Genomic DNA, 144,179 nt, shown 5'->3' on the forward strand with positions numbered 1-144,179 from the left:
GTATGTTGTTAATATATTTTCAAATTGTATTTGACAATTAGAAGACAATTTATAGTCCTTATGTTATAACAATTTCTTTATTTGTGATTCAATTCATGTGTTTTTCATTGCATTTATATGTTTTTAGATAATTTTCAGATATGTGCAACCAAATTTAGTGCATGAATGCAGTCGCTGTGATTGTGTTTGGGTGCTATTTTCATCTACCATTTTGATACAAATTGAGTCATGCGCTAAGTAGGTTCGGTTTGTATCAATTAAAAGGGTTTAAATTTTGGGAAATTTGCATGTATTCCATGGTGAATGAGGCCTCCATGTTAACATGTCTCCGACAAAGATCTGGTGCTTATATGTGATCTTATTTGAATTCTACGCTACGTGTTTTTGAATGTGATTGCATATAATTTAGGTGTTAGGCGCTAAGTCAGCCTAATATACATAAGAGATCTTGCATGACTAGATGACCGTAAGGCTGTAGTTGTATCGGTATCTAAAATATGTAAATATGTGCTGAATGCGTAATTGAATCTAAATGTGTAATTGTTTTGTGTCAGGATTGTTTTGGTGAAACTTTGCGAGAGAGGAGTCGATCATGTAAATAGTAGTTTAGGTTTTATTTTTACGTAATAGTTAGATAAATATTATTTAAAATCCCTCTTTTTTGTTAACACTTTTAAGTCTGGAGTTCCCTTCAATTCTGCTTATTCTATATTAACGATGATATTTTACAGGGTTTCTTGTGAGACACTTCTGCATCCCATCAATACCACTACCTGAGTTATCTTGAGTTGTTTATGTATCGAGCTTGCTTGCCTTTGAGTTGCATATGGGATTTGTTGGCTGCAGATTTTTGTATTGTAGTATAATGTCCACCATTCTAAGATTGTACTTCCATTTTGTTGTGTACATGTTGTTTATATAGTTGAAGTATGAACTTTGGAGAGCTTGGTACTGAATGTGATGGAGTTGTTTTGAGAACAAGTTATACTTCTTTGTTTTTAAATGAAAGCTTGCTCTTTATCTTCAATCTTACCTTCTTGTAGTTGTCACTAGAAACCTTGTAAAAGTCCTATACATGAAATAGAAATTGTGACCACATTTTATGGTTGCAGTTTGACATATTCTCTAACTTTATTTCTTATCAAGCTCCAAATTCTTTCTTTCTTCTTTAACATTACAATATATATATATATATACATATATACATATACAAGTGTGTATATATATATATATATATATATATCTTAAAGAGCTTTCTATCAATTGTTTAAAATAAATCTACCACATTAGTAATAACCCCGGTTTGGGTTGTGATAAACTCTTCTATACTCAGGCCACCATTAGAAAACGAAGAAATAAAATAATGGGATTAAAAATGACTTGAACCATTGGACTACAGATCATGAGGAAATTGTTGAAATTTTTATTAATAGTTTTAAAAAGAGGTTTACTTCCTCTTCTTCTCCTAACTCTAATAATCTGAATTTTTGTGTTGTTGTGGACATGACAATCTCATAAGATGATAATTCAATGCTCATGGCTCCTGCTTCTCCAAAATTAGTGAATAGGGCCATTAACTCCATTAGTAGCTTAAAAGTGCCCGCCTGACTGTTTGAACGCTTTATTTTTTCAAAATCAATGGGATAATATTAAGGGAAGTGTTTATACCCTTGTTAGAGATTTTTTCAATGGAAATGCTTTAAGCATTGATCTTATTAATTATACCAACATTGTTTTAATCTCTGAAACTGAAAAACCCGAAACAGTAAGTCAGTATAGACCTATTAGTTTGTGTAATAGCCTATCTTGGACAAATGTATCTCTAAAAACCAAGGTGCTTTTGCTCTTGGTAGATCAATCACTGATAATATCTTAGGAATCTACAGTAGTATCACGCCCCCAATTCGAGACCACTATTATATGGAAATATGGTTCCTGAATTAGAGTTGTAACCTTAAAACTAATAAAATTTCCTCAATAAAAATGATAGAAATATATGTCTAAATAATACTTTTATTAGAAAATAGAATCAGAGTTATTTTACAATATAGCGGATTTAGAAATACTGAAATTTCGTGAAGATACATGAGTCTCACATTTATTATCATGAAATAATAATTGAAGACAAACCATCATTTTATTTAGTAACACAGACCCAGTAAGTACATAATACATTCTTATAATAATTTGGCTAATGAGAAATTCAAATATGAACAACTAAATAAAATGTACCAAGAACCAGGTGTATTTGGTCACACGAATTCTTACTTATGCATATAGATATACATATCAGCATCAATATATTCAATCAATTGTGTGAATTTTCAAGAAAACTGGTAGTTAATCACAAAGTCACATTTTAGGGTTCACGTTTACCAAAAACATGGATAAGCCTCAACATACCGAGGCAAACACGAAAGTATGTATACTCAAGGTCAATTATCTCATGAGTATAATAGTATTTGTAGGGACTAGGGCCCAAGGCTAACTCACAAAGCACAAAATACTTTTACCAGCAATTCACTTAAACACGGGGTAGTACTAATCACCCGGCTTCACACCTCCAACTCAATAACGTCAATAGAATATCACAAAATTTAGTAATTAAAACAATATTTAAATACTAAAAAATATATATAATCTTACACCAAGATATAAATACTTATCAATAACTCAATGTATGCATGAAATAAACGAGTTGATAAACTTGAAAGTAAATGTGCAAATAAAGTAAATGTACTTTAAATTAAAAGCAATTAGTTAGTAGTCAAAGGATTAGTTGTCATTTCTCCCATAATAAGGAAAATCTTTGTCCAAAGTAGCAATTGTCATTCAAATAATAGTGTCAAAGTCTGTCAACTTTCCGTATCGATAACTCAATCAATAAACATCCAAATTAGGCAAGTGAAGAGTCTATGTTCAAAGCTTTTTCTTAAGGAATCTAATAGGATAAGTCATACACTCCAGTTCAAAGTCATTGAGTCCAAAAAGTTCAAACACAGTAGCAGTGCAGAAACCGATCACCAAGTTATCATCTTAGATGTCTACATATTCTACTTGTAACAAATTTTTTATCATTTCTTCGGAAACTTTCCAGATTAAAAGTAGAGGTCTTTTATACTTTAATTGGATATAAAATTTGTGGAAAATTGTTAAGAAATGAGTGAGATATAAGTTTTTTAAGTCGTGAGTGCTACAAAAGATTTTCAGTGAGTTTATTAACTCTAACTTTGATTAGTCATAACTTCTCTATTTCTAAATAGTTTTGAGTGATTCAAAAGCCTAAATTGAAGCATTTTTCATGAGGACTTTAATGCTATTTTTACCTTGGATAAACGCAGATGTTATAAAATACGAAAATATAACTCTTACCAAAACATGGTCTTTTCCATTTATCCTTAGCTATGCACTTTGATAAATTTTAAAAGACAAAAGATTATAAGGATGTAAGATGTACTTACCTTGAAGTTTCAGGGGTGAAATGAAGGTTTTGATGTGGATCCAAAGTTGGATTATTTTGGTAAAGAATAAATTTGTTTAAGAGAGAAAGAGTGAAGGTTAGAATTTTAGCTTAACAAACATTGGATTGTTGAGTTTTTTATAAACTAAGAGAACTCTAGACTTGCATGATTTCTAATTTTGAAGTGTGAAGAAAACTTGAGGCAGCTCACAAGTATAAATAGGCCAAGAAGGAACACAAAAATTCAATTCTCACATACCCTTCTCAATAATTAATATTGAGTGATGGCCTAGCTAGTTGTTGACAAAGAAAAAAAAATGTGATAGGGTAAAATATAAAATTCAGCTAAGTTCAAAACGTATTGGCATAAGGCTTATGTCTATATATAGATATATATATATATATGTAGATATAACAAACACATTTATATGTGTTATTCTACAAAAAGTAAATGAATTTAGTATTTTCTTTTCATAAGGTTTTCAAAATATTTGCATCATCTAATATTAATATAATGCATAAAAGATAATACTATTAGTATTGGTCTTAAACTTGATTACAACGTATCGAGTATACGTCAGAATATGAGCTAACGTACTCAAATCGTGGTCTAATACTTACAAAAAGAAATTTTCTATCGTTGAAAGTATGAACCTTAGTATCATTGGTTTCTAAAGAGAAATATTAGAAGAAAAATTGACTTAATTCTAAGTTAATATGACCTTAGAGTACTAAATAGTAAATATTAAAATTTCGGAGTATTACAAATAGCTTCTCTAAAACCCAAAACAACTGTTTTATAAAGAAAAAACATCAAATTTTTAGCTCCAAGAGTTCCTCTAAACCAGCCTCTATAATAGAGAAAGTAAGAAGAGAGAGAAACAAAATCTTTAGATTTGTATCATTTTCAATATTTGTATAATTTTCAAAACAATCTCTAAATTTTATTTCTTACAAAAAAAATTCACTTGCCATGTCACGACCCCGAAATTTCAAGTGTTAAACTCAAAATGGAAGCCATGAAAAACTCTAAAACAATCTCAATAAATCAAAATCATCTTATAGTCACAGCGAATCGTTACTGAGTTCATAGTACATCTCAGTCGAATTGATTATTACAAAATCAATTTCTAATTCAAGCATTATATCAAATGGAAATGTAAAATACTCTCAATCCTCACCACAAAACAAAATAAAGAAACTTCAAAATCTTTAGAGTAGTCCTCCAATTCTACTAATCCATACCTGCATAACTATCCCCTACACCATCGAATAGGTGCACCGGGATTGTAAACACAAACCCGGTAAGCTTTGCAGCTCGTATGAGTAAAACAACAGTATAACACGCATAATAATACAAGAGAAAAATACTGAAAACATTTTAATTATAAATGTACTCATGAGTCACAGGACGGCCCATCTGGTTGTCCAATAATATCTGAAAATATAAGTGCTCATGAGAAATCGGGCAACCCATTTGTTTACCCAAATACATTTATAATACGGGTACTCATGAGACCCAGGTACTCATCTGTTACCCCTCATACAGTACGTCGTCAGAGATTGGGCAACCCATCTGTTACCCAATATCCAAAAATATGGGTACTCATAAGCAGGTAACCCATCTGTTACCCCTCATGCAGTACACCGACAGACAGACTATAGCTCGAACTGAATCGTAACTGTCGCCCGGCCAAGGCTAGGTTCCGATATGCCAACACGTCCGAAGACATAAAAAACATTTTTTAATATAACTCAAGTTAAAACCACATACAATACAATCTTCACATGTTATTGTACAAAACTAAGTGACTCATGCTCAAATAAAATAAATATCAGTGCTATAAATAAACTCATTTGGAAATAGAAATATGACAGTATATAATATAGCAACCCATATATATGTATCGATTTTACCATTTATACACATACAAAACCCACTATATCATATACATATCATAGTCCAAACTTTTAAAATAAAGCGTAACTATGAATCACCACAAAGGGTAGACTCGTCATAGTGAGATTTACTCACCTTATTTCCTGAGCGTAATTTCCACAACACCGAAAGCAATCCTTCACTTGTTTTGTTGATCACCTAGTTGTATAAAAATTGGTTAGAAACGTTACGTAAAACCTCAAATGCCGAATCAGCACTACTGTTTTATTATTTAGCAAATTACGGTTTTTATGTAATTATTGTTTACATACATACTATTCACGTATTAATGTACAAGTACATATTATTTACGTATTCCTGTACACCAATGTACTATTCCATCGTAAATACTGTTCCAGTAAATACTAATCACTGATTTACCTTTCAGAAAATTACTTTTACAATTACTGTACGTAAATTACTTTTACAATTACTGTACGTAACTTACTTTTACATTTTTACTGTACATAATTACTTTTTACATTTACTGTACAGAAATCCCTTTTTAATAAAAATTAATGTTTGGAAATTACAGTTTACCCACCACTGTACGTGGCGGTGCGTGGGGTTCACGCGCCACCTCCAGCAACCGTGCGTGGCGCTCACGCACTTCCCATAGTTGCAGCGCATGGTGCTCACGCGCTGCCCAAACCGGCACTCGTGGCTTGTCTACCGCCGCCCAACAACCTTTCTTTCCTTCTCCTCCTCCCTTCCACGGCCTGATGCCGCCTCTAGCCCCTCTCACTCTTATCACGCACCGCCTAAGGCGGCGGTACGTACCCTTCCTCCTCCTCCTCCGATTCTCCACAAATTCTCCACAAATCTTCACAAACTTCATGCAATCACTCATATCATTCGATTTAAAGCATTTTCGTTTCTATGTGGAGCCTTAGAACTACTGGAACGTTGCCGGAGGAGTTCGAGATGCAGACGGGGTCGATTTCGTGAGGGGTGAGGCCGGTGGCGCTATTCGGCTCCAATTATCTTGTAGATGGCTTCAGCGATGAGGATCGGCGATGGTGAGATAGTCCCCGTGCTCAGGTCTCGCCGGCGACGAAGCTTGGACGGCTATGAAATCGCAGGAACCTTGTGTCGTCGCGCGAGCTTCACAGCGGCGAGGGGAGGCGTGTCGAGTTCGAGGGCTGCTGCTGAGGACCGCGCGATGCCTTTAAGGCAAGCGGTGAGGGCCACGGAAGCCGGAGTCATGGAGATTTTCCGGAGGCGATTTGAGAGGGAGAAGGGTCTAGGAGAGAGAGAGAGAGAGAGGGGTGGCTGCGGGCTGAGAGAGGAGGAGAGAATGAGGTTTCCGTTTTTGGAAACCCTAACTTCCTAAAAGTTCATTTTTATACCTTTTTTCAAAATCAGAAACTAATTTCCGTCTCTAATAAGTTTCACATACGACGTCCGATTAGAACGCGTGATGTGTCCATGAGTAAAAGTCACATCGACGAGCTCTACAACTTACGTGAAGGAAGTGTTCAAAAACGAGCGACGGAGTAAAAGTCGACTCCCGCGTCGCGGAAACGTAACGTTTTTCCAATCTAGATTTCCGAAGACAGTTCTATTTTCGATTTGACATCGTCCTGAAGCGAAAAATGCGATTTATTCAATTTCCAAGTCTATTAATTTCTAAGAATTCATACAAATTGAACCCGAGAAATAGGGTTATTACATGCCATCCTACAAAATAAAAAATAAACAAGTTCATTCTTTGGTCTTGATACAAATTATGGCATTATGAGATGAAATTTGATTTTTATTTAATTATACACATTTGCATTTAATTTTATACAATAGTATGAGAAGTTCTTGGAGTTGAGACCTTTTTTTGTGTAGAGATTTGGTGTTTTCATCTTCTATAATGGAGAATTTGAAGAGGAGTTATTGGAGATGCTCTTAATAGCTCATGAACTGGTTAATAACTTTAGCAAAATGAAAGAAAGGAATGGAGCTATGGCTATCAAGTTGGATCTAGAAAAAGCTTAAGACTTAATGAATTGGAATTATGTTGAGTACACCACTTAGAGATTTGGTTTTAGTCTGGATTGGATCAATATTATTATGATATGGAAATCCCATTTCTCTCTACGTTTTTATTGTTTGTATGGACCTCTTATTAGACATTTCAATTTACTTTCTTCTAGATCTAAGAATCATCACTAGTACAATAACTCAATCACACAACACATGTCAGACAATAAAATGAAGGTGCACACTTATATCATGACTCGATTCTCTTTATACAACTAAACTTATCACTATGTGTTGTGTTATCATTAACTTTTCATTTTTGAATTTCATCACTCAATAAAATTGACGTTTATGTGTTGTATAAAAATCCTCCATCAAATTTTCGCAAAATGTAAAACTGTAGAAACAACAAAATAAACTACTAGTTGCATGACTGGTACTTTTACAACACACAATATATGTTTTGTTGTTTGAGAGAAACTCATTTTACGTATAATTTTCCAATATGTGCTGGGGGATGCCAATTGAACTTGCTAAAAAGTTTGTACAATAGAAAATAACTCTTGTGTTATAGCAATAATCATTTATACAACTAATACAACTGTGTTGTATGCTTATGTTTCAAAACTTTCAAAAAGATGTCAAGTGCATTTGATTGTACAACAGAAAATGAATCGCGCATTGTATGAATAATCATTCATACAACTACTACAACTTGGTGTTGTGTGCTTATCTTTCAAAACTTTTAAATGGATGCCAAGTACATTTGATTGTACAACAGAAAATAAATATTGTGTTGTAGGAATAATTATTTATACAACTATTTCGGTTTTAGCAAAAGATATTTCTGGACAGAAACTCGTCAGAAAATCCTGGAACTAAGGTTAAACATTCATAACTTTTGCAGTGATTCCAAGTCTGGTAGTTCCTTTAGAGTATCTACTACAATTGTTTAGAAGAATATGAAATCAAAATCCAGACAAATTGGTAAAGCCTTTCAGTGTGAAGGTGTTAAGGTTGAAAGACTGGAATTTTAGTTGTAAGTTGATTTTGTTGAAACAAAGACAGTGCTAGTGTCTTAATTTGGATTGGTTCCAAATTGTAGTACTTTGAATTGGGAACTCCTTGGTTATTTATGTAATGTTTGGTTGACTCAATGCAAATTGAATTATAGAAATTTATGAAGTTCTGAACTCAACTCTAAAGAAGACGAAAAGTCTGAAGCAAGAGAAATAGGTGCAAGTCAAGTGTTAAAGAGAAATGAGGTGTTGAAATAATTAGAGAGTCTTTCCAACTTAGCCTCTCTGACTTGATGCAATTGCCAAAATCAACGAGATGCGCACTTGTGAAGTTGCTCATTGACATAGGAAAACACTCCACAAGGATGAAGGAATGTGGCGCGTGTGAGGTATATTGTGATGCCATTCACTTCACAGATGATGACCTTCAATTGGGCTCTAAGCTACATAATCGGCCTCTTTTTGTGACAGGGTACATGCGAGAACGGAAGTTGAATCGCATGGTCATAGACTGAGGGTCAGCAGTAAATATCATGCCCAAGTCAACTAAGTCTCAATTTGGCATCAACGTTGATGAGTTATCAAGGAGTCGTCTTATGATCCAAGGTTTCCACCAAGGAGAACAAAGAGCGATAAGGATGATCAGACTAGACATGGACATCGGAGAGCTAAAATCAAACACCTTTTTCCATGTCATCGATGCGAAGACCTCGTACAACTTGTTGTTGGGACGACCATGGGTACATGAAAATGGTATCGTGCCATCCACTTTACACCAATGCTTTAAGTTCTATCGCGGAGGTGTGAAAACCGTGGTAGGAGATACCAAACCATTCACAGAAGCTGAATCATACTTTGCGGATTCTAAATTCTACACAGATGAGGAGTCAATGAAAGAAGTCCTTCCGTTCGGAGTACCCTCTATGGGAAAAGCCGTTAAAGTTAGGGAGAATAATGTCAAATCAAAAGACATTGAGCTTCATGGTGAAGTGTCGCAAAAAGTCTCATATGAAGCGGCAACATCGTCTGCGGAAAGAAAAGCCAGCCATGCCTTTCCGGTCCTTCGCTATGTTCTGAAGTCTAGACGAAGGGAGGGGGAGTCTCCATTTGTGGGGACAAAGTCACAAGAATGTCTGTAAAATTATTGAGGGAGGAGTCAACATTGCCATTAATAAAGGTGAGCAACCGAAATCCTACAAAGCAGCCACTAAAGGGGTTTGTCAAACCAATTCAAGGTAAAATGGAACATGGATTGTTTCCCAAGAAAATAACAAGTGAAGGGTTCGATCCTAACGCATACAAGCTGTTAGAAAATGCTGGATACGACTTTGGTTCATCAAGCAAAAAGGACGACTAAGCTGCAGTAAAGATGGCGCATGAGCTCGATGAGCCACAGAAAAAGTTAAGAGAGCAAGGGGCAACAGTTGATTCTACTAAAGCTGGTCTCGGTTTCACTTCGAGCAAACCTATCAGAATTTCAGGAAGAAGAAGGGCCGAGCGAGTCAATGTGCGACATATCAGTGTCGAGGTAGTTGAAGAGAAGAGTCAAGAGGTTCAGTCAACCTCTCACATTTCGTCGTTCGATCACATTCGCCTAGGTTCTCGAAGAGCAACATGTGACCGTATTGAAGAATCAATCACAAGGGTGTCGGTTTTTGACCGTGTGAACATGATAGCAAGTAGAGGTTCAATCTTCAATCGCATCGGTAGTACAACCACTCGGCCTTCCATATTCAAAAGGATGTCAAGTTTAGACAAAGATAAGAAAGAGTCAAACCTCATTCTACTAAAGCCTGTATTGGAAAGGATCCAAGCACCTAAGGAACGACAAATAAGCAAGAGGAAAATGACTTGTAAGTCAAGCGGAGAGCAAAGAAATCCGAAGTCTTATCCCGTCACGCATGAAGAGGCATTGTGTGTTGGAGGTGGATTCCACGGATCAACTCAAAGTGAAGCAACATACCATCATATTCACTGGCAAAAAAAAGAGATAGCAAGCTCGGTAATGGCGATGAAGATAACATTGTCCAAACCTCTTATCATGTCATAGTGACGAAAGCAGATGTGATAGAGGAAGACGATCATGAATATTTTGAAATTGAAGTAGACGAAGCTCCTCCAGAACTTGAAGATGTGGGGCAAGCCACTATGGCCGAACTTAAGGAGATTAACTTGGGAACAGAAGGAGACCCAAGACCTATTTTTGTGAGTGCGTCTTTAAGTTCCGAAGAAGAAAAAAAATATCTTGATCTATTGCTCGAGTACAAAGATGTCTTTGCTTCGACGTACAAAGAAATGCCTGGCCTGGATCCAAGGGTAGCAGTTCATCGACTTGCTGTCAAACCAGAGGCACGGCCAACCAAGCAAACACAAAGACGCTTTCGAACATAACATATTCCTCAAATTGAAGCAGAAGTTGATAAGTTGATTGCCGCAGGGTTCATTATAGAGGTTCAATATCCCAAGTGGATCGTAAGCATGGTTCCTGTTCAGAAGAAGAATGGACAAATCCGCGTTTATGTAGATTTGTGACTTAAATGAGGCGTGTCCTAAAGATGATTTCCCTCTGCCAATCATAGACCTCATGGTGGATGCGACAACCGGGCATGAGGCTTTGTCATTCATAGACGGATCATCAGGTTACAATCAGATAAGGATGGCCTTAGAGGATGGGGAACTCACTGCATTTTGAACTCCCAAAGGAATTTATTAATATAAGGTCATGCCATTCGGGTTAAAAAATGCCGGTGCAACGTACCAACATGCTATGCAGAAAATTTTCGGTGACATGCTGCACAAGTATGTAGAGTACTATCTTGATGATTTGGTTGTCAAAACAAAGAAAAGAAGTGATCACTTGCAAGATCTACGAAGAGTGTTAGACAGGTTACGCAAGTACCAGTTAAAATGAATCTTTTGAAGTGTGCCTTCGGCGTCAGTCCTGGAAAATTTCTTGGATTCATCGTAAAGCACCGAGGCATAATGAAAGCCATCCAGGAAATGCCAGAGCCAAGGAATTTGCGCAAGTTGAAAAGCCTCCAAGGACAACTTGCCTTCATCAAACGGTTCATATCGAACCTGGCGGCCGTTGCTAACCATTTAGCCGACTCACGAAGAAAGATGTTCTATTTGTATGGGATGAAGCTTGTCCCAATGCCTTTGAGAGCATAAAGAAATACCTGGCGAATCCTCTAGTGTTAGGTGCACCTATCGCCGGGAAACCTCTGATCCTTTACATCGCGGCTCAAGAGAGATCACTTGAGGCCCTTCTTGCCCAAGAAAATGAAGCCACAAAGGAGAAAGCCTTGTACTACTTAAGTCGGACCCTCACCGGACCTGAGCTAAATTATCCTTTGATAGAGAAGATGTGTCTTGCACTTGTCTTCGCCATTCAAAAGTTGAGGCATTACATGCAAGCTTACACAATGCACTTGGTGGCGGGAGCCGATCTAGTTAAGTTCATATTATCTAACCAGTTCTAACCGGGCACATGGCTAAGTGGGCATTACTATTGAACCAATACGACATCATATATGTGCCCGATAAAGCAGTGAAAGGATATGTATTGGCTGACTTCCTGGCAGACCACCCTATTCCAGTGGATTGGAAAATCTCAGATGACTTCCCAGACGAGGAAGTCTTCCTTGCAGAGGTCCTCCCTACTTGGAAGATGTTTTTCGATGGCTCATCTAGGACAGACGGAGTAGGGGCTTGTGTTATCTTTGTCTCTCCACAAAAAACAGATATTGCCTTATTCTTTCACTATTGGGAACTGTGCTCCAACAATGTCGCAGAGTACCAAGCGTTGATCATGGGATTGCAAATAGCGTTAGAAACTGAAATCCAAAGTCTCGAAGTGTATGGAGACTCGAAGTTGATAATTGATCAACTACTCACTAATTACGAGGTCAAGAATGAAGATGTGGTACCTTATTTCTAACTCGGCACACAATTCTTGAAGGGTTTTGATAAGGTTACACTCATACATGTGTCATGAAAAGAAAATCAAATGGTAGACGCATTGGCAAACTTGGCGGCGACTTTGGAATTGTCTGGATACGAAATTTTGGACATCCCAATTTGCCAGAGATGGGTCGTAACAACAAAGCCTTCAGTCTAGTATGCCAGTTCTCTTGTAGTGTCAGTTTACACCATTGACGTTGATTGGAGGCATCTTTTTATTGACTATCTTGAGCACAACAAGCTTCCCGAAGATTTGAAGCAAAGATGGAGTATCAAGCGGTGAGCACCACGCTTCCTCTATTACAAAGAAACTTTATATCGGAGGTCATTTGACGGATTACTCCTTCGATCCTTGGGAAAAGGTGAAGCGGTCAAAGGAATGGAAGAGGTTCATTCTGGAGTGTGTGGAGCACATCAGTCAGGACCGAAGTTACATTTTCAAGTAAGACGATTAGGGAATTATTGGCCCACCATGGTCAAGGATTGTATGGAGTACGCACAAAAATGCCAAGCATGTCAGTTTCATGCCAACTTCATTCATTAGCCACCTGAGTCGCTGGATACAACAATTGCTTCGCACACATTCGATGTCTGGGGAATGGATGCAATCGGACCCATCACTCTGAAATCATCGGCTGGTCATATGTACATTTTGGCAGCCACAGATTCCTTCTCAAAGTGGGCAGAGGTGATACCGCTCAAAGAAATAAAGAAAGAAAATGTTATGGACTTCATTACGGGAAGCATTATACAACGTTATGGTATACCACGGTGCATCATCACATACAACGCTAAGTATTTTTCGAATACCGCAACAGAAAAGTTGAGCAAGAAATTCCGCTTCAAGCTTCACTTCTCTTCGACGTACAACGCTCCGACAAATGGTTTGGCAGAAGCATTCAATAAAACGCTTTGTAACATTGTGAAGAAAAATGTCAGCAAGAAGCAGAGGATTGGCATGAGAAATTGGGCGAAGCTCTCTGGGCTTATAGAACGACGTATCAGACAGCTACAAATGCTAGACCTTATTCTCTAGTCTATGGTGTCGAAGCCGTGTTACTATTAGAGAAAGAAATTCCGTCATTAAGAATCGCTTTACAAGAAGGTCTCACAAATGAGGAAAATGTCAAGTTGCGCCTTCAAGAGGTAGAAGCTTTAGACGAGAAGAGGCTTGATGCACAACAACACTTGGAATGCTACCAAGCTCGGATGTCACACGCCTTCAACAAATGTGTTCGACCACGGTCATTTCAAGTTGATGACTTAATTCTTGTTGTTCGAAGACCCATCATTATGACGCACAAGACTAGCCTCAAATTCAAGTCAAAATGGGATGGTCCTTACATCGTCAGAGAAATATACACCAATAGATCTTACAAAATTGTGGCGGAAGACGGTTTGAGGATCGGTCCCACTAACGGAAAATTCTTGAAGAAGTACCATGCTTAAAAACATTAAATTATGCTCCAAGTCTTCACGAGCCTAAACTGCACAAGACAAGAAAAAAAATGAACAAAACAAAACAAAAATGCTACATGCCTGCATGAGCTTAAACTGCACAAGGTACCCAAAAAAACAACAATAAAAAACCCTTGAACTACGTGATGACTTGATTCTTTAGAATGATACATAGGCAGCTTGAGAATAACAATCTTAAGTTCAGTCACATCAAAATAAAAATAAGGGTTTGTCCGTCAAATGATAAAGCAAATTCTTATTTCACTGATAGTAAGTTGAATTTCAAATCGACTTATTACAAGATGATTGAAAAAAAAAACAAGTCTTGATCATTCAAGTCAGTTGTCATATCCAGGTCAAACCCTTGAAACTATTACGATGTTCTTTAAAACTGGCTCACAACTTCTTTGCCTCTTCAATCTTTGTTGTAGTCAGTTCTAGAACCTCTCGGATTTGACACTTCTTCTGTTATAGATCAACAAGTCTTACATCGTGAAGAAAAAGGTCTGCATCTAGAGAGTCCAACGTATGCTCTAGCTTCTGTTGTTCTTTCTTCAAGTTCTCAAGGGACTCAAGCGTAGACTGACGCTAATCAAAAGTATTTTGTCGAATTTCTTGGGCTGTCGTGATTTCAGACTCTGTCTCTGCCAATTTTTGGGCACTTGTGCCCATGGCGCATTTGTGAGTGCATGCTAGTCTTGCCGAGTCATATAGTGTAGCGCTTGTCATCAACTACTCCAGTTTGTTTTTTATTGTTGATGGGTCGACTTCATATTTGCTAAGTTCATTCGTCAACATATCAAGCTCATTCTTCCCAGCAATAAACATCTTCAGAGAATATGTCGCTATCAAGCCTTCAATCTTTGCACAAACTTCTGCAGCTGCTCGCTTGCGAATATCGCGGAGCCATTGACTTGTATCCACTATCTCAATATCGCACACAAAAGCTTCAGGAAATATTGTTCTTTCTGAAGGCTTTGTACTTCCCGTCGCCATGGACAAACCTGCATATATGAGGGTGAAAAAATAGCATAAATTATTGAAATATGGGAAAATAATATATAAATATATTCACATGTACCTCTCTGGTCAACTGGTTGTGGTTCACTCTCTTTTCGACGTACTTCTTTATCTGGGAGAGTGTTAGCTGCGCACTCAACAGAAAATTGAACACCGTCACCTAAGCAGACTTCATCGAAATAACTGATGTCTTCAAGCTGGGAGGAACAAAATTGGATCAAGTCGGCAATAAGTGAAATGTTGGATATGATACATTCAACATAACAAAATGGGACAAGTACAAAAGCAAATACAACAAAAAAAATTTAAGTGAATACCTCAACGTACGCGGCCATGAGTTTTGAAGGACCAGGAACATCCCCAAGAAAATTGCCGCCAAGATCAAAATTCGCATTGGGATTGTAGTAAATAGAGCCAAGATCAGCATTATCCTTTTTTTGACGTTTCAAGTGCATGTCACTATGGGTACTACTGCTGCTTCCGCTATTCCTTCTGGATGTAGCAACCTTCTCATTCAAATTGGGGCAAAAATCTGATGAATCTTTGATTCCTTCTAAAACTGGAGGAGGTGAAACATGATAGTTATCCACCGGGGGCAAAGCTTCGGCGGAAACCAAAATTTGAAAATGAGTTGTCGCATGATCGTCTCCTTTAACTTTTGGAGGCTCTTGTTGTGGCAAATTCACAATGGTTATCTTCATAGGTTTCTTCAACGCATGGTGATGACCTTTGAACCATCATTGGACGTAGTCTTGAGTAACCATAAACTTTGTGATGTCAGTTTTCATAGGCAGGATTGCCTCACCCTTTGTGCCAAGCTTCATCAAACTATCCCAAAACGAGTATGTCCGAGCCAAAGTTACGGGTCGACGATCTCCTTGGGACCCTCCAGAAACACCTTGAACATATCCGAATTGTCGGCTGAATCATTGAGGACTATAAGGTTCGACTACTTGCCAACCATCTTTCCGTAACGACACAAAGCCGGAGCGAAGACTAATGAGATAAGCAGAATCTGAAGGAGAGGCTCCGTTGGTGTCAACGATTAGTTTGCGCACACTTGGAACTTTGACAAATCGTTCCATCTGCACATCATCACAAGCAGTAAACAAGGCACGGGCTTGCCCATCCTCGAAATGTTTTGCTGAAAATTCCCCTGAAATATGGACCATCAAGGGCCTGAAGATTTCTGGATGTCGGGAGAAGAAATAGGTGCCGAAATACTCGCCCAACCACCCGTACAAGTAATGAAAATGAAGCGCAGTTGGACACCTTCCTGAAGCATTAGAGACAGATATGACATTCAAACCCTGATATATATTCGCCAATACGGGAACCGCCAGACAGTTGTTTTGACCTCCGGGCATTCTGTGAGCGATCTTAAAAACTCCCGGATGAATAAAAATGGATTATTCTTCGGGAATACAAATAAACAAGGCCAATATGCATAAAAGGCAGAGAGATAAACAGATTCCATGCTTACTTCTTCTACGCCTAGATCCTCAAATGGTGAAAGGTCTTCTGGAGTTCGCTAGCGAATTCCTGGAATGGCGCCAGATGGAGTGTGAGTACTAGCGGGCGCGTCCCTCTTATTTCGTGTACTTTGGTGGGAGGTCTCTTGTATCTCATCTGACCTTTATACCAATACCGGATCCATGTAGTTATTTTCACGTTGCTACGCTCTCTCTTGCACAATCTATGGTAAGCAAGAAACAAAAAACGACAACTTTTGGGGATAAGAGGCTCCCATTCTTTACTCTTTGTAGAAACCTCATCAATGGGTGGAAAGACTTCATCATAAAACCATCCGAGGATAGGCAAGCCTCCAATATGCTCAAGCTCCAAAAGAGATATAGACATCTCCCCTTGCGATGTGTGGAAAGTGTTTGTAGCAGGGCACCAATATTCGTACAAAGCTCGCGCAACGGGAGCAACACGATTATAGCTGAATAATGACGCAAACACTACTCGATAGAGGCCCGTCTTCTTGATGGGGTCTTTGTTTCGGCTTAATACATCTTCTACCCATTCCTAGTAGCACTCTATATAGGTAAAGCCGCCAGTAATTCGAAACGCACCCCATCGCACAGAGTTGTTGGATATAGAGTCGGGAGAAGATTGAATGATACCTTAGGAGCATCTTTGTTACGATGTACAGACTTCAGCATCAAAATGTCTGAGCTTAGCTCCTCGTTGCCTGACTTGGGCGGTTGGAAGCTGGCTATTTGGCGATTCACTGCGTAAGTCCACTGCGAGATGGGAGTTGAGCTGTCATATAACGGAGCTCTAAAGACGAATGACCTAGTGAGAGAGGGATATACAGTTAAGGTGGTGCCATCATGTCACAACCCCAAAATTTCGAGTATGAAACTCTAATTTCGAAGTCATGAAAAACTCTAAAACAATCTCAATAAATCGAAATCATTTTAATGTCACAGTGGATCATATTTGAGTTCAAAATACAACTCAGTCAAACCAATTATTACAAACCAAATTTATAATTCGACATTATAACAAATTGAAATGTATAAATCCTCACAAAATCCTCACAAAAATCCACACAAAATCCTCACCACAAGATATGATAAAAACAACTTCGAGTTCTCTGAGCGTCCGTCGATTGCGGCTAATCCACACCTGCGTAATTATCCCCTACATCATCGAATAGGTGCACCGGGATTGTAAACACAAACCCGGTAAGCTTTGCAGCTCGTATGAGTAAAACAACAAATACATCTCGCCAAATATATATATACGAGAATCCACAAAACATTAATTATAAATGCACTCATGATTCATTAGACGGCCCATCTAGTTGTCTAATAATGTGAAAATAAATATGCTCATGAGAAGTCGAGAAACCCCTCTGTTTACCCAAATGCATTTATAATACGGGTACTCATGAGCGCTGGTACACCTCTGTTACCCCTCATGTAGTACGCCGCCGACATTGGATAACCATATGTTACCCAATATCAAAAATATATGGGTACTCATAAGCCGATAACCCATCTGTTACCTCTTATGCAATAACTCGGCAGACAGACTAGAGCTCTAACTGTATCGTAACTTTCGCCTGGCCAAAGGCTAGGTTCCGACATGCCAACACGTCCGAAAGACATAAACTCGTCCGAAGACATAAAACACGTCCGAAGATAAAAACTCGTCCGAAGACATAAATGTTTTAACGAAACTCGAGGTTAAAACCACATACCAACAATCATCACATGATATTGTACAAATCAAATTGACATGCTCAATACATAAATCTCATCACATAATGAATTTATTCGCAACGAAATCATGACAGTATATAATATAACAAACTATATATATGTACCTATTTACCATTTATACACATACACATTCTACTATATCATATACATGTCATATTTCGTTCTTTATAACTTAGCATAAATCTTGAATCTCCGCAATGGTAGATTCCTAAATGTGAGATTTTACTCACCTTATAATCTCGAGTGTAATTCCATGATTTCTGAATGTAAATCCCTTAGTTGAAGTATCGATCACCTTGAAAAGATAATATTTTACTGTTCAACAATTTCTGGTTTTACGAAATTACTATTTACGGAGTTACTATACACGTATTACTGTACAAATACACATCAATTACGTATTCATGTATGAGTACATACTGGTTACGTATTTCGGTACGTATGCATACTATTCAATCGTAAATACTATCTCTGTAAATAAAAATTACTGATTTACCCTTCTAAAATTACTTTTACATTTACTGAACGTAATTTACATTTATATTTACCGTACGTAAAATAAATTCACAATTACTGTACGTAAATCACTTTTTACATTCTCCGAAGTAAAAATAAATTGTTACAAAATTTTTGTTTCGAAAACACTATTCACGCGCCACTCACTGTGGCAGCGTGTGGGCCCCACGCGCCGACTCCAACAACGGCGCGTAACACGCCACCGCCGCCCCAAAACTCTTCCTCTCTTCCTCCTCCACCCTCCTACGGTCTCAAACCGCCTCTAGGCTACCTCACGCACCCACACGCGCCGCCTAAGGCGGCGGTATTCCACCCTCCTCCTCCGATCTCTTATCTCCCTCCAAAACACACCAAAACAATCACAACCACAATAATCATCCTAAGCTAAACCTCACCTCGATTTAATGGCGGCGAGCTCGCCTTGAACATGGCGGAGGCGGAAGAACACGGCGGAGGAAAATGCAGCAACTTTGGCGAAGTCGTGCGACTTCACGGCAGCGAGGCAAGGCGCGGCGAGCTCCAGAGTTGCTGAGGTAGGCCGTGCGGTGCTCCTGGGACTGGCGGTGAAGGCCACAGCGGCCTGATGAGATAGATCGCCGGTGGCAATTTTCTGAGGGTGAGAGAGAGCGAACTTGGGGAGAGAAAGAGAGAATGGAGGCGCGGGTGAGGTGAGAAGCGGGTTTCCAAAAATGGAAACTCTACTTCTGAAAAGTTTCCTTTTATACCCACTTCCAAAATCGGAAACTAACTTCTGTCGTTAATAACTTTCACGTACGAAGTCCGATTAGAACGCGTGAAGTGTCTACAAACTCGTATCGACGAGCTCTACAACTTTCGTACAGGAGGTTTTCACAAACAAGTGATGGAGTAAAAGTCGATTATCACGTCGCGGAAACGTAACGTTTTTCTAAATAAACGTTCCCATAACGTTTCCGCTTTCGTTTCACAACTTCGCAAGCAACCAAATATCGTTTTATGAATTTCACAAACTTATAAAATTAAATCAATCCAATAAATATTTCCGAAAAAAAATCGGGTTATTACACATCATGTTGCTCATTTTCAACATCGTCGAGGATAGTGATCGTCACGTCTTTGAAACTCCTGAAAGCCGCCATGTTGAATGTGATGCATAAAGCCTAAACAGCTTTTATTGAGTGATGTCAAGTCTATAAATTAAGAGCAGTCAAGCGATTAGGTCGTTTACGTTGTTAAACCTCTTGAAAGCCACCGTGGTGAATATGATACGTAAAGCCTAAAATGCTTTTATTGAATGTTGTCAAGTCTATGAAATGAGAGCAGTCAAGCGATTAGGTCGTTTACGTTCTTCAAATCCGCCAGAAATCAACATGTTTTGAAAGCAGTCAAATGGCTAGATCGACCGCGACTCTCAAATTGTTGTCAAAATCCTACAAAAAATATTTAAAAAAAGGGGTCAAAATCAGACCATGATACTCCTAAATAAAATTAAAAAATATTAAATATGCAAAGGAAGAGAAATCGGAAGGACATTTTGAATGTCAAGATTCAATTGAGGAAGCAAAATCTGAAACCTTGGAGGACACAACAGAGCCAAAACCAATTTCAGAGGAAAAAAAAGCAATAAAACACTTGTTGAATATAATTCCAATTCATTACCTCTAATGGAGAAGGAGGTTGAAAGAGAGATTAAGGGAGAGAATAGCTCCACATTAAGAAGTGTGGACTCGGAAGTTGTCAGTGATAATAAAACGAGCTTCACTGAAGCCACAGCCGAAGACAATGAGCAGGTGGAAACTACTCAAATTGCTCCCGAACAAAAGGACAATGAAGGAATTGATGTCTACAAGACTGAACTAGTCTGAGAAACTATAAGAGACTGAAATAATGGCTGCAGCAGCTCCAGTTGCAATAGGCACGCGAGGCACCGTGGGATCTCTTGTGAGGAGGGAGATTGAGTACTTTGGCAAGGTTGAGCTTGACTGGCGTGGAAGCTCAGTGATGCCCCGGGGAAAAAATGGTGGAGATGAGTCATAGGAATTGTAATTCTAGCAAGTCTAGTTTCTGGTTCTTAAGGATGACATGGAAATGGAAGAGGCAAAGAGCTCGAAGCAACATAGGGTTCTTATCAAGCATATGTTCTGCAGCTGAAGTTGTCAAAGCAATCGGCTGAATGGCATTCCTGGGTTCAATTACATGAACCTCAAGGATGACATATACACCTTGAACATGTAGTGGTTTTTTTTTTTACTTTTTCTTCCATTTTTGGTCTATACCAATGGGCCATATAGCTTTACAGGGTTCCATCATGTAATTATGTTACCGGGGGAAGTTATGGCCTAAATGGGAAGGCCCCTACATCATCGAAAAAGTATACTCAAATGGAGCATACCTGCTCATCACCATGGACGACGAACAAATCAAAAAATAATTGAGTACGTGTGGGTGAAGTCTCTCCTTCTTGAGGTTGCTATAGATGTGTCGTATCAAAGAGAAGAGGTACTCACTTTGTGGTGCTTACACGTGAAGGGCATGTATGCACATGGAGGCAACCATGGCCTCCAAGAGACATAAAACAGATTTCAACACATGTACGGATACAAGGTCTTTATGCAGAGAAATTGGAAATCGGGTTGGAAAGTGAGCACGCCACCAAAGGTTCTTTGCATGACTTTTCATGTGTTATATGCTAGTTGTACCACACAGAAGGAACACATAAGAGTGGATGGCACAGCTCCAAAGGAAAAATGCATATAATACGATACTAATAGAAAGTAGTGTGTGCATATTTTCGATGAACACATACAGTGAAACAAGAATGCTTCCAATACCTTAAAAGAATTAAAGCACCATGAATCTCTTACCAGTAAAAGCAGTACAGATAGACAATTTAGTGTCTGCAAACCTTTTGCAGATATAAACTACTTAAATATATAATGTTATATACATGATCTGTACCATACTCTCTATAATAAAACACTGCACATTATGCATGTAGAAAATGGAGTTACCTAGCTACACCTATACCATGGTTACCGCTTAGCGTGACACAAACTGAAACTTCAGAGTATGCATGCCTTGAAGTTGCATACTTCAAGCTGCGCTTTTGGCACGTGACTACGACATGTCTGCAGTACGACTTGAAGTGGGGGCATTTGTAGACACATGAAATTTAATGAAATAAATAATCTTCATTGAATGATTAAATTAACCAAGAACCCGACAAAATTGCATACGTGGCCCAAAAGTCAACAAAGTTAGTGTGGATCCGAATAAAACTCGTGTCAGCACATAAATGGATGATCGTAATCGAAGTTACGTGATTCCAACTTAAATCAGAAATTGAATGTCATTAACAATTCGAAATGGTAATCGGACATTCGATTAAATTAATAAATTCATTAACGGTTATAATTAAATCAATTATTTTCTACTAAATTTAGTTATGAGAATAACTAATTTTAAAATTAATCAGAAAATACATAATGATTTAATTATACAATTAAAGAAATATTATTATTTTATTGTCATTAAAATATTCTATAAAATATAAGCCTTGACACTATAAATACCCATTCCAACATGAAGAGAATGGGACTTGAGAAGAAGAGAGAAAATCACTTGAGCAAGAGAATAAGTACTAGAGCTCAAGAGAATGACCCCTACTTCGACTTCAACACAAGAGAGAGCAAGATCATTCTCGAGAAATCCCAAAGTCTCTCAAGTCCACAAAGAATCATCAAGCTACCAACTCGCTCGTTCTTCATCAAATCCAAATCAAAACTCAAGTCCATGAAGAATCATCAAGCTACTAAATCGCTCGTTCTTCATCAAATCCAAATTCAAACTTAAGTCCACGAAGAAACATTGAGCTATCAAATCGCTCGTTCTTCATCAAATCCGAATCCAAACTCAAATTCTCAAGATCAAGTGCACGTCACCGTTGAGCCAAGTTACACACAGAGATAGAATCACAGGAGTTCACAAAGATTGTAACCTCACGCTTGATTATCAATAAATCACATTTTATTTGTACACGTGTCTGCATTCTTATTTGTTTTCAAATTTTCGTTCTATAGTGATGTTCTAGCAATAAATATAAAGGATAATCATCTATATGTTGTAGGAGAATTGCCTCCGCAATATTCTTGGTGTATCTTGTCCTAATTAGTATAGCCTAGTTAGTTAGGGAATAATATCTTATCTCAGATTCAACGGGATCTTTGATGTAATGCCCATATAAGGCCTCATATCTATTAATAAAATTACTGTTATTCTCTCTTATTCAGCATGTAGCCCTAGTCATGAGTTCCTAGGTCTAGTACTCAAACAAAATACTAAACCCAAGATTTTTTTTCCGCCGGCCGCACATCCTCCTAGCGCCACCGGCCTCCAAGCCCAACCCCCTCTCCGGCCCCCCATGGTGGTCTTAGCTCCCTTTGCCACCGCACCAAGAGTAAGAGATAAAGTTTCAAGGTTGCAGGGCAAAAGAAAAGAAGAGAAAATGATTCAAGCTTTGAAAATTCAAGGTAAATTTATCAAATTTAACATTCCTACTTTCAATGAAATTTTACTTTGATGAGAATTTTGTCTTGCTTCTGGGACTTTCAAGCATATACATTACACATAAATTGAAAGGCCCGACCCAGCCCGAAAAAAACTCTTAAGGCCCGAGCCCATTGGTCGCCCTTTGGCGTTGATTTTATTGGAAACCCGGGCTGGCTCGGTCCTAAAATTAGAAAAATATGGTCGACGCCCGACAATAGACCCCGCCCGGCTCGAGCCCGTTGGTAATGGATCGGGCCCATTGCCGACCCTTAATTTAAATACTTTATGGTTTTGATGGATTCATCGACACATTAGTCACATGTTGATCTATTGTCCAGATGCAAAGCTGCATTTCTGAAGCTCCTTGTCAAATAATTAAGCTCAGGGTTTACAACCCTGACCCTCCGATCAAGTCTATTAGACATGATAATGCATGAGAATTCATTTCGAAGACATTTGATGATTACTGCATGCAATTGGGATAGATGTGGAACATTTTGTACCTCATGTCCATTCTCAGAATAGATTAACCTAAGTGACAATTAAGTGGTTACAGAGATCCGCCCAAGTAACATAATAAAATTAAGTCTTATTTATACATATTTTGATTCTTTTATTCTAACCGATTCAAATTGGCGTGCAGAGAACGGACCGCTTTTGCTTATAAAGATGAATCAAACGAGAATGCGTTCCAGCATAAAACTGGTGGTGAAAAGGATCAATTCAGAGAATGAATAAGCCCTTTCTTATAAAGTGGTCCTAGCTAAAGTCTTTTTTTAGTGCATTCCCCTAGGTACTTAGTGTTATTGGATACCCGGATTGTACATCATAGAAGTGGGGAAGACATTCTAACACTCTAAGATAACAGTAAGCAAGTTCTTTTTCATAGGAATTGGCAGCCGTAAAGGTAGAACCTTTAACCTATCGAGGCGTTAAAGTGGCAACAATGCCCGCTGCGGCTACGGAGTCTTCATTTCATGGCATTTCATTCCCTTTCGCACGAAGAAAATTCTTCTCTGACGATATTTCTAGTAAGAATATTAGCTTATACCTCGGGCCCTAGTTATGCATAGTAGTTTTAAAAAGGTAAGGGTCTGGTTCCTTGCATTTACATGTTCACAAAGGTACTAACTAATTTAAAATTTTCAAATGATTATGCATTCATGAGAATCTTAACTCAATACTAAATATCGGAACCAGTCATCATTCTTTTTTCACTTCATTGTCAACTATGAAGCAGGGAGACGCGGACAAGGGTCCGTATTGCGTGTCCGACACGGACACAGACACGGACACGCTCGGACACGCTTGGACACGCGAACTCAATTTGGACACGGCCCGGACACGTGAGTGTCCGAATTGGACACGCGAGTATTCAAATTGGACACGCGGATACGCACCAACTCATAATAAAAGTGAAAGTGCTTATGGTGAGAATCAAACCTTGGTCATCCAAGGTACCCAACAACTCCTCAACCATTCCAACAGATTCAGTTTTTGTTATATTTATGCACACTTTAATATATATAAGGAAATAAACTCATGATAAAAATAAAAATGCTTGTGGTGGGATTCGAACCTTGGTCATCCAAATGATCCAACAAATCCTCAACTATTCCAACAGATTCAGTTTTTGTTATATTTATGCACACTTTAATATATATACATCTAAATACTTTCAAATTTTTAAATTAATTTTTTAATAAATAAATATATATATATATTAAAATAAATTTAATTGACGTTTCCATCACGTGTCCGTGTCTAAAAAAATTTATATATGCCGTGTCTACGTATCGAATCGTGTCCAATACGGACACTCGTGTCCGTGTCTGTGCTGTTAAGATTGTCAATATATAACATGGATTAGTATTTGCTTATGGAAAATCTATCATTGCGACATGGCGTATCCCATTAGCAATTATGTAATCGATTATATATCCTCATTAGTTTTAACATCTTTTCTTCTTATTCCTGCAGAAGTAGCTCGTAAGTTAGGATATGATGAGATTGATGATGTAACAACCGAAAATATGACCTTGGAGGTAAGAAATGAATAATGACATGATGTTCATTAGATTTGGCATCAAAGATTCCAAATGCCTTCAAGCTATGTTCCTATAATAATTGTAAAATTTGTTATTTGGATCTTCTGTTTGAGTACTTTAACAATATCTGTTCTTCCAGACCATAAGATAAACTATGTTCTATTAACATGTTTTGGCACTCTTGCAGGATTTGGGCAAGCATGAAATTAGTTTAGATAATGGTACGGGGCCAAGTGTATCTTGGAATTTTGAAATGCTGCCGCAATTATTTAAGACTTCTTAGTGAAGCGTTTGTACAATGTTGAACAACTAGCTACATATAATGGATATTTGGTTGTGATAATATATATTACTAAGGAGCATTTGTTTTTATGGGTTTTATGTCTTTTTAGTTCTGTTTTTGCTCGATTGACGGAATTCGTTTTAATAAAGTTAGTCTATTAATGAAGGATAGACAGTTTATCACAAAATAGATAGTTAAAACTTAAAACACATTTTCTAACAAAACTAGAGACAATAGTCAAAATAAAATTGATCATTGACCAAATTGATTAATAACCATTGTCTGAGATGAATTTTAAACAATAGGCAAATTGAAAGAGTACTATTGTTAAATAGACCCTTTCACAAAGTTTGTAAATTAAAAAGCATTGTCTCGTCAGTGTTCAGAGAATGACTTTTTAATCATGTCCATTGTTTGAGTTGATTTTAGATAATGTTTTTTCTGCATTGTTTGGACCATGTAATAGATAATTGTTCAATAGACAATGACATACGCTTATATCAGTCAATGGTCAAAAACGATTGTCCATCATGATTTTTGGTGTAGTGTGCTAGATTTGCATATTGTCACTTTGATGAGACACTTTCCGCATTTAGAGGGAGATGAGAACATTCTTGTTCCAGAGAAATGTCAATAATTGATGTGGTATGCCCCCCCCCCCAATGTCTCATTATGATCCTTGCATATCTCATCCTGAGATTCAAGTGCAACGTATTTTGCAATTACATAAAATGACAGATTCGATGTCTGATGCATTTTTACAGATATTGTAAAAGTGATGAGATCAAGTATACCTGCTGCAAACTTTTGCAAGGTTAGAAGTCCCGAATTCCGAGCAGGATGCCGCCATACCTGGGCACAACAAGGCCAAGCCCACAATTAGTGGAGGCATGGCGATGGCGTCGGCCCCTCCCAAGAGAAAGAGGAGACCAAAAGTATCTACAGCCTCACATGGAATATTTAGGATCTCTAATTAAATGAGATTGGAGAGACGATAAACTACTTGAAGGTAAAATTTGAGATGAAAGACTTGGAAAGACTTAGTTTTACTTAGGTTTGGAGATTGGGCATAGAGTTGGTGGAATCCTTATACACCAGTCTGCATATGTGTAGAAGATGCTTGGCTGATCCAATATGGACAAAGTTATGCATCCTTTTAGTACTCCTACGGTCGTAAGAAGTCTGGATCCCAAGAAAAATTCATTCCGTCCGAAAGAGGACGATGAGAGATCCTTGGTCCTGAATATTCATATTTGAGTTCTATAGGAGATTTGTTTTATTTAGCTCAATGTACTTGTCCAGACATTGCATTCTCAGTGAACTTGTTGGCCAAGTTTAGTTCTGCACCAACCATTCATCATTGGAACAGTATAAAGAACATCTTCAGGTATTTGAAGGGTTCTATTGACATAAAGATGTCAGATCGGCAGGCGACCCTGTCACCGCCACCACCGCTGGGACAACCGGGCATATGCTAGTTCTTAGCACTTGAATGACAAATCCTCATATCCTACAACTTCTAAGATATATTGGAAATAACGTAAATATTAGAGATATTTTACGTTGTCGGGAAAATATCGCAGATATGGGACAAATAAGATATTTTACTCCTAAGATATATCGAAAATATCAGAAATATTTTAAAACTTAGTTATATCGCAATATAAAATATGCGAGTGTAGCAAACAATTATGGTGGATAAAGAGACACATAGAGGATTAAGAGATTGATGTCTTGAGGTTGTTTTTAAACATTAGAAAGCACTGAGATTTGTATTTGAGCGATGACGATATAAATAGTAATTAAGAGGTGTGTATAGAATTATAATACATAGCTTCTTAGGGGAGTATGACTGTTAATTTCGACACAACACGATAACACGACTCGAAACCCGTATGAAATAAAGCGAGTTGAACTCGCACGATTAACAAGTATGTCAGCAGTGGGTCAACCCGCCGTGACCCATTTATAAACATGTCAACGACGGGTTAATCCGCTAATACGAATGAACCCGCATAACACGTTTAATAAAATAGTTAAACTAAATTATATATAAAATACGTGTACACAAATTATTTAAAATAGTAACATCATATATATACAAGAGTGTAGTAAGTCTGTTCTTATTTTGAACTAGAATTTTGAATAATATATTGAATTTTTTTGTTAAATTCTTGATTCATTGTTTGGTTTTCTATTCATGATTTTTTCAGAAGATGAGAAAACTGATCAAGTGGAAATCGGCCGAAAGCAGAGGAGGCGCAGAAGTGCAATTAGAACTCCAATTAAAAGTGTATGTATACAAATTGATGTTGCTATCCTGCTCGCATTTTGTTTTACTGCTGCAGTTACTGGAATGTTGTAACCATAAAGCCTACTATCGTATGAAATGAATCATGCTCATCACTAAGTATATAGGTATATAGGTGTACTTTTTCGCGAAAGATAGCGTTGGTTTCCTAGTAATTGGACTTATTGTAAGTGGGGTCTTTTTTTCGATGAAATGAAGGAGAAGCAGAGAAGATCTTTGTAGCCTCTAAACAATGCAGCTTTCGTTTTTGCAGATCCCGGACCATCTTCTTCCAAGAGTTGCAATTGTTGGAAGACCGAATGTTGGCAAATCAGCATTATTCAATCGACTTGTCTCGGTACTCAAATCAGAATCTGGTCTTCTAGTTTCTCAGTACAGTTTGAGCTTTACATGTGTTTGGGCCCATGGTTTTAATGTGGAAACTTCACGTGTGTTGTAATGTATTGCAGGGGAACAAGGCAATTGTAGTTGATGAACCAGGGGTTACTAGGGATCGCCTGTATGGCAGATCCTTTTGGGGGGAGTTTGAATTTATGGTGGTGGATACTGGTGGTGTTCTCACAGTTTCAAAGTCACAGGCCAATGTCTTGGAAGAACTGGCCATTTCAACGACCATTGGCATGGATGGAATCCCACTTGCCTCCAGAGAGGCAGCTGTTGCTAGGATGCCCTCAATGATTGAGAAACAAGCTACTGCAGCTGTTGACGAGTCATCTGTCATTATTTTTCTTGTTGATGGCCAGGTAGTTTTTGATAAATAGTTGTTGTACCATGTGCAGTGTGCTTCTTATCTCTGCAATATGCTTATACATTATTAGTTGGATGAAAATTTTCATTAGTAAATTTGGTCTGCATACTGTAGATACTTTGTTCATCTGACATGATAGGACAGAATTCAGAAGAAATTCTTTGATCCAAAGTGCTTTTAAGATTCTTAAAGAACAGATCAAATATTATGCAAAGTCCAAAGGGATATACATACAATTCAGGGAAAGGTTAGAATAGGGGAGCATCCCGGAACAGTATCAAAATGGAATTCCTGTAGCTTTCAGTGACATATGTAGAAATGGAATATCAAGCAGATGATTAGTAATAACATTTGTTGCAGAAACTGTAATACATTCCACTACATGTCTTCTTTTTTTCAGTAACAAAAAGGCATGTGAACAGAGTAGCTCTCATATGTGTCTTTGTCAATTCATGTTCAGGGTTTCTCTAATATCCTGTAGTGCGATTCATGTCTTCAGGTAGACACATTGAACTGAGTACAGTAGCTTGAGTGTGGCATTTGATTATGATGGACTTCTCTGCATGCTACTTGCATTTTATTTTTTTTCAATCTTTTCATTTGTAATAACACTGCTTATAAGACATGAAGGTATGATTAAAGAAACTGAACGCGGTTTTGTTTTCAATTCTTTTGATACCCATAACTTCCTAAAACCCGCTTTGCTGAACTGGGATGGAACTCAGGGCCTCCTCTCAAATCCTACAATCTTAAGGCGACAAGGAACTCTAGAAATTAGCTAGCTAGGCAGCTTGAGATTATTCAAGTCTTAGAGTTCCGGCTACCTGAGCAAACAATGGGCCTGAACATCCAACTGAATCCTCTCTGGTCAAAGTTTTGAAATTAGTTGACATAACCAGTTTAGTTTAACACTCTCATCATTTTAATGATAACTAGTTATCAGTAATGATGTTATTGTTTTGTTTAATGGTGCTTACTGAAGTTTGTGACATAAAAAAGAGTGTGGTTTACAAGTGGAAGATTATGCTGATGCTTTACAATGGTAAAATAGGCTGGTCTAACTGCAGCTGATGAGGAAATTTCAGATTGGCTTCGTAGGAACTACTCGGATAAGTACATCATTCTTGCAGTCAACAAATGTGAATCACCACGTAAAGGAGTCATGCAAGCATCAGAGTTTTGGTCCTTGGGGTGAGTTCAACAGTCTAGTCAAGGGATTCTGCTCTTTAGTTTGAAGTTATGTCTGTCTGTCTGTCAGTATGGAGTCCTGCATTCAGTATTCAATAAGTCCCTCTTCATGAAGTGATGAATAAAATATTCTCATTTCTATTCTGAAAGGCACAAGGGTTTGGTGGGTGGGGAATAAATAACATCTTTGAAATTTATAAGGGTTAACTAGAGATGTATCTTTGTTATATAATATTGTTGAGAGGAGGGAAGCTGCCATCTAGTTTTGTTATTCTGTGTTTTGATATAATAATGGTTGTTGGTATCTGTGATGTATGATTGAGGTCCATTTTTCATCCACTTCCATTTATCTTAGCTGATGCTGGTAGATGCTCCCATCTTTCCAATAAAAAAAATACATATAACTAAATATTTATAGCTAATTTTTATCAGGTAGCATATATAAAGTTAGAATTATATTAATGTACAGAACGTATGCTTTTGGTTGATGGCTAGGTTTTCGCCGCTTCCCTTATCTGCTATATCTGGATCTGGAACTGGAGAGCTTCTTGATCTTGTCTGTTCAGGCCTAAAAAAGATTGAGGTATATTAGTCATCAAATTTTAGTGACTTTTGTGAATGGTGATTTTTTAATGGCAATTTACATTCTTTACCATTATGTATTGTATTCCTAAGTAGTATTTTAGTTAGATGTTCGTTTCCAGTGTAGATGATAGTTAATTTGTCCAGTCAATAGCATGAAAACCTGCTTTTACATGAAATGCTGCTTGTGGTCATTTACTATAGTCCAGGAACTATCTTTTGACTATTTTCAATTCATTATGATACAATTTATTACGTTTCTATATTCTGCAGGATCCTGATGAATTAGCTGTAGAGGAAGATTATGTTCCGGCTATTGCAATTGTTGGTCGACCAAATGTTGGTAAAAGTAGCATTTTAAATGCATTGGTTCGAGAGGACAGGACAATTGTTAGCCCAGTCAGTGGAACTACTCGTGATGCTATTGATATTGAATTCACTGGACCAGATGAACAGGTATGAATGTCTGATTGGTTTTCAATTCCCCATTCTTCTGCTCCATAAGGACCTGAGAAAGTTTTCTAATTATTTATGTAGAGAGATGTAAGGATATATATCTCAAACTTGGTTTACTACTGATACACTCAAACTTGATTTTTCTAATTTTTCTAACTCTTGAAACACTCAAACTTGATTTGAATCCTATTTCCTACATATTGTTTTGTCATTATCTTCCTTCCTCTCCCGATTTGTCTTACATCGTCAAGGTGGAAAGCATGAAAGTATTACATTCTAGGACAATCAATAGCTTTTCTTGTGTTGACTCATCTGCAGCCCAAAATTGACCAAACTGTTGTAGGTTTAGATTGTTGAAATATTATTGGACACTGTCAATTAGTAATTTGCCTAGAATCCTCTGTTCTGTTTTGTAAAGGAAATGTTTAATTCCTTCATGATGTCAAGATAAAACCTTACAATTGCAAATAATTTGTTTTTGTAGAAGTTTCGGCTTATCGACACTGCTGGAATCAGAAGAAAAGCTGTTGTTGCTTCATCAGGTAGTGTCACGGAGGCTTTGTCCGTTAATCGAGCATTTCGTGCTATTCGCCGTTCTGATGTTGTGGCTCTTGTTATCGAGGCCATGGCTTGTATCACAGAACAGGTACTTTGATTAGTATCTTCTCTTGACCTATCATCTCTACAGTACTATGAAGATCAAGAGAACCTTCTAAAAAAAAAAAAACAAAAGCATGCCTACAGTTTCTGGTTGAACCCGGTGCAAGGGGAAAAACTATGTTGCATAGTTTAATACAGATATATGTATAATAGGAATCATACATTTGTATTGACTTAAACAATGCACATACATGTAGAGGTGTACATATATGCTTAAATAATCACACATGTGCTTAACCAAATAGTTTATCTACCAAATCTATAATCACTTTGAGGGGAGAACTTCTTAAAGTTAACTACAAAAATTAACTTCATGGATGCTTTGGATGACGGTTGTCGTTTTGGATGTTCAATTTTTATTATCTTTGTATACACTAATCTGGGTTTTAATTTTCATACTCTAGAAATTGAGTATGGTACAAGATCAGCGCCATTCCTCGTTAACACATTCTTGCGGACTTGGTGTTGTGTGTTTCACGCAAACCTAGTTGAATATGTCGGATGCATAGCTTCTAATGTTCTTGTAACATGATTGACGAGTTGATTCAAAAATTATGTTTCTTGTGGCAATTGAGTTCACCTTCTTGCTTTTATATATTTGTTTGAATTTGAATCCAGGCATCTAATTTGCAAACCCTGCTTGTTTACTGTCAAAGTATGTAGTATTTGATAAGGAAGATCTGCTTCATCCAATGAATATATAAAATAATGACATTTGATATATTTTACTGAAAAACAAAAGCATTTTGAGGTTGTAATTTGTTGGAATGCAATCTGTTGTCCGGGGTTATTTTTTCTTATTTAGTAAATCTACTGAGGGTCCAACTTTCATGTAAGCTCTTATTTGCAAAGAGATGCCAATTCCAACTACATACTTGCAATTTATTGTAGGAATTAAGGCATTCAAGAGTAACCCATAGTTAATAAAAAATCTTGCCGTCTTTCCTTTCTAAATTATCTGTTCAAAGTATAGGGTGTTTAGAAAGTTTATCTGTTAACTTCTTATGAGAATGGCATCGTGGCCATCACACCAAGATTTCTTCTAACTATATTTTTATCTGCATGCATATTCTAGGATTGCAAGATTGCTGAAAGGATAGAAAAAGAAGGGAAAGGTTGCCTGATAGTTGTCAACAAATGGGATACTGTACCAAATAAAAACCAGCAGACTGCAACATACTACGAGCAGGATGTTAGGGAAAAGCTTCGTATTTTGGATTGGGCTCCAGTTGTATACTCAACCGCACTAGCTGGTCGTAGTGTTGATAAGTACGTTCTTTACAAGTCTCTTTATAGCTCAACTTGCAGCGTAATTTTGTAACGACCCCAAAATTTCGAGCTTAAAAACTCAAAATTCTAAAGTCGTTAAACACCAAATAATCTCAAATAAATCGAAATCATTAAAGTGTAACAGCGGATCAATTCTGAGTTCTCAATACAACTCAGTCAACCAATTATTACAACCCAAATTTATAATCCATGCATAAAATGGAATGTAATAATCCTCACAAATCACTCACAAATCTCACAAATGAAATTACACAACTTCTCACACACAAATCACGCTAAAACCTCACCACAAGTAGGATACGAACGACTTCGAGCCTCTGTAGTCGTCACTCAACCCCCACTAATCAGCACCTGCAGAATTATCCCCTACACCATCGAATTGGTGCACCGGGATTGTAAACACAAACCCGGTAAGCTTATAGCTCGTATGAGTAAAATCAAAATATAATTCGCATATCAAAATATACGAAAGATCACAACCAACAAATATAAATGCCCTCATGAGTCATTGGTCAGCCCATCTGGTTGACCCAAAGAAATATGAAATGAAACGCTCATGAGAAAATTAAGTAACCCTTCTGGTTACCCAATGCATTTATAATACGGGTACCAAGAACGCTGGTACACATCTGTTACCCCTCTCGTAATACACCGCTGATATTGGATAGCCACCCGCTACCCAACATCCAAAATAAACTGAGTACCCATGAGCAGATAACCACCCGTTACCTCTCATGCAGTACTAAGGCAGACAGACTAGAGCTCTAACTGTATCGTAACTTTCGCCCGGCCAAAGGCTAGGTTTCGACTTGCCAAACACGTACAATAATCTCACATCATATTGTACCAAAAATCAGGTCCGAAGACAATTCACATTTTAACAATCTCAATGTTAAAAATCACGTACAATAATCTCACATCATATTGTACAATTCATTTCACATGCTCAATATAATCACAATAAAATCATAACAGTATAATATATAGCAAACTATATATATTCGTACTTATTTACCATTTATACAATATATATATAGTCCACTATATCTTATACATGTCATATTTCACCACACATGCTCAATTCACAAACTTCCGTCATCGAAATGACTATTTTTAATGAATTAATAACAGTACGTAATTTAATGAACTATATATATATATATATATGTACTTATTACCATTATACTGTATATATGTAGTCCACTAAATTATATACATGTTGTAATTCATTTGATAAACACACTTGCAAAAATGTTGAATCACCACGAGGGTAGATTCGTAATTCAGTGAGATTTTACTCACCTTATCGACTCGAGCGTAATTCCACAATTCCCGATGATAATTCCTTTCCTCGATTTAACGATCACCTTGAAAAGATAAGACGAGCATTTAGAATCGTTTCGTAAACCTTTAAATGCCGAAACAGTAATAATCGGTTACTGTTCAGCAATTTTAGGTTTTACGAAATTACTGTTCAGTGTTACTGTTCACTATTACTGTTCACGGTTACTGTACAAATATACGATTTATACGTATTTCTGTACGTATAAATATTATATACGTATTTCTGTACGTATAAATATTATATACGTATTTCTGTATGTATAAATACTATATACGTATTTATGTACGTATAAATATTATATACGTATTTCTGTACGTATAAATACTATATACGTATTTCTGTACGTATAAATATTATATACGTATTTCTGTACGTATAAATATTAATACGTATTTCTGTACGTATAAATATTAATACGTATTTCTGTACGTATAAATATTAATACGTATTTCTGTACGTATAAATATTAATATGTATTTCTGTACGTATACGTACGATTTAAATGTAAATACAAACTCAGTAAATAAAATTTACTAAATTACCCTTTTACAAATTACTTTTTACAATTACTGAAGGTAATTTATAGTTACATTTACCGAAGGTAAAATTTAATTACATTTACCGTAGTAAATAAAATTTACATTTACATTTAAGTAAATTACCAAAATACCCCTATCGGAAAACACTGTCACACCGCCGCACGTGGCGGCGCGTGGGGTACACGCGCCACCTCCGGCGGGCCGCGCGTGGGGCCCACGCGCCGAGGCTAACCACGGCGCGTATCACGCCACCGCCAACTCCAAAACCACCCTCTTCCTTCCCTCCACCTTCCTACGGTCTCCGACCACCCATGGCTTGCCCCACACTCCCACACGCGCCGCCTCTAGGCGGCGGTATCCCTCTCCTCCATCCACCTCCTATTCTCCACAAAAACCTCCAAAATCAACACAACAACATCACAATCCATTCAATTTCACAACCCTTACCTCTATCACGCCGTGGAAGCACCGGAGGATCGCCGACGAGCTCGAACCAGTCGGTCTTGGCTCGGTGACGTGCAACGCGTCTCCACGATGGCGAGAGACAGTGCGTCGACCTCGGGGTCGACTGCTGGAGGCCGTGCGACGCTCGTAGTGCCGGCGGTGTGGCTCACGGACGCGCGGTGGTGGAGATCGGGGAGGGAGATCGATGGTTTCGGGAGAGAGTGTCGTGAGGGAGAGAGGGAGAGAGAGAGAGAGAGAGAGAGGGAGGCGGGCTGAATGGGAGAGAGAGGGTTTCCAATTATGGAAACCCTAATCTCATAAATGTTCTATTTATACCAGTTTCCAAATCGGAAACTAACTTCCGACGTTAATAACGTTTACGTACGATGTCCGTTTCGAACGTGTCACATATCCACGAACTCGTATCGACGAGCTCTACAACTTTCGTGAAGAAAGTTTTCGCACCCGAGCGACGGAATAAAAGTCGATAAATTCGTTCGGAAACGTAACGTTTTCTTATTAAACGTTCTCGGAACGTTTCCGTTTCCGTTTTCGTAACACTTGCAAACAATCAAATTCAATCTAAATGAATTTCAAAACTTTATAGAATTTACTTCAAATCAAATATCGTTTTGAAAAATTGGGGTTATTACAATCTACCCCCCTTAAAGGAATTTCGTCCCGAAATTCAAGCTCACTCAACAAACAACTGTGGATATCTGGTCATCATGTCTGACTCTAGCTCCCAAGATGCATCACCCTCATCATGGTGACTCCACAGCACCTTGACTAGCTCAACTTTTCTCCGCCGTAGCTTCTTTGTGGATCTATCCAGGATACGAACCGGCTCGACAACAAATGTGGCATTTTCCTTCACTTCAATGGTGCTATGATCGATCACATGTGACTCATCTGGTACATACTTCCTCAGCATGGAAATGTGGAAGACGTTGTGAACGCCCGACATGCTAGTAGGCAAGGCTAGTCGATATGCTAGTTCGCCCACCTTCTCAAGTATCTCAAAAGGCCCAACATACCTCGGTGCCAATTTTCCCTTCTTGCCGAATCTCACTACACCCCTCATAGGTGAAACTTTCAAGAACACATGATCACCAATCTCAAACTCCACATGTCTCCTCTTCATGTCTGCATAGCTCTTCTGTCTACTCTGAGCGGTTCGGATTCTATCCCGAATGATCGAGATCTTCTCAGTGGTTTCCTGAACCACCTCTGGGCCCATCAGTGCCTCATCACCAACTTCGGCCCAACAGATCGGAGATCGACATGGCCTACCATAAAGTGCCTCATACGGTGTCATGCCAATGCTAGAATGGTAGCTATTGTTGTAGGCAAACTCAATCAATCTCAAATGATCTTCCCAGCTACCCTTGAAATCCAACACACATGCTCTCAACATGTCTTCCATCACCTGATTCACCCTCTTTGTCTCTCCATCTGTCTGAGGGTGAAAAGCTGTACTCATATCCAAGGTAGTGCCCATCGCCTTCTGCAAACCACCCCAGAACTTCGAGGTGAAACGTGCATCTCGATCAGAAACAATAGAAACTGAGGCACCATGGAGTCTCACTACCTCATCCACATATAGTTTCCCAAGCACGTCCACTGAGTACTTCATCGACACTGGGAGAAAATGAGCCGACTTCGTCAACCGATCGACAATCACCCATATGGCATCGTGACCCTTCTTCGATCTAGGCAATCCAGTCACAAAATCCATAGATATCTGCTCCCACTTCCAAAGAGGAATAGTCAGTGGTTTCAACATGCCAGCTGGTCGTTGATGTTCTGCTTTCACTTGCTGACATGTAAGGCACTTCGCTACAAACTCTGCTACATCTTTCTTCATACCGTTCCACCAGAATTGTCTGCATAGGTCCTTGTACATCTTGGTGTTCCCTGGATGGACGGTATAGCGTGAACGATGTGCCGTACGAAGAACCTCCTCCCGGAGATCATCACAATCTGGGACACACAACCTTGCCCCAAACCTCAACCCTCCATCAGGTCCAACTCTCCACTCAGAAGGGCACTCATCAAGCGTATCAACTACAAAATCTGCCAACTTAGCTTGAGAGAGTCTATCCTGCGCCTGACCCTGTATGATCCTCGTGATGAATGTGGGTTGAACTGTGACACTACCAAGAAAGACCCTTGGTTCTCCTCCCGACGGTACCAAATCAAACTCTGATGCAGCTTCTAGCATGAACCATTCCTGGACCATAAGTGAAGCTACCACGCCTCTCGGTTTTCTGCTTAAGGCATCAGCCACCACGTTTGCCTTCCCCGGGTGGTACTCTAATGTGAAGTCATAGTCCTTGAGGAGTTCCATCCATCTCCTCTGCCTCATATTCAGCTCCTTCTGTGAGAACAAGTACTTCAAACTCTTATGATCTGAAAAGAGTTCAAATTTCTCACCATACAAGTAATGTCTCCAAATCTTCAGGGAAAATACAACTGCGGCAAGCTCTAGGTCGTGTGTCGGATAATTCTTCTCATGAATCTTCAACTGTCTTGAGCCATATGCAACAACTCCTCCATGCTGCATCAACACACAACCCAATCCTTGGAGCGAAGCATCACTGTAAATGACATAACCACCACCACTAGAAGGAATCGTCAACACTGGAGCTGTGGTCAGTCTAGTCTTTAGTTTGCTGAATGCTTCGTCACATGCATCCGTCCACACGAACGGAGTATCTTTCTTGGTCAACTTGGTCAATGAAGATGCAATACTAGAAAACCCCTCGATAAACCTCATGTAGTATCCTGCCAAACCGAGGAAACTACGTATCTCTGTAGGGTTCTTTGGACGACTCCAATTCTTTACTGCCTCTACCTTTGACGGGTCCACTAGTACTCCATCTTTTGAGACAACATGACCAAGGAATTTGACCTCTTCTTTCCAGAACTCACACTTCTCTAGCTTGGCATAAAGTCTCGCCTCCTTCAAGGTCTGCAACACTGTTCTCAGATGCACCACATGTTCTTCTTGTGTCTTGGAGTATATCAGAATGTCGTCCACAAACACCACAACAAACTCATCCAAGTACGGGCTAAATACTTGGTTCATCAAACTCATAAAGACAGCTGGTGCATTCGTTAGACCAAATGGCATGACGACAAACTCATAATGTCCATACCGGGTCCTGAAGGCTGTCTTCGATATATCTTCTTCCTTCACTCTGAGTTGATGATAACCGGATCTCAAATCAATCTTAGAGAACACCGTAGCACCTTTGAGCTGATCGAACAAGTCATCAATCCTAGGTAAGGGATACCTATTCTTGATGGTCACCTTGTTCAGCTCTCTATAGTCCACACATAACCGCAGAGAACCATCTTTCTTCTTCACAAACAAAACAGGTGCTCCCCAAGGTGAAACGCTAGGTCTAATGAACCCTTGGTCTAATAACTCATCGATCTGCACCTTCAGCTCCTTAAGTTCATTCTGCCCCATTCTATATGGCGCCTTTGACACAGGTGCTGTACCGGGTACTACATCAATGCAGAAATCTACCACTCTTCGAGGAGGTAGCCCCGGTATCTCTTGGAACACTTCACCAAACTCAGATACTACCACAATGTCTGCGATAGATACTTTCTGATCCACTGACTCCACATGTGCCAAAACTCCTGATCTCATGGCGTTATCCGACTTGAGACAACGATAACGAAACACTGGTTCTCCAGGTCTATGAAAGGACACTACCATGTCAAAACAATCAATCACAGCATGATGTGGTCTCAACCAATCAATCCCCAAGATCACATCGTATGTGTGGTCCGGAATCACAATCAACGAAGCAGAGAACTCTCTACTCCCAATCAAAATAGGACAAGCTTTGCAGATTGTCTCTAACTCAAGTGACACTCCAAAGAGGTGAAGTGACACATAAGGCGTTCCCAAGAGGTGTAGGAATCAGTCCTAGCATCTCTACTACCGAACTAGCTATGAATGAATGCGATGCTCCCGTATCGAACAGTACTCTAGCAAGGTAGTCAAAAAGTGATAATGTACCTTCCACCCCTGTGTCTCGCTGACCCACTGCGAACACTCTAGCTTGGCCCGCTGGTAGCTGTCTCTGCGGCCGTTCCTGTCTACCCGGAAGTGGTTGGGTACAATCTCGAGCTATGTGTCCCACTTGCCCGTACCGGTGGCAGCCTGCTCTCTTCGGTTTCGGACATGCTGAGGCGTAATGTCCCATCTCATTGCAGCTATAACACCTCACTGCTGCTAATGGTCTGACTGGTGCTGCTCTGATAGCTAGGGGTGGCGCCCTTGTCGGGGCCTGATAGTGGGGTCTTGGCCTCTTCCACGACCTATCCTTCGGCCCTGAGTGCTCGCTGCCTGTATAGACTGCCTTGCCTTTCCCCTTTGCATCTCTGTTCCCCACATCACCTGCTTGAGTCTTCTCTGCTTGCTCCAAACTCATAGCACTCTCAAATATCTGCTCCCGTGAAGTCAGGCAAAGGACTGATATCATGGTCTTGTACTCTTGTTTCAGCCCACGTAGATACTTCTGACCTAAAGCAGTCGTACCCATAGGCCTGACATACCGATACAGCTGTGAGAATCGAGCATCATACTCTCTAATGGTCATGTCTCCATGTACCAATGCCAGAAACTCCAACTCTAAGTCCTCCTGTACTGAGGCTGGAAAATACTTCTCTCAGAATATGGTGGTGAAACCTCCCCATGTGAATGTAGACACATCCACAGTCTGTCTCATGCTCTTCAACCAATCTAGAGCATCACCCTTGAGAAAGAATGTAGCTATCTTTCTCTTCTCAATCTCTGTGCACTCTATCATCTCAAAATAAGTCTCCATACCCTCGATCCAATGGTCAGCTACCATATGAACTAGTCCCCCATGAAAGGTCGGAGCTGACAGTGCACTAATAACCTTGATCAGCTTCAACACTCGACCGTCATCTCTAACCGCAGGAGCTGGCTCATCCTGCTCCTCCTGCGGAGCAGCCTCCTCATAGAGGTTCTCCACGTTGCGGACTCGACCTGTGGCCCTACCTTGACCTCGGCCTCTAGCCCGTCCTCGGCCCTTATCAGCGTTCATCACCTTAAAACAACGAAACACTTAGTCAATACTTGTGAAATCTCGAATTCAACTAAAACAGATTCAATAGGTATTAACATGAAATTTCAGGATAAGATGAATCATTGAAGTATCATCACGATACTTCTCGGAGGACCAAACCATTAGGTATGGCTCCTAAAACACTCTCGCGTACCCGACGACATATCTATACCGAGGAGCATGTGATGGGAGCCCGCCTGCAGTCGGATCATCGCTCCCGGATGGTATTGATATTCGCCAAATACGCACTTAGGCTCTGATACCAACTGTAACGACCCCAAAATTTCGAGCTTAAAAACTCAAAATTCTAAAGTCGTTAAACACCAAATAATCTCAAATAAATCGAAATCATTAAAGTGTAACAGCGGATCAATTCTGAGTTCTCAATACAACTCAGTCAACCAATTATTACAACCCAAATTTATAATCCATGCATAAAATGGAATGTAATAATCCTCACAAATCACTCACAAATCTCACAAATGAAATTACACAACTTCTCACACACAAATCACGCTAAAACCTCACCACAAGTAGGATACGAACGACTTCGAGCCTCTGTAGTCGTCACTCAACCCCCACTAATCAGCACCTGCAGAATTATCCCCTACACCATCGAATTGGTGCACCGGGATTGTAAACACAAACCCGGTAAGCTTATAGCTCGTATGAGTAAAATCAAAATATAATTCGCATATCAAAATATACGAAAGATCACAACCAACAAATATAAATGCCCTCATGAGTCATTGGTCAGCCCATCTGGTTGACCCAAAGAAATATGAAATGAAACGCTCATGAGAAAATTAAGTAACCCTTCTGGTTACCCAATGCATTTATAATACGGGTACCAAGAACGCTGGTACACATCTGTTACCCCTCTCGTAATACACCGCTGATATTGGATAGCCACCCGCTACCCAACATCCAAAATAAACTGAGTACCCATGAGCAGATAACCACCCGTTACCTCTCATGCAGTACTAAGGCAGACAGACTAGAGCTCTAACTGTATCGTAACTTTCGCCCGGCCAAAGGCTAGGTTTCGACTTGCCAAACACGTACAATAATCTCACATCATATTGTACCAAAAATCAGGTCCGAAGACAATTCACATTTTAACAATCTCAATGTTAAAAATCACGTACAATAATCTCACATCATATTGTACAATTCATTTCACATGCTCAATATAATCACAATAAAATCATAACAGTATAATATATAGCAAACTATATATATTCGTACTTATTTACCATTTATACAATATATATATAGTCCACTATATCTTATACATGTCATATTTCACCACACATGCTCAATTCACAAACTTCCGTCATCGAAATGACTATTTTTAATGAATTAATAACAGTACGTAATTTAATGAACTATATATATATATATATATATGTACTTATTACCATTATACTGTATATATGTAGTCCACTAAATTATATACATGTTGTAATTCATTTGATAAACACACTTGCAAAAATGTTGAATCACCACGAGGGTAGATTCGTAATTCAGTGAGATTTTACTCACCTTATCGACTCGAGCGTAATTCCACAATTCCCGATGATAATTCCTTTCCTCGATTTAACGATCACCTTGAAAAGATAAGACGAGCATTTAGAATCGTTTCGTAAACCTTTAAATGCCGAAACAGTAATAATCGGTTACTGTTCAGCAATTTTAGGTTTTACGAAATTACTGTTCAGTGTTACTGTTCACGGTTACTGTTCACGGTTACTGTACAAATATACGATTTATACGTATTTCTGTACGTATAAATATTATATACGTATTTCTGTACGTATAAATATTATATACGTATTTCTGTATGTATAAATACTATATACGTATTTCTGTACGTATAAATACTATATACGTATTTCTGTACGTATAAATATTATATACGTATTTCTGTACGTATAAATATTAATACGTATTTCTGTACGTATAAATATTAATACGTATTTCTGTACGTATAAATATTAATACGTATTTCTGTACGTATAAATATTAATATGTATTTCTGTACGTATACGTACGATTTAAATGTAAATACAAACTCAGTAAATAAAATTTACTAAATTACCCTTTTACAAATTACTTTTTACAATTACTGAAGGTAATTTATAGTTACATTTACCGAAGGTAAAATTTAATTACATTTACTGTAGTAAATAAAATTTACATTTACATTTAAGTAAATTACCAAAATACCCCTATCGGAAAACACTGTCACACCGCCGCACGTGGCGGCGCGTGGGGTACACGCGCCACCTCCGGCGGGCCGCGCGTGGGGCCCACGCGCCGAGGCTAACCACGGCGCGTATCACGCCACCGCCAACTCCAAAACCACCCTCTTCCTTCCCTCCACCTTCCTACGGTCTCCGACCACCCATGGCTTGCCCCATACTCCCACACGCGCCGCCTCTAGGCGGCGGTATCCCTCTCCTCCATCCACCTCCGATTCTCCACAAAAACCTCCAAAATCAACACAACAACATCACAATCCATTCAATTTAACAACCCTTACCTCTATCACGCCGTGGAAGCACCGGAGGATCGCCGACGAGCTCGAACCAGTCGGTCTTGGCTCGGTGACGTGCAACGCGTCTCCACGACGGTGAGAGACAGTGCGTCGACCTCGGGGTCGACTGCTGGAGGCCGTGCGACGCTCGTAGTGCCGGCGGTGTGGCTCACGGACGCGCGGTGGTGGAGATCGGGGAGGGAGATCGATGGTTTCGGGAGAGAGTGTCGTGAGGGAGAGAGGGAGAGAGAGAGAGAGAGAGAGGGAGGCGGGCTGAATGGGAGAGAGAGGGTTTCCAATTATGGAAACCCTAATCTCATAAATGTTCTATTTATACCAGTTTCGAAATCGGAAACTAACTTCCGACGTTAATAACTTTTACGTACGATGTCCGTTTCGAACGTGTCACATATCCACGAACTCGTATCGACGAGCTCTACAACTTTCGTGAAGAAAGTTTTCGCAACCGAGCGACGGAATAAAAGTCGATAAATTCGTTCGGAAACGTAACGTTTTCTTATTAAACGTTCTCGGAACGTTTCCGTTTCCGTTTTCGTAACACTTGCAAACAATCAAATTCAATTTAAATGAATTTCAAAACTTTATAGAATTTACTTCAAATCAAATATCGTTTTGAAAAATTGGGGTTATTACAAATTTTATCGTTAACTAACTTCACGTATGTGAAGAAACATGTATTCTTGTTTGATAAATTGTATACATACATATACACACTATTTAGAATTTTATCCAACACAAAGAATAAAAAACACTAAAGAGTATAATATTTGGTTAGCAATCGTTGGTGGCTGATATTTGGCATTGAGTTGATAATTATGGGTTTTCTAGAGATTGTTGCTTTATCCCGGAAATTTGGATTGAACATCTATTTATGATCGGTGTAGTTACATGTTGAGGGACTAGTGAACCATTGTATATCTGGTCTTGATTGACAAATGAATGGTTTGTTTAGATCATGCTGGAGTTGCTCCATTTGAGGGAGCGGTTATATAATTTGTATGTATATTATGTAAGGGCATACCATATACAGACACAAGTACCTTTACATAAATACATACTTGAGCAGACTCGCCATATTTGAAACTATGTCTTACTGAGATGTACAACTAATGTATCAATGATGTTCTTTTAAACTCTTGGATACCCCAATAAGTACTCTCTGTAGTTCATATTTGTTGGTCAGAGGCTACCAATTAATCCCATTACTGTCTTCCTTGTTTAGAATTATCATGGCTGCTAGTACTGTTGAGAAAGAAAGGTCAAGAAGGCTTACTACTGCAGTAGTAAATCAAGTAGTACAGGAGGCACTAGCTTTTAAATCACCACCTAGGACACGAGGTGGCAAAAGAGGACGTATCTATTACAGCACTCAGGTACGCGCTTACACTGCAAACAGCAGTCATGTTATCAGTTTTGGTATATTGTATAAACTTGCATTATCTTTTGATTTTTGACCGAAGCTGCTCTTGTCTCTAATTCTAAATCGATTTTGCTGCCTCAAAAGTATATACATTTGAGATCTGTTCTTTTAATGGACAATATCATAACCTGTTAAAAAAAAATTTAATTATGAATGTTTACTAATTTTTTGACTTTTAGATTATTCAGTTCTCACTTCTTAGAACAAATAAAAAGAAGAGTGAAAATCCCTTTGTTTTTGTGAGTAAAATAAGCAACATATCCAACTTTATATCGGAACATTGCAATATCGTGTTTTTACTTTATCCATTTGCAGGCTGCTATAAGGCCACCGACTTTTGTATTCTTTGTTAATGATGCAAAACTTTTCCCGGAAACTTACCGTCGGTATATGGAGAAACAGAGTCGTTCAGATGCTGGGTTTGCGGGTAACTCCAATTCGCCTTCTATGGAGTAACAGGAGTAAGACAGAAAGAGATGAAGGTCAGTTTTCATCATAAACATCATGTGGTCATGAGCGCATTAGCATAAAATCAGTTATCATCTTTCTGAGACCGAAAGATCTTTGTGCCTTCTTATGGTCTATCTGTGATCATATGTACCATAGATGTTAACTAAATTTTGCTTCACGCTTGCATTGTTTGCACACATAAGCAAATGATTGGGGATAACTTTGGGGTACCCCCTGAGCAAGGGTGGACCACCCCAGGCTTTGAATCAAAAGAGGCCCTACAAATATATGTGCGGATAAGTAGAACCATAAATACTAGAGTTTTTTTCACCAACAGTCCCTCAACTCTGGTGTACCTACCAATGTGATACCTCAACTCTTAATCGTACCAATGTGATACCCAGACTCTAGTATTGCTATCATTGAAGTACTTCCGTTAGTTTTTTTTAACTTTTCCGTTATCTTGGTGACGTGGCAGTTACGTGAGGCCCACAAAGAGGGTTAAAAGACAAAATTAACCTCATCTAAGAGGAGCAATGTTTTTCCCGCCCTTTACCTTGAGAAAGACACCCAACAATTCCAATTTTGGCGCCAATTTTCCCTCCCTACTCCTTAATTTGTGTCTCTTATCTAAACTAAAGAACTACCGCCAACCAGTCGACCACAATCTGATAAAACCTAGATCAATCTCATTTTCTATTTTTACCCTAGCACTTGTTAAACTAACAGAATAAATATAAAAATTTATATGGAACATCTCATTTCCACAATCTCATAAGAATATAAAAACACATAACTTAACGAAATTCAAATACATGTTTAAGTACCATTAGTTGCCACATTTTATGTTGATCTGCCATGATTTTTGCTTGTAAGAACTTTTAAGTACCATTAGTACAATGCTTTATCTGCTGGTATTATTCCCTCTGGCTTAACGAAATTCAACTACATGTATCATTAGTTCTTACAAGTAAAAATCATGGCAGATCAACATAAAAGGTGGCAACTAATGGTACTTAAACATGTATTTGAATTTCGTTAAGTTATGTGTTTTTATTCTTATGAGATTGTGGAAATGAGATGTTCCATATAAATTTCTATATTTATTCTGTTAGTTTAACAAGTGCTAGGGTAAAAATAGAAAATGAGATTGATCTAGGTTTTATCAGATTGTGGTCGACTGGTTGGCGGTAGTTCTTTAGTTTAGATAAGAGACACAAATTAAGGAGTAGGGAGGGAAAATTGGCGCCAAAATTGGAATTGTTGGGTGTCTTTCTCAAGGTAAAGGGCGGGAAAAACATTGCTCATCTCAGATGAGGTTAATTTTGTCTTTTAACCCTCTTTGTGGGCCTCACGTAACTGCCACGTCACCAAGATAACGGAAAAGTTAAAAAAAACTAACGGAAGTACTTCAATGATAGCAATACTAGAGTCTGGGTATCACATTGGTACGATTAAGAGTTGAGGTATCACATTGGTAGGTACACCAGAGTTGAGGGACTGTTGGTGAAAAAAACTCTAAATACTATCTGAAATAGTGAAGGGTGCTTGATAATATTCCGTTCCTTGAAAGCCTGTGAATACGAGAGCCAGTCAAACGGTAACTAGAAAAGTGTAAACAGCGCGCTTTTCCTTCCTTGCGAGTATGCATGATGAGCCCAAGTCACTCTCTGTAATATAAACAGCCCCTATATTTCAGAAAGTTAATTAGGACCAACAATCATGCTCATGTTATGTATTGATGTATATGCATACTTGTTTGTATCACTTTTATGTTTCCCCTATTTTGGTGGTGATTTCTCATGAACGGATGAACCCTGGAGTTCTCTTGCCTACGTGAATTTTTCCTATTCTTGATGTTTGGATGCCTAAGATCAATCTAAAGTGCTCTGGATCATATGTTCACAGGGAGAGCTACAACAAGGCCAAAAGGAAATCTTGTGCCACGTGACAAAAAATTGGAATTAGCTACATGAAGATGGGAATGGTTTGGTATCCTGAAACAGTGTGCATTGGGAAATTCCACTTTTTCGGAGAATGAAGATAACCATGTAAAAGTGAGTAAGTTTTCAATTATGTCAATCAAGTAAATTATTATTATTTTTTCTGATAATGACCTAAATTATAATTACTGTGTTGGCCAGTGGATCATTCATGATATATATTAATTATGACTTGTCATAGGTTAGGGTTCTGCTGAGAATAATTTTGTCGACCATTTTGCTGAGGATGGACATTGAAAATGTAAAGCTGGATCATGGGCAAGCAATTTTAATGTCAGGAAGCTGATGTAGGAAAATGATAAAAAGCTTCCATGGAAGATATCACTTTCTGGAATTTTGAGTGGTTGACATGAACATAGGACGACACATGCAAGTCTCTGCGTTTGTTATCAAATGTTCATGCTCATATGAAGTAACAAAACGAAGCTTTTAATACAAATAAGCAGCTGCAGTTTTGGGAGAGAGGCGATAAACCCACTAGGATGATGGTACTAAATCAAGTTTATATGCAAGTCTTCTCTTTGACATGTATAGAGGATTAGTGATTGATGGGCGGATGGACTCCCTTGAGAAATATACTACCTTCCCTTCTGCTATCAGATGAATATGGCCAACTGTTTTGAAGTCATTGTAATGTAATGTTTTTTAATTTCTTCCTTTCGAAAATGGCATTGTAGATAATGCTCTAAGGAAAAGTTTGGTCAAAGGCCTTTGGAAATCAACTTTTAAGAGCCGATTCCCAGAGAGAGAGAGAGAACTCAAATGTGTGGTTAGATGATTTCTTTCTTTGACTCTTGGTTTTGGAGAATCCTGCGAGCTCTCCTTTCCTGTCACGCTAACAGACGCAGTAAGGAAGGAAGGTCCGGGTTTACCAGTCAATCCCTCTCCGATGCCATAGTAAGTTATTTAGTGTAAGTTCAGAGTAAGTCAGATTCGAGCAATGACTTCTCTTGCAGACAATTGCTGGTGTCATATAGGATTGAGACCTTTCTTTGGGTACATGTTTCTCATTCTGCTCCTGCATTATTGGCGCCTATTGGCCAGGGTACAAATCTGGGTTTGGTTCCGGGTCCTTTACTCGTCGGCCATGCGTTTATTGGGGCCTTTGATGGGGGTCTTCTCTTCCCCTTCTTTAGTTTTCATTTCTGAAGGGAGGGCATTGTAGAGGAAAAGAGTGAATGAGGGAATTCGGTGATGACGAGTAAAGTGAAATGATCATTCTTTTCTTAAAAGCACAAACCCACGCACACGCACTAACAAATACCTTGTCACTCAAGCTTCGATCAACTGTATTTATTTAAGCTAAAGCCACAAATCTATAAATCCCTATAAGTTCTTGCTATCTCATTTTCGACGGAGATTTGAGAAATAAAGATAAATTGACACATGAATTCGTGGTTTCGCATACATAGATCCAACCATATGCACAATTCATTACATGCCTAAACCCTAAACCCTAAACGTACACACCACAAATGAATGTGAAAGTAATTAAACATGCAGAATGCCACGGTTCCACAAGTGTAGATCAATTTCTACTGTAAGTAGTTATAATTATTATGATGAACATTATGCATGGACGTCCATTCTTATTATTACTTTAGTAATATGAAGATACTTATTATATATGATGATAATAAAGCCCTTAACAACGAGGGAAAGGAACGCCGCAGTTGGAAGAGAGTTTTTGGGCATTGGGTCCGGTGACATATGGCTTAAAAGCTGGATTCTTGATGTATGATGTATCCACAGAGACATGGAACCTGCTCCTTGAGCTTCTGGCAGCAGATGCTCGACGGCTTCGAACCGAACTGGATTGGATCTAAACATGGACTCAACTCCATCGGACTGCATGACGACGCATCTGCCTTAGCAGCCGCCGGTATTCGGCCTGCTGCCACCACCACCAAGTCTCTAGTGGCGGCACTACTTATGAAGATGATGAATACAAGTACCGGAACCGACACACCGCTGATAGTTGACAACTTCATCTTCCTCGATCTTCTATGGAAGTATCGACGACCTATATTGCGAGTCGTCAGAGAAATTAACGTAGAAGCTCTAACGGAATGCAGAGTAGGCTCAACTGAGATATGATATGTATACTAAGGGAACCTCCATACGGTTTATATATACTTAAGAATATTGCCTTGCGTGGGTAGGTAAACCAACCGAAAGAGAGAGACGATAGTGATGCATGGAGATTTCATGGCAAGGAATCTTTGCATTTTAAGAAGTTAGTGATTCTTGCATGGAAAAAACTTCTGCATTGCTAGAAGGAGGAGGATGTTAACGTCTACTCCACTGCCATGCCATATTTCAGACTTAAAGACAGAATGCGACGGTGGATATATATCTTGCGAACCCTAGCTTGAAGTAAAGAGTACGTCCTCCAGATCTAGCGAACTTCCAGAATCGAGTAATGCCAAACCATCTTTATTAAATTTCAATGGTGTGAGATTTGTATACTTGTTAGTGGTAACTCGTAAACTTGTAATACATTAGAAGAGCCTTGTTGATGACATAAAATTAAATTTTGATCTTCATTTGTTCATCTTTTCATACAGATCGATCATCAATGCCCTACTTGCGTCTCTGAAGGTACGAGAACGATGGTTTAGGATGATCACATAATCATATTAAAACATTAAGTACAGTTGAAGCCTGTTAAATTAAAATTTCGTGATCCTTCGTGTTCATAATTTGAATTGGTTTTGTTTTTTTCATTAATTTTTTATCAGACATAATTTTTTCTATAGAAAATTACTTACTAATACTAAAAAATATTTGAATTAATAAAAAAACCCACTTCTCATATTTCTTATACAAATTAGAACATAAGTCCAAGCCCAAAATAAAGTAGACTCAAACCTGATTAATTAATTAATGTTGAAATGTCCAAACTACCACTATATTTGAGAAAATTACCAAGTTGTCACTCTCAGATCTAACAAGTTTTTCTCTCCTCATTTTTTTGTTTTTTCCGGTAATTTTAAATTTTCCGGCCAAACCACTGAGAATATGGAGGTGAGCTAATATATAAAGTTGTAACAAACTACTAATAAGTGTCAGACAACATTTTAATTTACAGAAAACTCACTTCCTAATTTGATGAAACAAATTAGGACCAAAAGTTACAAATAATGATCACATAATGGCAAGCTGCCACATGTCATATTATATTTTATTTTTTGTCCCTCTTTAGCCAATCATATTTAAGAGAATTCAAAATTTATTCTCACTACCACATCACATTTACATGTATGTCTGCTACTATCGACTAAGAAGCTACCTGCTACTATCGATTAAGAAACTAGCTGCTACTGTTAACTATAAAAAAAATAACAACTACTATCTAATTAAGTAACCTGCTGCTGTTGAATATGAAAGTAGCTACTACTGCCCACTTAAAAGGTGCTACTGTCAGCTGGAAATGTACTTACTACTGTTGATTCTGAATTTAGCTACTAGTATCAATTGGAAAATTAACTGCTATTGTGAATTATGGTAAGCAAAATTCGAAATTTCAAAATTTCTTAAAAAATATGCAATATGGTACTTAAATGAAAGCTCATGACGTAAGAAACAACTTTATTATAAAATTACTTAGTGGTACTAGACCACATTTGAATTAACTAAAAACCCACTTTTCATATTTCTTATACAAATTAGGACATATGACTAAACCCAAAGAATAAAACTGATTAATTAATTAATGTAAAAATATCCAAAATACCTTATTTTCGTGAAAATTACTAAATGTCACTCCTCGATCTACCAAATTTCTCTCTCTTCATTTTTTATTTTTTTTGACAAATTTAAGTTTTACGGCCAAACCACCGTCAATTTAGAAGTGAGTCAATATATGAAGTTGTTCCTTATGTCATGAGCTTTCATTTAAGTACCATATTGCATATGTTTTGAGAAATTTTGAAATTTTAAATTTTACTCACCAAAACCACAGTAGCAGTTAATTTCCTAGTCAACAGTAGCAGCTAGATTTATAGTCGACAGTAATAGATGTTTTCCAAGTCGACAGTATCAGCTAGTTTTTAACTCAACAGTAACAGTTAGTTTTTTTTATAATCGACAGTAGCAGATAACATTTTCATTGATAGTGGCAAACACTATGGGTCAAAGAGGGGTAAAAAAATAAAATATTTTATGACATGTGACAACTTGCCATCAGTTGGTCCTTATTTGCTTTATCAAATTAAATAGTGAGTTATTTGTAAACTAAATTGTTGTCTGATACTTTTAAATAATTGATTATATTTTCAAAAGAATAACCCGAGGTTCATCATTTTCAACGTTCTTTTAGGAGATGACTTGACACAACTAAAAGATGATAACCATACAAAACAAAAACAAGGCGGGCTTAAGATCACTTCACTTCTAAAACTTTGATTCTCCAATTTGCTCATATCATTCCCACTCTTTTAAGTAATCCAACGGTTTATGACTTTATGATGCAATAATTGCATGGTTATGAGGTATGACATCAAATGGACTCGTTAATAGTCATTTGTCTGGGCCGGGTCAGCGGGTCGGCCTTTTAGGCCCATCAAATCAAAGAGTGGTATAAAAACCCAGGGAAAGAGTGTAGTATCTAGAGACGATGAAGCTCGCAGGACTGAAATCAATCGACGACGCTCACGACGAGTCGGTATGGGCTGTCACCTGGGTCCCCGCCACCGAAGCCCGACCCGCTTTGTTACTAACCGGCTCCCTCGACGAGTCCGTTCGCCTCTGGCAACCCGACGACCTGGTCAACCGGGGTCAGATGACGGGCCACTGCCTCGGCGTCGCTTCCGTCGCCGCTCACCCCTCCGGCTACATCGCCGCCGCTGCTTCGCTCGACAGCTTCGTTCGGATCTTCGACGTCGACTCCAACTCCACCATCGCTAGCTTCGAGGCGCCGCCGTCGGAAGTCTGGCAGTTACGGTTCAATCCTCAGGTATATTTACATTGCCCCAAATTAAATTAGGGTTTGCTTACTTTTTACTGTTTTACTGAATCAATCGACGACAGTGGGACTAGTAATTTTGTGTGTAAATTTTGAAAAGTTTAAGACTTATTATAAGAGAGACTGATTCTGTGTTAAGTGTGAAATTGTTGTTCCTTTTGAATTACTAGGTCTGGTTTTTTGGTGTTCGATTTAACTTTTGTTACATTGGTAGAGTAATAGACTGATGGTGATAGAGTAATAGACAGTGTCAAATTGGTAGGCTTATCATTTCGAGTATGTTGTTTGCTGAAACATTAGATATGCAAGTTGGTGAAAGGTTGCCTCACAGAAGTGGAGATTGTACTTGAATTAACTACTTTGGAGGAAAATACAGTGTCCCGAATTCGTAAGATTAGGAATTTGAATCGGAATGCTGTGCCTAGACAGTGTTCCAAAATGGATCTCTTCGTTTAAATTGAAGTGATGCTAACATGTGGCTGTTGACCAGGGTACCATGCTAGCTGCCGCAGGTGGTGGTAGTGCCTCAGTCAAGGTCTGGGACACCAGCACGTGGAGCCTGGTTGCCACATTGTCGATTCCTCGCCCAGAAGGAACCAAGCCTGCGGAGAAAAGCAGCAGCAAGAAGTTTGTGCTATCAGTTGCCTGGAGTCCTGATGGGAGACGCATAGCTTGTGGCTCCATGGATGGAACTATTTCTGTGTTCGACACAGATCGTGGCAAGTTCCTGCACCACCTGGAAGGCCACTGCATGCCTGTAAGGTCACTTGTGTTTTCCCCCGTTGAACCACGGTTACTCTTCACTGGCTCAGACGATCAACACGTCCACATGTATGATGCTGAGGGGAAAACCCAGGTTGGGTCCATGTCAGGTCACAACGGGTGGGTGTTGAGTGTGGATGCAAGCACAGATGGGGCAGCCCTTGCAACTGGTTCTAGTGATAGAACTGTGAAGCTGTGGGATATTTGCATGAAGGCAGCTGTGCAGACAATGAGCAACCATAATGATCAAGTCTGGGGAGTGGCCTTTCGACCTGGAGGAATGCCTGGTAGACTTGCTAGTGTCTCTGATGACAAGAGCATCTCACTGTATGACTATTCCTGAAGTAGGACAGTAGAAATTCTTGTTTGTTGCAACTCACTGGTTTTGGTGGTCTTTTATCAGATTGTCATCATGTCATTGGTTTGTTTGACACCTCGCTGTGATATATTTGTAGCCTAGGGAGAGAGCACACCTTGTTTACTGGCAAATTTGTGAAACTGTACCCTTCCAAAGTGATCTCTACCAAATTGAATTATCAGTCTCAGCATAACAAGTAATTTTATGGTAATTTTTCAAGTTGAACCAATTTCTTTTGTAACCCTGTAGCAAAAGAATTGAAAGTGGTAATGCATCCCATGACAAGATCATCTATACCAGTTTTTACCAGTTTGACATAGGAACGAGGTCAAAAGAAGAAGAGTAATAATAATGCCACTTGATGCACATAGATTAGGAAACATGGATTTACAAGTAATGCATTGTGGATAGGATAGTCCTTCTGACCAAGTAAAATAGTGACAGACTTCGACGGAAAAGGATTTTTAAACCCTTCTTTGAAAAAATTGGTAAGATAGACTAATAATTCGTGGTCAATAAAGAGCACAGATGTAGCATCTACTTATTAAATAAACCTTGTAGAGTTGTATTAATTATATACTTGCATGTTGTATCATTGTATGTGGTCTTTAATTATTGTATCAGTTTGTGAATGATAAGAATTTTGTCCTTCAGAATCTCATGTGTTGATAGAATTCGTAGAAATACATGGCACCACCAGTCGATAGATAATTCGAGAACAGAGTATAATAATTTACTTTTGGAATGTAAAAGAAGATAAATATGATGTACAATTACAACAAATGACAATAATCAGGGTCAAAATTGTTCCTCAAACGAAGAGTTAAACAAACCGATTCAGCTCAAAGATACTTGGCCAACCAAGGTAGTTCCTTGCTCTCCTTCAGTGCAAATGCTACATCGTCACTGAGATAGAGCCGATAAAATCATATCAAATCACAATCCAATGAGTTTTCTTATGGCAATGCTGTAAGATGAATGGGTGAAGTAACATGTAAACACAAAAATTGACAAAACTTGTCTTCTTCGGTAGCAAATACTGCAGTTTTGGTGAGAGCGATGAATCTAGTAAGATACAAATAGTTGAACTGCAGGAAGCTGTATATGATATCGTACTTGACTACTGTTGTACAATATTAAAATAAGAATGCCCCGCGGTGACACTATTTTAGTCGATGATAACAAAATTTGATAGAGAACAAACCTCGGAAATTTGAGCTGTAACTTCTGCAACCTGTGCTTTGCTCCTGATTCACATAGAATAATTCTGCATTCACCAAGCTTACAACTGCCAAGATGATAAAATAAATAAGTAATTCTAAAAAATATTAACATGAATCACGTATCTACAATTAAGCTCTTTAAAAAGACAATGTTGATATGACTGATATCAGTTCTTTGTATCACCATTTTCATGGAAAGGGATGCTAACCTAAAACCATATTGTTTCAAATTGAGAGGCATACAAAGGCTTAGCCTCTTAGATGGTAAAGAAATTTATGTCATGCTACATATTATGATCAAAATTTATAAAGTAGTACGCCTGACCCAACTTTCAACAATGTATCATGTCCAGGAAATGCTTCTCCTTTGCTTGCACACAGATTATATACTGTCATTGCCAACTGCAGTGCAAACCGAAGCTTTGATGAGAACATATACATACGAAAAGTGAATATATGAAAAAGGCTGGTACACCAAAATCAATAATTTGGTTTTCATTTGTGATGCAACTGATGGTTATCCAGTTTTCCAGGGTGAATATTCTATTAGCCAGTATCTAAATCTCAAGCCTAATGAGCACCACCATCTGTGGTAGATACTGACTTCAAATAGAAATAAATTCAATGAACCATACAAATAGTGAATAGACATATCATTCATGGAAAAGCTGAAGAAACTCACCTTCTCAAAAGTATTTTCACCCATTCCGGTTTTATACAGTTCATACACCATAGCAGATTAGCAGTCAAATATATTTTACTCAGTTTGGAACAAGTTCTCATCACCTGCAAAAGAATAGTAGTCATATAAGATTTGGCAAACTTTATCTGCTTCCAGAAAAGACAACTTTTAACTGCAACAATTTTTGTCTTTTTGAGACACCCATATATATTCCGGTCTAGATATCATTTAAGTATTTAACAAACTATTACAGTATTGTACTATACACCTCTTTAAAGAGCATCGATTCTGTCTTCTAAGGTATAATTTTACCATTAAAATAAATTTAGTCAAGAACAGCAACCTACCTGGATATGAGGTGCCTGGAACATTTCTTTTATGGCTGCTTCAACCTCTGCCATACCAACAAGTGCTTTACGTGCAGACTTGGAACATATCATACTGGAAGTCAAAATCACTGAAGCTACAGCAGAGCAAGATAACATGTTAAACAAAGAAAGCACATATTAAGAGAGCTGTCAGGCGAAAGAAAAGTTTTTTTTTCATAATATATATTTTTTATTTAAACACTTCAAATAGAAGCAAGAAGAAATAATGGCAATTCCTTGGTCAAGATTTTTGGAGACAATTGAGGTATAATGAGGCTGAAAAAGTGATCGGTTTGTTAGGGAATGCGGAAGAATGGAAATCGAAATAACTCACAACCACAAGCGAAAATAAAATGAAAGAGAACACCGGGATTTAACGTGGTTCGGCAAAGTGCCTACGTCCACGGGTAGCAACAATAAAGACATCCACTATACGAAGAAATGTTACACTGAGAGAAACACTACTACAAGACTCACACTTGAAGAGATACACTCTCACACACTTTACTTTGCTACACACACAAAACTCTTTACATGAAGTTTTTTTCTCTATCTCTCACTCTTGATCACACACAAGATGATCTCTCCCTTATTGTTCTTCTATGTTTATTGCACCACTTCTCATGCCTTTATATAGGCAAACATCTTTGTGCAATTCATGCATTTGCATGTAACATGCATGGAAGCAAAGTCAATCTTCTTCCTTGATTCATGCTCAATGTTGGCATGCTCATCAATGCATTCTTCTTTCTTTGTCAAACAAATCAACCACCTACCACCATAAGGTTGTAGATTTGTTTCTTACCTTCAACAAAGGTTGCTCAAAGTTTCAACAAAACCAACTCCATCAATTAATGGGTCACCAAAGCAATAGGTGTGCTTGATTTACTCATGTGAACATCACATAGTTTTCACACCTCCATTAGGGAGGGATTGACCCTATCACGGTTCACAGCACATCAAACCAAGACCAAATAGTTAAGTCAGGGTGTAGAAACATAACCAGAATTGTATCAAAAAGGGCAGGTAATTTCCATAGCACAAATATTTACATTTCAATGCATTTATGCCTTCTATCTAAAGATGGCCTCCGTTGAAAGTAAATTCGATATATACCATTTGAGCATATACTTAAGGTATTTCAAGAATAGTTTCTAGTAATAAATGGTAGAAGCAGACTTCAAGTAGAATCAAAATACTTATTTGTTGAATGGATTTTATTCATTTGTTAATATCTTCAGCTAAAATAATAGAGGCAATACTTGCACTCTAAAATGATTTTGATTTTGCAGAATTAGTAGTTTCTACTATCTTATTATCAAATTCTAAGTAAAACTATCGTATGAATGAAATTAGTCAGTTATGTGATTGGTAGCAACATATTCGTGTATACAAGTTCATGACCAGAATATAAATCAGGAAAAGGGAAACTTAGCTTTATCACTAGATTTATCCAGCATAAAAACTTATCAAACATGGTTGTACAACTTCAATGGAGTGTATAGGTCTATTCAGGACAGAGTACCAAAAATTAACAGTTATCTTTCAAATCAGTTTTTTATTTTTATTTTTTAACTTCTGGTGATCAATAATTGAAGCATGTATACCTTCAGAAGCATTGTTGGGAGTTGGTGTTAGCTTCTTTATGCGGTAATCTGTGATTTCAGCTGCACGCCTGCATATCTCCAATGCACGACGAGCATCTCCAGATATAACTGCTACCTAGAAACATGTTGAAATAATGTCAAAGATCAAGGACCAAATTGAATCTCCTACTGAAACAGAAAGGATATACCAACCTTTCTTGAAGCAAACTCCATAGCTTGTTTTTCAAACGCATCAATTCCTCTAAGCCGACTTGAAATGATCTCTTGAAGCTGCTGGTAATTATAAGGGCCAAAACAAAGCCGTTGGATTCCCATTCGACTTGAAATACAAGGAAGCAACTTTTCCGGGAGGTCCATGGTATTTGCTATGCCTGAAATATACATTTTACTAGGAGTTAAGGATGTAGTGAACAACATACCATAGTCAACATCATTTTCAAAATTTATTCTTGATAACTGTTAAATGACTACTTATGTCATCCTCTTTGCCAAATTTCTTTCCATCAGAAAATCGCTCATTTAGCAAGTGGAGAGCCTTTCTCCAACTAACTCGATGCCCACTTAATGCTTCATATATAACCTGTGCAAACAAAAGTATTCAAGGACAACAAAAGTACCCACTTTTGATATGATATGAGCATCAGTGTAACAAATTTATAAACAAATTTATAAACTATATGATAAAGTTGTTTCGTGCGTAAAAAAGATGAAATCTATAGGCTTTATAAACTAATGTAGTTACTATGTAATGAATAAAACAAGCGTTACCTTTCCAGTTCCAGGAACACCATGAATGTATAGGCAAAGTCCAAGACATTTATCATCAGAGATGGTACCCTTGATGAATGTACTTATCGTCTTATCTCCAACATTTCTCTGTGCAAATGCAGGTATTATCACTACACTGTTCAAATAATGATCGTCAAAAGAATACTCTAAATGCACTGATTCTTACATATTGATCCCTGCAAGGTAAGGACTTAGGCAATGATGCCAACAATAGTGTTGATTTTGCTCTTTCAAGAGCAGTCTGCTTATGGCATCTAACATGCTTAGGGATTTTCTTCATTCCAATCTTTTGAAGTCCAAAGAACCGCCCCTTATGCGAATTATGTAGATGGATAATCGACTAGTTAAATTTTGATCAGAAAACAAACTTAATAACAAGCCTGAAAGAAAAGAGACAAGTGCACATACTGCAGCCAACTCATGAGCTCGAGAGGGTTTTGTTGAGAAAAATCTGTCATATTGATTGTAATATCTTGTGTATGAGTTGTAATGTTTACTTATGTATAGTAATAGGTTGTGTATGACTTGTGAAACTTTCTTATGTGTAGTAATAGGTTGTATATGAGTTGTCTCAATATTCCCACTACTGCTATAAAGCTCATAGTGCAACATCAATAACAATACACTTCAGCCATTTCTTTTCTTCTCTTTTACATGGTATCAGAGATTCCTCTATGTTTCCTCTTGCTTTTCTTACATTCATATAAAGCAGTAGCAGCAGGCAGGCAGCAGGCAGCAGTAGCAACAACAGTAGGCAGCAGCAGCAACAGCAGCAACAGCAGCATCATAATTTCTCGTTCTTCCTCGCTGCATCTTAATTTCTCGTGCAACCTCTCATATCATTTGTCATGGCTGGTGATGATGATGTTCTTTCACCAGGTAAATCAGTTCCCCTCAATTCCACAGAATCATCAAAATCAAAATCTCCCCTCTCAGATCCTTTTTATACTCATCCATATGATCACTCAGGCATGGTCCTAATTACTAAAGTCTTGGATGGGAACAACTACAATGGTTGGAAAATGGATATTCTCCGAGCTTTGAATTCCAAGAACAATCTTGGTTTTATCAATGACACAATTGAGTCTCCTTTAGAAAAGACAGATCTAGATGACTACAAAATATGGACTCGGGTCAACGACTTGGGGCAGCAGTGGATCACCAACGCTGTCAGTCAAGACATTGTTGAGAGTCTCACCTAATTACTCTTCCGCTCAAGAGGTATGAGAGGACTTACATGAACAATTTTCACAAGGTAATGCCTCTCGAATTTTTGAGATTCAGCGAGATATAGCTTGTCATAAGCAAGAGAAACAATCAATCTCAGCTTATTATACAAAACTGAAAGGTTTTTGGGATGAATTGACTTACTATTCTGAGGTTCCACATAGATCACAAGGAGATCAACAAAGAGTAATGCAATTTCTGATGGGTTTGAACAATACTTAGTGTGCTATTCGCAGTCAGATTCTTTTAATGAACCATTTGCCTACAGTCCGCCAAACTTACGTTGTTGTAGCCCAAGAAGAGAAGCATTGTTTACTCAGTGCTACACATCCAACCGAGTCTAGCGGTAGTCCGTCCATGGCGGTCTGAAACTTTGGCAGATTCACAAATAAAGGACAAGGTAGCAGGCCCAGTTTCAATCAGGGAAGGAGGAGATCTGAGTCAAATCCCCGACCACATTCCGGCAGATTCAGTTCTCAAGAACGGTGAGAAGGATCAGGGAGAGGCCGCCCTCAATGCGTCTATTGTGGAGACCCTGGACATTGGGTTTAGACTTGTTTTGAACTGATCGGCTATCCTCCTGGTCACCCAAAGGCGAAGCAAACTCAGCAGATTTCCACTCCTAAGCCGAATTTCAACACTGGTTTTAGAGTTCCATCTACCAACAACGTTTCTAGCGTTGTAAGTTCTCATGCTGGGTCTTCAGTCACTCTATATGAAGCCCAATTTAATCGATTTCTGGCAACTGTTAGCAGTATGTCTCCAAGCTCCAACTCTCATTCCAATGTAACTCCGAAAGCTAATGCTGCAACTAAACCAGCTTTGTCCAAAGTTGCTTCCTGCAATTGGATCATCGATAGAGGGGCAACCGATCATATTTCATCATCAACTGAATGAATTCATGCTAATAATCGATATTCCTTGCCTCCTGACTTATTACCAAGTGGGGATAAAGTTGCTATTGTTGCAAAAGGATCACTGCCCTTACGTTTCAATTTTTACCTCCATGATGTGTTATTTGTGCCAAAATTTAAAGTTGATTTGATGTCAGTTAGTCGTTTGACAAGAGGCATGAATTGTTCAGTGACTTTTTATGCTTATTGGTGCATATTGCAGGATCTGGCTACGAGGAGGATGATTGGTTTGGGTGAACAACGTGATGGATTATACTATTTGGTGGCATTAGCGACGGAGAAGTCCATGAACCAACCTACCTCCACCACCAAAGAGTCTACATGCAACCTCTCTATATCCTCCACCGATCTCTGGCACAATAGGCTCGGACATGTGTCTTCACCATGCTTAGGTTTCATCATTAAACATTTTCTGAATTTTTCCATTCAATCAATTAAAGCTTGCCACATATGTCTATGGCAAAGCAGAGTCGTTTACCTTTTTATAATAGCAAAATTTCTTCGAATAAACCTTTTGAAATTATTCATTGTGACATTTGGGGTCGTTATCAACATACTTCACTTTCTGGTTCTCATTTTTCTCACAATAGTTGATGACTATTCACGTTTTACTTGGATTTTTCTAATGTGACATAAGAGTGAAGCACAATCTCTCATAAAGCGTTTTTTTAACTATGCTCTTACGCAATTCGACTCTCGCATTCAAATTTTTCACAATGACAATGGTGCTGAGTTTATCTCACTCCGTCCTTTCTTTTCTGATAATGGAGTTGTTTTCCACCATTCTTGCGTTTACACACCTCAACAAAATGGGGTTATGTCACGTAAGCATCGTCATATACTCTAAGTTGCTCGGGCATTAAAATTCCAAGCTCACCTTCCCTCACAATTTTGGGGTGATTGTGCAGTTACAGCCGTTCACATCATCAATAGATTACCCACACCTCTTCTTTCCTTCAAAATTCATTTCGAACTATTATACTTCAAACCTCCTTCCTTTTCTCATTTTCGTGTTTTTAGGTGTCTAGCTTATGCCACAAATGTTCATCCTTCCCATAAGTTTAATCAACGTGCTACTCGATCCCTCTTTATCGGGTATCCGGTCGGTCAAAAGAATTTTAGGATATATGATTTGTCTACAAAAAAAAGGTTTTTACAAGATGGGATGCTAAATTACATGAAGATATCTTCCCTTATGCAGCCTTAGACCCTTTGGACCATCAACCAGGCCCAATTTTTGCTCCAATACACGAACCCGACCCGGTCATTCCTTCATCTGATATCGATCGCTTCATGATCGGTTCGATTACTCGAGATCAATATTAACCATGTAAGTATCGTTAGTAGTATAAAACAAGAGGGTAAAGAATCACAAACATTTAACAATGAATTCATAAGAGTTTAAAAGATTTGAAATATATTTTGGATCAAACAGAAAATAAACCTAAACTAATATATACATGTGATCAACCAACCAACACATAAGCAATTACCAAACAAATAACATAAGAACAAAGGCAATGAAATCTAATCTCATTTAAGTTCATGCCGTAAGGTTCATTATACATCCTAAAATCGGTTATGTAGTTAAGTTCCTCCTAAGGTTCCTAACTCAATGATACTTTAACACATTCGAACTCAGCCCCAGCCTCATTCGAAATCTAACATACCAATTCATCATGCAATTACATATCACATAAAGAAATAAACATATTCAAAGGCACAAGTCTAACCGAACCTAGGCAATAATCGGTGAAGGTGACAAAGAACAAACAATTAATCAACTCCCAAGTATCAAAATCGTTTATAACTTTGGATTATTACACATGCAACGTCAACTTCCTGGTATCAATCGCACACATAAGTAAGAACACACCGAAAATCATTTAAATAAATAAACAGAAACTCATGGCATAAAACCTAAGATCATTGAATAAAAATCGAAAATCTTAATTCATCATGTCAATTGAAAATTACAAATATCTCATAGACAAGAATAAAAATAACTTTAACAAAACCTAAACATAAATCATCCAAGAACAATAACATAAAAACCCGAAAACTAAACATGAAGATCATAGAGTTACACTTTATGATTCTCCTCCCAAAGTTCCTTACAAAGGTAGCACGAAATCTTCAAGAGTATGGTATCCTAAGCTCCCAAGTTTTGGATAGAAAATATGGTGAAGGGTGGTGAATTCGGATTCTATGGTTCTTGGTGAATGAAAGTGTTTGGGCAAAGCTTTGGCTATACTTATGTGCAAGTTTGATGATGTTTTTCTATGGAAATGAGGTGCTATATATAGAGGAAAAAACCCAAGGGAGGCTGGCCACAAAGTCTACAAAGTTGAAACCAAATTGGTTGAGGTTTCCTAAATTTTTTTTATTCAGCATATCTGACATTTGCGCCTTGTTCTGGCCATAACGTTCTCTAGAAAATAGATATTGAGCTGATTCTAACGGCATTTGAAAATAGACTCCCATAGCTTTTCATCCATATTTTATGGATTTGCTGAGTCATTGTGAGCTGTCCAGGGGAGCCCGTCAAAGTTGGATGACCTGCACTGCCAGAATTCCGATTTCTATAAGGATTGCATATCTTTTGCATTAATTGCATATCTTCTTCCTCCTTTAATACTGATTTCTTTTGCACAAATTTCTTCCTTTGAATTATGGAGGCAACAAGAGTCTTAATTGTTGCAGCCATGTTCGATTTTTCTTACCTCTTCTCATTAATTTGCTGCATGCCTTCTTTGACATTCTTTGGTGCAGGAATTTATGGTGATTCTGATATAGATTTGTGCTCTATATGTAGGAGAAACAAGGTCTCAAGTTTCCCTCGTAGCCCTTGGATCAAAAGAAAATCAATGGCTGAGATAATTCCGCCGAGCTCACTGGACCTCCGAGTAATGATTCGGTCATATCTCCCGGTAGGAATAAGATATTGATTTGATTCTAAATCCTACAGAAACTAGACTCACACATCTTTCTTTCCATATAAGGTACGTCTTCTAACTCGATCGGAGCTATCCAGGGGAGACCGTCGAAGTTGTACTACGAATCTTGACAGCAATTTGATTCTTGCATGGATTGGGCTTTTAAGTGTATCTTCTTCTCTTTCCTTGTGGAACTAGGATTTCTTTCCTTCTCCAACATGGATTTGTATTTCCTAATAAGAATAAGTACGTTAGAAACAAAGAAATAGGAAATGAATCATATCTCAACAAGGATTCTTGACACTTAGCACGATTTCATCATCAATTCACTCATCATGGATATAAGGTCTACCTAGACACTTATTCATACAAAAGAAACTATAATATACTAAATAAGAGGTAACAAAGAGTAAGAATATGGCATAAACACATTAAGAACGTCACACTTTGTGCTCCTATCACTTCACTTTTGATATGGCCATGCTTGAGCCACAACCTTCACCACCTCCCTCTCCTCCCTATCCATCCACGACAACTCCGCCCTCTCCCTCACCTTCCCCGCCACCACCTCCACCTCCACCACCTCTGTTCCGCACATCTCTCGCCGTCCACCAACCTCTGCCCAGCCTCCGCCTGATCCGCCCACATCATCGTCCCACCCACCACCGAACCCATCCTCCTCGGTCGCTCCAGCCGCCAGTCGCACCTACCGGACCGCCTCACTTACAATGTTCGCTCCATTCACTCAGATGTCATCCTTCTTGTTGCCTGATCCGACTAAAAGAACTCGTTACCTGTTGGCTAGCTATCTCTCTTACCATCGGTGTGTGCCCCATCATCAGGCTTTCTTGGCTCAGATCAGTCATGTCATTGAGCCACGCACTATTCTGAGGCAGTTGTTCATCCGGAATGGTAGCAAGCCATGTTTTCTGATTTGCAAGCCCTCGAGGCTAATGGCACATGGACTCTTACCACACTTCCGGCTGGCAAAGTTCCCATTGGTTGTCGTTGGGTATATAAGATCAAGCACAAAGTAGATGGTTATGTTGAACGTTATAAAGCCCGGTTGGTTGCCAAGGGTTTCACTCAGTTAGAAGGTGTGGATTATCAGGAGACTTTTTCCCCTACTGCTAAAATTACTACTGTTCGTTGTCTCTTAGCTTTAGCAGTTGCTCGTCATTGGAAATTACACCAACTGGATGTCAATAATACTTTCCTTCATGGTGAATTATCAGAGGAAATATATATGTCTCCTCCAACAGGTCTTCGGCGACATGGGGAGGAGAATCTGCTATGTCGATTGCACAAGTCTCTGTATGGTTTGAAACATGCTTCAAAGAAGTGGTTTGAGAAGTTTTCTGATGCAGTAAAGTCAGCCGGGTATGTTCAATCTAAAGCTGATTATTCATTGTTCACTAAGAAGAAAGTGAATTTATTTACTGCACTTTTGATTTACGTTGATGATATATTGATTACTGGGAATGACTTGGAGACAATTGCTCATTTAAGACTTTCTTGCATAGTCAATTTCATCTCAAAGATCTTGGAGACTTAAAGTATTTTCTTGGCATCGAGGTTTCAACTTCGAAACGTGGTATCTTTATCAGTAATGTAAATATGCCTTAGAGATTATTGAAGATGCAGGATTATTAGGGGTAGCTCCGACAAATACTCCCATGGAAAAAGGTTTGAAATTGTCGGAGCGTAGTGATCTGCTCAAAGACCCTGAGAAATACAAGAGGTTGATTGGCTGGCTCATATATCTCACTGTATCCCATCCTGATATTACCTATGTTGTCCATGTCCTTAGTAGGTTCATGAATCAACCTAGGAAGACGAATTGGGAAGCATCATTAAGGGTGGTATGTTACTTGAAAGGTGATGCAGGACAAGGTTTATTCATTTCTTCCATCAGTGATTTAAGATTAAGAGCCTATTGTGATTCTGATTGGGCATGATGTTCGGTCACAAGAAGATCTACAACTGGATACTTTATCTTTTTTGTATCTTCCTTTGTCTCTTGGAAGTCTAAGCGCCAAAAGACATTGTATTTATCTTCAGCAGAGGCTGAATATCGAGCTATGACAGACACATGTTGAGAGTTGACTTGGTTACGTTGCTTACTCATTTGGGCATGTTGTTTCATGAGCCAGCTTTGTTATTCTGTGACAACAAGGCTACACTCCACATTGCAGCCAATCATGTTATTCATGAGCGAACAAGACACATGTTGAGAGTTGACTTGGTTACGTTGCTTACTCATTTGGGCATGTTGTTTCATGAGCCAGCTTTGTTATTCTGTGACAACAAGGCTACACTCCACATTGCAGCCAATCATGTTATTCATGAGCGAACAAGACACATTTAGATGGATTGCCATTATATCCGAGACAAAACCCTAGATGGTTTTGTGGTCACAAGACATGTAAGTTCTGCCTATCAACTAGCTGATGTTCTCACTAAACCATTGGGTAAAGACATTTTTATTCCTATGATTCGCAAGTTAGGAGTGCAAGACATCAACTCTCCAACTTGAGGGGGAGTGTTGAGAAAAATTTGTCATATTGATTGTAATAGGTTGCGTATGAGTTGTAAAGTTTATGTGTAGTAATAGGTTGTGTATGAGTTGTAAAACTTTCTTATGTGTAGTAATAGGTTATATATGAGTTGTCTCAATATTCTCACTGCTGCTATAAAGTTCATATTGCAACATCAATAACTATACACTTCAGCCATTTCTTCTCTTTTCTTTTACAAGTTTAGCCATTATATCCTTGCCACGTTTCCAATCTTCATCACTATCTGCATAATCATTGCCCAGTGGTAAAAGACACAATTTTCGAGTGAACTTTATCTATTTTAAACTGCATACTATGCTGGGGCTGATTTCATGATATGCTTACCTCTTCATCATTGTCAATTTCTGCAATACGCTTGAAACTGTACCAGTGAATATCATATTCGTATTCACATAAAAAGACATCATCCCCTTCATTGGCTTTGGCATATTCTTTAGGATTCATCACATAACAATGTTGAAGAATTGATTCCATCTGTCAGAAAACGAATTAGCAAAGTAATGAACCAAGCAGTAGCATTTTTTACCCTCTTATAATACAGTTCAGTGATTCGAAATGAGAAATATTGAAAACAGACAAGAGACAAATACAAGGACATTCATAACTATTACAAAGAAAGAACCTAGGCAAATACAGGATTGATAGAAGCAAACATAGGTGGAGGAACAGAATTGGGAACCTTCCAACTGGATTACAATTAAAATCGTATTTATATCCTTTTCCCCAAGCTTTTATAGGTACTCATAAATTTTTAATATTGTATTAGGGCTGAATCTCTAGGCCTATTACCATCACCGCTCAAATAGTATATAGAGAGCTTGAATCGTATATGTTTAAAATGCTTGGCAGAAACACATGACCTTATGTTTGATAACTTTTTGAAGCATATCACAGGATTATTATTAAAACAGAAAAGGGACTTGCAATGTTGGGTTATAACAACCAGTTAGCCTAGTCGAATTCCAATGAACATCCATGTCATCTAGACATGAATTTCACAGAATTTGAAAATGCATAGACCTATCATTCACACAACACCACACCCTTAAAATGATTGTAATTTAACAGTCGATAGAGAGCAAAGCCTATACGAAGCGAAAAGAGTTGTAAATAGAGTAGCACTTTAGCATTCAGTCCACAAATTGATGAAAATAAATAGATGAGACATCAAGTACTACCTCAATGTTGGCAAAATCATTCGTGCGATAAATCTCCCTCCTCAGATTATGAGGCTGTCTTCCAGCCGCAGTCTCTTCCGGAATAACATACCAACGCACCCGACACCAATAACTCCCATCAACTTCCTTGCATATACTGCACATGTCTCCAAACAAAACACAATCCCACAATCAAAAAACATTACAAACCAAAAATGAAAAACAGTTACAAAGAAACATAAGCATCTATTCCACCTCTCAATGCGGGCAGCCAAATCGCTGGAGAGAAGCCTCTCTCATAAAGTCATGAGCAGCTTCTTCCCCGGAGGCGGCACTGGCAGCCGAACCTCCCCTTTCCCTGATTTGCGAGCCTCGCAATAACTGCAGACCCAATCTCCTTCGGGAACCTCCTTCAAGGGAGGCTTCAAGCATTTCAAATAAAAGCCACCTGATCGGTTCGATTACTCGAGATCAATAGTAACCCTGTAAGCATCGTTAGTAGTATAAAGTAAGATGGTATCATTCACAAACCGGGGATCCAACCAGGGTAAAGAATCACAAATATTTAATAACGAATTCATAAGAGATATAGAGATTTGATATAGGATCGGATCAAGAACATAAAAATAAATTCTAAACTAATATATACATGTGATCAACCAACCAACACATAAACATCACCAAACAAAACGTCACAAGTAGCTTCAAAACTATAATCTCATCTTATGCAATCACCGAGCCTTAGCGGACAAGTATTGAGTGAACAAACAACAACCTAATGCCGAACTAGGTTACGTAGCGCATCCCTAACTCGAAACATGGTCTGGTAATCCTATCTTAGCGCTTAGAAATTACAAGGTAACATGTCATTCTCAATCTTACCACTTCATTGATTCATTTCTTATCTAATTACTTAGCGCATCTTAGATAACAACGAATCATGGTTAATTCCTAGTGATTACTAACAAGTCAAGCATGTCACTTACTTTAATAAGTTAACAAAAACACTTAAGAATCATATATGCAAAACTAATTTAGCGCCTTTAATCACATATAGTTAACGCACAAGAAAGAGAATCATTAAATCATTGAATTATAAACTCACGACATCTACATAGAAATCATAGACAACAAAATCAGAACTACTTTATAACATCTTGCAAAATCGTAAACTACATGAGAGTATTCCACAAATTCAGAACTAGCCAAAAACATAAACACAACATCACACAAAGAATCCAAACCGAAAACATAAGTGAAGAAGTAACGAGTTACACTTTGTAAATCTCCTTAGCGGTATCAAAACAAGGCAGCAGGGCTTCAACTTGAATGGCAATCCTAGGCGTAGCGCTTTGGATCGAATGGAATGAAAGGAAGATGGTGTTTTCGCCTTGAATGGCTTTGAGGATGATGAGTAGTGTTTAAGGCAGAGCTTTGCTAGTCTTGTGAGCAAGGTTGATGATCCTTTTATGTGGAAATGAGTTGCTATATATAGAGGAAGAAACCCAAGGGAGGATGGCCACAAAGTCCACAAAATTGAAACCAAATTGGTTGAGGTTTCTTAGATTCGGCACATCTAACCTTTGTCCCTTGTTGTGGCTATAACTTTCTCTAGAAAATATATATTGAGATGATTCCAACTGGCAATTTCAACTAGACTTCTGTAGCTTTTCATTGATATATCATGCATTTTCTTAGTCATTTTAAGCTGTCCAGGAAAGCCCGTCAAAGTTGGATGATCTGCACTGCCAGAATTCTGATTTCTATAAGGATGACATATCTTTTGCATTAATTGCATATCTTCTTCCTCCTTTAATGCTGATTTCTTTTGCACAAATTTCTTCCTTTGAATTAGGGAGGCAGCAAAAGTTTAATTGTTGCAGCAATGTTTGATTTTTCTTACCTCTCCTCATTAAATTTGTTGCATGCCTTCTTTGACTTTCTTGCCTCTTCTCATTTAATTTTCTGCATGCCATAACAGAACCAATGCCTATCACATTGTCCATTGTGAATAGAATTCAATATCACATCCTAGTTATATAGAATATATAAGGAGACTGGACGTCTAGTCAAGAACATCTTACCCCAAGTCTGCTGCAGGAGATGTCTCAATTTCCTTATTAAGCGGAGCCTGGACCTTTCCCTTCTCCAAACGGGTCTTGGAATTGAATATAATCTCATACTGAGCTCCAAGTATACGCTGACGCTTCAACCAAAAGAACTTCTTTTGCAACTCTTAGCTTTTGTGTCTATGACCAGAAGTTGTTTCTTGCTTATCATATGGAACTATTCTCTGGACTTCTTATCAACGTGAGGTGATCGTAGCAGTGTACAAGACTCGTTTGTCAGGCAACCGAACCCTCCGCGTCCAAGCTGGAAGTCCCAAAGGGTGTTTCTCAAAAGACCGAATCGCAATGCATATTCTGGTTGTCATTACTGCTGCTCCAGACTCAAAGGACTATAACACCATGCAGTAAGCAGCCCAAAAACACGTCAAAACAGAGATTACATTCAAGATCCAAATGAGCACGAGAAAGATAAACACCAGACCAAACAAAATCCCAGTTCCCACTTAAAAACACACAGTTGTGTACTCAAACAAACCAAAGCAAATAAAAACCACCCAAGAAAAGCAGTTGACAAATTCTAAAGGGTGTTAAAACTCCGAGAATCATAAAGGGACTCACTTTGCTTTCGTTTTCTGTTCTCGTACATTCACAATTTGGAAAAGGCTATGTAACTAACAACCCAAGTAGAATCCAACTAACATAAGCCAAGTGAACTAAACTGGAGAGCCTCAACATGAAGACTTCTGATTATTATCATTGAGTAAACAGAACCCAGCCCTCAGTTGAAGTGATAGAATGAACTCAATCAAGTCACTAACCAAATTAAAGCAATCTGTATCATACCTTCAAACCCCAACAAACCAAAACTCCTAAAGAAGAAGAATCCTGATCTAATCTTTTGCGTCTTTGCGATGCGGCTCTGCTCTAGAGGAGGGAGAAGACTAGGAGAGCTTCTCTTTATTTTCGTTAACCACTAAAAAAACGACACCGTTTTGGGTCTTGGGGGCGGTTTTGGTTAAAAAATAAAATATAACAAATACAAAATAAATAAAAAACCTCACTCTATTCTTAGGTAACTCGAGTTATGTGATATCCCTATTTATTGATATCACAACAAATTTGTTGTCATTGTGGTAAACATGATGATGTTTTGAGTAAATATAGTTCCATTAGTTGTAATTACTTCACCCAAAACATTTTACAAGATTTATGAACACATAGTCGTCAATATGATAAATTTATTTAGTTATTTGTAAATATAAAAAACATAAGTAAATTTTATTCTCAATGTTGTAAATTTAGTTCATTAAAATTATAATTTTGGTTCAAAAGGTTGTAATTGAGAATATGTTATACCTCAAGGTATTATAGACGACCCCACTCTAATCCTACTTCAGGACCTATTGCTCTTACCATGTCCGGATTGCCCTCAACCTCAAAGGTTTCATTTTTTCCCCTATCAAAATTCATTTACATTTTCAACATGAAATTCATTATTAGTTTCTCAAAATCTTATACTTGAAGTTGTGTTTGTATATGTGTATGCATGTGTATGTGTAGGGCTCAACTACGAGTACAAAGTTGTAAACTTGTTGAAGGGAAATAGTTCAGTCCTGGTTAGTCCTCACACTTTTATATCATGTCTATATTTATCAATTTATGTATGTATTTGTGTATGTTTTTGTTTTGGATTGATGTTGGTGTGGCAGGGTTTATAAGGGGTTGTCAATGGTACAGAGATGTATACCATATAATCATTTACAACTAATTGAACAAAATTACCACATTGATAGCAATTTAATTGAACTAAATTACAAGATTGATAACAAAATTACCATGTTTACAACAATTTATTCAAAATTGCCATTTATCTCACTTTTCCTTTCTCTATACACAGTTTCATACCAAAAAGGCGGCACCTCTCTCTCTCTCTCTCTCTCATCTAATCCAGCTTGTTGTAGCATCACCTTCATCGTCGCCTCTACAAACTCGTCTTCGTCCTCGTCCTCCACAACCTTGCACGACACTAACGCCAACAACTCTCTCACTCTACATGTAATTGATTTTGTTATGTAAAATCTTTGAGATTTAAGATTGGGTATATCAATGTCTAGAGTTTTGAATTTGATTTAGGAATATGGATTCAAATTAGTTTCTATTTTATTTTTCTTTTTGAAAAGAAATCGAAGTTAATGGAGGTCGAACTCAATTTGAATGGTGATGATGAGTGGATTGGGTCTCTAACTCTATGTTGAATAAGAGCTGTGAGTTTGATTAATGAATGGGCAATGCTAGTCTCCTTCACACATTTTGAATATATGAAATTTTGTTCAAGTAACTGATTATTCATACACGTAATTGTAGAAGTAACTGAAATTATGCGCTATACAATATTGATTTGATTTCATGATTGTTCATACATGTAACTGTGTAAGTAACTGTGTCGGGAACTGTGATATAACTATGACATTTCTTTGTGTAGTAGGAATCTATAAATTCCCAATGGCTCACATGAAGAAACGACAAAGAAGAACAAGAATGATGAAACCAATAACGGTGACGAGGAGTATACGCCTTCAGATGAGGATTCTGAAGATGGGAAGAAATCTGATTCACATAACACAAAGGTGAGAATGATGCTAGTTAAGTTTGATTTTAGTAACCATAATAGTAACTATTAGGTAACTATCTTAGTATATGTGGTTGTATCTTTAAGCTAACTATTTGATGTTGGGTAATTATCTAAGTAACTATGTTCTGCAACTATTTGATTACTATTTGGTAACTATATTCTTAGCATTTTGTATGTATGTGTACATATCATGTTACACTAATCTTTTTTTTCTCATATATGCAGAATAAAATGGCCCCAAAACTGGACAATAGAAAAAAAAAGGACATTAGCAGTGATGACGATGATGATAGAATCACGAGTTACGCACAAAGCAAAAAAGCATGATCCAAATCCAGTAAAGAGGCAAAAAAAGAGGTCGGGAAAGAAAAAGAGAAGTAAGTCAGGTAACTGTCATTATAGCTTCATTTTATACTTGTAAAAAAAAGTTGCTATAAACATTTACAAGAAACGAAAATAGCAACAAGAAAGAAGCTTTCTGCTGATCCAAAGCCAACTAAGATGCAAAAAAAAAAAAATGGGGAAAGGAAGAGACAAAGAGATAACTATTATTGTAAATGCTTGAGTAACTTGATAGGTAACTGTAAGTGTAAAGTAACTGTGTAAGGGTATTTATCATCTACCTATGATTTGTTTTACAGTTCCAGGAAATAAAAAAAGCATGGACAACAACAAAGAAGGCTAATAGCAATAGAGGCAAGAAAGGAGAAGACAAAAAGGTTAGTGCTCATCCTTGTAACTACATAAGTAACTTGATGGGTAATTGTGTATATAACCGTGTTGATTTCATATAACTTGTTGAGTAACTGTGTATGTAACAAGATGGGTAACTGTGTATATAAATATGTTGATATCATGTAACTTGTTAAGTAACTATGTGATTGACCCTGAATAGTTTATTTAAGAAAATATGTAAAGTAATTGCGTGAATAACTGGATAGGTAACTATATATCTAAAGTAACTACGTGAGTCTAACGTAACTAGATAAGTAATAGTGTGAGTAACTGTGTTAGTATATCATGTAACTGGTTGAGTAACTGTTTGAGTATGATTTGTTTTTGTCATTTTCAAGAACCAGTTTACCAATTCAAAAGCTATCTTCCTTGCTTCAAATAATACGGTTCTATAACCGAACGCACACTACTATAACTAGACTACTATAACTTCTCATGTAACTACTCAAATAACTGGCCACTAATTATGTAACTGGTCTTGTAATTGCAAAATTATTGATCATGTAACTGATTATTTGTCAGATATAATCAGTCTTGTTATTACTCAAGCACCGCAACATTAGTGTGTCTCAACCATGTCAGTAAGCCTTGAAACTAAACAAATAACTAGATATATAACTAACCGTGTAACTACTTAAATACTAACTAGGTAACCATCCTAATATGTGGTCAAGTGACGACTCATGTAACTGATTATTCGTAGTGTACCACTGAACGCCAATATTATACGTTTCACAATGTCACTAGCCCATGTAACTAATTAAGTAACTAGTCATGTAACTAGCCACATAACTGTATTGTAACTGTCACATCCCGGAAAGGGATGCAAGCAATACATTTAAGATAATTTAATGATTAGCAAGCGTAATACAAGTATTACACTCACTAAGATGAAAAATAAAACTTGTGAATAAAATTTTTCGACAAGGAGGATAAACGAAACTAACAACTATAATCATTTCCACGAATTCTACTAGTTACAGAGTTTACAAACGACATGAAAAAGATGGTGAAATGTCACCGGCCCAAATTTAACAAAATACAACAACCCAAGTAAAAATAACAAGTACAAAGGTGACTGAATTATGAGCAACCTCGAAGAAATTTTACTTAAAAACATAAGATACAAATGCGAGGAATATAAGCATGTAGGCATAAGTGAATGATGGCTATCTAAAGATGCTTCTAGCTCCAGAATAAAGGTCCTAACCTGCAAGAACATTATAGTAAGGGTGAACGTTGTCCTCGCTTGTCCAGTAGGGGCCAGCCCATCCATGAGTTTGAAAGCCAAAATCAAGTAAGGATAGAAAATAAGTTTTAGAAAACGTTGAGGGTAAGTTGTTTGGCAGCCAGTAAAATTATTTAATAAAACAATGCACGTTTTACAAATATCATGCTAAAATAGTATGGCCCTTTTCATAGGATTGCAATAAATATAATGAGAATGCATGACTGAACCTAACGACTAGGAGGCCAACGAGTCACCTCTTAAGTCGAGGACAACCGCCCTTATTGCTGAAAACAATAAGGGAGCGAGAGTGTACATTTAAGACAATACCCTAAAATAAATTAATAGCGCGCAAGGTGGAATAGTAACAGGATATTGCCCTTCCGGAGGTTTTATGGTTTTGACACTGAGGGGTCTTGGACCGGTATCCCAGAACCCCATTACTCTCAGGTCTATAACACTAACAATCCTATTTTAAAAAGTATCTAGCATCAGGTTTTTACAAGCATTTAATGCATCAATAGTAATTCAAATAATAATTCGTTCCCGAGTCATAGAATATGAATTTCATATTTATGGCCAAAACAACATGAGAGGGTTAGCTCCCCCACCTGGAGTGACGTGCAGAAATCCCCAAGTCCATAAGGTATATTCCCACCATTGCTGCTGCTCCAAGGATCGAACATCTCTTGTAACACCTTTTCTAAATTCTAATGAAATATAGAAGAGTATCTCAAATCCGAAACTCGTAGATTAATGACTCGACCTTCTTTCTTAGTTTGACCAGAAGTCGACTATGTTAACCTTGTTTGACCTTTTATCGACTAATTCTCAAATAACCCGAAAATAGTCTAACTTTAGTCGTCGAATGATACTAAGTATGCTTTAAGGTAATTAAAGACACTTGGAAACATATCGACGATTTATTTGATTACCGACACATTTTCTAAGTTAAAGAGTTCTTGATTTCCGCACCGAACAGAAATCAGAACTATAGTCTAATATTCGTCGTCGAATTAAAATAACATTTTCAACAAGTCACCTTCAGTTAAAAGTAAAATCGTAAAAGCTATTTAAAAAAATAGTAAAAAGGTAACTTAAATTAAACTGTAAAACAGTAAGATAAAAAGTAAAATGGTAACTTTCTGCCAGGGGCAGAAAGGTAATTTCATAAGGTCAGTAAATTGGTAAAGAGGTAACTCTGTAATAGTAACAACCCATATTTTCACCTTATCTCTCCGATTCTGTTTCTGGTAGCATACAACCCTCCTCCGATCAACCAAAATGACAACAACAAAGTTCTAAACTCCTCTACAATCCAGCAAGCAACAAAACTACATAGAAGCTTGAAGGAATGGAAATCTAGCTCCATCCATTTACAAAATATGAAGACGTCGGCTGTTGACTCCTCCTTGCTCAAATTCTGAGCTGCAGTACTCAAATCTCCTCTCAAGACTGTTGGTTATGTTTCAGAACTCGTCCCCTTAACCCCAAAATCATTGGAAAGGTTAGGTTGCCACAGGAGCTCGGTGTTTGCAAAATAGAGGAAGAAATGGAGGATTAGGATTTGAGTTAAAGCAAGAATCGGTGAGGGGTTGAACTTGGAGATAAAAGAATCGGTTGGGCTTATCAATACAAGATTGAAAAGATGATTGGAGCTCCAAGGGCGTCACCGTAGAAGTGGAAACCAGTGGTGCAGTGGCGGTGGAAACATGACAGAAGATAAATGACATGAATTAGCTTGGGTTCTTTGAGATTGGGGATGAAGCTATGAGGTTAGACTTACCAAACGATGATTCAAAGAGGTGATCAGAGCTCTGGAATCAGGATGGAGCTATCCGATTATATTGAACTGCTCTCCTCCGATTTGGAGAAGACTAGAACAAAGGTATGCTTCACTAGTATAGTTCTATAGAGAAAGGAGAGAGAAAAATGATGGTGATTATGCATGTGTTTGGGTCGCTGTGATGGTGCCGGTGTGAGGTAAGGAAGATGGCGGTCGGTCTCGGTGTCGGTCTCGGTGAAGAAGAGAGATGAGGAGCTGAAGAAGAAATAAGAGAGAGAGAGAGAGAGAGAGAGAGAGAGTTGGTTGAGTTATGAAAATGAATTGGGCTGAAGACTGGGCCTCGGGTTTGGGTCAGAGGAAAAACTTGGGCTCTTTTCGGAAGACTAGAGGATGAATAGCCCAAATTAGTTACTAAATACTGGTCCAAGAGTTGATTTCGATGAATGTTATCAACGGTTGCGGCTTAGTCGTATAAAAAAAATTAAAGTAAAACATTTTAAAATACAAGAAAATATTTGTAAAGTTAGTAAAAATAAATATAAGCATCTGAAACGCTCTTGGCGACATGTAGTTTAATATCGACGTATTAAATTACGTTATTTGACTAATATCGATTAGTTAATCCCAATGTGTCGGTTAAACGAGATTAAAAATCTCGGGTATTATAGTAACTCTCTATGTCACTGTATTAATAACTATTTGACAACCGTGTTAGTAACTTTGTTGGTATTGAGTAAATGTCCTATAAACTACATTGACATTGCAAACAATAGTATGTATAACAATGTGTTAAAATTGTTTGATTGTCTATCCAAATAATTAGTTACATGATCAATTACTTAAATTGTTACATGATCGGATACTGATAAATATTGAGCAACTGTATTGACATTGTGTAACTGTTTAGGTAACTCTGTTGGAATTGAGTAACTGATATTATCAGTTACTTAAATAGTTACATGAGCAGATACTGATAATATTGAGTAACTGTAGTGACATTGTGTAACTGTCTAGGTATCTATATTAGTAACTATCTTGGCAACTATATTAGTAACCCTGTTGGAATTGGGTAATTATCTTGGTAACTATGTTGGTAACTGTCTGGTAATGTCAAGATAAAGCAGATACATGATAATGGAGGTAATGAGGTGAATTGAAGGGCGTGGCCGGTTATTGAATAGTTGAAGTGATCATGAAGTACAAGCCTAAAATGATGAAAGTATTAATGGTAGACACTTCATAGCTGAAAGCTTTTAGCATTAGTCAATGCTCACAACAAGACACTTCTTCTATATTGTAATGGAAAATGATTGCTAAACTTATGAAAATTTGTACATATTAGGCTTAGAGAGTCGAAGGAGTCTTCAGGTCATGTAACTACTCAAATAACTCGTTATATAACTGTAACTATTCAAGAAACTGCCTATGTAACTATCTATATATTACTATCTAACCCATCACATGTCATTTCCATCAATACCATATAATTATTGATATTGAGTAACTATTTTCGGTAACTGTATTGACATTAAGTAGTTGTCTCAGTAATTGTCTATGTAACTGCAATCTCCATTGTATTGATATGAGTAACTATCTCGGTAACAATTCATGTAACGAATAACGGTTTTGGAAATTTTATTAACATATAAGTGTTTGGGTTACTGTTTTGGTAACTACTCACGTAACTAATTATTCGCATGGTATAATTAGTCTTATAACTATCAATTATGCGATTGGAACACGCTCCTATTATGGTGTAGTGGCACACCGCAAATAATAGGTTACATGAGTAGATAAGTGGTAGTTACTTCAGTAGTTACTTGCTCAATTTCAAGATGCTTGAGTAGTCAGAAAACTGGTTACATTGTACTTGTATAGAAAAGTGAACTTGGTTAATGAGTGCAACAAATTGTATATTTCAACATGAAAGCACAATCATTTATTAAATGCCTACAATAAGTATTTATGTTTCAACAATGCATCTCAATCAACTAATAATGATAGTTATAATGATAATTACATGCATGGTTACAAGTGTAATTATAATGATTGTATATAGTTACTATAGTAGTCATAAATCTACCTGACAGTTGAAATCATGTCAATCACAATAGTAATCACAACAATCACAACGAGCAAAATGATAACTACAGCTCCAGATTGAGTGATGGTTACTTCAATATGTTTGGATGACTGTATTCATCAAAGTCTTGGTAACTATATTGACGTTAAGTAACTATATGGTTAACTGGCTATGTAGCTATGTTAATAATTGTTTGGTAACTGTCTCACTAACTATCTATGTCTCCTCATCAACCCAAAAAGATCCAACGACTATCCACACAAAATTGATTTTCTCTCAAGCATTCTATCAAACACCTTATGTGCATCCACCACTTTACCCATTTTGAACTGCATATCGACCACATGCACCCAACAAGCACAAAACGTTTACGAGATCCACCGAGACTGAGATCAAGCCGTTGTCGTCAACGAGAACCGCCGAGCTTTGATGACGAGATCTAGATTGCTGAGTTGTTGTTTCTGAAAGCTCAAACCATAGCCTAACCTCATCCTCCTCCTCCTCCATAGCGAGCATAGCCATTAGAGTCGGCGACTCTGACGAGGATGAGAGATGAGAGAGATCGGATGAGATCTCGATTATCGGAATTCAGTGACTCGGGTGGTGATTTGGTTTTGGGGTTCATCCTTTTAGAGAGAGAGAGAGAGAGAGAGAGAGAGAGAGAGAGGTCTCGTATAGAAGAGAGAAAGAAATCAAATTACTGAAAATTGTTGGGACTTAGGACTGAAATAAGGTAAAAATAAAAGGAAATGGTATAATGGTCTAAGCAAATAATGAAAACAACCCAATTTTATCATTCTTAAACAAAAAATAGACATTTTAATCATGTACATACTATAACAATGCCTCTTTTTATCATGTGGTAAACAAGGGTATTTTGTTTTTATCATTTCAACCTTCAAATGACCCATTTTAATAATTTCTTCAATAATGATCTGTTTTACTACAATGACGACAAATTTCTTGTCATATTTGTAAATGTCAGTATCATATACAGGTGGATACCTAAGAAAATTCCGAGTTTACAAAGCTCAATCCTATCAGCTATGTGCCGGTGCTTGTGGATGGGGACATAGCTGTTTCTGATTCATTTGCCATTTTTTTTTGTCTGTGTTCTTTATGCGATTAGCTTTATCTCCTTTGGATATGCATTATGTTTTCATTAGATTCTTGTCATATTTCGCAGTATTTGGAAGAAACGTACCCACAACATGCATTTCTACCTAAGACCTTCAACTAAAGGCCATTTACCTCCCGGTAAGAATTTGGTCAACCGTTTTCGGATGGATTTTCATGGATAAGTCAATGCACTGCTTCTTACTAAGGGGGGTGACTTTATATAGATTTGTGTAGACTTATTTTAATTGACAGACTTTTTAGAAACTCCACAGACTCTTTAAAAAGTACACAAACTTTAATAAAATTATCAAAATCATTGATTTCAACCACATGCTTTAGGCTGATATCTACAAACTTTTATTGACTCGTGAAATCCAAATAATTGATATTGATTGACTCTCATAGATTTCTCAGTACTCATAAAAAAATTGAAACTAATGTTTTTTGTTAGTTATGAAAATAACGCATGGTAACTGAATAATATGCATACCATGTCTCTAAACTACAAGTCCACGGTTCCGTGATAATTTGCTTCATTTCCGGGTGCCCGGGTGCGTCCTAAGTATCTAGGTTGGCCCTATGGATTCTCTGACGCCTAGTGTGTGCTATTGGACGGAAATTAATGCATTCTAGAAAATTTTATACGGAATAATTGTTTTCTAAGGAAATTTATTGGTTGTCTATTACAAAAATACAAAGTTATTAAAGAATCTCAATTATTTAAGAAAATTAAAAAAAAACCCTTCAAAATTAATCTATCGACAAATAGGTTCTAAAGAAATCGAAGTAAATAAATTGTTCAGAAAATTTCAAACTAAAGAAGTCGGTATTCATAACACATTGATATGATTATTATTCTATTTTCTTCTTACGTACTTTTTTTATCGTTATTATTTTTATTGTTAGGGAATTTTCTAGAGTACTGGTGGGTATATGGTACCGTGGCTTTTTCGAATATTTTTAGTCATTAGATTATTAATATATCTAACTATCATAAATATTAGAAAATAGGTGAATTGATGACCTAGTCACTTACAAATATTTTCCTTTTAATGATCAATTAATTTCTTTTATTTTAATAATCTATTAATTTTCTTCCTAATTAATCACATCGTTTTAGGAATTTATATTTGTTTTGATTTTCTTATAACTTTTCCTTTTCATATTTTAGTCATTTTCCTTCTAATGATCAACTAATTGCTTCCATTTTAATAACCTATTAATTTCTTAGACTTTTTATTAAATACTATCCTAATTATTCACGTCGATTTAGAAAATTAAAATTCTTCTAACTTATATTAACATCGGCCAAAGATTATCAGGTACATTAATATCATTGTATACTAATGTTGATATTGTGCACTCGATCGTCCAGCGATCGTCTCGTTACTGTATATATCTTTACATGGTGTACATTTGTAATTGTTCTCTCATGCACGTATGATGTCCATATATATAGTGCACATTAATATCATTGTAATGTACATTTGGTGCACTCGATCCTATCGTCTCGTTACCGTTATATGCATATATGGTGTTAGAGTTTAGAGTTTAAAATTTTAGAGTTTACGGTTTAGGGTTTAGGGTTTAAAGTTTAGAGTTTATAGTTTAGCCAGGGTTTGTTTAGAAACTGGTACTGAGAAATTAATAATAATATTAATGGTCAGTTGTCTCTAAAAAGTTACAATAATCTCTCTATTTGACTCATTTCCATTCTTACACCTCCTTCTCACCTTTTGGTATTCTCCCCATTATTCAATCTTAATTGTGAATTTGATTTTTTTTCTTTCATAAGGATCTGCTTCATATAAGATTTGCAGATAGATTATAAAAAAATGACTTTGATTAGGGAGACTTTAGAAAGGGAACGATTCGCAATGGCATTGCTAAAGAATTAATTAAGCATAAGAAACTACCAAAGGTCACAATAAATGATTAGCCTCAAGTTTGTGACTTTGTTGTAAGAAAGAATAACCAGTGACGCGGAAACTAGTACAGATCCGATCATCAACTATTGGTTTCGACACAAAATTAAGTCAACTTAAAACCACATAATGAAGTTCCTAAATCAAGAATCCATTTTAATGACCCATTAATTTTATTAGACTTTTTCTTAAACATTATTTTGACTGACCACGTCATTTTAGAAAATTTTAATTAGATTTGAATTTCTTCTAAGTTTTTCTTTTCTTTTAACTATTAATTGATTTTAAAGATTTCAGTCGTTAACTTCTTTCCTTTTAACGATCAACTAATTGCTCCCGTTTTGGTCATTCATTAATTTTCTTAGATTTTTCTTTAAGCACTATCTTGATTAACCACATCGTTAGATTTTCTTAAATGTTTATGTGTAAATGATAAAAAAATGATTACTTTAGTGACTATACACTTTAGCATAACCATAACAATTGATGTTAAAGCTGCTATTTTTATTGAAAATATTATAAGTACTCAAAGTAGAACCAATTTACTAGTTCAAGAAACAGCTTTTCAAGTGTGACAACAATTTTGTTGTGGGAATTATAAATTTATATGTATGTGTCATTAATGAAAAGATTACTTAAGTGAATACACAATTTATCAAAAACACAACTATGAATGTTAAAGTGGTCAATGTTGTTCAAATTGTGGTATATACTCCGCCTAAAACAAATTTACTACTCTTGGGACGGTTTTACAAGAGCGGCGACCAAGTTGTTGTGACAATAAAAATTTTATATATTTTTTATCATTAATGAAATAATAACTTTAATAACTAAACATCTTACAACAAAAACAACAAGTATGTTAAACGGTAATTAGGGTATGGTTTTATTAATTACTTAAATTGAATTAAGGTACTAGTTTGTGGACAATATTACAACAGTTACAATAATTTCGTTTTCAATGTGGTAAATTATTTTATTTTATATCATTAATGTTAGATTACTAAAATGACTGTCCAATTTACTACAAAGCATAATTATTGATGTCAAAACAATAACATTTATTCTAGTTGTAGTAATTACTTTTGTAACTACATTATTTACAAGATTATCAACTATTTTATAATTTAAATATTTTTTGTTATGAAAATGATAAAACTAATATTAGACTAAAAAATCTACAAGTATTGAATATTGTCAATGTGTTTTCAATTTGATAAACAAGTTCTCCATCTAATAAAATTTTTCTAATTACGATATTTACATCTTTACCACGCAATTATAATAATCACAATAAGTGTGATTCTAAGTTGTAATTTAAGTTCTAGTTAGTGTAACTTATTATTTGACAATACAAGTTATATGGTTTTGAACAATTTTTCATATTAACAACGAAAGTGTTTTTAATATAATAAATTGCATTCACACATGACAACTTTTAATTGGGTAACCTGTTAACCAATTCAAAAGGTTTCCACTTTATTAATTTATTAAAAAAAAATAAAGGTACGAGATACATCCCAGTACCATAGACGACCTCTTGTTGTTAGCATTGAACATGTGTTCACATATGAGAATGAGGTTTTAATAAGTGTAAAGATACAAGGTAAAAACACAACATAAAGAAGAAGAAAAAACAATCATGGGATCATAGGAATAAACATGGGCATAAACATGTTAGGTTGTAGAAAAAAAACGGTAAAGAAAAGACAAAAAGAAAACAACGAAAAATGGTGGAAAATGAACGTTTTTAAATACAATGATAAAGTCCATGAGAAAATCAATGAAAATCTATGGTATAAGGCTAGACAATTTTTGGATTGTGGTCTATATAATTAACACTAGAAAGTCCATGAGATTCCATGAGTTTATAATTTCATAAGTTGAATGATATTTTGAATACCTACAGAATTCTATTCATTTTTAAAAGTCCAGATTGAATACCCCAAGCTTTCATGAATTCCATAATGACTTTTACAAATCATAATTGAATACACCTAGATTTGTATTGATAATTAAAAGTCTATATTGAATACACCTAGATTTTTGAATTTCATAGATTTCCTTAAAACTCCCACTAATTTCATATACAATACACCCCCGATCATGACTGGATTTTCATGTTCTCATGGCTGCAACGACCCCATAGAGTCATATCTTGAATTCCAGAGTAGAAAATTGACTTGTTCGCAAGACTTGTTCGCCTACCTTGTCAAGAACTGTGTCATCTAAGTTCCTTACCTATTATTGTATCATTCTAGACCGGCCTAAATGACATTGGTTTTAGTTTCTATTTTTATTGATGCTTACTATGCAGCTGGTTGATCCCAAGTCTGTTTAGACAATACTGTCATCGTCTAGTTTTATGGTATACCTTGAGTCTCGTGTGAGTTTGCTAATGCTTTGGATGATTTATTTTGCTTTAGTTCCAAATACACCTCAGTTCGTAAGTTTTTGAAGGTATTTTCTTCATTAATTCTATTTTCTTGTCCTTTTCCTGATGTCTAGGCTGCAAATATTGTTTCCTCAAGCATACAGCCCCTTCAGAATTTGGCAGTACTGGTAACTAGCTGCATGCTTTTGCTAGTTTAGACTATGTAACACTTTCATCGTCTGTGTTGTATTATCATCTAATCCGGATGAGAAAATGGAATGGGCTAAAGTTCATATTGGGAAAGGTTTTGTAGGTAATCTTTGGAAAAAATATTCATCGAAATTCCAAATAGCCCTACATCCCCCTCCCAAAGAAAAAGAAAGGAATCTCTCCAGAAAACCACAAATTTGAACTTAATGGCATTCTGTTTTTAGCCCATGGAAGAAAAAAGGACAATAGTAATAATTTTTCCTCTGTCTTACTTCTCTAGCACAACTGTAAAAGTCTTACTATATATGCTTCTTCCTATTCCCGTGAAAAATTAAGTTTAATATCTTCTATTCATTTCTTTCAGCTCTTGAAGTTCTACTGAAAAACTATGCAGGAAGATATGCAACTGGAGATGAAGTTTCCTTTGTATGTTTGATCAATTTTGTCTTTCCATCTTATGTAGTAGGGGTAACTTTTGTTTCAAAATTGAACAACCATTTTGACTACGATTGCATAAGTCATAAGGTCTAGCTCACATCATTGTTTACAAACCCCAAGTACTTAGACTCGTGTTTTCAGTGCTTTTAGACCGTTTGCAAACTAAATTTAACATTTGTAACTACTAAAACCATTTCCTAGAAAGATAATCACAACATTGAAGATATGCCCATTTTATACAATTGAACATTGAAGTACCAGTGGTTATGAGGTTCTAGACCTCAATCAGGATTACAGTACTAGTTGGTGTGAAATAACTTTGTTTGGAGAAACTTATAATATATCTAACATTTTGATGAATAATTGCAGGCTGATAAATTCCTAGGCCCCCCAGATTCATGCAGCTTTTACAAGGTTCAATCTAGACATGGTACTGCTCATTTTTTGTGCCGATTAAAGTTATAACCATAGGATATGTATATAAAAGGGAAATTATTCAACTGGTAGTGTAAGATTGATTCATGTCTCTGCGACATGGCGTGTTTGCTTTCCTGTTTTTTTTTTTTTTGGGAATTGCACGAGTCCTTTACAACTGTTCTGACTCCTGATAGAACAATCACATTATGCAATTTCTATGTGCCTTTGCTTTCGGTATTACCTGACAATTGAATCATCAAATAGGCGTCAAAGAACCTTATCATGCTGTAGATATGGAAAATGCTGTGACAAATAACAGAAACACGTGTGTACAAAATAATATATTTTTATTTATGAATTTGCAGGTTACAATCTCTGTGGGTATTCTTTGACAAGAATTTCCTCTTATTCGATCTCCAACGTTGATTTGATCCAAGGGTGACGAATCACTTAATCGTGGATTGACTGGTTTTGATTTGAACTTCTCATCTTGTTGACGATATGTAGAAGACAATTGATCAAGGGACGCCGAGACTTATTCTTGATTGGATTTAGGTCACCAGTGGACTTATGCGGTGATGTTCTTCGTCTTGATAGCGGATGGTCGGCACGTTTGCTTGGTGCTTGTTGACCCTCCATGACTTATTGAAGAATTTGATTTTGCTTTGTTGTAGACTAGGAGATGAAGGTCAATCAATGTTGATTTGGTTTGGGCCATGAGCGATGCCATGTGGGGATTTGTGCTCCGTCTAAAGTTGGTGAAGAGACCGGCTATTTGGCAGCTTGATGGCTCTTCGAGAGTTTGAAGACTTCTGGACTTGAGGTTGGTGAAGGAATCATCTATTTGACAGCTTGTTGATCATTCGGAAATTTGACGACTTCGGAGCTTGATTTGGTGAAGAATCGGCTATTTGGCAGCTTGTTGATTCTTCGGGAATTTGACGACTTTAAGGCTGGAAACTTGTGAAAGAATCGAATATTTGAGAGCTTGTTAATTCTTCACGGGCTGGGAGGCTTCTTCGGAATAATTTCTTTTGTTTCTCCGTCGTCTCTGTCTACGCCTGAAGTCTTCCTCATCTTCTACTCCTCTTCTTGGCCGAAGTCCCTCTCTTGATTTTGGAAAGGGAATTTATAGTGTCAAGGCTCCTCCACACATGGAATAATTTTATGATACTAAATTTATTGTATTTCCTTAATCGTACAATTAAATCAATTTATATTTACTAATTAATTTAAAAATGATTATTTCTATAATTAAAATCAATCAGATTTGAATCATTGACTCAATTGTGACCATTAAGAAATTCCGCCAAATTAATTAAATGTTCGACTTCCATTTTGATGATCAATCTATTTTACTAGACACCAAATTGTTGAAAACATCTAATACTTGATTTTAGTCGGAATTAAGGTATTTTATTCCCAATTATCCATTTATGTGCTACCGCGTGTCCCTCTTGGAACATTGTCGACTTTCGAGCCACGTATACAATTTGTCGGACTCGTTGTTAATTTAATTATTTAATGAATATTATTTTCATTAAATTTTCTGTGTCAACACATGCATCTGCACTTCTTTGAGCCACAATTCTCTATTGCCTATGATGTATAAGAAACTGCATTTTTATACATTGAGTTTTTTTTTTGAGGAAAATCATCAACGATTTTTATATCATTAAAGGCCAAAATAGTCATTACATACCCTTCCGCTAACATAATCGATAGACAGGAGGTCATGAGAGAACCGATAGTTGATACATAGCATATGTCTATCCACTATAAATGTGAAATGCCATGATTGAAAAGATAAAATGCCTATTCTACAACAAACAAATTATAGAACAGGCATGTATACTAATATGAAGAGTAAAGATCAAGCCCACGATCCAGGCCTAAAAGCTCAGCCCCTGCCCAGATTCGGAAGACCCGAATCTGATCCCAACGCACTCTTTGATCCATCAACGTCGCCGTCATCAGATATGTTGGAGATCCCGCCGTCATACCACTCTCACAAATGCTAAAGCCAACGGTACCATGAACCATGTCAAACGCCGAGATTCGATCCAGGAACCATTGAATCCGCCTCCAAAAATCAGAAGCCCTCATAGATCTGATCCTCAACACAGCGGTCGAGGTCATCATATAGTCACCGGAGATCATCTCCATATCTACCTTCGGATATACGCAGCTAAGAAACCCAAGCAACACCTCCATGGAACCAGCGTGAAAGGCCATGAGAACATAGCTGATAGATGAGGACAATTGGGGAGCATAGTTGATAGAGGAGAACTACGAAGGCCTCCACGAAGGAATAGAAAAGCCTGAGCGGCTAGGGTTGAGGGGGAGAACACCTCGCATAGGTTTTTTTGAAATTCGGAATTAGTTACTGTTTTGGTTTGGGAGACCATAAAATCCTTATTACACAACATTTTTTATACATTGAGTTGAAGTCTATTGTATGAATTTAATTTGTGGTAAGTTCAGCACAAGAAAAGGGTATTTGTAAGTATTTGATCCTAGAGAAGTAGTTATTGAATGACGCAAACTCGTTACATAGGTATGCTTTCGGACGCGGTGAAAAATGCATGCTTCAGTGAGTGCACAGTCAGCTTAATTCACCAGTTTTTGCTGTAAAGAGTTATAACCTTTTGACAACTATAATTTGCAGTCCAAATATTCAAATTTACTAATCTACTACGGCTGAGTTTGGCCACGAGTTTTGCATAGATTATGGGCTTAAATTCTCAAATAATCTGACCAAGTTCACAAACTTCAATACAACTTTTAGGTAGATTATAAAAAACTCCAAAATAGAACTTTTAAAAGTAACTGCTAACAAAATTTTGGAAAAATCACCTCGGCCAAACTAGCCCTATGTATTCTTATATAAACTAATTCTAGTTGTCAATTCTAAAAGTGTTAATGTCAAACTCAGAAGTAACTTTCTTTTATTTTGCTTTTGCTATTTCATGCCACCAGAACGCAAAGTAAAAAGTAGGAGACTATTCAAAAAACGGCCTTTTGCTACAATGACACCTACAACTTTTTAACATAGCTAAAGCCTCCAAATTGTAATCATTTTTATTCATAGTTATCCCTGCTCTGAATTCACTGAAGCTGCCTCCAAACATTGGAAGTTTTACATCCACTCAAGCTACATCATTTTTCTGAAAGAATAAGTTATAAACAAAAGAAGAAAGAAACTCAAACTAAATTGTTAAATTAGAAGTTGTACTTGTTTTCCTTAAATCAAAGTTTTATTATAGTTTTTATTAGAAATTAGGATTACCCTTTCAAAATCATATCACCTTAAACTCAATGTTCGGTGTTTAACATTCCCCACTTAAATATATTAACTGATTGGATAAACTCCCACATTCAAAAATTTATTTCTTCATAAAGATTGGATTCAAGGTCGACAATATGTAACTCTAGATAACTTCCAACATTTACAGGACTTATTGCATGAAGACTCTGTTACACTGCGTCAAAGCAAGAAAGACAATCACATCACTAAGGAATCATAGTGCATCAAGCAAACATGAATATTGCCAAAGACCAACCAAAATTTGACATTTCACAGAAATTGAATAAAAAATCTACTAATACAGACACAAATAACGAATAATCAAACCTTTTCGTTCTTCTTTCCTCAGTAATCCAGAAACGCATAATCAATTTCCTTCTTGTAGCTTCTTCACGATTCTAAACCCTTGCATCACCAAAATGTTAAAACCATTTTCCAACTGCAATCTCAATTGAAAGAGAAACAAATTCTCTAAAAAAGAAGGTAAGTAAGGTACCTCTCACAAAAATCACCTACATCACTTTTGGGAGATCTTGCAAGAAGTTTCGATGTGAAGAATTGAAGATTATGCAAGAATCTCCAACACCAATAGGTTTAAATAAGCCCCCCTCTTCTGATCATCCAATTAATTCGTCATCAACTACCCATAAATTAAGCAAGAACAAACCTATAATAAAAACCCAATTACGCAGAGTAAATGGAGCTTGTATTCATACCCCCAAATTGACACATACACCTCCTTAATCAATGTACCTCCAATTTGCTTTTACAAAATAGCATGATGCTATTTAAACCTCCATATTTTTCGCGAAATTCCCATTATCCAATTAAATCAATAGAATGCTATCCATACGTCCGCAATTGTTAATTATCTCGTTTATTAGACCTCCATCACACTGAATTTTTTTTCGTTCAATAATTTCTTAGTTTTGTCTAGTATCATAGCTAATCTTTTTGTTCAATGTTACAATATATTACCAAATATATTTATCTACAAGTTCTTTAACATCATTATTGATTATGATCATTATAGTGGAAACGAAAAATGAAGTCACTGTAAACAGAAGCTAAAAACAATAAAAATTAATATCAATACAGTGTGCACATCATCTTTCAAAAAATGCATCATAATCAATGCCTATAGATTACCTAACTTTTGAAATTGACATAAAAGTTTACTTAACATCGATTATGGATGGTTCTAGATATATTGTTCTTGAACAAATTTTGTTGAAATGATAAAGGCAATCTTGGTACATAGAGAATAAATGTCGAACTCTTTTAGTATTTCTTTCCCAATCCATGTTCCATGCGCGGTAGGTAGGAAAGAAAATTTTCTTATGTTTAAGACTTATGTGTACGTGGAAGAAGAGCTTAGATTGATTTTATTTTATTTTATATTTGTACTCCTATTGTCTTTTTTATCATTAAACATGTGTTGACTTTGTCAAAGTTGGTATGAAAAAGAAGGAGGTGTAGGTGCCAATTTGGGAGGTATGAATAGAAGCTACCCAGAGTAAAAGGATAAAAATAAAAAAACAAAAAACAAAAAACAAAAAACAAAAATCAAAAATCAAAAGCCGAACAAAAGATTACATAACCGTAGAAACACTAATTCTTCTCTCACCCTACCACCTCTATCTCTCTCTCTCTCTCCGATGAAGTCTTGATATTATTTGCTTTCCCTCCTTCAGTATGTTGTGAAAAGAAAAAATAATGAAGCAATTGAAGAGACGTGAAGGAACACGTGGAACGCAAGGCACATATGGGAATTACCAGCCAAATAAGGGCATGAGTAGTAGTGTTTTAACGAATTTTTCGTGACAAGCATCTTCTAACTATGGTAAAGGAGTGGTTGAGGACCGAATTCTTCTTTCAAGTACAAATGGTGTTTAGTGTTGGAGACTTGGAGGCTTAGTTCTGTCCATGCATCATGTTGTTTATTGTTGGATAAGGAGATGTTAACTCAAAAGTTGAACAAATGGCTAAATTTTACGATAAGGGAGTGATCCGTTAATTGCTGCTTGCAGAGCAGTTATTTTGGCCAAATGCTTTGGCAATTGAGCAGGAGCATTTGGTTTCTCAAAATAATTAGGTGGCCATTAAGGGTTATTGATGAAAGTAAAGAAACAATTATATAGAGTGGTGGTGCAGCGATAATTTTGGGTGAGTCTGGAAGAGATGGTGGACCCAATATCATGTTTCTGTTGAAGTGGTTACTGAACTTATTAGTACTGCAACTGTGGGGAAACCAATACTTTAGATGGTGCCACTGGGGTGTTTGTGTGGGGTCATGTGTCATGCCTTTGAGGCATGCATGAAGCAGGGGAGTATGGTATGTCTCAGTTGTGGTCGTGTTAGGATTTGTGCTGTAAAGTCTACCTAATTTTCATGTTCTGCTATCAGGAGATAAATATTTTCTTTGTTTGTCCTGCAAATTATGGCATACCACTCATAGAAGCATGTAGTTGTAATTGATTTCCAACTATACGAATTGGTGAGGGTGGTAGGGTGCGTGATGCATCCCTCTTGTGGTGGCGGTATAGGTTCTCTATTGTCTTGTGTGTGTATTAGTCAATTCTCTGGTGAACTGTTCGAGAGTAATTTTTAGTCAAAGGTGGTGTTCTGCTGTGGTCGTGGACTCATTAAGTAATGATTCTTATCGTGTTGCCTTTACGAATAAGGTGTTTGTGTGGGCATCATGCACGACAAATTTTGTGATTTATAATGAGAGGATCATGAAATGAGATTGTTTTGTTGATCGGAAGGAATGGTAGGTTCGTAATTCTAGCGATGCATTGTGGTGAACTCATGACGGTATTGTCGTGATAAAGCACGTTTATTTGGAAACCACTGGGTGTGATGTAAGTAGTAGGCATGTGTTAATCATTGATTTGACTCATGTTAGATGTCAAGAGTTTTTGACCATGCTTAGTGGTAGGGGCTAACTCATGACGTGAGTATAGCCTATTAATCGCAAGGGATTGGTGAATTAGACAAAGGGGTATATTGACGTCTCTATGTTGAGAACATCATTAGATTTCGGGAGGATCATCTATCGATGGTCGGGTTCCATTACAAGCATGCTAACTTGGGTGGCTCACATGTGGCTATTAATGTTCGAACATGTGACAGATGGTCTGTTTGGAAGAAGTTAGAGGTATGGAGTAGTTGAATACTATAATGGTCAGAGAGATTGAGAAATGTCAGTTTCTAAGACTTGAAAGCGACAGTGTAAATAGAGATAATGTAGTGTTGATGTGGGAGACCACTTAATCTCGAAACCTCATTATTCAATAGCATAGTGAGATCTGTCAAATAAGAGAAGTCACCTGTAAGGTCCGTTGAACTTTTTCGAAAGTTGGTGACATTCAAGACAATGATGTCTAGCTTGTCTCCTAAATGCCCTACTGTGTAATATGTTCCTTTGAACTTATCTTGCCATTAAGAGAAGACTATTAGAGTGGCACCTTGTGACCACTTAGTGGAAGGGCTCACTTATAGTGGGGTGGTGGGAATGGGCAGGAAGTAAGGTTGACATCGAGGGTATGCTGAACTCTGCAGGAGCAAGGTTGGAAATTTAGCATACAAACTTCATCATCTAACAGGTTCAAATACATATGGTATGCTATGTGTCTATGCTAGGGTTGTACATCTTTGCACTCAATGTGTGTTATATAAGTAAATGCAGTTATGACCTATTGGAATTTGGTTGAATAGTGAAGTTCGTTTCTAAATTTGCCTTATCCCATAAAGGTCTTGTTCTGCAGAACATCTTGATATGCATTTGATCAGGGATGTTCGAGTCGTGGTTCTCCTGGATGGGTGTTATCATGCTCTTTGTTAGATTTCATTGCAGACATAGTGAAGTTATATAACACCATGATAGAAGAAAAGTGAGCTGTGATCGTCTCGTGGAGGCATCATAGAGAGGAAAATTATTGGTGGAGGTGAATTGAAGTTTTGGGAAGAAATTAAGAATTAATGGTTGAATAGTGCGCTTAAATTTCGGGACGAAATTTCTTTAAGGGGGGTAGAATGTAAGACCCCGAAAATTCATATCTAATTTCCAATGAGTTCCCTGATATTATTAAGTTGGTCATTGTCCAATTGTATTAGACGAGGATGAAAACGAAAGGGTTCGAAAGATTAATTGTTCAGAAACGTTCAATTTGATGAGTCTAAGAGTTGACTTTTGACTCATTGCGTTTCTTAGAAAACTTCTTACATGAAAGTCGTAGAGCTCGTCGATACGAATTCGTGGACATGCGGCACGCTTAAATCAGAGTTCGTATAAAGAAGTTACGAATTAAAGATGAAAAAGGGGAGAACAATCAGAAATCCGGATCGGGTACTGTTCATGGGTGCTGTTCATACCCGAAAATCCCAAATTTTTCTCTCTCCGAGTGGCTGACTTTGGGCTGCCGGATCTCCGCCGTCCGGCCACCATATAGCACCGCACCGGTCACGTTTGAAAGGTTATTGTGTCCCCTGTCGATTAGTGGTAGCGTCACCCGTCATCTCGTTGTCGTTTGGGAACGGTGAAGCCAAGAAGTTCATCCGAAAATGCATATTTCGCCGAACTTTAACTCGTCGTATCTCCCTCATCCGGCAACCAATCGGTAAGATTCTTGTCCCATTTTGAAGGTCTCCTTCCATACTACAAACCCTCCAAAAGATTTATCCCAAATCGTTGTGTGCTAGGAGAATCGAAGAAAATAAATCATAGGTTTTAAATTGGAGCTTTGCGGTTCTAGTTAAATTGAACTGTTTAGGCTCTGAATTAGACTTTGTGGTGAACTAGGAAGTCGTTAGGAATGTCATTTAGATTGTGATGGTGAAATTTGGTGGTCATTGGTGGCGGTCGGTGAACAGTGGCGACGCATGAATAGTACTGTGAATATTGTTCATGAACAGTTATGGTGAACAATACTCTGTTCACAGTATTTAGTAAAACAGTAATTTGAACAGCGTTTAGTAAAACAATAAAACATGAACAGTGTTTTTTGGACAAAATTTAGATGTACTAAAAACGTCACCTGATATTTTACGTATCATTTTCTAAGCATTTTATAATGTTATTAGGTGACCGACGAAACGAGTGAGGAAACTACTTTCAGTGTCGTGGAAGTTGCACGCAGGAAATAAGGTGAGTAAACCTCACAATGATCATCATGATCGAAGTAGTATTATAATTATTGATTTTAGTTTGAGTTGTCACCATAGTCGTTGCATCACTAGTTTATAAAAAATTATTTTAAAAATATGTTTTAATTTAAATTACATGAACTTGATCCTCTACAGTTCATGGGTAAGTGAAATGCTATTTTAATAAATGATTTTGAAAATGTTGTTGTGATTATGGACTATGGTGAATGTGAGTAAATCTCACTATGACGAGTCTATCCTTGGTGGTGACTCATATTTATGTTTTCTTAAAAAGATCGAACTATGACATGTATATAATATGAGTTGCTATATTATATACTGTTACGTTCTTATTTCCAAATGAATTATACTGTGGCAACCTATATTTATTTTTATTGAGCAAGAGTCTCTTGTTGTACTACAATAACATGAGTGGATTGTTATTGTACGTAGTTTTAACATTGAGTTTTGTTAAAACGTTTTCTGTCTTCGGACGTGTTTTTTCTGTCTTCAGACCTGTGTTATGTCTTCGGATGTGTTTTTCTGTCTTCGGACGTGTTGGCATGTCGGAACTTAGCCTTGGCCGGGCGAAAGTTATGATGCGGTTAGAGCTCTAGTCTGTCTGCCGGTGTACTGGCATGAGAGGAAACAGATGGGTTACCGGCTTATGAGTACTCATATTTTTGGATATTAGGTAACAGATGGTTGCCCAATGTCTGGCGGCGTACTAGCATGAGGGGTAACAGATGAGTACCTGAGTCTCATGAGTACCCGTATTATAAATGTATTTAGGTAGACAGATCGGTTGCCCGATTCTCATGAGCACTTATATTTTCAGATATTATTGGACAACCAGATAAGCCGTCATGTGACTCATGAGTACATTTATAATTAAAATTTTCAGTATTTTTCTTTTGTATTTATATGCGAGTTATTTTGTTGTTACTCATACGAGCTGCAAAGCTTACCGGCTTTGTGTTTACAATCCCGGTGCACCTATTCGATGGTGTAGGGGATAGTTCTGCAAGTGTGGATTAGCAGAATTTGAGGGCTTTCGCTGAAGATTGTCAGAGATTTCTTTCTGCTGTTTCTGGTGAGGATTGAGTGAATTATATATTTTCATTGGTTGTGTATTATTCAAGTCGATTGAGTCATGATGTGGACTTAGTTTCGATACACTGTTATGATAAGATGATTTCAATATACTTGAGATTGTTTTAGAGTTTTCATGGCTTCTAATTCGAATTTTTAGTATTCGAAATTCGGGGTCGTGACATTATGTCTATGTGTAATCCTCTATAAATAGAGGCCCTATTAGTGAAAGAGTCAATTGTTCTCTCTATTGTTGTATTCATTCTCCTTAACCATCTATTAATTTCTTGATTACTTAATAACATACCAAGCTATAATAAATATTTTCTTTCACTTTTTCGAAGAAAAAAAGAGTTTTATTTTTCGTTTATGCACCACATTGTTGGATTTATCACGGATACCGTTGTTCAAAATATTTTGTTGTGTAATGTATTGTAATATTCTATTTGATGATAATTGAATCAAGAAAATTCTTCAACGAGATCCTTATAGAGGTATATAAATTAAGTCATTATTAATTTATATTTTATGGGATCCATGTCAATTCTCGAAAGTCTATTATTTTATAAATTTAACGAAATATTAATTTAGCATGTTAGCCCCAAGTCGGGATTGGAAAAGATGATTATTTTAGCGAAGTTATTAATTAATCGAGTGTTAATTTAACGAGTTTTTATCGTACTTTTACTGTAGTTTTATGGTTTTGGGCTAATGACGATGTAAATTATATATTGTGGTGAAGTTCCTACTATTTCATTTTGCCATTAAATTAACTGATTTTGGATTTTTGCTACAGTGTGATTAACGAAGTTTTATATTTTTACAACAGTGTGTTTATATATCTTTTGAACTATTGATGAGTGAAGAAATATTGATATTCCCATATTTTGTTAGACTTTGAATGAACACTAATACTGGAAGGATGCATGAATTATGTCGATTTACCAAAAGGAAACCCTTTGACCGGGTCCTTCCGAAATTGTTTTTTCAAATTCGACTGCACACTCATTCATCATTATTATTTGGTTGGAGAAATGTAAAAGCCGCTCAGTCATCGGCTTCCGGTGATGGCTCCTCCCATAGGGCAAATTAGTATTTTTTTTAGTTAACCAGAGTTACCCACGGTCAAACAAACCCCAAATGGGATGAAATTTTTACCGCGGGCGTAATTAAATGTACCGATGACATCGGGTGGTGTTGATTGCGTGCGAGACATTTCTCCCATGTAGTTCTTCATAATACATATTTATTTTAAACTTTGTTAAAATGTTATACTGCATTAGTGCACACCTTGTTGATCACGAACTTAAGTTCAACGTATGGAAGATCGCCACTGCTCAATATCATCGGCACATATAATTACACCCGTGGTAAAAATTTCATCACATTCGGGAATCGTTTGATCATCGGTAACTCTGGTCAACCGCAAACTATTTTACCAAAAGGAAACCTTTGACCGGGTCCTTCCGGAATTGTTTTTTCGAATTTGATCGCACACAGTCAATCGCAATTATTATGTGGTTGGGAAAATGTAAAAGTTGTTTGGTCATCGACTCCCGGGATGGCTCCTCCCTTAGGGAAAATTAGTAGTTTTTTCGGTTGACCAGAGTTACCGACGCTTAAAAGAACCCCAAATGGGATGAAATTTTTATCGCGGGCATAATTAAATGTACCGATTACATCATGTGGTGTCGATTTGGTGTGAGAGATTTCCCCCATGTAGTTGTTTCATAATGCCACATGTTTATTTTAAATTAGTTAAAATGTTATACTACTACATTAGTGCACACTTTGTTGATCACGAACTTAAGTTCAATGTATGGAAGATCGACACCGCCTGATGTCATAGGGACATATAATTGCGTGCGTGGTAAAAATTTCATCACATTCGGGAATCATTTGACCGTCGGTAATTCCGGTCAACTGAAAACTATGCCAAATTACCAAAAGGAAACCCTTTGACCGGGTCCTTCAAGAATTGTTTGTTCGAATTCGAATGCACACACTCAGTCATGATTATTATGTGGTTGGGAAAATGTAAAAGCTGCTCAGTCATCGGCTCCCGGTAATGGCTCCTCCCATAGGGCAAATTAGTACTTTTTCGGTTGACCGGAGTTACCGATAGTCAAACAAACCCCAAATGGGATGAATATTTTACCGCGCATGTAATTAAATGTACCGATGACATCGGGTAGTGTCGATTGGGTGCAACACATTTCCTCTATATAGTTGTTTTCATAATGCTATATCCTACAAGTTTATTTTAAACTTTAAGTAAAAGTTATACTAAACTAGTGGACCCAAAACCCAAGCCCACGACCCAGGCCCAAACACTTTATCTCATGTTTAGACAAAACAAATAATAGAATAGACAATTGAAAAGTAGTTATCTCTCTTCTTCCTTTCCTCATCTTCGTTCCTAGAAAAGAGGTTCTGCAATTTTTGCATCTCCAATGGCCATGGCTACCATGATCATGGCATGTATCTCCACCTCCTTCTCCTTCAACCAATCAAAGACCACAGTTATTCCCTCAAAACCCAATTCCAATGCTTTTGTAATTGTCGCCGACTCCATCCCCGTCAACCACGAAGGTGGATACCAACTTCGAATCTCTCTTTGAAATGTTTGAATTTGTGAAGTTTCAGCTTTGGGTTTAAGTTGTGATCTTTGGGTTTGAATTCGTAGAGGTTGGGTTTTGAGGAAAAACCATGGAAGGAATATACACACAGGAATTGATCGAGGAATATGATGCCTCTGTTCAATATCGAGGGTATCAAAGACATCTTCACAACCACGCGCAACGCGCCACTCAAAACTCATGTTAGCCCATCTCTAAAAACAATTTGATGTGTCAAAATGGACGGTCTAGATGCCCCTCCCATATACACGGGCCGTGTACTGAATAAGTTACGCTTATTTAGAGACATGCTTGCTGTGATTTCATGGAGACTAGTTTTAGGGTTGACTTTCTGATAGATTCGCTTAGGCAATCATCCCAACAGCACTTTGATTATGTGATGAATCCAAAAGGGTTGGATGAGCATTGTGCTAAGATTCTTGAGTTGCAAGAGAAAGTCTCATGTGCTAAGAAGGAACTCGCTAAGCTTTAAGAAAAGCTGAGTATAGCCAAGAGTGACCCGAGCTTTGATCTTCATGATGTTCCTGAGTCGCTCTTGGACCAGGTGTTAAAAACCTCATGGAGTGAAGAAAGTTGCTTCTCTCATTATCTATATTAAGGCCAATGTATTTTCCTTTATGAGCATATGACTTTTATTTCTCTTTCCTTAGGTTTTGGAATTGCCAGGACTTTGCCTGTTCTTTTGACATGAGTGTTAAACAGCGACAAGTGTGGCCCATAGACCAACTGTACCGATATTGTCCCAACTTAGCCACCTCACATATGTTGAGTTTTAATCACAAAATGCCTCGGTACAATTGGTTATTATCCACCCACTTATAATCTCTATTTTATTTGTCACTTCTTAGCTGTGGGATCTCTCATCTTCAACACGCCCCCTCACGTGCAACCTAATTTTTAGGTTTGCACGTGACAAATTAACATCCCACACACTGGGACGAAATAAACAAAGGTTAAGTAACCAATGACACTTGGTGACCATCCAATCGGAAAACCCTCTGATGGCATGATAAAGTGGCACCCATCATGGCCTCATGACAAAGTGGCACCCAACTCGAGCCCACGACAGATTGGAGGCGCGACTGGAGAGGAACCCGCTCTGATACCATGTTAAACAGCGACAAGCGTGGCTCATGGACCAACTGTACCGATATTGTCCCAACTTAGCCACCTCACATGTGTTGGGTTTTAATCACAAAAGACTTCGGTATAATTGGTTATCATCCACCCACTTATAATCTCTATTTTATTTGTTACTTCTTAGATGTGGGATCTCTCATCTCCAACAATGAGGTCCCTGACTTTTGAATATTGGCATTGATGCTTTTGACTTTTATTAATCCTGCTCTTCTTCTTTGTTTATCTTCTGACTAATGCTTCTTTCTTCTTTAGTGCTTAAAATCACTACTGGGATTGCATTCCTACTATGAATACACTTTGCTTGCTAAAAGTTGGATAAAACTTACTTGATAGAATTTGGCTTAATAAGACTTGCTTGATAAAATTTGGCTTGACATATACACGTTTTGCTCGTTGAGTAAAGGCAGCTGAATTTCATCTTTTGTTTTGTTTGGTGAATAGCAACCGAGTAGTGGCAGTTGAGTAACGACAGCCAAGTAACAACATCTGAGTAATAGTAGAGATTCATATCTTGTTTTCGCTGCTGGGAATTTGTAACTTGTTTGCTCATCGATCATTGAACTTTATCATATATAAGCCTAGTTTTCAGCTTAGTCCAAGCCCCCATATATGTATATAACCCTAAAAAGTAAGACGTACATAGTGTTGTGACTGTTGTCCTATAATAGTAAGAAGTACATAGTATTGTAAAGATAAATTATCCCATTATTTAAAAAAAATAGAAACAGTAAATCTTTCTTGTACACAGTACCTAGTTAAAGTAAATTCTCTCAGGCACTTGTCATGCTACTACGTACCAACTACGTACGTACTGCACTCTCAAGTAGATGACATTGACTAGAATGAGTAGATGACTTCTCTTTATATGCGAAGGAGTGAACCCAATTTCAACATTAGGATGAATGATGTATGTTCTACAAAGTTTTTACACCAATTTACTAGCTACAATCGGCCATCTACAGATCTATCTACATACTTCTCTTTGTTTTATTAAAAAGAAAACAGTGATATACAGATGTGATAAAGATTACTTTAATTTGTTTCGTCAATGCACCGGCCGGTCCGGCCACATTTCCGGCTCTGTATTGAATCTCTCATAGTATAATAGCACATCTGAGTCTCATCGAAGCAATATAGAAGAATTTCAGTGACATAACTGAGCTAATTAGACAAATCGATCATTTGCATTATATATATGGGTTAAATACTTGTGACACCTTATACTTTATGTGTAAAAACAGTTTTGTCCTTCTACTTTCATATTTAATCTGTATATCCTTTAACTTTTATTTTTTAACAGTTTTGTTCATTCTGTTAGTTGACCGTTAAAAAATTCCGTTAAGCCGTTAAAATGTCTAAAATACCCCAAATTCAAATCATATTTTTTTCTTTTTTTCTTATGCCCTTTTTAGTTTCTCTTTTGGTCTTTCTTTTTGTTTTTCTTGTTTTTAAATTTCATTCATCATATGTGCTATCAAATATATATAATTATAATCAACACAAATTATCAAATTAATTGTAAACATCTTATAATCAATTGGATAATGCTTAAAATGACATGTGAGTGCCAGTACTCAAATCTAATTATAAACTTCATTTATATTATGATGCTCTACAAACATATTTTGATTAATTTCTATAATGCTAAGACAAAAAAGACTTCTACTATCATATCCATACTTTGATGCAAAAAATAGTTTCGAATTATTTATTTCCAACTTGATGTTAAGCAATTGTCATTAATTCTCCTCTTGTTTACAATTGATAATTTGTGTTGATTACAATTATATATATTTGATAGCACATATGATGAATTAAATTTAAAACCAAGAAAACAAAAAGAGAAAATAAAAAATTCATGAGAAAAGAAAGAAAAAAATATTATTTGAATTGGGGGTATTCTAGGCATTTTAACGGCTTAACAGAATTTTTTGACGGTCAACTAACAGAATTGACTAAACTGTTAAAAAGAAGGACAAAACTGTTAAAAAATAAGAGTTAAAAGATATACAGATTAAATTTGAAAGTAGAAGGACAAAACTGTTTTTACACCTAAAGTATAGTGTGTCACAAGTATTTAATCATATATATATATATATATATATATATATATCTTGCGATCCATTAAGTTGTTTTGATTAACTCAAATTGAGAACACATAAAGTTTTGGGAGTGCATGGTCGCAAAGGATACTACTAATGACAATTTGGTCATTCCACGAAGAATGGGGTTGGTTTATGCTTGAATTCATTATTTTATACCAGATATGCAGAATCCTTTGTGTTAGCATTTCATAGCCAATAAAGAAGGAAATCTTCGATTACGCTACTACAATCATGAGGTTTCTCTGAATATTGGAAGTCATAGATTTGTTGTTATAAACTTAAAACTTGGAGTTTTTATCTCTTTCTACTGGTATATAAGAGTCTCTAAACCCATATACTCTACCATCCAATACTCTTTGGCAACTCAAAAACTTTCAGTCAAACAAAATGGCCATGCTCTATTCTGAAAGGTTTGGTGTGGTAGTTCTTCTCATGCTTCTTACTTTTACTCTTATGAGAACCCAAGCTCGACCAATAGTCAGTTCCAAATTGGCTGCGAACTCTGATGAGCCACTAATTGGTGCTAGACATGGTGGAACTGGAAAACGATACCAGTCATACAACTCTGATCCAAGTCCAATATTGTCTCTAATGAAAGAGGACTCAGAGAGAAAGAATATTGATGTAGTAAATTCAAGACAAGCAAATGGTGGCATAGCGCATCCGAGGCTAGCACAACAAATTAGCTCTTATCTGAGCTCATCGATATTTGGGAGGATTAAGGAATCGGGACCAAGCCCTGGTACTGGAAACATTGGTGGCAGTGGGCGTTAACAAAGCCATGCATGATCCTTGGATTATAAGACCAACCGGCAAACTCAACTTTTAATTACAGTCAAGAGAGGTGTAGGACATATATGGTGAATCAATAAGAGGAAAAATATCAATCCTCATGAAGCCCTAAAAAAGCCAATTTGTCCTCTGTAATGTTGGTTAATAACTTGGTGTTTCTTTGTTTGTTATAAAATAATTTGCCCTCAATGATCATCTACTTCCTCTTTTTCTCTTTTGGGGTTCTTACCCATAACTACAATTTGGAAGCAATATTTACCAATAGCGAAACCTATTTCTCATATCCCATGCGGACCAAACGGACAAAACGAGCTGTCAACTTCACTCAAACCTGAAAAATAACTACCCCTTAAAGTTTCTTAAATCACAAAAATGTCATCCTATATATTCTTCATTGCCATTCTCAATTTCATTTCCAAAACCTAAAATTTGATCTGGAGCGACAAAGCGATCGAGGACACCGACGAGCGAACGAGGCGCCACGAGTGAAAAGAAGCACGGTAGAGGCTGATAGGAGCACAAAGTGTGACATTCTTAATGTATATATGCCATATTCTTATGCTTTGTTACTTCTTATTTAGTTGTTTTAGGTTCATAGTTGTCATTTGTATGTGCTAAGTAGAGCTATTTCGAAATTGAATAATTTGATGATGAAATTGTGCTAAGTGTTAGAAATCCTTATTGAGCTAGGATTCCTTACTCGACTAGGATTCTACTTTCCTATTTTCATTCTTTCATATTTCCTAATCGTCGAATTCTTTTCAGGAAAGACAAATCATATTTGGAAAGGAAGAAGTGTTGCCGTGGTGCATTCCTAGTGAGATAAGGAAATCATGTTCGAGTTGAAGAAGGAGAAGAGGAAGCCGGCCTAGCTACCCCTAGTTGGACCAAGAGATGATGCCGTGCAGCCCTTATTGTGGTCTCCCTATTGGACTTGGTTTCCTACATCAAGTTGGATATGAAGTACATGAATCAAAATCCATAACAAAGAGGATTTCAGCTTCCCAATTGGATTCTATCTCCTAAATGGGACGACAAGAGGCTTCCAAAACTCCTATATATAGAGGCTCGGCCTCCCCATTCAGATGATCATCAACCTTGCACACAAGTACCAGCCATAGCTCTGCTGAAACACTCTTCCATCCTCCAAGAAATCCGAAAACCGAAATTCATCTTTTCTCAACCTTTGGATTCGAAGCAAGTAGCCTAGGATCTTTGTTTGCTTGGAATAAACCCCGTAGGATTATTTCAAAGTGTAACTCTATGATCTTCATGTTTTATTTCGGTTTTATGTTTTCTTGTTCTTGGATGATTTCTTGTTTTGTTTTGTTAAAGTTCAATTCAATCTTGTCTATGAGATAGTTGTGACTTTCGAATTGTGTATGATATGAAGAATTCGATTTTTCTTCAATGATTTCTATTTTGATGCCGTGAGTTATTGTTCTATGTTCTTGATTAATTTCGATGTGTTCTTATATTGCATGTGTGATTAAGACAAGTAGTTGATGTTGCTTATGTTAATCATTCAAAGTTAGTAACGATTAGGATACAAGTAGTGGAGTAATTGTTCTTTGTTTTTTTCACCGATTTTTGATTCTAAGTTCGGCATTGGATAGGTACTTAAACATGTTGATTTCTCTATGTGATATGTAATTGCATGATGAATTGGTATGTTAGATTTCGTAGCAAGACAAGTAGTTAAGCTCGAATGTATCCATGTATTAGGAACCAAGTAGGAACTTGATGCATGATCGAACTTAGTTTGGAACCTTGATATCTACGGCATGAACATGAATGAGAAGGGAATTCGATGGCTTTTGTTCCTACATGATTTGTTTGGTGATTGTTTATGTGTTGGTTGGTTGATCACATGTACATATTAGTTTAGATTTTATTTACTGTTTTTATATCTCAATCCGAACCTATATCAAACTTTTTATATCTTTATGAGTTCGTGTTAAATGTTTGTGATCCTAAGCCCTGGCTAGATCCCCGGTTTGTGAACGATACCCTCTTGCTTTATACTACTTACGATGCTTACAAGGTTAAATATTGATGTCGAGTAATCGAGCATTCATCAGAGGCCTGAGATTTGAGGTTCAGTTGCTTTGGCGCACATGGGAGCACGGCAAATGCCTGAAATCTGAGGTTAAGTTGCTTTGGCACGCGGGGGAGCACGACAGAGGCTTGAGAACTGAGGTTCAGTGCCTTTGGTGAGCGGCAGAGAATTGTAAAGGCCTAAGATCTGAGGCTTTGTGACTTTAGTGCACGGAGGAGCGAGGCAGAGCCTGATTTCTGAGGTTCAGTGGCCTTGGCTTGCGGCGAAGCACGGCGGAGCCTGACACAAAAGAAAAAAGATGAAAAAAAGAAAATAAAAAGAAAAAAGAGGCCAATGAAAAAGAGAAAAAAGGAAAGCCCACAAAGAAAAAGGCAAAAGAAGATGAAAAGAGACTTAAGACAAAGAGACGAGCACGAAGCTTGAGTTTCATAGACGCAAGATAATGCCCCACTTCTCAGAGTGATCATTTTTAACTATTTTTTTATATATTTTAAAATAGTTGTTTTAATACATTTTAGTGGTAATACACCAATTCATATATTGCATCGACCTCACTTTTCTAGATTGCCACATCGGAAAATCATATCAATTTTTATTTACACATCAAATTTTCATAAGCACCCAACGAAACCCATATGGAAGATTGTATCTTACGCGTATTACCAAAGTTTGAACCCAAATGACCAAATGTCCTCCATTCCTATTGAGAAAGAATGTGGCAAGTGTACAGAGCTGCATTTGGGGATTACTTCAATCTTCCCTATCACTTGCACTTGATATGGTAAGTGTTAAAAAAAAAACGAAATAGGTCCCCAGTGTTACATTGTGATCAAGGTTCAAAAATTCATTATTATGGAACCATATCCTTTATGCAAAAGAAATGGTTGCGATTATACTTCACTTCAGATTTCATTAGTAGCTAGCATTCCTACAATTTGGTAATCGCCAAATAAGATGATGAGAAATCCCACCACTAAGGACAAAATAAAAATTTGAAATTTAACAGAGAAACAAAAGAAAAAGGGGCAAGTGAGAGAAATGTATATGCTTACCTGGATGCATCCATCTTCACATCCGACATCCCAGATGTTTGCATTTTGCAGATATTCTATCGATGCTTAATGGAACTAACTATAAGGACTGGCAAAGGCACATAGATTATCATATTACCATGATCAACCGGCCAATTTGGATTTATGCATGGTGGAGGATGTCCCTGCTAAGCCTACTGATGGAGATGATGCTGAGACCAAGAAGGCATATAAGGAGTGGCACACTAGCAATAGAAAGCCTAAAAGCTTCATTAGAACCACCATGATAGATTCTGTTAGAGGGTCGATTAAGGAACTTGAAACTGCTTGGGATCATCTAGAGCCTATTTCTCAGTATTACATGGAAAATGATCAAGCTGAGATTTCTAGGTTGTCTAGGCAGTTTTATGACATGACTTTTTCTGGTGTTGACTCTGTGAGAGAACATATTATAGGCATGATGGACATTAATGCTAGGCTTAGAGACTTGAATATGAGAGTTAAAGATCACCAGGTTGTGGCTCAAATGCTAGATTCCTTGCCTGCCACCTTCAGTAACCTGAAAACCTTCTACAATGCATCTGAAGCCAATTGTAGCCTCAACAAACTCATGTCAATGAGGAAGAGAGGATTAAGAAAGAGTCCAAGCCAACCACTGCCATTAACCTAGCTGAGAAGCCAAAATGAAGGGTAAGAACAAACTGAAAGTTAAGAAAACTGTCATAACTAAAGTTTATGGGGATCATGGGGAGGCATGTGAGAAAATAATACTATGTTAAGGGCTGCAATGGAGAGGCTGGAGGGAATGGGCCAAGGTTTAAGTGTTTCTTTTGTAAGAGGGTCGGTCACAAAAAGGACTATCCAAGGTTCAAATCCCGAGTGATTAAGAAAGGTGACTCATTCCCTAATTCAGTTTTTTTCCTAGAAGTTAATTTTGTTAATGTAGATACTCATTGATATTGGTTGGCTCGGGCGCACCCATCCATATTACCACTTCATTGCAGTGTATCATAAAGAAGAGAGTACCAAGGGACAGTGAGCAGCAAGTTTGTGTTGGGAATGGAGCGAGGGTAGCAGTTAGGAAATTTTCTATTCTTGAACCTTGGAGATTGATCTAGGACTAGGAAATTTTCTGTTCTTGAACAATGTTTCTTATATTCATTCTTTAAAAAGGAATATTACTTTAGTAGGTCTTTTGGTTGGTATTGGATTGAGAATTGTTATTGATTTTGATGGAATAATTTTTTTTGAGGTTCTGATCGAATACATTGGTGGTGGTTTGTTATGCAATAATTATCTTAAATTAGATTGTTCTGTGATTAAACAGGAGATTCTAACTATTGAGAATGCATAAAGCATAAATTCAGTTAACCATGTTGCAGGAAGTAAAAGAACCATACATAATAACAAGTCTGCTAACCTTTGGCGTAAGAGATTAGGCCATATATCGAAAGAAAGACTTAAAACATTGGAAAAGAATAAAAATTTACCAGCTTTAGATTATTTTGATTTAACTGATTGTTGCAAAGGGAAAATGACACATAGAAGAAATTTAAATGCATCTAGAATCATTCACTATTGGAATTAATACATACAGACATATGTGGCCCTTTTAAACACAAAACCATATGTGGAAATGTTTACTTTATCACCTTTATAGACGAGTTTTCTAGGTATTGCTACATTTATCTATTATCAGAAAAATCTCAAGCTCTACATGCATTCATAATTTACAAAACAGAAGTTTAATTGCAGCTAGAGAAGAAAATTAAAATTGTTAGGTCTAATAGAGGAGAGGAGTACTATGGTAGACATATTGAAGTAGGCCAACAAAAGGGACCTTTTGCACTTTATTTGCAAGGGCATGACATTAAGGCTCAGTATACAACTCCCTACAACCTTCAACAAAACGGGGTAGCAAAAAGGAACAATAGAACCTTGAAAAACATGGTGATAAGCATGATGTGCACTACAGGGTTGCCTAAGTTATTGTGGAGTGAGGATCTTAAGACTTCAAATTATATTTGCAACCGAGCACCTAGTAAATCTGTAGAGAAGACTCCATTTGAACTTTGGACAGGAAAACAATCAAGCCTGCATCATTTCCATGTTTAGGGATGCAATGCTGAAGCAAAAATACCTACAAAGCACAAAAGTTAGATCAGAAAACCATGAGTTGCCATTTCATTGGATATTGTGAAAAATCAAAAGGTTATAAATTTTACACACCTAATAGAACAACCAAAACTTTTGAAACTCATCAATCTAAGTTCATGGATGAAGATATATGTAATAAATGCTTTGAGGACTTGACTGCATATTTTGTAGAAATTACATAAAATACAGAAAATGTTGTGGAAATTATTTTACCATTCATTTCAGAAAATGAAATGGAAACTGATGCTACATAAACTACTGTGGTCCAAAATCAAAACGTGGAGGAACCAATAGCCTTAGATCAAGATGCTCCTAACCATGATCAAAATGAGCATTTAGTTGAATTTGATGACCATATTCAAGCTGAACAACAAATTATAGAACAACCTCAACTTAGGAGATCTCAAAGAGAAAGAAAACAAATTTTTGGGGAAAATAGAAATTATGTATTTTTATTTACAATAGTTGGATGCGGAAGATAATGATCCATTAAGCTATAAACAAGCACTAGAGAGTACTGAAAATTGCATAATGGCATAAAGCAATGGAATCTGATATTGCTTCCATGAGTCAAAACAAAGTGTGGAAACTTGTAAGACCTAACCCAAAGGGATGTTAATGGGAACATAGAGAGGTATAAGGCCAGGTTAGTAGCAAAAGGGTTTGCACAAAAAATGGGCATATACTATGATGAAAGTTTTTCTCCTGTGTCCACCAAGGATTCATTTAGAATTATAATGGCATTTGTTGCTCATTATAATATGGAACTACATCAAATGGATGTTAATACAACATTCTTAAATGGGGAATTAGAAGAAGTCATATATATGCAACAACCTGTAGGTTTTGTGGAACCTGGGAAAGAGAATTTTATTTTTAAGCTTGAGAAATCCATTTATGGGTTGAAACAAGCTTCTAGACAATGGTATAAAATGTTTGACTCAGTAATCTCTTCATTTGGATTTACAGAAAACATTGTTGATGAATGTGTTTATATGAAAATAGTAGGGAATACCTTCATTTTTCTCATATTGTATGTTGATGACATTCTTTTAGCTAGCAGCAATGTAAAGCTACTTAAAGAAACTAAAGCATTCTTATCAAATTAGTTTGATATGAAGGATTTAGGTGAAGCCTCTTTGTTTTAGGGATTGAAATTCATAGAGACAGAGCACAGGGCTTGTTAGGACTTTCTCAACACAACTAGATTCAAAAAGTTCTAAAAAGATTTAAGATGGAGAACTGTGCATTTGGTGAAGTTCCTATGTCTAAAGGAGATAAATTGTCAAAAAAAATAAGGATTATGAACTTGGGGGGGGGGGGGGGGGGCGGGGAGAGTTATGACCAAGCCGATACTTTTACTTGACCAAGCTAGATGAGAGTTGGATTGTATATATCTCACAGCCCCGAAATCTCGAATGATAAAAATTTGAATTTGAAGCCATGAAAACTCTAAAACAATCTCAAATATATTGAAATCATCTTATAATAACAGTGTATCAAAACTGAGTCCACAACACGACTCAGTCGACGTGAATAATACATAACCAGTTTATACCTCAGTATTATAACCAATGGAAATGTAAAATTCACTCAATCCTTACCACAAACAAAATAATGAAATCTTCAGAGTAAGCCCTCCGAATCTGCTAATCCCCACCTACATAACTATCCCCTGCACCGGGATCGTAAACACATACCCGGTAAGTTTTTCATCCCGTATGAGTAAACTAACAGTATAACATACATCGCATACAAATGAAATATGACAGATAACATTTAAAGACAACGTACTTATGTGACACTAGGCAACCCATCTGTTACCCAATATCATTTAAAATATGTGTAATCATGAGACACTGGGTAACTCATCTGTTAAATGAATGAGATGCAAAATGAATGCAATTAGAATGAGATCATTAAGATGCAATGCAAAAGTTAGAGAATAACAATTAGGAATTCATTGATATATACAAGTCACAAACATGTCAAAAGTCATTTAAATATAATAAGCACATGTTAACGGGAGAAAGAAACGAAAACAAGCTTAACAACCAATCCAAATGATGTCAAATCTTATGTTTAAGTTTGTTTTAATTTCTCAACTCAAGAACCTAATAAAGTATACACAATTACAATTACTATATGTTACAACAAAATAAGATAAGGACTCACAAGTTAGTTCTTTAAGTTTATAAAGTTCAGACAATTCACAAGTTTTTTTTTTTGCTGTTTCAATCAATTTCATGCTTCAACATTCTTAAATTCTCATTCAAACAATTAAATGATCGATTGATTCTAAGTTGTAAACCAAGGTGGACATGCGGCCTAAGTATGGATGCCTAGACACAAGTTTGAATCATTGTTTCAGAATGCCTGATAGCTAATTCAGAGATAGTGAACATGTAGGACTCATTTGTTGAACATGTAGCCCCCTATCGACTCCATCACCGAGATGTATGTCAGTCAATAGTTCTCTGAGATCCAATTTTGGTCCCATGCACCAGGGTAATGAAAGAGCGTGCCCCTTACTCATTTGGAAACAAACTTGCATGTTAAATAAATCTCAAAGTGTTAATAAAAGCCGTCCTCAACCTCATGCAAAAACTTTGGAAGAAAACATGAGGGGTTGAGGCTAATATTAACAAAAGGGACTTTACCTATTCCATTTGATTTACAACCTACAACAATCATTCACTCAATCACCAAAAATAATAACCTAAGATAAAATTATTATATGTTAGAAAAAAGTAAGAAAAGAATATACAAATATACAATATGAACAGTGAATTCGAAATTCAAAGATTGGAGATCCATAAAGATAGATCCCCGGCAACGGCGCCATTTGATCGGTTCGATTACTCGAGATCAATATTAACCCTGTAAGCATCGTTAGTAGTATAAAGCAAGAGGGTATCGTTCACAAACCGGGAATCCAACCAGGGCAAAGAATCACAAACATTTAACAACGAATTCATCTTACCACTTGGCCTGGTAATTCTATCTTAGCGCTTAGAAATTACAAGGTAACATGTCTTTCTCAATCTTACCACTTCATTGATTCATCTCTTATCTAATTACTTAGCGCATCTTAGATAAAAAACGGATCATGGTTAATTCCTAGTGATTACTAACAAGTCAAGCATGTCACTTACTTTAACAAGTTAACAAAAACTCTTAAGAATCCTATATGCAAAACTAACTTAGCGCCTTGAATCACATATAGTTAACGCACAAGGAAGAGAATCATTAAATCATTGAATTATAAACTCACGACATCTACATAGAAATCATAGAAAATAAAATCAGAACTACTTTATATATCTTGCAAAATAGTAAACTACATAAGAGTATTCCACAAATTCGGAACTAACCAAAAACATAAATACAACATCACACAAAGAATCCAAACCGAAAACATAAGTGAAGAAGTAATGAGTTACACTTTGTAAATCTCCTTAGCGGTATCAAAACAAGGCAGCACGGCTTCAACTTGAATGACAATCCTAGGCGTAGCGCTTTGGATTGAATGGAATGAAGGGAAGATGGTGTTTTTGCTTTAATGACTTTGAGGATGATGAGTAGTGTTTAAGGAAGAGCTTTGACTAGACTTGTAAGCAAGGTTGATGATGATTTTATGTGGAAATGAGGTACTATATATAGAGGAAGAAACCCAAGGGAGGATGGCTACAAAGTCCACAAAGTTGAAACCAAATTGGTTGAGGTTTCCTAGATTCGGCAGATCTAATCTTTGTCCCTTGTTGTGGCCATAACTTTCTCTAGAAAATAGATATTGAGATGATTCCAACTGGCAATTTCAACTAGACTTTCGTGTCTTTTCATCCATATATCATGTATTTTCTTAGTCATTTTGAGCTGTCCAGGGGAGCCCGTCAAAGTTGAATGATCTGCACTGCCAGAATTCTGATTTCTATAAGGATTGCATATCTTTTGCATTAATTGTATATCTTCTTCCTCCTTTAATGATGATTTCTTTTGCACAAATTTCTTACTTTGAATTAGGGAGGCAGTAAAAGTCTTAATTGTTGCAGCCATGTTTGATTTTTCTTACCTCTCCTCATTAAATTTGTTGCATGCCTTCTTTGACTTTCTTGCCTCTTCTCATTTAATTTGCTGCATGCCTTCTTTGACATTCTTTGGTGCAGGGATTTATGGACATTCTGATACATATTTGTGCTCTATATGTAGGAGAAACAAGGTCTCAAGTTTCCCTTGGATCAAAAGCAAATCAATGGCTGAGACAATTCTGTCGAGCTCACTGAACCTCCGAGTAATGATTTGGTCATATCTCCCTGTAGGAATAAGATATTGATTTGATTCCAAATCCTACAGAAACTAGACTCACATAGCTTTCTATTCATATAAGGTACGTCTTCTAACTCGATCGGAGCTATCCAGGGAACCCCGTCGAAGTTGGACTACGAATCTTAACAGCATTTTCATTCTTGCATTGATTGGGCTTTTGAGTGTATCTTCTTCTATTTCCTTGTGGAACTAGGATTGCTTTCCTTCTTCTACATAGATTTGTATTTCCTAATAAGAATAAGTATGTTAGAAACAAAAAAATACGAAAGGATGAATCGTACTCGAACAAGGAATCATATCTCAACAAGGATTATTAACACTTAGCACGATTTCATCATCAATTCATTCATAATTGATATAAGCTCTACCTAGACACTTATTCATACAAAAGAAACTAAAATATACTAAATAAGAGGTAACAAAGAGTAAGAATATGACATAAACATATTAAGAACGTCACACTTTGTGCTCCTATCAGTAACTCATCTGTTACCCAATATCATTTAAAAATATGTGTAATCATGAGACACTGGGCAACCCACCTGTTACCCAAAATCATTTAAAAACATGGGTACTCATGAGACCCAGTCAACCCATCTGTTACCCCTCATGCACTACACCAACAGACACTGGGCAACCCATCTGGTTACCCAAAATCATTTAAAACTTTAGTCCTCATGAGACCCATGTACCTATATGTTACCCCTCATGCAGTACACCGACATACACTGGGCAACCCATCTGTTACCCAATGTCACTCAAAACATGGGTACTCATGAGACCTATGCAACCCATCTATTACCCCTTATGCAGTACACCGGCAGACAAACTAGAGCTCGAACTGAATTGTAACCGACACATGGCCAACGCTTGGTTCCGTTTACTGCCAACAACGTCCGAACACCAGAAAATATTTTAACAAGACTCAATGTTAAAACCACGTACAATATAACAATCAACACATGTTTATGTACTACAACCAAGCAACTCTTGTACAACAATATAAATATCGTCACCACAATATAATCTCATTTTTTTAAATAAGGACCGTAACATTATATAATATAGCAACCCATATATATGTACCGTATTTACCATTTTTGTACACATACACAACCCGCTATATTATATAGATGTCACAGTTCATTCTTTTTAAGAAATCATAAATATGAGTCACCACCAAGGGTAGACTTGTCATAGTGAGATTTACTCACATTCACCATAGTCCATAATCACTAAAACATTTTAAAATAATTTATTAAAATAGTGTTTTACTTACCCATGAACCGTAGATGATCAAGTTCACATAATTCAAACCAAAACATATTTTTAGAATAAATTTTATAAGAAATGACTATGTTAACAACTCAAACTAAATTCAAGAACTATAACACTACTTCGATCATGATGATCATTGTGAGGTTTACTCACCTTATTTTATACGTACAACTTCCACGACACCGAGAGCGATTCCCTCACTCGTTTCATCGGTCACCTAATAGCATGATAAAGTGCGTATAAAATGATACTTAAAATCTCAGGTGACGATTCATTCCAGCTGAACACTTGTAACAAAAACTGTTCATGAAAATTTACCACCATAATCTAAGCAACATTTTCAACAACTTTCTAGTTGACACTAAAGTCTAAATCGAAGCCTAAACAGTCCAATCGACGAAGAACATAAAATCGGCACTATTCACATACCCTAGAAAAAGAAATTGTCGATTCTCCTTGTGTGTTTCGAAATAGATAAAATTGTTTTAGAGGGTTGATATACATCCTATAAGATTCAAAATAAAAGAAGAATCACATTGATTGGTTGCCGGCTCCTCACTTCTTCAAACGGAACAATAGTATTGTTTCTTCATTTCTGGGCTTCAAACAACTCGAATCTCTCCCAAAAACTAACCCAGATCGGTAGGGGACGAAGAGACGGTTCCAATGCCACCGGTCTCACTCAATTCCGTCGCCGGACGACGGAGAAATGGTCAGAGAAAGATTCGGCAACAAAGAGGGAAAATTGGCGTGAACAGTACCCGAGCTCGGGTGAACAGTAACGAAGCTGATTTTGAGAAAAAAAAACTGATTTTCTGATTTTTAATCTTCTCTTTCCTTTTAAACTCATCTCAAATTCGGAAATGAAACTTTCGTTGCTAACAACTTTCACATACGACATCTGATTAAACTGTGTCGCAGCTCTACGAACTCGTATTGACGAACTCTACGACTTTCATGAATGAAGTTTTATGATATTTCAAATGGATAAAAAGTCAACTCTTGACCCCTCACGATAACGTTTCTGAGTATAAATTGCTCGAACACTTTCGTTTTCTCGCACGTACTATATAATCAGATCACCACCAATTTAAATATCTCCGAACAATAATTAGAAAATAATTATAAATTCTGGGATATTACAATATAATTCAAGTGCACACTTTAGTAGCTATTACTGTATCTTGTGGTATTCAATTGTTTAGTAAAGATACTGCCAGTCCAAGTGGGACATTGTTAGAAAATATATGTGGACTTTGGCATTAGCACTTTAGCATTTTCAATTGAATTTATTTAAGTATAACAGTTGAATTATATAACAAGTAAATCCTAAATCAGTTGTCATCAAGTTTGATATCTCTTGATGAATCTAGGACTCTCATAGAGTTGTTAACCTGTACAATGTTTATAGGAAAAGATAAGATCGTAATCTCCAAAGAAAAAACTCTACAGAATTTTGAACTCTTTATGAGCGAGCACAAAATCAGGGAGTTAGGCCGATATAAATATATAGGGGATATCCCTGAGCATAAATGAGGAAATACATTGAGTTCAGCCCTATTCTGAGTCTTGTGTTGTGTCACAGAAGATAGAACCTCTTTGTTTCTGCTGTGAACGCAAGAGCAATGGCTGGATTTGGAAGGTCTTCAACTGGTGAGTCTCTAAACTATTAGGAACCTATTATGTTTCATTTCTTATTTAGTGTGCATTGTGGAATTGATCCTTGCTTAAGATGTTGCCATTTACATCATTCATATAACACCATGTCAATCACATCCATCTTCTCTTGCATGCATTGAAGTGCAGCCTCAGTAGCTAAAGCTGCTAGATCAGCACCGATATACCCATGAGTGTCCTTTGCAACCTTTTCCAAATCGACATCTTCAGCAAGCTTCATTTTCTTGCTATGGATGTGAAGGAATTCAAGACGCCCGACTTCATCTAGAACACCAATATTTATTTCCCCATCAAATCTTCGAAACCTTCTCAGAGCCGAGTAAATACTGTTCGGCCGATTTGCAGCTGCCATAACAATTACATGTGATCACAACTTTAGCCCATCCATAAGCGTCAAGAGCTGGGAAACAATCCTCTTAATTTCTCCATTAGTCTTGTCACTCTTGGGAGCAATAGAATTTATCTCATCAATAAATATGATTGATGGCGTATTTTTCTCTGGTTCCTCAGAAGCATTCCTGAGGTTGCACTCTCTCTCTCCAACCATCGTGGACGTGATTGGGCGTGCACTGCAGAACTTGAATGAATGTGCTAAGGTTTCTAAGGATGTAAGTATATAACCTAGCTTAGATAAAGTGCTTTCTTTTCCAGAGATTTCCTTATAGAATGTTATAGATAGGATCTATAGGAGATTAGGACTGGAAACTTTCTAATCCCCCAAACAGAATATACCGAAAGTTGATGCTCGAGGTGGCTTGGTTCATATGAACAAGCTTAAATCTTTGTTTACCCCTTGGAAGGGTACAACTGACTATGTTGTTTGATCAATTATTGTCATATTCTCAAATGCATAAACAAGGCCTTTAGAGGGGGTCATCTCTCTTAAACAGTAGGATTGGAATATATTGACATGTATGCAGCACTGCCTACTCTCTATTTTTCTATTACATATGGTTTCCAAGTTTCTCTCATTGACTGCTTTAAATTTTAAATACAGATGCTTTCTATCATTGGATGCTTAAATCTATAATGGATGGCAATACAAATTCTAAAAACCAAAAACACTGAAAGATAAATCATTGCTTAATTACATAACTTGACTAATATGATCCCCTGAGTCTCACATTCAATCACAAAAAGAACCCAGTTAAATGTCACATCCCGCCAAACTTATCCAAATTTTACCTTGAGCATTCTAGACGGATCCGGAATATAGCGGAACTCCTTGGAAGGTCATAGAAGATCCTAGAAGACGTTGGAAGTCTCAAGAAGCCTTGAGACATTTCTGAACATCTCTATAACCTTGGAGAGGCTAGGAGAACTAGACCACTCAAGAATTCTCTAGAACACTCAAGGATCATCTTAGAGTCATGTAGACATGTAAAGAGTTCTCTAGAATTCTCTACAATGTACATAGCCCTAGAAATATCTAGAACTAGTCAAGTAGGATGAGGAGGCCTATAAATAGCAAGGCACCCCTCAAATTTCATCCATCAAGTAAGTAAGCAAGCAATCAAGCAAAGAGCATACTTGTAAGCTTTCTTTCTTTGTTCAATATAAGTTATCTTTCAAGATATTCTCTTTGTCTTTCAATTGTTCTAGCATGGCGTTTGCGAGAGTAAGGCTGATTTAGCTAAGGGAGTTGCTAAGGACGCACGAGTTGCATAGCAAAAGAGTAAGCTCGTGACAGTTGGTATCAGAACCGAAGTTCAATCAAGAGGTTAGCTCGACACAATGGCAAAGAATGGCAATCATGTTGGTAGTGTTTCTGACGACACGCAAGAGAAGGGTCATGAAGAACTTGTCAACCCGACGTTTCCAAAGAAGGAACGGGTGAAGGACGTGTTAGCTGCAATCGACTCACAACTAACTCAAGTGGAAGAGAGCGTGAGTGGCATGGGAGCCCAGGTGGAAGACTTAGAGGCGGAGGACGCCACAATCCACACTGTGATCAAGGACATAATGCTCAACCTAGAGGAGTCCTTGCGGGGCGAGATAGACAAGGTTCGCGAGGAGTTCATCGAGGAACTCGCCCGGATGCGTGAAGTGCAAGAAAAAGAGCACAATATCATGCTTGCACGCATGGAGGAGATGCAGGCAGATTCTGCACGCATGGAGGCAATGCAGGCAGATCTTGCCCTATGCAAGCGCACACTAGCCGCGGGGGCCAACACCAACAGCGGCATAGATGCCAAGCGGATCGAGATGCCAAAACCAAAGAGCTTCGGAGGCATGCGCAACGCTCGAGAAGTAGACAACTTCTTATGGGGGCTAGATCAATACTTTGGGGCCGTAGGCATCATGGAGAAAGATGCCAAGATAAAGACCGCGACTCTTTATCTCACCGAAACCGCCATGTTATGGTGGAGGAGAAGGCCTGGGGATGTCGAAAGAGGTACGTGCACCATCTCTACCTTTGATGACTTTGTGAAACAGCTTAAGAAACAATTTTATCCCGAGAATGCTGAGGATGAGGCAAGAGCTCGCTTGCGAAGACTCAAGCACATCGGGCCTATTAGTGATTATAATAGAGAATTCACTAACTTGGTGCTTGAGATTCCCGACCTATCCGACAAGGATGCTCTCTTCAATTTCATGGATGGTCTCCAATCATGGGCCGCCAAGACGGAGCTTAGGCGACGTGGAGTGCAAGACCTTGCTACCGCCATAGCCGTGGCCGAAGGCTTAGTTGATTTCGCAAGTCCAAGAGAGTCCACCAAGCCCAAAGAAAAGAAGAGCAACTATGCCAAAGGTGGGGGAGACAAAATCTAACGCAAGGAGGAGCCCCGCCGTGAGAGCTACTCAGCAAGGTTCAAGGATAAAGGCAAGTCAAGAGACATGTGGAGCTCGGACAAGCCAAATGATAACAAGTGCTTCCTATGTGATGGTCCGCATTGAGCTAGACATTGCCCACAAAGGAGAGCACTAAGCGCGCTCTTAGGAAGTCATCAAGGTGAGAGTGAAACCAAGGGTGGCAATGGAGGTGCACACTTGGGGTCTTTGCAGGTGCTTAATGCTATCCGCTCAACACCCAAGGTCCAAGCCAAGGGTTTGCTCTACACAGACATCACCATATGTGGGAATCCACAACGACGATGCTCGACACGGGAGCAACTCACAACTTCATTTCCATTGAGGAGGCATGCAGGCTAGGACTAAAGGCTGGCAATGGAGGGGGCTCCATCAAGGCGGTTAACTCACATGCCCGCCCCATTCAAGGAGTAGCTCGAGGAGTCAAGACAAGCGTGGGAGCTTGGTGTGAGAGCCTAGACTTCTCGATAGTGCCGAGTGATGACTACAAGGTAGTCTTGGGGTTGGAATTCCATGATCAAGTCAAGGCATTCCCGGTGCCATTTGCCAATAGCTTGTGCATTATGGATGATGAGAGGTCGTGTGTGGTGCCATCAACCCGAGGAGAAAAGCAAGACATCAAGGTCTTGTCTACAATGCAGTTCAAGAAAGGCATCAAGAGGGAAGAGGAGAGCTACTTGGCCATCCTTAGTGAGTTCGATGACAAGCAGCCAAGGCCACAAGATGACATGCCCAAGGAGGTAGCTGCAGTTTTTGAGGAGTTCAAGGATGTATCACCCGCGGAGCTGCCTAAGAGACTACCCCTAAGGAGAGAGATCGACCATCAGATAGAGTTGGAACCAGGGACCAAGTCACTCGTTTCCGAAAACTTCTTTCATGAAAGTTGTAGAGCTCGTCGATATGATTTTGTGGACACGTCACGCGTTCTAATCGGATGCAATAGGTGAAAGTCATTAGCGACGGAAGTTAGTTTCTGATTTTGAAAAAAGGTATAAAAAAGAATTATTAGGAGCTAGGGCTTCCAAAAATGGAAACTATTGTTAGTGCTGTCTACTTAGTGCTATTGTTAGTGTTATTGTTAGTGTTATCTTTTCTTAGTGCAGCAGCTTCTTTTCTTAGTGCTATTGTTAGTGCTATCTTTTCTTAGTTAGTGCTTACTTAGTGTAGTTTCTTTTCTTAGTGTTGTTTGCTTTACTAGTCTATATATAGTTGTTTCCATTGTAGCTACAAACATAATTCAGTTGTAAAAACTAGCAGTTCAATACATCATTCATATTCAAACTATTTCCTTGTGTTACCTTCTTCATGGTATCAGAGCAGTGACCCTCATAGGACCTGCTGCTGTTTCTGATTTTCATTTCATCTTCATTATCATTTCATCATGGCCGGAGGGGATAAGCTTGTAGGAAACTCTTCATCTGATTCCAAAGATGTCATTGACTCCAACACATCATCTCGTCTCACCTCCACCTTGCTCAATGAGTTCAATTACATTCAATGGGCCAATGCCATGACTTTGGCTATAGGAGGAAGGCAGAGGACAAATTACATTAACGAGGAAGCAAAGAAGCCCATTACTTCCGATGCTAAGTATGATGCTTGGCTTTCTCAAGATCAACTGGTTAGGTCATGGATCATCAACTCCATGGAACCAAGGCTGCAATCAATCTTTCAATACTCAGAAAGTGCTCTTAACATGTGGAATGCAATCAAGGGCATGTATGGAGATCTAAGCAACAGTGCTAGAGTGTTCCAAATCAAGAGGGAGCTGGCTGATCTTCGACAAGGTAATCTAACCTTCACTGAACATCTTGGCAAATTAACTGCAAAATGGAATGAGCTCGAGATCTACAGGCCCTTTACCACTGAGAGAGCTATACTTTTGAAGAGACAAGAGAAAGATAAAATATTTGAGCTTCTTGCTAGCCTTGGAGCTGAATATGAGGATATCAAGAGTCATCTTCTCATGTCACCAGAGCTGCCTACTCTTCTCAATGTGAGAACCACCATTCAAAGAGAAGAGACAAGAAGGAAGGTGATGAAAAATGCTGAAGTTGCTGTTGTTGAAAGAGAGGAGAGAGCTGCTGATGCTAGAGCTTTTGCTAGCAACAACAGACCATATCGAGGCAGACGCCCAGATCTGAAATGCACACACTGTGAAAAGATTGGAAGGACTGGAGTAGGTCATGTGAAGGAAACTTGCTGGATTCTTCATCCTGAGTTGAAGAACAAGTTTCATGAAAGCTCGAGGGGACAGTTTAGACCTGTCTATACTCCTAAGGCTAATCAAGCAAGTTGCAGCTCTTCTAACTCACAAGATCTCAACAACTTCACTGCAAATCCCATCAATCTCATCAATGAGTTTGCAGCTTTTATTCAACAGAGACAAGGCAACTGTGACAGTGAGGGGGCTACTGCCATGCTTGGCAAGTTTGCAGGCTATCTTGCTGATTGAAATATTGTAGGGCAAGAGGAGATTCCAGGTATCATTTGTGCAATTTCCACTGCCTTGGATTTGTGCAAGAATAATGACTTTTGGATTGTGGATTCTGGCGCATCAGATCATATGTCTAATGATGCATCCCATTTAGAAGATTTTCACACTTTCAAATCTCCATCACATGTGTCAGTTGCAAATGGAAAGAAAGTTCCAATCTTAGGAAAGGGTAGACTTAAGCTTTTCTCTAATCATAAGTACTCATATGTCATGATTGTTCCCTCATTCCCATTCAAACTACTCTCAGTTGGAAAAATCACTCATGCTCTTGATTGTCATGTTTTTTTCTCAACTAATAGTGTTGTGTTTCAGGATCGTATTTCAAAACAGAAGATTGGTGAAGGGTTTTTCCTAAATGGCCTTTACTACATTTCAGCTTCTTCAAGTTTTCATCAAAGTTTTGCTGCAGATACAAGCCTCATTCCTCTTCCAAATCTGTGGCACATGAGATTAGCTCACCCTTCATCAAATGTCATGTCATTTCTGTTTCCTAATTCTTATAAAATAACTCATGAATGTGAGACTTGTCATAAGTCCAAATCTACCAGATTGCCTTTTCCTAGTTCTAGTTCAAAAACATCTCGAGCTTTTGAGTTAGTTCACACGGATGTTTGGGGACCTGCAAGGGTAGAGTCTTTTGATGGCTATCGATTTTATATAATTTTTATCGATGATTTTACAAGAACTACGTTTTTGTATCTCCTAAAATCAAAGAGTGAAGTGTTTCAATCTTTCCAAGACTTTCATAATCTGGTCAAAACTCATTTTTCTTCAAATATTTGCATATTAAGATCCGACAATGGGACTGAATACACATCCAAAGTCATGCAAAATTACTTAAGTTCACAAGGCATTCTCCATCAAACAAGTTGTGTAAGTACACCTCAACAAAATGGTCTTTCAGAAAGAAAAAATCGAGATTTGTTGGAGAAGACTAGAGCTCTTATGCTTCATGCTCATGTTCCTAAGAAATACTGGTCTCAAGCAATTCACACAGCTGCATATCTCATTAATCGACTTCCTAGTCGAGTTCTTAACTTCCAATCACCATTTGAGGTTCTCAAAGGAAGAAAAATAAACATTGATCATCTCAAAGTCTTTGGTTGTGTGTGTTATGTTCACACTCATGCCAAGAATCAAGACAAGCTAGATCCAAGAGCCATCAAGTGTGTTTTTCTTGGCTACTCCTCATCACAGAAGGGATACAACTGTTATGATTCTCAATCAAGGAAGTTGTTTGTCTCCAGAGATGTGAGATTTGATGAAACACAACCATTCTTTCATGCTAAAGATAATGATCTTCAGGGGGAGCTATTTGAATCTGCAGCTCCTCAGCCAGTTATACCTAGTGAGGTTCATGTCCCTCACACTGTAGCTCCAAATGATGATCACTGCATTGATCAACCCTCTTCAGTTGTTCATGATGTTAATGAGGTCATCGAGGATGTTGTAGTTAATCAACCTGAAGATGTTGAACCTGATCCAGTTGCAGTCACTGAGCCTGACGTCGAGAACAATGTGGCAGATCCACCAGAAAGAAGGTATCGTAATCGAACTAGGAAACCAAATGTGAGATTTGGTTTTGAAACTCCCACTTCTCTACATACTCTTGGTAATATTGCTACTCTAAACAATGTGTCAACTCACCATTCAGTTTTTCTTAACAAGTTGTGTGACACCACTGAGCCTAGATCATTTGAAGAGGCCAATCAGTCACCAGTGTGGAGAAAGGCTATGCAAGATGAACTTCAAGCACTCCATGAAAATAATACTTGGAGCATTGTTCAATTGCCAAAAGGCCACAAGGTAGTTGGAGCCAGATGGATCTACAAAATCAAGTTTCATTCAGATGGCAGAATTGAGAGACACAAGGCAAGGTTAGTAGCTCGTGGTTTTACTCAAACGTTTGGAGTTGATTATAAGGAAACATTTGCACCCGTTGCTAAAATGAACACTGTTCGTGTATTGTTATCTGTGGCTGTCAATTCTGGTTGGTCCTTGTTTCAAATGGATGTTAAGAATGCATTTTTCCATGGAGAATTAGAAGAAGATGTGTATATGGTCCTCAAGATTGTTTCAAATTGCATAAGGCTATATATGGTCTTAAACAATCCTCAAGAGCTTGGTATTCTAAGCTCAGCTCTGTGCTTCTTGAATGTGGTTTTAAAAGGAGCATGACTGATTCATCTATGTTTGTCAGAACTGGTACTTTTGGAAGACTCATTGTTCTCGTCTATGTGGATGATTTAATTATCACTGGTGACAGTAATGAAGAAATTCAGTGTCTTAAAGGTACCTTGCATACCAAGTTTGCCATTAAAGATCTTGGTGCACTGAGGTACTTTTTAGGAATTGAAATGGATCAATCACCCTTTGGCTTGTTTGTCAATCAAAGGAAATATATTGTTGAGCTACTGGAAGAAGCTAAGATGAAGGCTAGCAGTTCAACTCCTACCCCTCTTCCAAGAAAATTTGATATTGAAGCATCAGGTGATCCTCTCCCTCACATCTCAGAATATCAAAGATTGGTTGGTAAACTCATATACCTCACAATTACACGACCAGATATTTCATATGCTGTTAGCTTGGTGAGTCAGTTCATGCATGCTCCTACATCTACACACATGCATTTGGTCAAACGAATTCTAAGGTATCTCAAGGGCACAGTGACTAAGGGAGTGTTTATGAAAAATAATGGTCATTTTGTCTTGGAAGGTTTTTCTGACTCTGATTGGGCAGGCAACACCCTTGATCGAAAGTCTACGACTGGTTTTTGCACATTTGTAGGTGGAAACTTAGTCACATGGAAGAGTAAAAAACAGTCAGTGGTGGCAAGATCAAGTGCAGAAGCTGAGTATAGGGCAATGGCCTCTACTGCATGTGAATTGATATGGCTGAAGGCTCTTCTTCAAGATCTTGGTGTCAAGTGCAAGAATCCGATCACTTTATACTGTGACAATCAAGCAACAATGCACATAGCTGCGAACCCTGTCTTTCACGAACGTACCAAGCATATCGAAGTGGATTGTCATTTCATTCGAAATCAAGTCCAAAACAAAATTCTGACCACTTCGTTTGTGCGTTCTTCTGATCAACTAGCCGATGTATTCACCAAAGTGTTGCCTACTGCTCAGTTCCATCGTCTATTGTTCAAGCTTGGTTCGAAAGATTCTCTCGATCCAGCTTGAGGGGGAGTATTGTTAGTGCTGTCTACTTAGTGCTATTGTTAGTGTTATTGTTAGTGTTATTTTTTCTTAGTGCATCAGCTTCTTTTCTTAGTGCTATTGTTAGTGCTATCTTTTCTTAGTTAGTGCTTACTTAGTGTAGTTTCTTTTCTTAGTGCTGTTTGCTTTACTAGTCTATATATAGTTGTTTCCATTGTAGCTACAAACATAATTCAGTTGTAAAAACTAGCAGTTCAATACATCATTCATATTCAAACTATTTCCTTGTGTTACCTTCTTCAGAAACCCTCATTTTTCTCTCTCTCTCTCTTCTCTCCCCGCAGCCTTCCCCTTCGACCGAGTCTCTCTCTCCCTCTCAGAATCGTCCCTCGCCGATCTCGCCTCACCGGCCGCCGTGGTTCTCACTGCTGCATCTAGACCTCCACGAGCTCGACTACATCAAACTCCGAGCGAGACGCACTCTCCCTCGCCGCCGTGCAGCTTGAGAGACGACCCGAGGATTTTGCAACTTCTCCGCCGTCCAAGCTGGTCGCCGGCGAGACTAGAGCACGGGGGCTAGCTTGTCACCTCCAATTCTCACCCCTGGTGCCACCTGCTAGGATATTGGAGCACGACTCGCGTCGCCGCCTAGCTCTGCGGTGGCGATTTCGACCGCCGCCTAGGTTAAAGCTTATCCGGCGGCACTCCGGTGGTTCTAGGGTTCAATCTGGGTAAGGGAATGTTTAAATCGATTGTATGTTTGATTCTTGTATGGATTTGTGGCGATTTGTGGAGAATTGGAAGAGGAGGAGGGAGAGATCGTACCGCAACTTAGGGCGGCACGTGAGGGAGGGTGAGATGGGCTAAAGACGGCCTTAGGCCGTGGAAGGGTGGAGGGGAAGAAAAGGAAGGGTTTTGGGCGACGGTGGGCGAGCTACGCGCCGGTTTTGAATTGGCGTGTGGGCCCCACGCGCTGCCACAGTATTTTCCAAACAGTAAATTGTTTTTCAAAAAGTGATTTAGGTACGGTAAATATAAAATGTAATTCTGTACAGTAATTATAAATGTAATTTGGTACAGTAAATGTAAAAGTAATTTATGTACAGTAAATGTAAAAGTAATTTAGGTACAATAAATGTAAAAATAATTTACGTACAGTAATTGTAAAAGTAATTTCTGAAAGGTAAATCAGTGATTAGTATTTACAGGAACAGTAATACGTAAACAGTACGTACATGAACAATAATACGTAAACACTACGTACATGAAAAGTAATACGTGAACAGAAATTACGTAAACACCGTAAATTGTTGATCAGTAACAGTAGAACTGATTCGGCATTTGATGTTTTACGTAACATTTCTAATCACTTCTTATCTAATCTAGGTGATCGACTAAACAAGTGAAGGATTTGCTTTCAGTATTGTGGAAATTACGCTCAGGAAAATAAGATGAGTAAATCTCACTATGATGAGTCTACCCTTGGTGGTGATTTTTAATTACGCTTTATTTTCAAAGATCGAACTATGATATGTATATGATATAGTGGGTTGTATATGTGCATAAATGGTAAAATCTATACATATAGATGGGTTGCTATATTATATATTGTCATATCTCTAGTTCCAAATGAGTTTATTTATAGTACTGATATTTATTTTATTTAAGCATGAATCGCTTGTCTTTTTGTGCAATAACATATGAGGAATGTATTGTATGTGGTTTTAACATATAGATGGGTTGCTATATTATATATTGTCATATCTCTAGTTCCAAATGAGTTTATTTATAGTACTGATATTTATTTTATTTAAGCATGAATCGCTTGTCTTTTTGTGCAATAACATGTGAGGAATGTATTGTACGTGGTTTTAACTTGAGTTCTGTTAAAACGTTTTTCTGTCTTCGGACCTGTCTTCAGACGTGTTGGCATGACGGAACCTAGCCTTGGCCGACCGACAGTTACGATTCAGTTAGAGCTCTAGTCTGTCTGCTGGTGTACTGCATGAGGGGTAATAGATGGGTTACTTGCTTATGAGTACCCATATTTTTGGATATTGGGTGACAGATGGGTTGCCCAATGTCTAACGGCGTACTGCATGAGGGATAACGGATGAGTATCTGGGTCTCATGAGTACCCGTATTATAAATGTATTTGGGTAAATAGATGGGTTGCCCAATTTATCATGAGAACTTATATTTTCAGATATTATTGGAAAACTAGATGGGTCGTCTTGTGAATCATGAGTACATTTTTAATTGAATGTTTTCAGTATTCTTCTCTTATATTACTATGTGTGTTATACTGTTGATTTACTCATACGAGCTGCAAAGTTACCGGATTTGTGATTACAATCCCGGTGCACCTATTCGATGGTGTAGGGGATAGTTCTGCAGGTGTGGATTAGCAGAATTGGAGGACTACTCTGAAGATTTCGAAGTTTTGTTTATTCTATTTTGTAGTGAGGATTGAGAGGATTTTACATTCCATTTGATATAATGCTTGAATTATAAATTCGTTTTGTAATAATAAATTCGACTGAGATGTATTATGAACTCAGTAACGATACGCTGTGATGATAAGATGATTTCGATTTACTAAGATTATTTTAAAGTTTTTCATGACTTCGATTTTGAGTTTAACGCTTGAAATTTCGAGGTCGTGACACTCTCGATCCAATGATCCGCCACCGTATGATCCAGGCCCCCATGAAATGATGGCGCTGACATACTACTAATGTCCTTGATCAGCTTTAGCACACGACCCTCGTCTCTAATGACAGCCTCGGGGTCAACCTGCTCAACCTGTGGTGCCACCTCCTCAAAGAGGTTCTCCACATTGCAGACTCGGCCTCCACCCTACGCTCGGCCTCGGCCTCTTGCCCGTCCTCAGCCTTGTGGATGGCCCTTCTCTAAATTCATCACCTTGAAACATTTAAACACTTAGTCAATACATGTAAAATCTTCAACCCAAATAAAATATATCCAACAGATATTAACTAAGATATTTAGAGAGAAGGTGAATCATCGAAGTATTATCACAATACTTCTATTTAGAGGACCAAAACTTAAGGTGTGGCTCTTAACACTCTTGCGTACCCAGCGACATATCAATACCGAAGAGTATGTGATGGGGGTCCGTTGCTGTCGGGGCATCGCTCCTGGATGATATTGATAAATCACCAAATATGCAACCTACGCTCTGATACCAACTTTTACAACCCCGAAATTCCGAGTGATAAACTCGAAATCGAAGCCATAAAAAACTCGAAAACAATCTCAAATAAATTAGAATCATCTTATAATCACAATGTATCGTAAATGAGTTCATAGTACATCTCAGTCGATTTGCTTATTACAAAAAAAGTTTATATTCAAGTTTTATAACAAATGGAAATATAAAATCCTCTCAATCCTCACCACAAATAGAAATAATAAACCTCGAAAATCTTCAAAGTAGCCCTCCAATTCTGCTAATCTACACATGCAGAACTATCTCCTACATCATCGAATAAGTGCACCGGGATTCTAAACACAAACTCGGTAAGCTTTGCAGCTCATATGAGTAAACCAACAGTATAACACACATCGTATACAAAGAAAATACAGATGACATTTAAATATAAATGTACTCATAAGAAATAGGACGACCCATCTGGATGTCCAATAATATCTGAAATTATATGTACTCTTGAAACATTGGGAAACCCATCTGTTTACCCAAATTACATTTATAATACAGGTACTCATCTGTTACCCCTCATGCAGTACGCCGTCAGATACTGGGCAACCCATTTGTTACCCAATATCACAAAAATATGGGTACTTATGAGACCCAGGAAACCCATATGTTACCCCTCATGCAGTACACCGGCAGACAGACTAGAGCTCTAACTAAATCGTAACTGTCACCCGGCCAAGGCTTGGTTCCGATACTGCCAACACGTCCGAAGACAGAAAAACGTTTTAACAAGACTCAAAATTAAAACCACGTATAATAAAAATCCACACATGTTATTGTACCACAACCAAGCGACTCTTGCTCAAATAAAATAAATATAGTTGTGACAATAAAACTCATTTGGAAATAAGAACGTGACAATATATAATATAGCAACCCATATGATATACATGTCCTAGTTCGATCTTTTAAATAAAACGTAAATATGTGTCACCGCCAATGGTAGACTCGTTATAGTGAGACTTACTCACCTTATTTTCTTGAACGGAATTTCCACAATACCGAAAGCAAATCTTCACTCGTTTTGTCGGTCGCCTAGTTATATAATAAACTGGTTTAAAACGTTACGTAAAACCTCAGATGCCGAAACAGCACAACTATTTACTGTTCAGCAATATAACGGTTTTTACGGAATTACAGTTCACGTAATCACTGTTCACCGAATGACTGTTCATAAATTACTCTTACAAATTCCTACTCGGAATTTACTTTTACAATTACTGCTCAGAAATTACTTTTATAATCTACTATGCATAAATTACTTTTATAAATTACTGTACAAAAATTACTTTTTATAAAATTACTATTCCGAAATTACTATTCACGCGCCACCCTCTGACAGCCGCGCGTGGCGCTTACGCGCCGCCCACAGTGGGTGCGCGTGGTGCTCACGCGCCACCTCCAATCGCGCGGGTGGCTTGCCCAAAACCACCCAAAACTTACTCCTCCCCTCTCCCCCTCCCTTCCACAGACTAATGTTGTCTCCCTGCCACTTCAAAACCTCCCATGCGCCGCCACAGTCAGTGACACGCGCCACTCCACCACCTCCAGCCAAAACCAACAAAACAATAAACATCCAACATGAAAAGTGAATAGCATGAGGAGGAGATCACAACCGTACCTTCATCACATCCAAAGCCGGCCGGAAAACACAGAAATCGCCGCCGCAAGGTCTCAGATTGAGGAGAGGAGATCGGAGCTGTTGCAGCTCGATTCGAGCCTCACCGCCGGTGGAATCGTGTCGAGGAGGAGGAGGGAGGACTCGTTGTCGTGACCCCGAGCTCCTACGATGCCGGCGACATCGAGATCGATGGATCGACGCTGTGCTTCGTCGGCGCTGCTGGAGCTCCACCTGGGGTGAGTCACCGTCACCACCGATCAACGGGTCATGGCCGTGTGGTTCCAACGACACCGGCGGTGTCGGGCAGGTGGCCGGTGGAGGGAGATCGCCAGAGAGAGAGGTGAGGAGATGAGAGAGAATCGGGGGAGAGGAGAGAGAGGCTGTAGGGTGAGAGAGAGAGAGTTTCCTGTTTTGGAAACTAGGGTTTTCTAAAAATCTCCTTTTATACAATTTCCAAAATCGGAAACCAACTTTCGTCAATAATAATTTCCACATACAATGTCTGATTAAGGTGCGGGAAGTGTCCACGAACTTGTATCGACGAGCTCTTCAACTTCCGTGAAGGAAGTTTTCGGAGACAAGTGACAAAATAAAAGTGAACTTTCGAGTCACATAAAACGTAACGTTTTTCCAATATGAATTTCCGAAGTCGGTTTCGTTTCGTTTGACATCGACAAGAGAACGAAAAATGCGATTTTAATCAATTTCCAAGTGTAATAACTTACATGATTTTAGGGGTATTACAATGATGCATATGTAGGTCTTGTGGAATTTTCCAACTTGGTACCGAAAAGGTACCGAACTGTAGCGAAACCGAACGGTATCGGTTCAGTTCGGTATTTAGGTTGAAAATGACAGTACCAGACCGATACCGATACTGAAATATAAAATCGGTATGGTATCGGTATGAGCATAATACTGGACCATCCCGTACCGGTGCCAGCCCTATTTTGATTGCTAACCAAGATGGCGTATTCTCACATCCCGCCAAACATAAGCAAAATTTTACCTTGAGCATTCTAGACGGATCCAGAATATGGCGGAACTCTTGGAAGATCCTAGAAGGCGTTAGAAGTCTCAAGAAGCCTTGGGATATTTCCGGACATCTCTAGAACCTTGGAGAGGTTAGTAGAACTAGACTACTCCAGAATTCTCTAGAACACTCAAGGATGATCTTAGAGTCATATAGACTTGTGTAGACTTATGGAGTGTTCTCTAGAATTTTCTACATTGTACACAGTCCTAGAATTCTCTAGAACGAGTGAGGTAGGATGAGGATGCCAATAAATAGCAAGGGACCCCTCTCATTTCATCCATCAAGCATGAAGCAAGCAATCAAGCTATCAAGCATACTTGTAAGTTTTCTTGTTCAATATAAGCTCTCTTTCGAGATATTCTCTTGCCTTTCAATTGTTCTAGCAGGGCATTTGCGAGAGTAAGGCTGACTTAGCATAAGGGAGTTGCTTAGGCCGCACGAGTTGCATAGCCAAAGAGTAAGCTCGTGACAGTTGGTATGAGAGCCGAAGTTCGATCAAGAGGCTAGCTCGACACTATGGCAAAGAATGGCAATCCTGTTGGTAGTGTTTCTGACGACATGCAAGAGAAGGGTCATCAAGAACTTGTCAACCTGACGGTTCCAAGGAAGGAACGGCTCAAGGACATGTTAGCTACAATCGAATCACGACTAACTCAAGTGGAAGAGAGCGTGAGTGGCATGGGAGCTCAGGTGGAAGATTTGAGGCGGAGGACGTCGTAATCCACACTGCGATCAAGGGCATGATGCCCAAGCTAGAGGAGTCCTTGCGGGGTGAGATAGACAAGGTTCGCGAGGAGTTCATGGGGGAACTCGCCCGGATGCGTGAAGTGCAAGTAAGGGAGCACAATAGCATGCTTGCACGCATGGAGAAGATGCAAGCAGATTCTGCACGCATGGAGGCAATGCAAGAACACCTTGCCCTATGCAAGCGCGCACTAGCCACGGGGGCTAGTACCAGCAGCAGTGGCGTAGAAGCCAAGCGGATCGAGGTGTCAAAGCCAAAGAGCTTCGGAAGCATGCACAACGCTCGAGAAGTAGACAACTTCTTATGGGTGCTAGACCAATACTTTGGGGCCGTAGGCATCTTGGAGGAGGATGCCAAGATAAAGACCGCGACTCTTTATCTCACTGACACCGCCATGTTTTGGTGGAGGAGAAGACGAGGAGATGTCGAAAGAGGTATGCGCACCATCTTTACCTTTGATAACTTTGTTAAAGAGCTCAAGAAGCAGTTTTATCCCGAGAATGCCGAGGATGAGGCAAGAGCTCGCTTGCGAAGGCTCAAGCACACCGGGCCTATTCGTGATTATGTTAGAAAATATACTAACTTAGTGCTTGAGATTCCCGACCTATCCAACAAGGATTCTCTCTTCAATTTCATGGATTGTCTCCAATCATGGGCCAAGACGGAGCTTTGGCGACGTGGAGTGCAGGACCTTGCTACCGCCATAGCCGTGGCGTAAGGCTTAGTTGATTTCTCAAGTCCAAGAGAGTCCACCAAGCCCAAGGAGAAGAAGAGCAGCTATGCCAAAGGTGGGGGAGACAAAATCCAACGCAAGGAGGAGCCCCACCGTGAGAGCTACTCGGCAAGGTTCAAGGATAAAGGCAAGTCAAGGGACATGCGGAATTGGGACAAGCCTAATGACAACAAGTGCTTGTTATGTGACGGTCCGCATTGGGCTAGGCATTGCCCACAAAGAAGAGCACTAAGCACACTCTTAGGAAGTCATCAAGTCGAGAGTGAAGCCAAGGGTGGCAATGGAGGTGCACACTTGGGGTCTTTGCATGTGCTTAATGCTATCCGCTCTACACCCAAGGTCCAAGCCAAAGGTTTGCTCTACACGGATATCACCATGTGGGAAGCCAACAACGGCGATGCTCGACACGGGGGCAACTCACAACTTCATTTCCGTTGAAGAGGCACACAAGCTTGGACTCAAGGCAACAAATGGAGGATGCTCCATTAAGACGGTTAACTCACCTGCCCGCCCAATACAAGGAGTGGCTCGAGGAGTCAAGACAAGCATGGGAGCTTGGTGTGGATGCCTAGACTTCTCGATAGTACCGATCGATGACTACAAGGTAGTCTTAGGGTTGGAATTCAATGATCAAGTCAAGGCATTCCCGGTGCCATTCGCCAATAGCCTATGCATAATGGATGGCGAAAGATCGTGCGTGGTGCCAACAACCCGAAGAGCAAAGCAAGACATCAAGGTATTATCGGCATTGCAATTCAGGAAAGGCATCAAGAGGGACGAGGAAAGCTACTTGGCCATCCTTAATGAGTATGATGACGAGGAGCCAAGGCCACAAGATGACATGCCCAAGGAGGTAGCAGCAGTTCTTGAGGAGTTCAAGGATGTATCACCCGCGGAGCTGCCCAAGAAACTACCTCCAAGGAGAGAGATCGACCATGAAATCGAGTTGGAACTAGGGACCAAACCACCCGCCATGGGTGCATACCGCATGGCGCCGCCAGAGTTAGCGAAGCTAAGGAGGCAATTGAAGGAGCTTTTGGACGCGGGGTTCATTAGACCTTCGAAAGCCCCGTTGGTGCCCCGGTCTTACAACCTACAACAATCATTCACTCAATCATCAAAACAATATCCTAAGATAAAATTACTAAACGTTACAAGAAAATAAGATAAGAATATACAAATGTACAATATAAACAGTGAATTCGACATTAAAAGATTTGGGATCCATCCTTATGGATCCCCGGCAACGGCGCCATTTGATGATTGCTCGATTACTCGACATCAATATTTAACCCTGTAAGCATCGTAAGTAGTATAAAGCAAGAGGGTATCGTTCACAAACCGGGGATCCAGCCAGGGCTTAGAATCACAAACATTTAACAACCAATTCATAAAGATATAAAAAATTTTGATATAGGTTCGGATTGAAAGATAAAAACAGAAAATAAAACCTAAACTAATATATACATGTGATCAACCAACCAACACATAATACATCACCACAACAAATCATACAAAGCTAACGAAAATCAGATTCTAGTCCTCCTTTAAGAATCATGCTGAGACACTATCATGAATGACTAAGGTTGGATTATTCAATTTGGGTCCTAAGCAGTAACCTAAACACATCGATACTTAACACATTCGACTCTTCCCAAGCGGTCTTAATCGAAATCTAACATGTTTATCCTACCATGTAACTCCAAAGTCACGCATATTGAATTCATTAAGAATGTCACCTACTTAACCCCCAATCATGCAATTTCGAAAATCACATAAAAACGATAAACATGTTTATAGCATAAGTCATAAATCCAACAACCTAAATATCATGCTACAAGCGTATACATAACATAAAGATATCGAAATCACTCAAGAACTAGGCACGGCAGAAACCAAAATTCATAGAACTAAAAACCTAAAATCGCAACTTTATGTAATTTGAATCAAGTAGCTATTTCATAGACAAAATCGAAACAAGATTACTCTACACAAATCGCATGCTCATCCAAGAACAAGAAAAACCAAAAACCGAAATAAACATAGAGAGAATCATGGTTATACTTTATAAATGAAGCGATCTCACAAAGTATGGCTGTGGCTTCCTAAGGGGATGGAACTTCTTCACAAGCGTGCTTCAAAGCTATAGATTGGTGGAGAATGGTGGAATCGGTTTTAGGATTTCTTGGAAGGGTGAGTATGAAAATCGGTAGAGCTTTGGCTTGTGCTTGTGTGCAAGGTTGATGATGCTTAAATGGGGAGGCCGAGCCTCTATATATAGAAGTCACAAAGCCCTCTTTGCTGTCCCTTCTAGGAGATAGAATCCAATTGGGAAGCTGAAATCTTCTTTGTTATGGATTTTGATTCATGTACTCCATATCCAACTTGATGTAGGAAACCAAATCCAATAGGGAGACACATATGGGCTGCACGGCATCTCTCCATGTTCAACTAGGAATAGCTAGGCCGGCCTCTTCTTCTCCTTCTTCAACTCAGACATGATTTCCTTGTCTCACTAGGAATGAATCACGACATCACTACTTCCTTTCCAAATATGATTTGTCTTTCCTGAAAAGAAATCGACGATTAAGGAATAGGAAAGAATGAAAATAGGAAAGTAGAGTCCTAGTCGAGTAAGGAAATCTCGCTCAATAAGGATTTCTGACACTTGGCACAATTTCATCATCAATTCATCTAATTCCGTCATAGCTCTACTAAAACACACAAATATCAAAAACAACTAAATAAGAAGTAACAAAGCATAAGAATATGGCATATATACATTAAGAACGTCACACTTCGTACTCCTATCACCCCGGTCTTATTCCAAAAGAAGAAGGACGGATCTCTACGCATGTGCATCGACTATAGCGCGCTAAACAAGATCACGGTAAAGAACAAGTACCATATCCCTCTCATTGCTGATCTCTTTGATCAATTGGGTCATACACGCTACTTCTCAAAGTTATACCTTCGTTCGGGGTACTACCAAGTGCGCGTTGCAGAGGGAGATGAGCCGAAGACCGCATGCATCACAAGGTATGGATCTTATGAATTCTTGGTCATGCCTTTCGGTCTAACCAATGCACCGGCGACATTTTGCACTTTGACGAACAAGTTATTCCACCCCTACCTTGATTAGTTTGTGGTCGTCTACTTTGACGACATAGTGTTGTATAGCAAGCCCATGCAGGAGCATGTGGAGCACTTGCGGGAAGTGCTTAAGGTTTTGCAAAACTTAAGCAAAATTTTACCTTGAGCATTCTAGACGGATCCGGAATATGGCGGAACTCTTTGGAAGATCCTAGAAGGCGTTAGAAGTCTCAAGAAGACTTGGGACTTTTTCGGACATCTCTAGAACCTTGGAGAGATTAGTAGATGATAGGAGCACAAAGTGTGACGTTCTTAATGTATATATGCCATATTCTTATACTTTGTTATTTAGTTGTTTAGATTCATATTTGTCATTTGTATGTTCTAAGGAGAGCTGGAGAGGTAAGATTGTGAAGTAACGCCTCAATAGAAGATTCTCCGGAGCTTTAAGAGATAGAGCTATTTCAAATTTAGATGAATTGATGATGAAATTGTGCTAAGTGTTAGAACTCCTTATTGAGCTAGGATTCCTTACTCGACTATGACTCTACTTTCCTATTTTCATTCTTTCCTATTCCTTAATCGACGAATTCTTTTCAGGAAAGACAAATCATATTTGGAAAGGAAGAAGAGATGTCAAGATGCATTCCTAGTGAGACAAGGAAATCATATCTGAGTTGAAGAAAGAGAAGAGGAGGCCGGCCTAGCTACCCCTAGTTGGACCAAGAGATGATGTCGTGCAGCCCTTATTGTGATATCCCTATTAGACTTGGTTTCCTACATCAAGTTGGATATGGAGTACATGAATCAAATCCATAACAAAGAGGATTTCAGCTTCCCAATTGGATTCTATATCCTAAGTAGGACGGCAAGAGGCTTCAATAAACTCCTATATATAGAGGCTCGGCCTCTCCATTCAAGCATCATCAACCTTGCACACAAACACAAGCCTAGCTCTGCCGAATTCATCCCTCACCCTTCCAAGAAATCCTAAAACCGATTCCATCATTCCTCACCAATCAATAGCCTTCAAGCACGCTTGTGAAGAAGGTTTCATCCCATACAAGTCATGGCTATACTTGTGGATTGCTTGATTTATAAAGTGTAACCATGATTCACTCTTTGTTGCAATTCGGTTTTGGTTTTGTTCTTGTTCTTGGATGAGCTTGCGATTTGTGTAGTGTAATCTTGTTTCAATTTTGTCTATGAAATAGCTACTTGATTCAATTTATATAAAGGATTCGAATTTATGTTTTGGTTTTATGAAGTTTCTGTTTTGGTTTCTGCCGAGTTTCATTCATGATCAATTTTGATTTCTAAGTGTTATGACTATGCTCGTAGCATGATATTTAGGTTGTTGGATTAAAGACTTATGCTAAGAACATGTTTACTCTTTTATATGTGATTTTCAAATTGCATGGTTGTTGGTTAAGTAGGTGACATACTTGATGAATTCAATGTGCATGGCTTTGGAATTACATGAATAAAGATGAACATGTTAGATTTCGATTATGGCTGCTTGGTATTGAATCGAATGTGTTAAGTGTCTATGTGTTTAGGTTACTGCTTAGAACCCTAATTGCATGATCCATCCTTAGTTGTCCAATAGATGGTCTCAGCATGATTCAAAAGGAAGTCATAGAACTTGTTTCGATTTCTCTATGTGAATTATTTGGTGATTATTTATGTGTTGGTTGGTTGATCACATGTATATATTAGCTTAGGTTTTATTTACTGTTTTTATAACTCAATCCGAAACCTATATATCAAATCTTTTATATCTTTATGAATTCGTGTTAAGTGTTGTGATCCTAAGCCCTGGCTGGATCCCCAGTTTGTGAACGATACCCTCTTGCTTTATACGACTAATGATGTGTACATGGTTAAATATTGATGTCGAGTAATCGAGCATTCATCAAATGGCGCCGTTGCCAGGGATCCATAAGAGATGGATCCCTAACTTTTAATTGTGAATTCATTGTTTATATTGTATATTTGTATATTCTTATCTTGTTTCGTTGTACATATAGTAAATATATCTTAGGTTGTTGTTTTGGTGCTTGAGTGAATGATTGTTGTAGGTTGTAAATCGAACAGAATAGGTAAAGTCCCTTTTGTTAATATTAGCCTTAACCCTTTATGTTAGCTCTCGGTTTTGCATGAGGTCGAGGGCGGCTTTTATTAACATTTGGAGATTTGTCTAACACACAAGGTTAAGTCCAGCTGAGTAAGGGGCACGCTCTCTTATTACTCTGGTGAATGGGACCAAAATTGGATCTCAGAGAACTACTGACTGACATACATCTCGGTGATGGAGTCGATAGGGAGCTCGCTCTCCGTAGTTCAACAAATGAGTCCTACCATGTTCACTATCTCTGATTGAGCTACAAGGCCTGCTGAAACAAAGACTTGATCTTGTGTCTAGGCATCCATACTTAGGCCGCACGTCCACCTTGGTTTACAACTTAGAATCAATCGATCGTTCAATCATTGAAATGGCAAAAAGAACTTGTGAATTGTATGAACTTTTGTAAACATAAATAACTAACTCTTTGTAAACTTGACAACATAGTTGGCATGTCCCTCCCCATAAGTGTGCGTGTGTATGACTAAGGGAAGGCACTATTTTTATGTGTTGATTGTGTATTCTTCAATGCTAACTTTTTAACTTTTGTATAACAGGTACTATGCATGTCCGAAATATCTAAGAGAACACAAGAGCTCAAAGATCGAATTCAAGCACTTAGAGATTTAAACAACTCTTTCACAAGTGGACCTTTAAATTTCGAAACATCTCCAAGCAATTCAATCTTAAACTCTTCACCTAGATCAGAAGAAGAGGAGGATCTTTCCTTCCCCTTCATCTTCAATTCAGACTTAGACACAATTGCGGACCGTGACATAATTCATGTTGGTGCTCCAATGGCACTTAAGAATGCATTCATTCCCACCACCCGTGACTCACCTTCATGCATTGCTTTCACTCCACCTGATGAAGCTAACTTCTCCATTCTGGTTCAATTGCTTGGGCAGCTGCCTAAGTACTCTGGTTCTTCAATGGAAGACCCTAATGTTCACCTTAGGGAGTTCTTGGACATTTGCAAGCTCCAATCAATTCATCATCTTTCTCAAGAAGGCTTGAGGTTGCTTTTGTTTCCATTTACCCTTAAGGATGATGCTAAACGTTGGTTGTACTCTTTGCCTGCTGGAATCATCACCACATGGGACGAAATGACTAGGAGGTTTTTGAAGCAATTCTTCCCTGCTCAACTCACAAAAAGACTTAGGAGGGAGATTCAAAACTTCACTCAAAAGGATGGTGATTCACTCTATGAGGCATGGGAGGAATTCCAAGAACTACAAAGGAAGTGCCCTCACCATGGTATTTCGTTGGATGACTTGGTGCAATTCTTCTATGAAGGACTCGACACCACCAATAAGAGCATGGTGGATTCGGCATGTGGCTGCACATTCATTAACACGACCGGTCAAGAAGCTTACACCTTGATTGATGACTTGGCCGACAACAATCGCCAATTTAGTTCCAAGGAAAAGAGAGGAAGCAAGAGCCGTGGGGTGTATGATGTTGATGCAAGAAATCAGATGGCTACTTTAGAAAGGAAGCTTGACGTTCTAGTCAAGGCATTCAATGGTTCGAGCATCAACAATCAAGCATGTGGTATTTGTTCTTTCAAAGATCACACGACTGAAAATTGTCCAAATGGTGCAATAACTGAAGAAGAGTTGAACTTTATGGGGCAACAAAGGCCTAGGTACGATCCCTACTCAAACACATACAACCCTGGACTTAGAGATCATCCAAATTTTCGTTGGAGCAACAATGCTCAACCATCCAATGCTCAAGGTCAAGGACCTCATCCTTCAGGTTTGTTTGTGAGGCCTCAGGTACCTTAAGGTTTTGTTCCCTTCCCTAGTAGATTTGCAAAGCAAAAAAAGGATGACTCTGATCAAGCCATGCTCGACACTTTCAAGAAAGTGGAAGTGAACATGCCTCTTATTGAATGCATACAACAAAATCCTAGGTATGCTAAGTTCTTGAAAGAATTATGCACCAATAAGAGGATGACTCGAGAGAAGGAGGTTGTCACAATGAGTGAGACGGTTTCTGCCGTGCTCCAAAGGAAGCTACCACCAAAGCTTAAGGATCCAGGGAGTTTTTCTATCCCTTGTACAATCGGAAACATGACATTTGAAAAGATAATGCTAGACTTAATGTAATGTCGTATTATATCTATGAGGACCTAGGTCTAGGTGATTTAAAACGTGACAATGTTGTGATTCGATTGGCTGATTGTTCCAACAAAGTCCCTTTGGGCTATGTTGAAGATGTTCTTGTGCAGGTTTCGAGCTTAATTTTCCCTGCAGACTTCTATGTCATTGACATGGAGCCAACGGAGGCAGATGACAAGGAGGTCCCTATCTTGTTGGGCCGACCCTTCATGAGGACTGCAAGAACAAAAATTGATGTGTTTAGTGGATCACTCACCTTTGAGTTCGATGGTGAAGTGATTAGCTTCAACATCTTTGAAGCTATGAGGTATCCTCTTTTGGAGTTAAGTGATTGTTTTTCAGTTGACATTCTTGATTCCCTTGCAGATAACTATCTAGATACCTTGGCACATGACGAGTTGGCACTCACCATTGCCCAAGGGGCCGGATTTACAAGTGATGGTTCTAACATTTCGGAGTTAGAAGCTAACAATTCTGTGCCATCCTTCATTCTTGAGAACGTAACCTCTCTTAAGGTTGCACGTGAGGTAAGCTATGTCTCTCCTAGTCCAATTCTCTTAACTACTAACAAGAATCTTCCTTCTGTGGTGCAAGCTCCGAAGCTCGATCTTAAGGTTCTTCCGGACCACTTGAAGTATGCATTCTTGGGAGATGAGGATACATTGCCCGTGATCATTTCATCTGCACTCAATGAGGAACAAGATTAGACATTGATTGAGGTGTTGAAGAGGCACAAGACGGCAATAGGATGGACCTTAGCCGACATCAAAGGAATCAGCCCTACCATGTGTGTGCACCGAATCTTGCTTGAAGATGGTGCCAAACCAACCAAGGAAGGTCAGAGACGCCTTCACCCACCAATGACGCAAGTTGTAAAGGATGAAATCACTAAGTTGCATGATTGTGGCGTGATCTACCCCATCTCGGATAGTAGGTGGATCTCTCCCATTCAAGTTGTGCCAAAGAAGCCAGGAATCACGCTGGTGAAGAACAAAGAGAACGAGTTGGTGCCTCATTGGACAGTGACCGGTTATTGAGTGTGTATCGACTATAGGAAGCTCAATGCGACAACAAGGAAGGATCACATGCCATTGCCATTCATTGATCAAATGCTTGAGAGGTTAGCTGGTCATTCTTTCTATTTTTTCCTTGATGGATATAGTGGATACAACCAAATTAGTGTTGCGGAAGAAGATCAAGAGAAGACTACGTTCACATGCCCTTTTGGTACGTTTGCTTATCGTCGCATGCCTTTTGATTTATGCAACGCTCCAGGTACGTTTCAACGTTGTATGTATCACATTTTCTCTGAGTATATTGGTTCTAAAATTGAAGTTTTCATGGATGATTTTTCTGTCTATGGTGAAGATTTTGAAACTTGCCTAGAGAATGTTGAACTTGTGCTTAAACGTTGTGAAGAAACTAACTTGGTTTTGAATTGGGAAAAATGTCATTTTATGGTCACACAAGGCATTGTCTTAGGCCATATTGTTTCATTTAGAGGAATTGAGGTTGATAAGTCTAAAATAGATCTTGTTCGTCACTTACCCCTCCCCACAAGTGTGAGGGATGTTCGATCGTTTCTTGGACATGCAGGTTTCTATCGTAGGTTTATCAAGGACATTTCCAAGATTGCGAGACCAATGAGTTCATTGCTTCAAAAGGACGTTCCCTTTCACTTTGATGATGATTGCAAGCTTGCATTTGAGACTTTGAAGAAGCTCTTAACTTCGGGACCTATCATGGCACCGCCGGATTGGTCCTTGCCATTTGAATTGATGTGTGATGCCTCCGACTATGTAGTTGGAGCCGTGCTAGGGCAGAGGAAGGACAAGCAGCCCTACGTCATCTACTATGCCTCACGAACGCTCAATGATGCTCAACAAAACTATACCACAACTGAAAAAGAACTTCTTGCCGTGATCTTTGCTCTAGATAAGTTTCGTTCTTACTTACTTCAATCTAAAGTTATTGTTTACACTGACCATGCAACTTTGAAGTATTTAATGACAAAGAAGGATGCCAAACCAAGATTGATTCGATGGATTCTTCTACTTCAAGAGTTCGATCTTGAGATCAAGGACAAGAAGGGAAGTGACAATGTTGTGGCATATCACTTGAGTCGTTTGGTGAGAGATGCCGAGCCCATGGCCATCCAAGAGAGCTTTCCGGATGAGCAACTCTTTCGAGTTGAGGTAAGTGAGCCATGGTATGCAGATATTGTAAATTATCTTGTTTCTAAGCAATTTCCGGATACTTTATCGCATGCTCAAAAGAATAGACTCAAGGCATTAGCTAAGTATTATGTTTGGGATGAACCATACTTGTGGAAACATTGTGTTGATCAAATCATTTGGAGGTGTGTCCCTGGACATTAACATCATTCTATACTTACTTTTTGCCATTCTGAATCTTGTGGAGGACATTTTGGTTCATGTAGGACTTCCCTTAAGGTGTTTGAATGTGGTTTCTTTGGCCTACGATTTTCAAAGATGCATATCATTTTTGCATGACTTGTGATAGATGCCAACGCATGGGAAACTTAAGATCTAGAGATCAAATGCCTATGACACCGATTATATATGTTGAAATATTTGATTGTTGGGGTATTGATTTCATGGGACCTTTTCCTAGCTCTAATGGTTTCTTGTACATACTCGTTTGTGTTGACTATGTTTCGAAATGGGTGGAAGCAGAAGCCACCCGGACTAATGATTCTCGAGTTGTTGAAGATTTCCTTTGTTCTAACATTTTCTCTAGGTTTGGTATGCCGAGAGTTATCATTAGTGATGGAGGATCTCACTTTTGCAACCGGACCGTTGAGGCGTTGTTGAAGAAGTATGGAATCAAGCATAAGGTTGCTACGCCTTATCACCCCCAAACAAGTGGACAAGTGGAGCTATCTAAACGTGAGATCAAGAATATTTTGGAGAAGTCTGTTGGACCATCACGCAAGGATTGGTCTCAACGATTGGATGATGCTCTTTGGGCCTATAGGACGGCATACAAGACTCCTCTTGGCATGTCACCATTTCGATTAGTCTATGGCAAGGCGTGCCATCTTTCTGTGGAGCTTGAACATCGTGCATGGTGGGCTGTGAAGAATTTTAACATGGACATTGATGAGGCCGGATTGCATAGGAAGTTACAATTGCATGAGCTTGAAGAAATTAGGAATGAGGCCTATGATTCGGCAATGGTTTACAAGGAGAAGACTAAGACATTCCATGACCGCATGATTAGGAAGAAACACTTTGTCGTTGGGCAGAAAGTTCTTTTGTTTAATTCTCGACTTAGATTGTTTCCGGGCAAGCTCCGTTCTAGGTGGCTTGGACCGTTTTTTGTTACTAATATTTTTCCTTCTGGTGCAATTCAGATCAAAAGTATTGTGCATGGGAAGGAATTCACGGTCAATGGACATCGCTTGAAGCCGTACTATGACAATTTCGTGGAGCATAACGTGGAGGAGACGTCTCTCCTTGATCCTACGGCAAGCAAGTGATGCTTTGGACATAGTCTAGGCTATAGACTCTAAACTTAAGCCAATGAAGGAGCCATCAACGAGTGTTTGCATTTTCTTATCCCTTATCTCTTTTAAATTTTTGTTGCTTATCATATTGTACATTGAGGGCAATGTAAGTTTTAAGTGTGGGGTGGGGTATACATCATTCGTTGAATTCTATTCTTAGATGCATATGTGTTTCGATTTTGTTGTTTTGATTTTTGATTTTAAGTTGTTTTTGTTTTGAGTCCTAGGTATGCCTTTAACTGTCTAGGATGAGTTGATCTTTGAATTTATGGTTGATAGATGATCATGATATTGAATTGAACTTCATTGTTATTTGATGGTTAATCGATGTGTAGATTTTGTACGAACATGTAGTAGATGAGGATTTTGAAACTTAGGTACAGAATGAGCATGTTCTTTACTTTTTTTGATTCATGTAACCTATGTGAGTTTCGAGCCATATATATGTGCCTTTCTTTGGAGAGTTTTATCTATCATTTCTTGGCTTTATAACCTCATTATTTATTTTGATCAATTCATATGTCATAGAATTGCAATGAACTAGAGAATGCTAGAACTTACTTTGTGAAACTTGCGAAGCTTTATGTCATAATATACTCTGATTTTGAAAAGGAATGTTGGATCTTTTTAGGATTTCCACCACTTTAAGCCAAAAAGCCGTATATCCCTATTTGGGACACCTTAGTGTTAACCCCTTTGAGCCTACGTTAAGCCTTTTCTTTCATTACCAACATGTTATATCCTTGCTTAGTATAGTTATATCTCTACCTTGTCTTTGAGGCTTGGCAGAGCCGATTCGTGGACGTTAATATGGAGTGATGATTTGATTCAAGTGTGGGGTTATGCTATTGTATGTATGTTATGCCGTGAAAAGAGTATGAAAAAGAAAAAAAAATTGATAGATGCCGTGTGAAAAGAAGAAGAAAAAAATATATGCACGGAAAAGAAAGAAAAAATATGAAAAGAAAAAATGAAAAGATTGAATGAAAAGATCACGACATACATGTTGTATATGTGAATTTGGAGTTGTGATGTATTTGTTGAAGGCTCAATAATGTTATACTTTAGCTTCTGTTCGTTTTCACAATGTTTAAAGTGAAGGATGGGTCCAACATGATGATATTTGGCCCTCGTTTTATGGAGTATGGCGACATAAGGTGGATGTTTTGCTCTGCTAAGTCTTGAGGATGACCTTTGTGATTCCTTTACTCTGAAAAATATATCCATGCCGAGCCTAAGCCTACCTTTTTCTAAAGATCCGCATGATTCTTAAAATGAGTAGCTCTTGAATTGTGGAGTTTATTTCATGAGTAAGCATATGGTTTCGGATCATTTGTGCATATGATTGGTATCTTTCATGAGGTTTTCGATTTCACTATGTTTATAACTCTTGTGTGTGAAAAGCTTTTAAGCATATGCCATGTTCTTGAGAGAAAAGATTTGGAGTACATATCCCTTGTAAGTTGAATTTGAACATGTCGAGCTTAATTTCACCTTTGTTTATGCCATGTCTTACTTGTTAAACGAAATCTCATGTTTATTAACCATTGAATTCATCTTATCTATTTCGATGGAGTGTTATTCTTGATGCTATGAGTTTGAAGATCTCTTAGACAAAATGTTGAAGGCATTAGTATGTGTGTCGTTAGTTCTGTTGCTTTCGTTTTCGTTTTCTGTTTTGATTTCCCTTTTTAGTGTTTGCTAAGGGACTACCAAAGTCTAAGTCTGGGGTTGTTGATAGGAGCACAAAGTGTGACGTTCTTAATGTATATATGCCCTATTCTTATGCTTTGTTAATTCTTATTTAGTTGTTTTAGGTTCATATTTGTCATTTGTATGTTCTAAGGAGAGCTATTTCGAATTTAGATGAATTGATGATGAAATTGTGCTAAGTGTTAGAACTCCTTATTGAGCTAGGATTCCTTACTCGACTATGACTCTACTTTCCTATTTTCATTCTTTCATATTCCTTAATCGACGAATTCTTTTCAGGAAAGACAAATCATATTTGTTAAGGAAGAAGAGATGTCGAGATGCGTTCCTAGTTGAACAAGGAAATCATATCCGAGTTGAAGAAGGAGAAGAGGAGGCCGGCCTAGCTACCCCTAGTTGGACCAAGAGATGATGCCGTGCAGCCCTTATTGTGATCTCCCTATTAGACTTGGTTTCCTACATCAAGTTGGATATGGAGTACATGAATCAAATCCATAACAAAGAGGATTTCAACTTCCCAATTGGATTCTATCTCCTAAGTAGGACGGCAAGAGGCTTCAATAAACTCCTATATATAGAGGCTCGGCCTCCCCATTCAAGCATCATCAACCTTGCACACAAACACAAGCCTAGCTCTGCCGAATTCATCCCTCACCCTTCCAAGAAATCCTAAAACCGATTCCATCATTCCTCACCAATCAATAGCCTCCAAGCACGCTTGTGAAGAAGGTTTCATCCCATAGAAGTCACGGCTATACTTGTGGATTGCTTGATTTATAAAGTGTAACCATGATTCACTCTTTGTTGCAATTCGGTTTTGGTTTTGTTCTTGTTCTTGGATGAGCTTGCGATTTGTGTAGTGTAATCTTGTTTCAATTTTGTCTATGAAATAGCTACTTGATTCAATTTATATAAAGGATTCGAATTTATGTTTTGGTTTTATGAAGTTTCTGTTTTGGTTTCTGCGGAGTTTCATTCATGATCAATTTTGATTTCTAAGTATTATGACTATGCTTGTAGCATGATATTTAGGTTGTTGGATTAAAGACTTATGCTAAGAACATGTTTACTCTTTTATATGTGATTTTCGAATTGCATGGTTGTTGGGTAAGTAGGTGACATACTTGATGAATTCAATGTGCATTGCTTTGGAAATACATGAATAAAGATGAACATGTTAGATTTCGATTATGGCTGCTTGGTATTGATCGAATGTGTTAAGTGTCTATGTGTTTAGGTTACTGCTTAGAACCCTAATTGCATGATCCATCCTTAGTTGTCCAATAGATGGTCTCGGCATGATTCAAAAGGAAGTCATAGAACTTGTTTCGATTTCTCTATGTGAATTGTTTGGTGATTGTTTATGTGTTGGTTGGTTAATCACATGTATATATTAGCTTAGGTTTTATTTACTGTTTTTATAACTCAATCCGAAACCTATATATCAAACCTTTTATATCTTTATGAATTCGTGTTAAGTGTTGTGATCCTAAGCCCTGGCTGGATCCCCGGTTTGTGAACGATACCCTCTTGCTTTATACTACTAATGATGTGTACAGGGTTAATTATTGATGTCAAGTAATCGAGCATCCATCAGTAGAACTAGACTACTCCAAAATTCTCTAGAACACTTAAGGATGATCTTAGAGTCATATAGACTTGTGTAGACTTATGGAGAGTTCTCTAGAATTCTCTACATTGTACATAGTCCTAGAATTCTCTAGAACTAATGAGGTAGGATGAGGATGCCTATAAATAGTAAGGCACCCCTCTCATTTCATCCATCAAGCAAGAAGCAAGCAATCAAGCTATCAAGCATACTTGTAAGTTTTCTTGTTCAATATAAGTTCTCTTTCGAGATATTCTCTTGCCTTTCAATTGTTCTAGCAGGGCGTTTGCGAGAGTAAGGCTGACTTAGCATAAGGGAGTTGCTAAGGCCGCACGAGTTTCATAGCAAAAGAGTAAGCTCGTGACAGTATGCATAGGGGCATTTATCTTCTCAGAGAACTCAGTAGGCAAGATATTAGAAGTTGAACAATGTAAGATAGTGCAGACAGTACGTAGGTCGATCAATTTTCAATAAAGTGCATGTAAAGGTCAAAATTAATCTTCTAGTGCATTCATAGAGGGTCTCAGAAGTGAAACAACTGGACATTTTTTATCATCAGCGATTAAATATCATATCACTGTTGCAAATAGTACGTAACTGTCCTGACCATCCGTGGGATTCTGTATATTTAATAGTTATACATCCTATTTAACTAACCATCCATATATAGTTGTAAACATCAATATTGCTCCCTACTAAACTCCTATGAGACTAAAATCGATCTATTGTTTGAAATGATTAAGCAGGAAACCTGAAGCTATAAAAATTGTTTTGCAGCAGTAAGCTATAGCAGGTAAATTCTATCATCTTTTGTTTTTTGCTAATGGAGCCGTAGTGACAAGAAGTTAAAAGCTATCATGCTATTATACTTCTTTAGTTCTATGATAGACTGATATGATATGTTGAGGCTCTAATAGCAACTACACCTCCATTTCCTAACAGCTACTTGAAACCCGAGGCTCTTATATATAATTAACAAGGCTACAGATATTTTTACGCAGACCATGTTTTGAGACAAACTCGTTCTAATTCTCGACAATGCAGGAATGAAACTGTAAATAGAGCAGTGTTTGCTAAAAGTTATAAAACTCCTCAAGCTTTCTGACCGTTTTAGCGATATTCTATGATTTCTATCAGTGTTCCAGGCTTTGGAAACTTCAAGTGCTAGTATAATCATCTAAAATTTTCATTACGAAAACAACACGAAGCCATATTCAACCAGCCAAGGCATGTATCTTTATATCAGAACGAAAAGTAAAAAGAATTGTACAGTAGATAATACTTCAATCGTGATTGATATCGAAACTGGTGGTCAGTAAAATAATATAAACTAGAATTGAAATACCTGACGAGTCAAACAAGTGGCATGTGAATCATGAACCAAAAGGACTTCAAACCTTAGGCTAATGTAGGACTACTTGGTTGCTGCTGATTCGGCTAGCTGTAGAGATTAATATTTTGAGGTAAGAGGAAGGTCCGGACACTGCACTTGTAGCTCTTACATCACGATAAATATCCAGTGCCTCTTTCATGACATTAGTCGCCAACATTTCTGTTCTTTTCTTTGTATAATCACTCAAAACAGAACCTCCACCATCGATTCTGGCCTTCTTCTCATGCACAATTAGAGCCACCCATGGATCGTAACCAGCAGAGGCCATCAATATCATCCCAATGTGATCCGCATCCAATTGCGACCTAATCAAAAGGGACATGACCACGTATTTGAATAGTGAAAATAATAAATCCAAGTTGGTAATCACTCAAAACTGGGAGAAGAGTCGGAAGACATTGGAAGAGCATTATTATAAACACATCCAAGAGAACCTATATATAAAAAAATTTATGGGATGATCACAGTTCAAAGCTTAATGATTGACATTTTTATCATTGTTCATAAGCTTCTACTCATACATCAAACATATCAAATTTATAGAAATTATGTACCACCACCACAACGATTTCATGTCTCGAGTGCATCAATGAGAAGGGAACATAATATTTTTTTAAAGATTTCCAGGCTGATGAATGCTCGATTACTCAACATCAATATTTAACCCTGTAAGCATCGTTAGTAGTATAAAGCAAGAGGGTATCATTCACAAACCGGGGATCCAGCCAGGGCTTAGGATCACATCAATTAACACGAATTCATAAAGATAATAAAATATTTGATATATATGATTGGATTGAGATATAAAAACAGTAAATAAAACCTAAACTAATATATACATGTGATCAACCAACCAAC

At 37.9% G+C, this 144,179-nt stretch overlaps 4 protein-coding genes, 2 non-coding genes and 2 pseudogenes across 6 annotated transcripts; 4 read left to right on the plus strand and 4 right to left on the minus strand.

The window, feature by feature from the left end:
• The first annotated feature begins 27,620 nt into the window (after nt 1-27,620).
• LOC126786618 (uncharacterized) lies at nt 27,621-47,203 on the plus strand. The gene is given in 13 exon segments (XM_050512495.1): nt 27,621-27,733; nt 28,005-28,088; nt 28,201-28,494; nt 29,551-29,690; nt 30,183-30,270; nt 30,543-30,725; nt 31,210-31,371; nt 32,461-32,654; nt 43,900-44,050; nt 44,413-44,526; nt 44,528-44,579; nt 46,456-46,604; nt 46,732-47,203. Coding segments are annotated over 12 exon segments (1,623 nt in total). The 5' UTR covers nt 27,621-27,640; the 3' UTR covers nt 46,524-46,604; nt 46,732-47,203.
• A 992-nt stretch (nt 47,204-48,195) lies between these two features.
• On the minus strand, nt 48,196-48,541 carry LOC126803599 (non-specific lipid-transfer protein 2-like). Its single transcript, XM_050531386.1, is given in 2 exon segments — nt 48,196-48,291; nt 48,293-48,541. Coding segments are annotated over 2 exon segments (345 nt in total).
• A 2,627-nt stretch (nt 48,542-51,168) lies between these two features.
• LOC126786737 (WD repeat-containing protein VIP3) lies at nt 51,169-52,709 on the plus strand. The gene is made up of 2 exons (XM_050512660.1): nt 51,169-51,507; nt 52,007-52,709. The coding sequence occupies exons 1-2, from the start codon at nt 51,169-51,171 to the stop codon at nt 52,619-52,621; spliced, it is 954 nt and encodes a 317-aa protein (XP_050368617.1). The 3' UTR covers nt 52,622-52,709.
• Nucleotides 52,710-53,478: 769 nt separating this feature from the next.
• On the minus strand, nt 53,479-68,552 carry LOC126803609 (origin of replication complex subunit 1A-like; annotated as a pseudogene).
• Nucleotides 65,301-65,378, minus strand: LOC126805385 (small nucleolar RNA snoR28). Its single transcript, XR_007674055.1, has one exon. It is a non-coding gene; the product is annotated as a small nucleolar RNA snoR28 (small nucleolar RNA).
• Nucleotides 68,553-69,573: 1,021 nt separating the features above from the next.
• On the plus strand, nt 69,574-83,174 carry LOC126803619 (glutathione S-transferase zeta class-like; annotated as a pseudogene).
• Nucleotides 83,175-102,616: 19,442 nt separating this feature from the next.
• Nucleotides 102,617-103,117, plus strand: LOC126803627 (uncharacterized). Its single transcript, XM_050531405.1, has one exon. The coding sequence runs from the start codon at nt 102,617-102,619 to the stop codon at nt 103,115-103,117; it is 501 nt and encodes a 166-aa protein (XP_050387362.1).
• Nucleotides 103,118-134,105: 30,988 nt separating this feature from the next.
• Nucleotides 134,106-134,212, minus strand: LOC126805329 (small nucleolar RNA R71). Its single transcript, XR_007674001.1, has one exon. It is a non-coding gene; the product is annotated as a small nucleolar RNA R71 (small nucleolar RNA).
• Nucleotides 134,213-144,179: the final 9,967 nt, after the last annotated feature.

Source organism: Argentina anserina, chromosome 1 (genome assembly GCF_933775445.1).
Source record: "Argentina anserina chromosome 1, drPotAnse1.1, whole genome shotgun sequence".
In the NCBI taxonomy this organism is placed as follows: Eukaryota; Viridiplantae; Streptophyta; class Magnoliopsida; order Rosales; family Rosaceae; genus Argentina; species Argentina anserina.

What these genes read in the sequence shown, in the direction of transcription:
- LOC126786737 (XM_050512660.1), top strand. Translation starts at nt 51,169, where the DNA reads ATGAAGCTCGCAGGACTGAAATCAATCGACGACGCTCACGACGAGTCG. An exon ending in AGTTACGGTTCAATCCTCAG is followed by an intron (nt 51,508 to 52,006) that starts GTATATTTACAT and finishes GCTGTTGACCAG; the next exon opens with GGTACCATGCTAGCTGCCGC.
- LOC126803627 (XM_050531405.1), top strand. Translation starts at nt 102,617, where the DNA reads ATGGTGGAGGATGTCCCTGCTAAGCCTACTGATGGAGATGATGCTGAG.